Source organism: Vulpes vulpes, unplaced genomic scaffold, assembly GCF_048418805.1.
Source record: "Vulpes vulpes isolate BD-2025 unplaced genomic scaffold, VulVul3 u000000899, whole genome shotgun sequence".
In the NCBI taxonomy this organism is placed as follows: Eukaryota; Metazoa; Chordata; class Mammalia; order Carnivora; family Canidae; genus Vulpes; species Vulpes vulpes.
The window spans coordinates 4401010-4545188 of NW_027325780.1; the positions used below are offsets into that span (position 1 = coordinate 4401010).

General features: G+C 40.4%; 4 protein-coding genes, 1 non-coding gene and 2 pseudogenes across 7 annotated transcripts; 6 read left to right on the forward strand and 1 right to left on the reverse strand.

Annotated features, from left to right (window-relative positions):
* The first annotated feature begins 3081 nt into the window (after positions 1-3081).
* On the forward strand, positions 3082-9262 carry CXCL9 (C-X-C motif chemokine ligand 9). The gene is made up of 4 exons (XM_025993033.1): positions 3082-3145; positions 5130-5256; positions 8097-8185; positions 9207-9262. The coding sequence occupies exons 1-4, from the start codon at positions 3082-3084 to the stop codon at positions 9260-9262; spliced, it is 336 nt and encodes a 111-aa protein (XP_025848818.1).
* On the forward strand, positions 5445-6473 carry LOC112915628 (small ribosomal subunit protein uS2-like; annotated as a pseudogene).
* A 16573-nt stretch (positions 9263-25835) lies between the features above and the next one.
* On the forward strand, positions 25836-55363 carry SDAD1 (SDA1 domain containing 1). 2 transcript variants are annotated; one of them, XM_025992969.2, is made up of 22 exons: positions 25836-27604; positions 29672-29776; positions 30199-30297; positions 32341-32451; positions 33954-34025; positions 34107-34207; positions 35398-35455; positions 36476-36550; positions 37860-37961; positions 38513-38582; positions 39246-39349; positions 41454-41511; positions 42589-42647; positions 43620-43696; positions 43862-43959; positions 44063-44139; positions 44800-44926; positions 46922-47016; positions 47153-47343; positions 47453-47537; positions 48373-48534; positions 52450-55363. In XM_025992969.2, exons 1-22 carry the CDS (start codon positions 27515-27517, stop codon positions 52495-52497), a joined length of 2064 nt encoding a protein of 687 aa, XP_025848754.1. In that variant the 5' UTR covers positions 25836-27514; the 3' UTR covers positions 52498-55363. The 2 variants fall into 2 exon arrangements, with proteins under 2 accessions (XP_025848754.1, XP_025848755.1); XM_025992970.2 differs by having other exon boundaries at positions 27355-27604; positions 30126-30297.
* A 3214-nt stretch (positions 55364-58577) lies between these two features.
* NAAA (N-acylethanolamine acid amidase) lies at positions 58578-82579 on the forward strand. 2 transcript variants are annotated; one of them, XM_025993020.2, is made up of 11 exons: positions 58578-58817; positions 59330-59494; positions 62745-62871; positions 66137-66227; positions 70395-70471; positions 75317-75489; positions 75639-75701; positions 76481-76547; positions 76962-76990; positions 81190-81267; positions 81910-82579. In XM_025993020.2, the coding sequence occupies exons 1-10, from the start codon at positions 58621-58623 to the stop codon at positions 81263-81265; spliced, it is 1065 nt and encodes a 354-aa protein (XP_025848805.2). In that variant the 5' UTR covers positions 58578-58620; the 3' UTR covers positions 81266-81267; positions 81910-82579. The 2 variants fall into 2 exon arrangements, with proteins under 2 accessions (XP_025848805.2, XP_072601547.1); XM_072745446.1 differs by lacking the exon at positions 59330-59494 and having other exon boundaries at positions 58579-58817.
* Positions 82580-89556: 6977 nt separating this feature from the next.
* Positions 89557-90280, reverse strand: LOC112915630 (large ribosomal subunit protein mL38 pseudogene; annotated as a pseudogene).
* A 5938-nt stretch (positions 90281-96218) lies between these two features.
* Positions 96219-124774, forward strand: PPEF2 (protein phosphatase with EF-hand domain 2). Its single transcript, XM_025992972.2, has 16 exons — positions 96219-96348; positions 100794-100921; positions 101072-101129; positions 102139-102314; positions 103610-103724; positions 104680-104726; positions 105679-105845; positions 106312-106348; positions 106434-106583; positions 110815-111195; positions 112904-113089; positions 114575-114717; positions 119733-119839; positions 120505-120668; positions 121387-121474; positions 124056-124774. Exons 1-16 carry the CDS (start codon positions 96294-96296, stop codon positions 124307-124309), a joined length of 2256 nt encoding a protein of 751 aa, XP_025848757.2. The 5' UTR covers positions 96219-96293; the 3' UTR covers positions 124310-124774.
* A 3010-nt stretch (positions 124775-127784) lies between these two features.
* On the forward strand, positions 127785-127945 carry LOC112915634 (U1 spliceosomal RNA). Its single transcript, XR_003234121.1, has one exon. It is a non-coding gene; the product is annotated as a U1 spliceosomal RNA (small nuclear RNA).
* The last annotated feature ends 16234 nt before the right edge of the window (positions 127946-144179 follow it).

Here is a 144179-nt window from a genome sequence, read left to right on the forward strand (position 1 = left end):
AGAAAAAAGAGAGGCAAACTGAGAAACAGACTCAACTATAGAGAACAAACTGAGAGTTACCAGAAGGAAGGTGGGTGAGGAATGGATTGAATAGGTGATAGGGATTAAGGAGTGCCCTCGTGTTGAGCACCAGGTGATGTATGGAATTATTGAATCACTATCCTGAATCACTATACTATATACTTAATTAATATCACACTGTATGCTAACTGGAATTTAAATTACAACTTTAAAAAAAAGAAATGTTGTTTTGCAGTAATGGAACCTCCTAATTTTAGTGGATCAAACAGAGTAAACATCACATTTCCTAATTTCCTATGCAGCTAGTGTGGCCATACTCATAAATTCTGGTCCATGGGAAGTGATGAGAGCAACTTCCAGGATAGGTCTGAAACTAAGGAACATTTTAAGACCTTTTTCTGCCTTCCCACCATCCTGTCCTTGGAAAGTGGGCATGGTGGCAAGCCCGTTTGAGCCATGTGCATGGAGACACCAACCTAGCAGTGGCAATAGAGCAGATGATAGAAGGAGCCTGGGAGAGTACAATGAAGGAGAACCACCGTATAAACCCTAGTTTCAGGGCAGCCTGGGTGGCTCAGCGGTTTAGCGCCTGCCTTCAGCCCAGGGCATGATCCTGGAGACTGGGATTGAGTCCCACATCAGGTTCCCTGCATAGAGCCTGCTTCTCCCTCTGCCTCTCTCTCTCTCTCTCTCTCTCTCTCTCTCTGTCTCTGTCTCATGAATAAATAAAATCTTTAGGGGGAAAAAAACAACAACCCTAGTTTCACCTGCCTCTGTCAGGGAGAAATACACTTCTGTTTTAGTTATTTTTAATTTGGGTCCACATTGCATGTAACAGATCCTTTACTCCTTTTTTATTTTATTATTGTGGTTAAAATAAAACACTTATGGATGCCTGGGTGGCTCAGCGGTTCTGCGCCTGCTTTGACCCAGGGTGTGATCCTGGAATTCCGGGATCGAGTCCCACTTTGGGCTCCTTGCTTGCGTGGAGCCTGCTTCTCCCTCTGCCTGTCTCTCTGCCTCTCTCTCTCTCTGTGTCTCACACACAGAGAATAATCTCACAGTGAATAAATAAATAAAATCTTTAAAAATAAATAAATAAAACACTTAACATCAAATTTATCTTAACCATTTTAAAGTGTACTGTTCAGTACTGTTTAGTATACTCAGTTATACAACAGATCTCTAGAATTTTTTGATCTTGTGACACTGAAACTCTACACCCAGTAAGAATTTCACCTCACCCTTTCCCCCAGCCCTTTGCAATCACCTTCCCAATTTCAGTTTCTAAGATTTGACTTTAGATTTTTCATATGAGTATTTGTCCTTTTGTGACTGGCTTATTTCACTTAGCATAATATCCTCAAGCTTCATCCATTTTGTAGCATTTGACAAGATTTCCTTTTTTAAGAGAACATAATCTACTGCATGTAGATACTACATTTTCTTTATCCATTCAAATGTCTATGAACATTTGGGTTGCTGTGCCTCTTAACTATTCTGAATAATGCTGATATGAACATGCATGTGCAAATATCTCTTCAAGATCCTGCTCCATATTCCTTTGTACATATTCCCAGAAGTGGGATTGCTAGATCAAATGATAATTCAATTTTTAATTTTTTAAGAAAACTCCATATTGTTTTCCATAATGGCTGCACACTCCTTTCCATCCAACACTTGTGATTTTTTGGGTTTTTGATAGTGGCATCCTGATGGGTATGAGATGATATCTGCTGTGGTTTTCATTTGCTTTTCCCTAATGATTAGTCATGTTGAGCATCTTTTCATGTGTTTATGGGCCATTTGTATATTTTCTTTAGAGCAATGTCTATTCAAGTCTTTGCCCACTTTTTTTTAAATTTTTTTAATTTTTATTTATTTATGATAGTCACAGAGAGAGAGAGAGAGAGAGGCAGACACACAGGCAGAGGGAGAAGCAGGCTCCATGCACCGGGAGCCCGACGTGGGATTCGATCCCGGGTCTCCAGGATCGCGCCTTGGGCCAAAGGCAGGCGCCAAACCGCTGCGCCACCCAGGGATCCCTTTTGCCCACTTTTTAATCCAGTTGTGTGGGGTTTTTTTGTTGTTGTGTACAGAAGTTCCTTGGATATTAACTCCTTATCAGATAGGTGATTTGAAATTATTTTCTCCCATTCCATAAGTTCTGTTTTTACTCTTATCATTTTCTTTGATGTATAAAAATTTCTAAGTTTGTTGTGGTCTCATTTGTCTTTTTTTCCACTGCTCTCTATACTAACTAGTTTAGACATTTAAAAAATAATAAACTGCAGCAGCAGTAATAGAAAAAAAACAAAATGAGGGGCACCTGGGTGGCTCAGTTGGTTGAACATCTGCCTTCGGCTCAGGTCATGATCCCAGAGTCCTTGGATCAAGCCCCATATTTGCTTCCCTGCTCAGCAAGGAGTCTGCTTCTCACTCTCCCTCTGCCCCTGCCCCTGCTCATGCTCTCTGCCTGCCCCCCAAATAAATAAACAAAATATTTTTTAAAAAATGAGCTTACAGTAGAAAATGACTTGGTCCCTGGGGAAATTAAGATGCTGATTGTTTAAGATTGATAGAGAAAAAAATAAATGTAGCTATTTATTATACAGAAGGATATTGTTTAAATATTAAAAGTATTGGGAAAATATATTATTTATCTGGACTTTAGTATTTTCCATTCGGAAACAATACTCCAACCCTTGTTGTATAATATTATATTTATTATGTAACCTATTCTTCACCCAGGTGAGCAGCTACAAGTGGGCTAAAGGCTGCCAATGATGCTCATTTCATATCCTTACTATAAACTACCCATTTATGTGAAATGGAAATAAAACATGCAGAAATTCCCTTGGATCTGAGAGTTGGGTTTCCCCCAACACAGTTAAGTTTGTGGTCAGGTTAGCTAAGTCAGCCAAGAACACCAGCCCATCAGAGTTTAGGAGGGAAGTGGACTTCCCAAATAAATATGATTCCAAGAGCATGTTCTCTAAAGAAATTCTCAGGTTTGAAATACAATACAGGAGTGAATCAGTAGAACTCCATTCTACTGATATGAAGAAAGGTGGTGTTCCTCTTTTGTTGAGTATCATCTTCCTGACTCTGATTGGAGGTCAAGGTTTTGAGTTACATTAGGATAGGAAAGTCAGAGATGCAAATTGCTATAAAAGTCTCTTGATTTGCCCAATAAAGTTGACTGCATACATCAGAAAGTGATATGAGTAATTCATTAAAGCTTCTCAGTGATGTAATTCATTATCCAAAGTTCATATCTGAGGCCTGCTAAGCCAAACATAAATCTTCTCAGACCAGGTATGTGAATTCCTAGCATGTAGTAAGTGTTCAATGAATGTTGAACTGGATGGTAATGAGATCAAAGAGTTTGTCTCTTAAATTATTTTTGTAACCCTGATATTGTTTCTTGGTAAGTATATCTGTAATTAACCAATTAAGGGTCCAATAATCAGAGAGGTCTGTTTACTACCTTTGGGCAAATTACTGAACTTTTCTAGATGTGTTTCCTCAGCTGTGAAATAAAATTATTTTATTTTTTTAATAAAAGATTTTATTTATTCATGAGAGACACACACACACACACACACACAGAGACAGAGACACAGGCAGAGGGAGAAGCAGGCTCCATGCAGGGAGCCCGACATGGGACTTGATCCCAGGTCTCCAGGCTCACACCCTGAGCCAAAGGCAGGCGCTAAACCACTGAGCCACTCAGGGATCCCCCAAATGTAGATTTTATAATTAGGCTTTTTCTACCTACCACACAACACATAGCGTATGATAAGCACTGAGTAAATGTATGTTGAACAAATTAAAGAATTAGGGAATGAAGATAGTATATTTCAAAAAGTTTTTAAGAGTTTAAAGTACTATTGAAAAGCAAGGCAGGGATCCCTGAGTGGCGCAGCGGTTTGGAATCTGCCTTTGGCCCAGGGCGCAATCCTGGAGATCTGGGATCGAATCCCACGCCGGGATCCCAGTGCATGGAGCCTGCTTCTCCCTCTGCCTGTGTCTCTGCCTCTCTCTCTCCTCTCTGTGTGTGTGTGACTATCATAAATAAATAAAAATTTTAAAAAAAGGTTTAAATCTTTAAAAAAAAAAGATAAAAAAGAAAAGCAAGGCAGTAGGGAGGATGAGGTTGGTGGTTATAATTGGTTATTCTGAGTAGAGCTTTCTGTCCAAACCAACACCAACTCCATTCTACTAAGGTCAGACAATAAATGGCTTTGGGAGTTGCTTAAGAAATTGTGGCCCACATAGCACACAGAAATCAGGTATTTGTGTGTCTGACCTGGTATTTATTAAATATTGTGTAAATCTCCTTTCCTACAGTGATAAGATATGGTAGTTAAGAGCAATGCAATATATTTGGACTCAAAAAAACCTGAGCTGAAACCCTGCACCTGCCCTCTAAATGCTGAATGACTTTGTTCTTTACATAACTTCTTTGAATCTTAGCTTCTTTATCTATAAAATGGAGATAATACTTCTTTCAAAAGTTTGTGATAATGATTAACAGCGTAGGTTCATACTCTCTCAGGGGCTTTTTTAGTATAATCTAAAACTGGCCCCCTTACTCAGAGATCAGGGAGAGACCAAAAAAAGAGACAGACCACTCCAGGTTGGTAGGTGGCAGTTTTACTAATAGCAAAGGGAACTTACATATGAGACTTGTGCAGCATATGTCTTGTGCAGCAACAAAACGAATGGATCCCTGCACCCGCCCACCAAATCTTAAAAACTTTTAAAGAGGCCCTAATTGGGCTTAGTCATGTATATAGTGCAGGTTATTTTCAACATCATGTCACCATCTCAAAGCTAAGGCCTTGGAGCAGGCTCTGGGAGCCAGGAAGGCAAGTGGAACCCACATTCTAAGGACAGGGGAGAGGAAGAGGTGTCTCCCAAGTGCCAAGGTCCAGCTCACAGGTCAATTGGTGGTAACTTGGTTTTTTTAAATCACATTCCCCAACAAACATACTCAATAAAAGACAGTAATGATCATGACTAAATCAAATGTATCATTTTGATGGATCACCTAAATTGAGACATTGCCTTAAATCAATGTGTTCTACCTTTTTTTCTTTTAGGAACCCCAATAATGAGGAATAGATGCTGTTCCTGCATCACCACCAGCCAAGGAACAATCCAGTCAAAATTCCTAAAGGACATTAAACAATTCGCCCCAAGCTCTTCTTGTGAAAAAACTGAAATCATGTAAGTAAAAACTCATCCAACATATATGCACCATGTTGGCAGAACATCAAATTTAGTGTGATTATCACCCTTAGAACACTTGCCTATATAGACACTTAAAATTCAGATAGTTGTCCCTCCATAAGTGTGGTCTACTTCTTTTCTTCTAAACAACAAGGAATATCTAGTAAACATTAAAACTAAGGATACGCCTTTCCGCGCTACCCAGGGAAGGGTCCATATGGCGTTGTTTTGCGTTCCCATCGTAACTTAAAGGGAAACTTTAACAATGTCCGGAGCCCTTGATGTTCTGCAAATGAAGGAGGAGGATGTCCTCAAATTCCTTGCAGCAGGAACCCACTTAGGTGGCATCAACCTTGACTTCCAAATGGAACAGTACATCTACAAAAGGAAAAGTGATGGTATCTACATCATAAATCTGAAGAGAACCTGGGAGAAGCTTCTGTTGGCAGCTCGTGCCATTGTTGCCATTGAAAATCCAGCTGATGTCAGTGTTATATCATCTAGGAATACTGGCCAGCGAGCTGTGCTGAAATTTGCTGCTGCTACTGGAGCCACTCCTATTGCTGGCCGCTTCACTCCTAGAACCTTCACTAACCAGATCCAGGCAGCCTTCCGAGAGCCAAGGCTTCTGGTGGTTACTGATCCCAGGGCTGACCACCAGCCTCTCACAGAGGCATCTTACGTTAACCTGCCTACCATTGTTCTGTGTACACAGACTCTCCTCTGTGCTACGTGGACATTGCCATCCCTTGCAACAACAAGGGAGCTCACTCAGTGGGTCTGATGTGGTGGATGCTAGCCCGGGAAGTCCTGCGCATGCGTGGCACCATTTCCCGTGAGCACCCATGGGAAGTCATGCCTGATCTCTACTTCTACAGAGATCCTGAAGAGATTGAAAAGGAAGAACAGCCTGCTGCTGAAAAGGCTGTAACTAAGGAGGAATTTCAGGGTGAATGGACGGCTCAAGCTCCTGAGTTCACTGCTACTCAGCCTGAAGTTGCAGACTGGTCTGAAGGCGTGCAGGTGCCCTCTGTGCCTATTCAGCAGTTCCCTATTGAAGACTGGAGTGCTCAGCCAGCCAGAAGATTGGTCTGCAGCTCCCACTGCTCAGGCCACTGATTGGGTAGGAACAACCACTGAGTGGTCTTAAGCTGCGCTTCCACAGAAGGAACAGAATGGAAATAAGGTTGACGGAAAATAAACAGTTTCTAAAAAAAAATAATTAATAAATAAATAAATAAATAAATAAAACCAAGGATACTATATCACCAAGCATGTAGAAAATATTTAATGCAGTTAAAAGAAGAAAATACAAATCCTTTATATTTCTACCACCAGTGACAGATACTGGTCACCCCTTGGCCTATAGTCTTCCAAATCTCCCTCATTTGCATCTGTGTATATATACAGACACAGCATATATATACATACATTATATATATATATAAACATAAAAATAAAATTATAGGCTACATACTCTTTTCTAGCCTGCTTTTTCATTAACACTATATTATGAACATTTTCTCATGTTAGTAAATCTTCTGTAATACCATTTTTTCTAATAATGTCATTCCTGATGGCCAAATTCTATTCCATCATATGAATGTATCATAATCTATATGAGCAATGCCTAAATGTAAATTATTGCCAAGTTTTTGCTATTGAAATCAAACTGCTACTGTGGCCATATTATGTCTTTAGTTCTTTCCTATTAATAATAAACTTTCACAGGGTGTAGTATGGAAGTGTTGAATCACTACATTGTATACCCAAAACTAATATTATGCTATATGTTAATTAGAATTTAAATAAAACCTTAAAAATACTTTTTGAAGGGCAGCCCCGGTGGCGCAGCGGTTTGGTGCCGCCTGCAGCCCGTGTTGTGATTCTGGAGACCTGGGATCGAGTCCCACGTCCGGCACCCTGCGTGGAGCCTGCTTCTCCCTCTGCCTGTGTCTCTGCCTCTCTCTCTTTCTCTCTCTCTGTCTCAATAAATAAATAAAATATTTTAAAAAAATACTTTTTGAAGATTAGAATTCCTAGTTTCAGTCTTTTGAAACCTAAGTTAAGACTGATATATAAAATGGTTATTCTTACTCTCAGATTATATGGAGAAATGAAAGAAAAAAAATTTAAATTATCCCTGGACAGTCTGCTATAAGTAATTTAAAATATTCAATCAGTCTGCTAATCATGTTTTAGAAAACCATTGTATGTTTTAGGGAATTTCATTAGAAAATTTAGTAAAACTCATGCTGATTTTCATTGTTTCTGGGGAAAAAATAGCCAGATTTATAACTTTTTATTTTGGTACTTCACCTAAACATAAATGTTTTCAACACACCATAACTAGTATTATCTGTAGACATAAACTGTCATTGCATATATCTGTTCGATTTTTAAAATTAGGGTTGTGGGGCAGCCTGGGTGGCTTAGCAGTTTAGCACTGCCTTCAGCCTAGGGCGTGATCCTGGAGACCCAGGATCGAGTCCCACGTCAGGCTCCCTGCATTGAGCCTGCTTCTCCCTCTGCCTGTGTCTCTGCCTCTCTCTCTCTCTGTGTGTGTCTTCCATGAAAAAATAAATAAATAATCTTTTTAAAAAAAACACGATAAATAAAATAAAATAAAATTAGAGTTGTACACTATCCTAGAAATTTACCTAAGTCTCATCATTCACTGAAAAACGCCACCAAAAAAACAGGAAGGAAGACTGGAAGTCTCAGATGCTTATTTGGATGACACAAATACATTCTAATTAGGGGATTGAATTCTGGGGTTAAGGTGAGACATTTCAATTATTGAAAGTTAAAAAAATCTGTTGCTATTTCCTTGGCAGTGCGACTATGAATAATGGGCATCAAACATGTCTAAACCCAGATTCAGCAGATGTGAAAGAATTAATTAAAGACTGGGAAAAACAGGTTAGTGACCAGGAGGAACAAAATTTTCTTTCATTTATAAGTTAACTTTAGAAGACAAGAAATCCATGTAGTTCCTTTAAGGATACATTTTTAAAAAATATTATTGTGCTCCTACTTTTTCCTAGAATAATGTCATCACTGTGAAGTAAAATTATATTCCTGTATATAGTATCACTTATCTATGTCCTGCACTAGAGGTGTGTTCCATGAGGAGAGGGAGCTAGTCTTTCTTATTCAGTACAATATATATGTATTGAATTAAAAAGTAGACGCTGAAGATGGAAAGGTAATAAGCTATAGTCCCTTCCTGCTATAGCAAATGTGCTAACAAGTAATTATAGTACAATGTGAGGAATATAAAATAAAGATATGTATCAGAATCTTGAAGATTGTAGAAAAAGGAGCAATCCTTCCACTTGCCAGGAAGGGCAGGGAGAAAAGTGTTAGGCAAAATTTTTCATATGATTAGAGTCTTGAAGGTTAAGTATTTCACCAAGAGAGTAAGGACAGTATAAAAAAGACTCATGACTCATGAGAGAGCTTTCTGTGTTCAGGGAGCCTCAAGAATTGTGGCTGGAGTTTGTGTGAAGGGAGTGAAGAGATTGAGGTAGAAAAGTAGAACAAAGCCAGGAGCTTGCTTGGCTTCTGGAGTCTGATGGTCTAGTGGTTCTGCCACATACCTCCTGTGCAACTTTGGGTAAGCCACCTTTTCCAAGCCTTAGTCCCCTCCTCTGTAAAAAGTGGATGATAATAATACCAGCCTCAAAAGGTTGTAGTTTAGACAAGCAGAGTTGGAGTAAGGGCAGTAATAAGCCAGGAAAATAGACAAAAGAAGACTAGTTAGAAAGCTATGGCCTCCTCTTCAAGGTCAGTGAAGTAGAGAGAATCAAAAGGAGCCCCTTTGAGAGTGAAGATTAAAAAAAAAAAAAAAAAAACACCACAGTCTGAAGAGTTCAAATACAATATAAGGAAGGAAAAACGGTAAGATAAAGAAACATTACTCTTGTTTTCCTTCTCCTCATAAGTCAGCCAAAAGAAAAAGCAAAAGAAAGGGGAAAAATATCAAAAAAGCAAGTTTTAAAACTTAAAAAATCTCAACGTCCTCATCAAAAGAAGATGACATAAGTAACTACTTTACCAAGTGCTTTGTGTTAAAAAGGTTCTTTTTTTTTTTAATTTTTATTTATTTATGATAGTCACAGAGGGAGAGAGAGGCTCAGAGACACAGGCAGAGGGAGAAGCAGGCTCCATGCACCGGGAGCCCGACGTGGGACTCGATCCCGGGTCTCCAGGATCGCGCCCTGGGCCAAAGGCAGGCGCCAAACCGCTGCACCACCCAGGGATCCCTAAAAAGGTTCTTTTTAATTATGCTAAAATAATTCCAAAAGGGGATGGCATCTTAATATATAAGCTTTTTATTTGACTAGAAAATTTTAAGCATTATTTTGAAATTGTAATTAAAGTTAGAAAGTTGCTTTCAAAATCCAAATGTTAAGAATTGTTAAAGGCTATAGTTTGATTTTGTTCTTCCACTGCCAACTAACTGAATTTCATCATGCTTAAAATCACAATCTTAACACCCAAATCTGGACAAATGTGCACAGAACACTTCCTATACACAGTCACATCCCCACACATAACAGCTGCCTAGAAGAGCAGCCCTGCACTTCCCAGGCCACAAATTCCAGCTTCCAGAGAATATTCTGAGGCACATGTCAGCAAGCCCCAGCCTGTCCACCTCCTGGTAGGCCAAGCAGTTTGGAATTGAACTGGATCTCACCAAGTTGCTATGGCCATCAGCATCTATATTTGAATCTGCCTACAGGCCTCAAAGTGTATCTGAGAGACTCATGCTGGATGTTTCTGGGGACCACCACTGAAAAACACTTGCACCTGGCTTTCAGAACCTAATATCCAGCTTTTGAGGACATGGTACTCCATCTTGCCTGTCCAGGCTTACCATTTTATTTTTTATTGTTCACCTTTGCTTCTGTCGAGCTTGTTCCTCACTGTCCTACCACAATTCATTGTCTGTCTCTGCTACACAGGTCATGCTCTCATTCTACTCCTGAGTCTACTCTTTTTCACTCTTTACCCAGTACTCCTCAGGCATGCCTCTTCTCCCCACTCATCCTCGTTTGACCCAGTCTTTGGCTCAGTTTAATCCTGCCTCTTAAATAAAACCTTCTGGGCACCTGAATTATCTTAAAACTCCAATTTTGCTTGTTTGTGTTCAGTGCCACACAGGTGAACATATAACTCTTTTCTAATTATTTTTTGTATGTTTTTTTTTTCTATTTCTCTAACCAGATTGTCAGCTCCTTGAGGGCAGGGGGGCCACAGTTTATTTCCTTGAATCTATCACCATGCCTAGTAGACCATAAACTAGGTTTTGAATAATTTCTCTGTTGCAGTTTTTACAGGTAGGGCAACTAGACCATCTCCTGAGAGAAGGATCTGGCTACATTGGCTAGCCCATATTTTCTAACCCCTGGTAACCTCTTTTATTTATTATCTTCAGGCCATTGTCACTACAGGAATAGGGGGTGATGCAGCATTCTTGCCTTATGACAGGATGTTAACTTGATCTCTCCAACAAATAGGAAGAAAATGTTTAAAACACTGGATATTCTAAACTGTTTTCATAAAATAATGCAGGATACCTAGAATCATAGAATCTTACAGTAGGAAGGGGCTTTGGTGTCCAACCTTTCCCCACCTAGTACAAAAATTCCTTCAGTACTCTGACAAGCCTCAGTTTTCTATGTCTGACAAGATAACCAAGTACCTTTTGAAAACTCATTTTAGATAAAAATAAATTTCATTGTCCTTTTAACCTGTTTCAGAATTTGTAAAGTATTGTGACTATCAATTACCACACCAGCTCTCATGAAGAAAGGTGGGTTTTAAAATACCAAAAGCTAGAGGGAGCAGCAAATCCTGTTAGTGGAGGTATTGCTGGTGCCCAATGAACTTCAACAGGGCGTGGAAACCCTCTTGGAGAGGAGGTTTAGTGAATCGTATAGGAGAGGACATCTTTAGCCAGAATTTAAACTCACACCTACTTTGCCAGATTTTGTCACTTCTTACACTGCATGTGATTTTTATTTTTTATTTTATTTTATTTTATTTTTTTAAAGAATTTTTTTTTAATTTTTATTTATTTATGATAGTCACACACAGAGAGAGAGAGAGGCAGAGACACAGGCAGAGGGAGAAGCAGGCTCCATGCACCGGGAGCCTGACGTGGGATTCGATCCCGGGTCTCCAGGATCGCGCCCTGGGCCAAAGGCAGGCGCCAAACCGCTGCGCCACCCAGGGATCCCTGCATGTGATTTTTAATGCTGACCAGAGGTGATCCCATCCAAATAGCACTGTATCCAATTGTGAAACCCTCTAGCTCCTTCAGTATAACCCCTGAAAACTAAACATTCTATAATTAGAATTTGTGACCCAGTTACCATGTGTCTCACAGTAAAGTGGATAGTGTATAACAAATAGCTAGAGACCACTTTGACTAAGTACCTATAACACATATGGCATGATAATCATTCATCATTTTTATATATATATATATATATGTATACTCTAAGCAATAATTATTAAGTTCAAAGCAGTAGCAGCATATATAACTTGTACTTTCAAATATTTTCTTTGTTAAAAGACAATGGTATCATTGATCAGAAAACAAATATTGATTTTTTTAATGTCTTGAACATGTACTCAACTATTAATGTTTAACAGTAATTATTACATGTCCTTATTCATTTTCTTCTATGTCAGATAGGCTATACTTGATATAAAGACATAGAAGTCCTTTAGAGAGCTCTTTGGGGAAGAAGAAAAACTTCAATGGAAAATATGACAGTTGCATTATAGGAACATTGACTTTGAAGAATTATGTAGAATGCAATTTATTTCCTAATTCTGAACAATAATGCTATTCCAATGAGATATACACCCAGGAAACAAAAGATGCCCTCTTTTCCATATCCTGAAAGTATATCTATTTAAATATTAAAAAGTCTCAAGTAGTTACAGTGGAGATCTAAACATAGGATAAGTTCTTTAAGAGTCCAGGAAACTTAGGTTGGAAATATTATGCAGTGTGGACTAAGAAGATTAAGAATACACAAAGAATGTAGAAAGACCATTTGAAGTACACTTGAGAGTTGGCCAGAAAGGTGTGACATTTAGGCAGGTAGCAGTGGACATGACTACCTACAAGGGCCTTAACCTGAGAGAATACAGAATGCTGCGGCAAGAGCTAAGATTCTGGATTCGGAGACACCTGGGTTAAGATCAGAAGCCCACCATTTATTATCTATATGACTTTGGTTCAGGTACACTATTTAACCTCCCTGTGTATCAGTTTCCTTATTCAGGATTGTTGTGAGGAACAGACCCAGCATACATCTGATGCATAGAAAGTACTCAGTGTCAGTCCCAACCTTCCCTGACCACTTAACCTCTGTGATACCTTCCTTGCAACAGAGGGTTCCACATCTCATACACAAGAGAGACCCTCCAAGAACTGAAAAAAATGTTGGAAAAATGAGACAAGGATGCCTGGATGGCTCAGTGGTTGAGCATCCACCTTCGGCCCAGGGCGTGATCCTGGGGTCCTGGGATCGAGTCCTGAATTGGGCTCCCTGCAGGGAGCCTGCTTCTCCCTCTGCCTGTGTCTCTGCCCCTCTCTCTGTGTCTCTCATGAATAAATAAATAAAATCTTTAAAAAAAAGAAAAAAAGAAAAACGAGACAAAAAGCCCATCTGACAAGTTCTCTGTATCTACATTTTTATATTACTAGTCCAGACCATTATTGTCCCATTCCTAGACTATAATATCCTATTTTTCTTCCTGTGACTTTTAATCTATTTTTATCTTGCTTCCTTAATATTCAAAGCACAACTCATAGAATACCATTTTTGCTTAAAATGGTGTAACTTCTGTTTAAATCAAACACACCAGGGCCTATAAAGCCCTATGTGAGTTTACGCTCTGCTTGCTTTTCTGACTATGCTCCCTTTATCCTCCCCTTCATTTGTAAGCCTCAGCCTTACCTTTCTCTCTCAAGCATACTGAATTCATTTCCTTCTCAGGCCTTTGCATATGGTGTTCCCTCTTGTGCTGGATTATGCTATATCAGCTTGGTTAACCTGGGAACTCTCTTTGCCAGAATCTTCTTCTGTGTGTGGTTCTAGCTCAGAATTAACCTAAGAGGCACTTATGTGAGATTTGGAAGGTGGAAGTGAGGAAATGGCCATTACTCTTGATTAGGTATAATGACAGACACAGTGTTATCCCAAGGATTCCAGCTTGCCCTTGTTCTCCTCCATGTTCAGTTCATCTTCATGACTGCTGGCCTTGTGACTAACTATGATCCCAAACCCCCCACCAAATACTTGGAAGTTCACCCACAGAGGTAGTAGTTTACACAGAAGCAACAGCTTCTTATAGGCCCCTAGCAGTCCCAGCGTGGAGGCTGAACAGATTTGGCTTTTTGGATTTTCTTAAAAGCTCTGACTTGTTCAGCTGTACCAGCGCTTCTGAAGGATTGATCAGTGAATCTTTCTCCAATTCCCTGAATACTCTCCCAGGCTTTTATACCCAAAGATCCTTCCTCATCTGTGAAAAGTCTGATTGCTATAGTAAACCTTTTATTCCCATAGTACTCAGATAGCCTCTGCTTCCCTGATACACCCGTGCCACTTTTTTTGCATGGCTGTTCCTACCTCATCATTTGAGTTTCAGCTTAAATGTCACTTCACAGAGTCTCCGTCCCTTCTCAACCTTAATGAAATAGCCATCTTGTCCCCAGACCCTCTCTATTATAGTGCTTTCCAAAGTTGATGTGTGCACCCTCTGGGGTGGATGAAACAAGAATATTCATAACATTTTTTTTCTAAAAAAAAAATAAAAATAAAGAGAGGTGCCTGGGTGACTCAGTGGCTGAGCATCTGCCTTTGGCTCAGGTCGTGATCCTGGAGTCCTGGGATGGAGTCCCAACATCAGGCTCCCTGCAGGGAGCCTGCTTTGCTCTCTGCCTCTGCTTCTGTGTCTTTCAGGAATAAATGAAATCTTTTTTAAAAATTTAAATAATAAGAAAGCTGAAGAGTTTTTATAAATCTGTGAACTCAGCTGTTGATACTGGCAGCTTCACTGGATGCATTTGTCAGGTGGTCATGTGTTACATGGAGATTTCCTGCAGAAAAAAGACATCCACAACTGGAAGGCATTGACATATGTCCTTCAGTCACTTCCAGTGCATTGAAATGATGGATTGCCACTTATGTGGGTACAGTCTTCTCTGGCTAACTCTAAACTACAACCGGGATTATGAGGATTATAAAATAGAGTGCTAACTGAGCCAACCTTCACAAAATGGGCAAGTGGCTTCAAAAGATTCCTACTAAGGGATCCCTGGGTAGCGCAGCGGTTTGGCACCTGCCTTTGGCCCAGGGCACGATCCTGGAGACCCGGGATCGAATCCCACGTCAGGCTCCCGGTGCATGGAGCCTGCTTCTCCCTCTGCCTGTCTCTCTCTCTCTGTATGTCTATCATAAATAAATAAAAATTAAAAAAAAGATTCCTACTAAGAAATTCATATGGAAGATAACACTAAGAATGCAAATATAAACTAACAAAAGAAGGACGCCTGGGTGGCTCAGTGGTTGAGTGTCTGCCTTTGGCTCAGGTCATGATCCCGGGATCCTAGGGGGAGCCTGCTTCTCCTCTATGTTTCTGCCTCTCTCTGTGTCTCTTATGAATAAATAAATAAAATCTTTTAAAAAAATAAAAAATAAACTAACAAAAATAAAACACACACGCAAAGGACGCCTGTTATAATTTTATCTAGAGGGACACACAATTTTAAAGATCTAATAACTATTGTCTGTTTCATTCTCTTTTATCACAATCTGATAAATCAAACCTCATCGCAATCTGAGATTATCTTTTAAAAATATTTATGTAGTTATTGCCTATCCCCCAACCCCACCACAAACACTAATTTGAGTTTCTTGACTACAGAAAATTTCCTCTTCACCACTGTATCCACAGTGCCTAGAGCAGTGCCTGACACCTAGGAAGTACTTAATATGTATTTTTTTTTTTTTTTTTACTTAAATGACATATGTTTCACCCTACATTTTCTTCCAGGCCTTTCCCAAATTAATCTCAACTACTCTTTTTTTTTTTTTTTAATTTTTTTTTTTAATTTTATTTATTTATGATAGGCACACAGTGAGAGAGAGAGAAGCAGAGACACAGGCAGAGGGAGAAGCAGGCTCCATGCACCGGGAGCCCGACGTGGGATTCGATCCCGGGTCTCCAGGATCGCGCCCCGGGCCAAAGGCAGGCGCCAAACCGCTGCGCCACCCAGGGATCCCTAATCTCAACTACTCTTACCACTATTGTTTAAATTTACCATGCTTACTTCTGTCTTCAGCTTTGCTGATGCTCTTTTATTCAGCTGTTGCCCTCACTCTTCATCCCCATCTGATTCCCACCCAACTCATGATGCAAATCTTGCTTTCCCATCCCACTCAGTACTCCATCCCAGAATGCTCCTGGACTACTGAAATCCTCCTACTGTGACTACCCTGTCATAAATTTTAACAATAAGAACTGTTCCCTGAACTCAGGACAGAGCTGCCAGGCAGGAGTGCTCACTTTGGACTGTGAAGTGAGAAAGATATACAGTTCTTTCTTTAAGTAGGGAATCCATATAATTTATCATCCAAACTGAGACACTTGTGAAAATAATCACATGGCACACTTGTGTAAACAGATCAGTTGCTTCACTGAGACACCTGCACCCCAATGTTTATAGCAGCAACATCCACAATAGCCAAACTATGGAAGGAGCCTCAGTGTCCTTCGACAGATGAATGGATAAAGATGTGGTCTATATATACAATGGAATATTACTCAGCCATCAGAAAGGACCAATACCCACCATTTGCTTCGACTTGGATGGAACTGGAGGGTATTATGCGGAGTGAAATAAGTCAATCGGAGAAGGACAAACATTATATGCTTTCACTCATACAAGGAATATAAAAAATAGTGAAAGGGATTATATGGGAAAGGAGGGGAACTGAGTGGGAAAAATTAGAGAGGGAGATAAACCATAAGAGACTCCTAACTCTGGGAAATGAACAAGGGGTAGTGGAATGGGAGGCAGGCAGGGGAATGGGGTGACTGGGTGACGGGCACTGAGGGGGGCACTTGATGGGATGAGCACTGGGTGTTATACTATATGTTGGCAAATTGCACTTCAATAAAAAATATACATATAAAAAAAAGAACTGTTCCCTGATTTAAAATTTAAATTATTTTGCTATACCAGAAAGCAGTTTGTATCTGAACAAAGTTTTTATATTAGAGCAAGTGGTAAATAAATCAGTAAAATATTTAGTCTGTAAACCTTACTTTTGAATTTAAATGCCAGTGATCTCTAGTTCAGTTCATTGAAAAAGCTATCTGAGATTTCTTTATCTTTCCTGGGAAAACAGAAAGCTGCTTTCTTCATAGAAAGGAAGATACAGGGAGAGACTGCAATTACAGATACTTTAAAAAAAATTTTTTTTGGTCTATATAGAGAGAAGATGAAATTAAGTGATAGGGAAGAAAAGCAACCTTCCTTGCTGATAAAGAGTTAGTTACCTTGTTGGTAGTCACTGGGCGAAGAGATCACTTGAAGCATTTTGATGCCAAGTTATTTTACAGTTCCCACAAGGATTTTTGAGCCAACATTTTAAGGAAGTAAGTAAATCACAAAGAAGCCATCAACTCTAAGTTTGTGAATAACATTATGAACTGGGCCAAACTGATAAAAGATTAGAGGAAAAGATGTCAAATCATCATAACTATTTGCTTTCTTTAAAAGCTTGCTTTATGATTGAAGAAATTTCATACTTTAAATATACTATTTTATTATACTGTTTCAAGTTGACTGTTTTCATAGAGAATTTCTTTCACTTTAAAAAAAGAGGAGGGGAGAGTTGCTGGTGCCCCCATCTGGAGGGAATGAGGCCTTGGCCTCTACCTTCTGTGTGGAGCACAGAACAGATTAGGCCCAGCCACCTACCACAGCCTTTCTTAACCATCAGACAACCTGAACTTCCTCCAGAAGGAGGAACTGAACACCAAAATCTGTAATTATGAGAGGAGAAATGTCAAAATAAACCATATAACAGGAAAAAAGTTTTGTTACTTAAAAGTGTGATCAAATCACTTCTATAACATTATCAACAGCAGAATTTACCTCAGGGCAGACAGAGGCCTCTAGTTTGGAGCCTTTGATTAGGGCCTGATTGGCATAGGAGTTTTTATCGAATGGAAACTAAAGCAAAAGTGAGCTAAATTTATCTGAATAATAAGGAAACAGGAATTATCCCTGGCAGTTAGGAAGGCTGTTGGGGATCTTGGAACAGCAAAAAGAGAGGCAGTAGAGGGAGATGGGAAGGGGACAGAAGGCTGGAGTAAAAGGTAAAGAAGAACAGTGGGAAGTTTCCTGTGGTGGGATGACCAGCTTTAAAACACTGCTGTGTGGGACATCTGGGTGACTCAATGGTTGAGCATCTGCCTTCGGCTCAGGTTGTGATCCCAAGAATCCCGGGATTGAGTACCACATCAGGCTCCCTGCAGGAAGCCTGCTTCTCCCTCTGCCTGTGTCTCTGCCTCTGTGTGTCTCTCATGAATGGATGAATAAAATCTAAAAAAGAAAAAAAGAAAAAAAATTTGCTGTGTAACATTTGGTTTTAAATGTGAGGCTTCCTAGGACTCTGGAAATATTGGGAAACAATGAAAATATTGGATTTCTCATTGGTGGAATAGAGCCTTACATCACCCTACTTGGATACTGAAGGTAAATACAGAAGGCACTTTGGGGCCACTTGGGTTATATGGCAGCCATGGAAGTGTGCTGTGGGGATCACCATGCAACAGAGTTCACTGTTCAGCTACAAAGAAGGCAGTTAGCTACAGAGCCTCTAGCTGTCACAGCTTGGCTCACACCAGATTTCAGGCCATGGTCTTACATGGTCTTCCAGCCAATCAGAGTATGAAAAGAATACTAGGGCCTGGCCATGTCTGCCAAGTGCAGGACTCACCTTCTGGGTAGTTTTTAATCAGAGCTCCCCACTAGGTTGACTAAGACTTAGTCAGATCTGCATCACAGTCTGAGGCAGTGTCTGCCCCAATTCTGCTGCTGCTCTTTTTATTTTTGTAAGGGTTACCTTCTATAAAACTCTGGCACATCCAATTCTGTCTCAGTGCCTGCTTCCCAGAGAACCCAAATGACACAGGTTCCATACTGTTTATTTTGATCACTAAATGTTAGCTGCTATTACCTTATTATTCCCTCCTACAGCCCCAAACACTGGGAGAAACCTTACAGATGGAACTACAACCAAGATTCTGGAAATGAAGATATTACTGGTCTGCCACACATTGGCCAAGTAGTTTCGACAAGTCTCATGGCCTCTCTGAGTAGAAGACTACTTCTCTGGTCTTATGTTATTTTGATAGCTAATTTTCTACTGAGGTAGAAATTAGAAGCTGCCAAAACAGTATTATTTCTCCATTTCCTATCAAATGAACTGCTAAGTAATATCCAGGTAGTTCCTACATTGCTCCATTCCTCTGCCTGAAAGTAAGAGTCTCCAATTGTCCAGTTACCCTATGTGGGTCTCTCAGGTTCAGGGCAGACAATAGAAGGAATGTTATTCCTTTTATAACTGAGAAGAACATTCACAATTCTTCCTGCAGCATCCTTGGTGTCATCTGAAACCTGCATCCTTTACCCAGAGATCAGGGTAAAGATCAGGGTAAAGAGAGAGACCCAAGAAAGAGGTAGGTCACACCAGGTTGGTAGGTAGCAGTTTTTGTTTGTTTGTTTTAAAGATTTTATTTGTTGGAGAGAGAGAAAAAGCAGAGCGAGAGAGTGAGCCCTGGGTGGGGGGAGTGGCAGAAAAAGAAGCAGACTTCCCACTGAGCAGAGAGCCAGACTCCAGACTCTATTCCAGGACCCCGGGATCACAACCTGAGCCAAAGGCAGATGTGCAACCCGCTGAGCCACCCAGGCGCCCAGTAGGTGGCAGTTTTAATAAGCAAAGGGAACTTAGACACTAGGCTTGTCTTGGGTGGCAACAAGATGAATGGATCTCACACCTGCCCACCAAACCAAAATTGAGTTCAGTCACATATACTGTGCAGGTGTTCTCAACATCACACCATTATCTCAAGACTATGTCCTTAGAGCAGCCTCTGGGAGTTGGAAAGACAAGTGGAACCCATATTTCTGGCAGGAAAAGAAGCCAGCTCCAGCTCACAGGTCCAATGGAAGGTTCATCTTTCAGTGGCCTTCCTAAATAGGAAAGGAGAAGTAGGGATCCCTGAGTGGCGCAGCGGTTTGGCGCCTGCCTTTGGCCCAGGGCGCGATCCTGGAGACCCGGGATCGAATCCCACATCGGGCTCCCGGTGCATGGAGCCTGCTTCTCCCTCTGCCTGTGTCTCTGCCTCTCTCTCTCTCTCTGTGACTATCATAAATAAATAAAAAAAAAAAAAAAAGGAAAGGAGAAGTGTTCTCATCATTCTTATTTAGTTCCTGAAATACATAAGATCCTTGAGGTTGTGGATCCTCGAGGATATCTCAACACAACCTTCATATTATTTGGGCTAGAGAGAGATTTGTTTTTTCTGAATTTTTATAGAAAGAAAAAAAAAAGCAAGGATAATTTATCAGCAAAGAAATAGAGAATTTACACATATTACATGTTTTCTCCCCTGTTAACACTAGTCTTTTTTTCCCCAGAGAGGAGAAATAGACATCCTAAAGACACCGATTCTCTTCATAATGATCTTTTTTGAATTTATTTAAATTTAATTTGTAACCTGTCTTCTAAAAGGGACCCCAAAATCTTTTTATACCTTACTAAAACAAATCCAAAAAAACTAGCCACAGCCTATTATATTTCTCATGTGATGGAAAATTATATATAGTGGTATTAGAACACCTTGGGCCCTAGATGGGCATTTTCCTAATGGGTTCCTATGACAATGAAAATCAGGAACATTAATAGTCTTTACATTGTCTAAATTAATCCAGCAGTAACAGCAGATCTTACAGATTAAGGCAATGAACTGCATTGGTTTCATCTGGCACACCCAAGAAATCTTGCAAAAGAATAAGAACCAGTCTCTGTTTCTTTATCCTTTATGAGATTAAATATTGATAATGTGCAGTGATTTATCTTCAAAGGAGCTATTTCCCCACTATCACAAAATCACCAATATCTTTCAAAACCAACTAAAATGTTATCAACCTTTGAAGTTTTAAGTATAAACACATAAAAACTAAAAAACCATCAGATGGTTCTTGAGGAAGATTTTGACATAAGAACTTGGCTGTTGTTATTTCAAAGAAAAAAAGCAGAAAGATAGAGGAACTAGTCCCTGCTGGACCTGGGGTTGATATATTTGTCCAGGGGCAGACCCAACAGTTCTCACCATCCATTGAAGGAGGGGTGGTGGTGGAAATAAGGAACAATGAAAACTTATATTAACCCTAAAAAGAACTTTGCTGTTGAGTTTGTCTGTGGTCATTTTATCAAATGATAGCATTTTCTTGCTTTAAAAAAAAGCATGAGCTCCCTCCAGTGGCTAATCCAATAGTTTCTAAAATCAAGATATTTTATTATTATTTTTTTTTAATTTTTATTTATTTATGATAGTCACACACAGAGAGAGAGAGAGAGAGAGGCAGAGACACAGGCAGAGGGAGAAGCAGGCTCCATGCACCGGGAGCCTGATGTGGGATTCGATCCCAGGTCTCCAGGATCGCGCCCTGGGCCAAAGGCAGGCGCCAAACCGCTGCGCCACCCAGGGATCCCAAATCAAGATATTTTAATTAGAAAAGGACTCACACACACCTGGCTTTTCTGAACATGATTGATATTATTGGCTTCTAACAAGAGAGAAAATAATTAGAATTCACATGTTAGTTACTGATCTTGAAGTAAATTTTGCTGGTGGATGTATATTTTAAGTTTTTACTTTAATAAATCAAATCACATAACTGAAGGGGTAGAAGGCACTATAGATTGTGTATCTGTTCATCCAACAAATATTAACTGATTACCTACTATGTGTCATACATTAGTCTAATTGTGGAGGATTGAGCAGTAAACAAAACAAAGTCCTCATTAAATTCATCCTCTAGTGGCAGAGAGACAGACAACAAAAAATTAAGCTAGTAAATACATACTAGGCCAGAGCCTTATAAGAGCTATGGAGAAAAATAGAGTAGAAGGGGGTAAGCAATGGGAGGTAGGATAGGAAGTCAGGGAAGTCATCTTGTCACCTTGATAACAAGATGTCTCTTGAGTGGAGACCTAAGGCAAGTGAGGGAGCAAGACTTGTGGTTCTTATGTCAGAGTAGGCACCTGTTGTGATGAACACTGGGTGTTATATGTGATGAATCACTAAATTCTCTATCTGAAACCAAGATTATACAACATGTTACCTAACTAGAATTTAAATAAAAACTTGAAATCAGGGATGCCTGGGTGGCTCAGTGGTTGAGCATCTCTTTTAGTTCAGGGTGTGATCCCCGGGATTGAGTCCCACATCAGGCTCCCCACAGAGAGCCTGCTTTTCCCTCTGCCTGTGTCTCTGCCTTTCTCTCTCTGTCTCTCATGAATAAATAAAATCTTTTAAAAAAATAATTTCAGAAAGTCTTTTAAAAACTTGAAATCATAAATGAATGAATTAATGCAAATGTATTTCTGTGAGAATTTTAAAAAGAAAACAACTCTAAAAATAAATAAATCTCAAAAGGGGGGGCACTTGGGTGGTTCAGTCAGTTGAGCATCTGACTCTTCATTTCTTGAGTTTGGCTCAGGTCATGATCTCAGGGTCCTCAAGCTCTGTGTTGGGCTCCATATTCAATAGTGAATCTGCTTGAGATTCTCTCTCCCTGGCCCTTTGCTCCTCCCCACCACATTCACACTCCTGTACAAGCTTGCTCTCTCTCTCTCTTAAAATAAATACTTAAAAAAAAAAAAAAAAAGGAAACAGCAAGTGTGAAGGACTTGAGGGTTGATACATTGAAGGTAGGAGGCTATTTTGCTTGGGGCTGACTGGACAAAGGGGAGTGTGATGGGAGAGGAGAAAGAAGCTTGGGATCAGATTATGTATGGCCTCCTCTGCCACTGGAGGACATTAGCTTTATAGCTGAGGGCATGATCCTAGAGTCCTGGGATCGAGTCCCACGTTGGGCTTCCTGCATGGAGCCTGCTTCTCCCTCTGCCTGTGTCTCTGCCTCTCTCTCTCTCTCTGTGTCTCTCATGAAATAAATAATAAATAAATAAATAAATCTATCTATCTATCTATCTATCTATCTATCTATCTATCTATCTGAGTGAGGAAAGAAGTTGGAGGAGCAACCAGATCAATTTAAGGGTCCCTCTGACCACCACTATAAGAACATACATAATGAGGAGCTAGGGAAGAAGCAGAGTCAAAGCTGTCAAAGGCCAGTTACCAAACTGGCCAAAGCTGTCAAAGGCCAGTTTCCAGAAGGAGTGAGAGACCAACTGTATCCAATACTGAACCTAAGATAAAGAATGAAACTGACCATTGAACTTAGCAACAACAAGGTGATTGGTGATCTTGATAAAAAGTTTTAGTGGAATGGTGGAAGCAAAGGATGATTGGCAGTTTCTTAAAAAGTTAAATAAAACCTACCATATCATCCATCCATCCACTCCTAGGCATTTATCAAGAGAAATGAAAATGTATGTCCACATAAAGACTTGAACAGAAATATTGATAGCCAAAAACTGAGAACAATTCAAATAGTCAATAGGTAAGTGGACAAATAAATTGCATTATAGTCATATGATTAAATGTTACTTAAGAATAAAAGGAATGAATTATTAATATACATACACAACATGGATGCATTTCAAAATTATTATGCTAACTGAAAGAAGTCTGACACAAAAGAATAATGGGTGGCTCAGTTAGTTAAGCATCTGCCTTTGACTCAGGTCATGATCCCAAAGTCCTGTGATTGAGCCTCCATCGGGTTCCTTGCTCAGTAGGGAGTCTGCTTCTCTCTCTGCCCCTCTCCCGCTTCTGCTCTTTTGCTCAAATAAATAAAGTCTTAAAAAAGAAGAAGAACGTAGGATTCCATTTGTATAAAATTTCTGCAAATGCAATCTTATCTACGGTGACAGCAACAGCGTGTTTGGGGATGGTGGAGGCCAAGGAAACTTGGGGATATCTTCATTATCTTGATGGTAATAATGGTTTTGTGGATGCATACACACACATCAAAACTGATGAAATTAAAAAAAACTGATGAAATTGTACACTTTATGGCCAATTTCTCATACACTAATTACATCACATCTTAATAAATCTGGAAAATAAATACATGATCACAAAAAAATAAAGGTTGGGATCTCATGTGGAAGCAGAGGTATTGACCTTAGATGGGCTCAAAGAAATATCACCACCACATGAAACCTATCATCCCCAGATATTATTGTTTTGTATCAGTGAATAGAGTATATTTAGCATCAATTCAATGGAAAATTTCAGTTGATCATCGTGTAGATCTTACCTCCATATGACAATGTAATAGTCATGAGGTTGGAATGAGAATGGCTTTGTTCAATACTCTCATTTTACAAGGATATATTCCCTAAGGAATACCACAAAGTTCTTTTACACAGATGATATTAATAATCTCTTATGGAAGTTACTACCTGTCTCAATTTGAGTTAGTTTCTTTGTTCTCTATATATCATCCCCCCAGCATATCAAAACTTTATACAGCTTTCAAGACCTATCTCAAGTACACCCATCTTCATGAAACTTTTCCTTACTTCTCAAAACAACCATAATTTCTCCTTCCTTTATCTCCTTCCTTTAATATCTCCTTCCTAATCTCTCAAAGCTTCATTGTACCCAGCCAAAACACACCTTGGTAGGACTACCCATCTCACTAAATTCTGACCAAGAAGATAAATATATTAGCATTACATTGTTTGGAACTTCTATAAAGCTAATTCAGCTGGGGGGTGAACCCATTTACGCTTCCACACCCTCTTTCCTCCTACTGTTTGTAATAGAGATTTAATGGCTCAAGATGTGTTCAAACTGCTGTCTGGAATATCATAACCCACCCCACCCAAAAGGCACCCCAAATAAAAATATAAGAAGAGTGTGCTTCTAATGCAATCAAAACTTAAACCAGCCCCCAGTCTTGGTGCCTTTAATAAAGAGATATTTATTCCATTTGAATCCAAATGATTTGATCCATTTTATAATTACTATAGGGTCTCTTCTGCAAAGGTATTAAGGAGATTTTCTTTCCTAGAATAATTCATTTCAAGTTAAAAGTTATTTGGGATCAGAAAAAGATGGAAAGTTCCTTTGCCAATTCAAGACTAAATATAGAAATGAATATGGAGTTTTCTTTTTTTTTTAATATTATTTATTTATTCATGAGAGACACACAGAGAGAGGGAGAGATACAGGCAAAGGGAGAAGCAGGCTCCACACAGGGAGCCCAATGTGGGACTCCATTCCAGGACCCTGGGATCACAACCTGAGCCAAAGGCAGACGCTCAACCACTGAGCCAACCAGGCGTTCCTAGAGTTTTCTTGATGTTAATCTGGCTCATATACATTAAACATATGCAGATTATGTTACATACAATATAGCCATTGTTTAATATTTTTAAAATACATATTCAGTTAGTCATTCTCAGCCTTAGTTTTCTCATAAACAAACTTATATGCCCTCCTTAGATGAGCACAAAAAGCTTTTCATCATTAGGATATCATAACCTCAGCTGACTCACTTTTCTCATCTCCTTCCCTGCTGTATTACTCTCCTCCTAACATTTAATCACACCAAACTTCTAGCTATCCCTTAAATCCACCAGATTTTTTCAAGCCTTTGTACCTCTATACAGGCTTTTCTTTTTCTTTCTTTCTTTCTTTCTTTCTTTCTTTCTTTCTTTCTTTCTTTCTTTCTTTCTTTCTCTTCCTTCCTTCCTTCCTTCCTTTCTATGTAGAAAGCCTTTCTTTCCTTCCTCCAGAAAAACTCTTCATCTTTCAGGATTTCAATCAACTAGTACCATAACTATGAAACATTCTGGTTCCTCTAGACTGGGTTGTCCTTTCCATGGCTTCCACTGCTCTACTGTAAGAACATTTTTATTCATTTTAAAAGTGCTTGTCTATTTGTCTCCCTTTTCAGTCTATGACTACCCTGAGGACAAATGCCCATGCTTCATTTATTTTTGTATTCCTTATACCTACCCTAGTGCCTGACAAATAGATGGCAAACAAAAGTTTGTGACATGACCCGAGTGTTCTATTCTTGTCATATTTTTGTGATTAAAGAGTCATAGTACATAAGTTTATGATTTTGATAGGAATTCTATTAAATAATTTCAAAATTTTTTCAATATATTTCATTTTTAGGATACTTTTCCTAATACAACCTAATCAAAAACGTTTTTTAATCTAAATCTATGAATGGGCTTTTTAAAAAAACTTATTTACTCATTTAAGCCATCTCTACACCCAAGGTGGGCCTTGAACTCATGACCCTGAGATCAAGAATCCCCAGCTCTACAGACTTAGCCAGCCAGATGGCCCTCTGAATATGCTTTAAAAAGAGAAAAAATATTGTTTACATTTACCCCTTAATAACTTAACAAGTATGTGACTCAATGATTAATAAACAGAATAATCATTTTCCAAACATAGCTGAAAATAATGATGGTTTGCACAACATTCTTGATTTTGTTTGTGCTCAGGTGATTATAGAGTTCTCTTGTTTTGGGCTCACTCTATTCAGTTCTGTGATGACCTGGACAGAAATGAAGTTGGTGTTTTGTAAATTTTTTAAAAATTTATCTATTTTAATAATCTCTACACCAATGTAGGATTTAAACTCACAACCCTCAAATCCAGAGTAGCATGCTCTTGCCCACTAAGCAGCCTGGTGCACCTAAAATTGTTTACCTTAAGCAGAAGAATACCACTGCCCTTCTATTAATGCCAGACCAGTTACCAGATGATAGATAGCTATGAGGCTTTTGTTTTTTGTTTTTTTTCCATCTAGTTACAATCAAAACTGCCTGGGCTGAAACCCCAGCTCCCACACCAGCTATGAATTTGGGCAATCAATTTGTCTGAGCCTATTTCCTCCTCTGTAAAGTGCAGATAATTATAGTACCTAATTTAGAGCGCTTTTCTGAGAATTAAATAAGTTGATACAAGTGAAGTGCTTGGAACAGTGCCTGGCAGAGTGAGTGATCAGGCATATTTTTGTATCAACACCTTAACTCAGTCATTCACTCATTCATCACACTTGCTTTTGCACACCATGAAATTGTAGAAATGTATTCTCTTCGAATAACCCGCATCTGATTTTAAAACTCTGTCTGAAGAATACTTAAAAGATTATAACAACATCCTTTAAAAGATTTTAACAATTTGTCCTTTAAATACAAATTAATTTGCATTTTAAATCAATCAGCATGATTATATTTTATCCAGGCCACACCCTTTTCCCTAGTATGGGTCACGGTGGGTTGAAACAACCAAAACAAATGGCATTTAAAGTTATAGCAAGGGACGCCTGGGTGGCTCAGCGTGATCGGGGTCCTGGGATCGAGCCCCACGTGGGGCTCCCTGCATGGAGCCTGCTCCTCCCTCTGCCTGTGTCTCTGCCTCTCTCTCTCTGTGTCTCTCATGAATAAATAAATAAATAAAATCTTAAAAAAAAAAAATAAAGCTATAGTAAAAGAGTAACTTACGCACCTCATCGCTCTTCCCCCGCCCCCACTCTAAAATAGCATAATGCTATCCACTCCCAAAGGAAAAAGTTTCTGCTCTTAGGCTATGGGATTTAAAAAATATAATAATCCTTATCTGTTTCATAGGAGTGTCAGAATAATGAGATAACTAATATGTGTGGGAAAAAATTTGCATTTCAGATTTCAGAAACGCTAGGTAAGAGCAAAGATTGCCAGAGAGGGAAAACAAAACAAACCTCGTGTAAACCGCTGTTGAACATTTCGGCAGTGGGAGAAATTTGACACTCTCAGGCTCCCGTAATCCCGCTCCCCCCGCCCCGCCCCTCCAGGAGACAAGATGGCGCCGCCTGCGGAGCCTCCCATGTGCTGTTTCCGGTCGCTCTCGGAAGTACGAGTCCCACACGTAGCCGACGCTGCTGGCCTTGCTAGCGGTGAGGTGCTTCTTCAGACCGCTTCTTGCGAGCCACTCAGCAACCAACATGTCTAACAGAAACAATAACAAGCTGCCCAGCAACCTGCCACAGTTACAGAATCTGATCAAGCGGGATCCGCCAGCTTACGTCGAGGAGGTGGGAGCGGGAGTCCGGCGCGGCGCGGCGCGGCGAGAAGCTGGGGGGAGGTGTGGAGTGGAGCTGGGATCCTGGCAGATTTTCCGGTTGGGTTCAGGTGTCCCTAGGGAGGAGCGAAGGGTTGAGGAAGAGACATGTCCTAGAGTTGGTTCCCCACCTCATGGAAACTTAGTGCCATTTGGATTTTCTAAACTACGTTGTAGTCCCAGCTGCCACGGAAAGACCCTTATAGGTAGGTAGATAGATAGATAGATAGATATTATTTATTTTTATTTAAAAAATCCATAAAAAATATATATTATTATTATTATTATTATTATTTTTGCTTTAGGGTTTATCTCCCGACCTCATAGAGGCGGAGAGACAAATGGCCTTCTCCCCAAACTCCAACTTGACGCAGAGATTTTTCAGCCTTTTGCTTTCAGAAACCCCTAAGTTGAGTAAGTCGGTAACACTTGAGGAGCTGTGCGCCAATGCCTTCCATTGACGCCTGTTTCCAAGAGCCGGAAACGGACCTCCAGGCATAAGATTCCAAGCTGGCGGTGGGGGCAGTTATGGAGCTGGAAAAGGTGCCAGTCTGGAGGGATGCCTGTGCTCTGTAAGTAGCACAAGGAACAAAGGGCGTTTCCTGGGCGGAAGAAAACGGGACGGCAGTGTCAGGAGAGAAACAGTTTTCCATAGAGCATCGGAATGACTGGGCTACTTTAAAAAGTGTGATGCCCTCGCCCCGCCCAAGAGTTCTTGATTTCCTTGGTCTGGGGATTAGAGACAGGGAAATGAGGGATGGCCTGGGAGTCCTGGACGTTTGTGGTGACTGATGAACACAAGGGGTTTAGTGATACTAGTACTCAAAATCTCAAGACAGGTAGTTGTGGCTGAACCATGAATAAGATGGGGAAGAAGTGAGATAAGGAACTTGCCACCCAGTTCTAGGGCCCTCTCCTCATTCCTGTCAATGGTAGTGTGAGTCAAGAAGCAGGGTCTTAACTGAAGCGTGTAGGGGTTGTAGGTCTTTTTCTTGACGCTCTTGGAGAAAGCTGGAGGCCTAAGAGTTTTGTTGGAGTTGTTTTTTGACCATGCTAAGTTTAAAATGTCTATTATATAACTAAACACAGATACAAGGCATTGGAGACATGAATTTGGAGTGCACTGAACCACTTAGGACTGCTAATATAAAGAAATACTGATTCTCAGGGTGCCTAGGTGGCTCAGTTAAGCCTCTGACTCTTGATTTCAGCTCTGGTCATGATTGCAGAATCCTGGGTTGGAGCCCTGCCAGGGCTCCCCTTTCAGAGGGAAGTCTGCTTGAGGACTCTCCTCCCTCTGCCCACCCTGCCTCCCACCCACCCCCACTATCCCCCCCCCCCCCCATGGTCTCTCTGACTCTCTCTAAAAGTAAATAAATAAATATTTAAAAATAATACTCCCCTAGTGTCTCTCTCTCACAATTTAAAGCTGTGGTCTAGGGCTGGAGAGTGGATGTAGGGCATGGAACTGAGGCCTGGTGAGTTCCAACATTAGATCGTTGGGTTGTTGTTAGAATTAAGTATAATTAAGTGAAATAATGTATGTAATGACTTAAACATACAACAAGTGCTAAATAAGTGTAAGCTATTATCGTTATTGCTGTGTGTTGCTTTTGGCTGCTGATACATCCTATCTAGAACTCCAGGATAAAATCTTAATCATTATTTAAAGGAAGAGGGTAATTTTGACTGGAGAGTTTTACATAGTTGTGATATTTTCTTTTTCTGACCTATATTTTTCTGCTGCTGTGAGTGCTCTATATATTGAATCTGAGTTTTTGACTCTTTTCTTAACGTTCCTTATACCATACCACCTACATTTCTAATGATAAAGGAATGGGTCTTTAGATTACCAGTGATGTGTCCACGTTTTTCAAAACTTCTTTTGAAGAATGCAGGTAAAGGAAAGATGTTTCTATACACTTTTGCCAATTCCCCTTTTCCATGGGACTATCAGAGATGTGTACTAAGTAATTTCTTGTTCTTTACTGAGAAAGTCATATAATAGAATGTGACCGACTTAAATTTTATTTTTCTACAGTTTCTACAGCAGTATAATCACTACGAATCCAATGTGGAGATTTTTAAATTACAACCAAATAAACCTAGCAAAGAACTGGCAGAGCTAGTGATGTTTATGGCACAGGTAAGATGATTTCTGAGTAAAACAAAAACTAATTGTTTCATACAGTTTGCAGAATATTTTTCCAGTAATACCCAACCTTATTCCATTCAGGAATGGAAACGTAATTTAAAATTTCTTTTTAAGTTTCCTCTTTGTTGCAAATTTTATTTTCTCCCTGAGCTGAATTAGATTTCACTGGAGCTTTTTGCAGAACTAACCAAAGCAAAACTTTCAGATTGTTTGGTTCTTTTTCAAATTCATTATAAGAGCAGATTCTAAATCATGGTGAGAGAAATTAGCATGTAGAATAAAAAGAAATTATTTGAAACCATCTATTTCTATCAAACAGGCTTTTACTCTCCTTTTGCAGAACATCATATATATGTGCATATGAATTATAGGAGAGAAAGAGAAACTTCAGAAGAACCTTTGCTTTGTTACAGATTGGTCACTGCTACCCAGAACATTTAAGTAACTTTCCCCAAGAGCTGAAAGATCTTCTCTCCTACAATCACACTGTCTTGGATCCAGATCTTCGAATGGTAGGTTCAGTATTGGGATTGATATATTGTGCTGTGTTTATGTGAGAACAGCCTCAGCTAAATATCTTCTTAGAATGTAAATCAGAATGTGTCACCTGTCCTTAAAATCTTTCCATGGCTTCTATTTATATTTAGAGTAAAACTCAAACTTATTAACATGGCCTATAAGTCCCTACGTGATCTACTTCTTTCCAGTATTTTAAGATTTATTTTTAGAGGCGCCTGGGTAGCTCAGTTGGTTAAATGCCTGCCTTTAGCTCATGTCATGATCTCAGGGTCCTGGGATGGAGCCCCTGTTCAGCGGGGAGTCTGCTTGTCTCTCTCCCTCTGCTAGAGCCCTAGCACCTAAAAGGTTGTCCTCCCAGCCAAATAGTGGTGGTACCTGACTAACCCAGAGGTCCAAAAGCCTGGTGCAGGACTTGATCCCTGGACCCTGGGATCACACCCCAAACCAAAGGCAGAGACTCAACCACTGAGCCACTCAGGCATCCCTGCATGCATTGTTAAATAAATAAATGAGTGTATGTTTCTTTATATGATTTTTTAATGATGATTAATAGGTTTTTAAAAATAATTAATGGATATTTCCTTTGCTGGGAAACAAGGGATTGAGTCTGTGTAATTAACATTCCTCTTTTTAATTGGCAATTGTGATAACCACTAGTCCTTAACAACTGCTGGGCTTTCTGCTTAGTGTATTTATTATTTTCCCAGGACTTTTTGAATCATTCCCAAGTTTTTCCTGCTTAACACAGATAGAACAGACTGTGTTTCTTAATGGAAGAAACAAAATACCTATATAGGTTAACTGTTACTTAATGAAATCAATAAAATTGATTTTCTTGTGTTTCTCTTTCTTTAACATTGTAACCTTATTATGGCCTTTTTTTTTTTTTTTTAAAGATTTATTTATTTGAGGGGCACCTGGGTGGCTTAATGATTGAGCATCTGCCTTTGGCTCAGGTTGTGATCCCAGGGTCCTGGGATCAAGTCCCACATCAGGCTCCCAGTAGGCAGCCTGCTTCTCCCTCTGCCTATGTCTCTGCCTCTCTCTGTGTCTCTCTCATGAATAAATAAATAAAATCTTTTAAAAAGAGAGAGAGAGAGATTTATTTATTTGAGAGAGACAGCTTGCAGAGGGGATGGAAAGAAAAATTGTAAGCAGACTCCGTGCTGACCATGGAGCCCAACACATGGCTCAATCTCACCACCCTAAGATCACGACCTATGCCAAAACCAGGAGTTAGACATTTAACCAACTGTATCATGTACCTAAGTCCTTTTTATTCATTTCTTTTTTTTAAAGCATTATTTATTATTTTTTGTTCAAATTATTATCATTTGGCCAGTGGGAGCTTCTCAGTCCTTTTGGCAAAGACCCTTCCTTATATTTTTGAAAGATCCTTACATTCTGGCGGAATAGTTCCAAAACCATTTTTACTCCTTTTCGTGCCCCAAGACTTGAGAATCAGCTATTCTCCAAGGATTACCTGTTCCATTAATGGAGAATGGTAGTAGAAGCCAAACCTTGGGTGATATGGGTACTCATGAAAGTTGGTGTAAGCAGGAGTGCTACAAATACTGTTAGGTGATTGATGGTACTAACACTACTGCTAAGGAATGCCTTATAAGGTCACAAATTCAGATTGATGATTTCAGTTCTGTTCTTGTTACCTCACCTTTCTTATCTTTGTGCATTCATTGTGCACAGTAGGAGTTTGTCCTATCTTGAGACACTTGGCCTCCATATGTAGCCCTTCCTCAGTCACTGTGTATCAATTATATTACCCTGTTTTACTTTCTTCATGATATATTTCAATGTCTGAGATACCCTGTTTACATGCTTCCTTGCTCCTCTATCCCCTCTTCCACCCCACTCCCATGTAAGGTTCGCAATGACAGACAATGACTTTCTGTTTTCATGCACAGAATAGTGCCTAATTAGTAGAAGATACCACACTCTTTTGGGATATACATACTCCCTTTTCTCATCTTAATTTCATCATCATCATATAGTAGTATGTTTTCTTTTTTCTTCCTTAGACATTTTGCAAAGCTTTGATCTTGCTGAGAAATAAGAATCTCATCAATCCATCAAGTTTGCTAGAACTTTTCTTTGAACTTCTGCGTTGCCATGATAAGCTTCTGCGAAAGGTAAGGAGCAAAATTGCTTTTTCCCCCCTTATGTTTCACTTTTCCATGCAGTGACATTAAACTTGTAGATTGAATTCTTGATGTTATTGGATACAGTTAAAAATAATTTTAACAGGAAAAAAAACAACACTTGTGTGCATGCAATATAGTGCTAATAGCTAATAACATTTATTGAGTGCTTACTTTTTACCAGGTACCATTCAGAGATTCTTAGATGTTCATCTATTTACTCATAAAATGCACTAGGGTTTTTTGTTATCATTATTTTAGAGATGAAAAGGCTGAGGCACAAAGAAGTAGAATGAGATACCCTGAATCATGGGACATGTTAGTGGGAAGGCAGGAATATAAACCCAGGTATTGTATCTCCAGAACCCATGCCTTTTTCAACTCTGCTATACTGACTAGCTAAATCAGAGCACAGACTGGACACTCATAGCTGTAAAAGCCCCCACACTATTTCCCAAAACACTTTTTTTTGTTATTAAATATTTCCCTGTGATTTTGTGTTTGCTTTTATAAGTAAGACCAGAAGCCGAAGGTTTGTGAAAGAAATTTAAGGAAGAAAAATTTAAGCTTATGTTTATTAACTTAAAAAAATTTTCTTTTTCCCAAGTGTTGAGAGACTGCCACCACTTGATTTTAGCAATTGTGAACTTCTTGATTCTAACTGTAGGATAAAAGTTGTCTGTGGAAGCATATTTTGGGCACCAGTGGTTATTTGTATACCAGGTGGGGGCTAAGTAAATGGAGCAACTTTCCTTTTTTTTGAATAACTTTATTGTGATATAATTCACATGCAATTCATTTATTGAAAATATACAGTTCAGTGGTTTTTAGTATATTCACAGAATTTGCAACCATCACCACAATCAATTTTGGAATATTTTTATCTCCCCTCAAAAAGAAACCCCGTACCCATTTGCATTCACTCCCCATTTACCCATCTCTGTGTAGCCATCAGTCTACTTTTGGCCTCTATAGATTTGTCTACTCTGGGTATTTCATATAAATGGAATCACGCAATACATAATATTTGTGTCTGGCTTCTTTCACTTAGCATCATTCTTTCAGGGTTCATCTATGTTATTGCATGTATCAACGCTTCATTCCTTTTTGTTGCCAAATAATATTCCATTATATGAGTATGCCATATTTTGTCCATTCCTTGGTGAATGGACAGTTGAGTTGTTTCCACTTTTTAGCTATTACAGATAATGCTGCTGTGAATATTTGTGTGGATATTGGTTTGGAACTATCATTTTTCTTAGATATATAACTAGAGGTGGAATTGTTGGGTTATATGGTAGCTCTTTGTTTAACATTTTCAGGGCAACTTTCCTTTTGTATTTTAGCTGCTGCTTTTGTTTTGTTTATGGTATCTTGTTATAGAATGAAAAGTAGGTAAGATTAAATTCTCCCATACTTTTGTACTTTGCTCCAAACTGAGCAAGGTTAGAAATGTTAATTAATATTTGTATGTTTTTGTTTCTTTTCCTCAGACTTTATACACACATATTGTCACTGATATCAAGAATATAAATGCAAAACACAAGAACAATAAAGTGAATATTGTAAGTACCCTTTTGTTTTCCATGTTTGCAGCATGTACCAGCAATGTATCATATTGTCTTCTTTCTCCTCTTTTTCTTTAGGTGTTGCAGAATTTCATGTACACCATGTTAAGAGATAGCAATGCAACTGCGGCCAAGATATCTTTGGATGTGATGATTGAACTCTACAGAAGAAACATCTGGTAATATATATATATATGTATTTGTCTCTTGAGAAGAAGACCCATTACTACAGAGTACATACACAAATATTTTCTGGATTTTGCGCTCTTTAATATACTTCTCTTATAGATTAAGTTGGAATTAAAAATAGAGAGCAATCCAAAAACTGATAACATTGGCTACCATTTCTTGAGCCACTTACACCTCATAATACCTCATTCAACCTTTAGAACAATATAATGCAGGTTATCTGGAATTCTCCCTGTTTCATAGGTAACAAAACTGAAGTTCATATAGTGTAAGTTTAGTTGCTAGTCAAGGGTAGAGCTGAAATTCAAATCCAGGTATCAGACTCTGAATTCTGTGCACTTTCTACTCTGTCACTTTGAAGATTTTTACATTAGTTTATCCCATGTATATAAAGTATCACATTCTATAAACTTTGATTTGTTGGTACTTTGCTCCCAATTCATGTCTTTTGCTTTTCTTATTCACTATTTTTTTTTACTATTAAAGTAATACTTATTGCAAAAAAAAAAATTGGAAGAAGCTAGAAAGTGGTTTTTTTAAAAAATTTTTTTGATAGTTTTACCACCCAGAGATAATCAATCACTGTTGTTAGCTTATGATATTTTCTTGCTTTTTCTTAAATGTGAATTTTTTAAAGATTTATTTATTTGAAAGAGAGAGGAGCATATGCACACACAAAGCAGGGAGAGGGTCAGAGGGAGAGGGAAATCCTCAAACAGACTCCCCCTGAGCTCCAGATGGGGCTTGATCCCAGGACCCTGAGATCATGACCTCAGCTGAAATCAAGAGCCAGCCACTTAACAGATGCCCCCTTTAACATGAATTCTTAAATATGGTTGCAATTTTGCAATACTACTAAGTTTCTATTTTTTGTTTCTCTTCAGTAGATTCCTGTGTCATTAAAAATTCTTCAAAAAAATCCATATTAAATGGCTGCATAATTTTCTGACATAGGCTGGGCTAATGTTGAATTAAATGTTTACCTAAGGTTGACAATTTAGTGATCTGTGGTGTTTTTTAGCAACCCATGACTGTTTATTTACTTACTTATTGCAACTCACAACTTTTTAGTACTATGGAGTCTAACATGTTGGAAATATATATTATTTTGTGCCATTGTCAGTGCTATGAAATGCAATAGAATGAATTTACTTTGAAACACTCATTTGTCTTACCCCAGGAATGATGCCAAAACTGTCAATGTGATCACAACTGCATGTTTCTCTAAGGTCACCAAGGTGAGTGTCTATAGGGCTATGTGAAGGCACTGTCTTGAGTAGTCCCAGTTCTCCAAATGGAAGGTGTAAGAAGATGGGCATATGAAGAAGAGGACTGTATGGGCATGCAGTTCATGTTTAGTAAAGCTCTCTCTGTGTTTAGGCTGCTTTCCTGGTTCACCTGTGCTTTAGAAGGGCCAAAGTTAGGAGTTTTTTAAATGCTTTGTATTAAATGATAGCCTTAGTGTTTGACTATTCTTTTAAGGGCCCAGGCGTAGCTGAAAGAAATTTAAGAACGTGTTTGACTTTCCGTTAGAAAGGCTTCAGTGTCACTTTTCAGAGCTTGGGTTGGGATGTAGAAATTTCTGGCAGTCTATTTAAAGGATAACTATGTAGAGCCTGGCTGTTTTTATCTAAAAATAACTTTTTAAATTATATATACTTGGGGATCCCTGGGTGGCGCAGCGGTTTGGCGCCTGCCTTTGGCCCCGGGCACGATCCTGGAGACCCGGGATCGAATCCCACATCGGGCTCCCGGTGTATGGAGCCTGCTTCTCCCTCCGCCTGTGTCTCTGCCTCTCTCTCTCTCTCTCTGTGACTATCATAAATAAATAAATTTAAAAAAAAAAAAAAAACCCTAAATTATATATACTTTCAGGACAAAAAATGCTATGACAATATTATGTTTTAATTAGGAAAAATGAGGGGCTTTGGGTGACTCAGTTAAGTGTCTGCTTTCAGCTCAGGTCATGATCCTAGGTTTCCAGGATCAAGGCCCACATTGGGCTCCCTGCTCAGCAGGGAGCCTCCCTTTTCCTCTCCCTCTGCCCCTACCCACAGTGGTGCTCTCTTTCTTGCGCACACTCTCAAATAAATAAAATCTTTAGAAAAAATTTCTTGAGAAAAATGAATCCAAATCCCACCAGTCTAATTTTGTTCCTTCGGATCCTAGTTCTGTGCGTGAATAATACATAAACAAAAGTATTTATTCTTCGTTGTAAGCCAGGATAAGTGATTAACTTTGTTATTATTGGTCTTTAGATATTAGTTGCTGCTTTGACATTTTTCCTTGGGAAAGATGAAGAGGAGAAACAGGACAGCGACTCAGAATCCGAGGTTAAACATTCAACCATAGATGCTTCTGAACTTTACAGTAGTCTATCTGATTTCATTATTACTGTTGGTACAGATTATAAAATCCATGACTTCTCAAGTTAGAAAGAAACTTGCATGATACCTTTGTCCTTTATTGTGTTCTGCCATGCTGAGACTTTATTCTATTTAGAATTTGTCACTTAACATTCGCTGAGATTGGTTACAGAACTAATAAAAGATTCATTTAGCCTTGTTCTTCATTCTAAAGCTATACCTTTAACTCACTATATTAAACTTAGAATGAAAATTGCCACCAGCATATTTTTTTGAGATGATGTCAGTATTATAGTATTTAGAGAAGGAGAGGAATAATATTGTGACATCTTTAAAAAGGCAAAATGATGTCATGAAATTTTCTTTATTAAAAAGTATTTTTTACTAAAATAAAAAAATCCTTTTCTCTGGTAACAAGAATACTGGAATATGTAATAAGCTCTTTTAATAATGTTATTAAATAATGTATGAAGGGCAGCCCAGGTAGCTCAGTGGTTTAGCACTGCTTTTGGTCCAGGATGTGATCCTGGAGACCCGGGATCGAGTCCTGCGTCGGGCTCCCTGCATGGAGCCTGCTTCTCCCTCTGCCTGTGCCTCTGCCTCTCTCTCTGTGTCTCTCCTGAATAAATAAATACAATCTTAAAATAATAATAATAATGTGTGAATAATATATTCTTATTGCCAGAAATTTACAGATACTATAGATAAAATTAAAGTCTTCTTGATCCTATCTTATTTCTACTCCCCAGTTCCATCTTCACAGATAACCATTCGCTTCCCAGACATTTATATGTGGATGTGTGTATCTGTTGTGTGTGTATATTAGATCTTTGAAGTATATATTAATAAGATGTGTATTATGCTGCAACCTGATTTTTTTTGTGTCATATATATAGATTATACCAATGCAGTTAGGTCGTCTTCTATTAGCACATACATCATTTTTTTTTAACTTCTATTTATTTCAGAATATGAATGTATTATATAGCTTAAGCATTTTCCTAATGATACTGTTTCCAGTTTTTTTTCAAATAAAAACAAAATTGTATTCTATACTTTGATAAAAGTATATACTATACTTTGATATAAAGCAAAATATAAAGACAAAAATCAGTGCTGCAGTGAAAATCTTTGTACACGTAGGCAAGTTTTTTTTTTTAATTTGAAGTCATACTCATTTTTGTTAGTGATTGCGTAAGTACAAAAAAGACTTTAAAAGACTTACTATTTGCTTCTATGCAGATTTTCCTTGCTTACAAAGTAGTTTCTTCTTCAGGATGAAGGACCAACAGCAAGAGACCTCCTAGTGCAATATGCCACGGGGAAGAAAAGCTCCAAAAACAAGAAAAGGTTGGAAAAGGCTATGAAAGTGCTCAAGGTGAGGCTTATACCTGGAAGATGAGATAGGAATCATTAGACTACAGAATATGGAATTTTTAACAAAAGCTCTTTAGAATTTGAAATAAAGAAATGACATTTTTGAAAGACTTAGAAATGTGTGATAAATTTTTAAGTACTGTTTTTTTTTTTTAATGAAATGTTTTCAGTTCTAACAAAATCTGTGACTTGAATAAATTAACTTGATTAAATTCAGTTTTCACTTGTTCTGATCAAGATGACCTATATTAGGGTATTTTTTGCTAGACTTATCTTCTCAGAAGAGTACACCAATGAAATACATTTTATATTCTGTAATGCTTAGTCTGAAAACTCATTAATTTGGCCCTTCTCTGTTTTGTATAGTTTATGTTTCTAAATTCCTTGCAGTCTCACAGGTGCTATGTGCTGAAACATTACTGAGGTTTAATGTTAAAAGACTAAAACCACCTTTAGTTCTAGTTGAAAGATTTTGAGAACAAATTTGTTGTAGGTTCACCTTCCCCAGTAGTGTGGCGTAATGTAAATGTTTTTCCTCTCTTTTTATTTCAGAAACAAAAAAAGAAGAAGAAACCAGAGGTGTTTAACTTTTCAGCTATTCATCTGATTCATGATCCCCAAGGTATTATAATTATGACTTCCCAAATTCCTTTTTGGCTTTATCTCTGCTTGTGACCAGGGAATATAAGATCCGTAGCACTTAATAGACAACCAGTAATTGTTTAGTTGTTATTAGTTGATTGTAGCCTGGGGGAATTATGTTCTGAAGTTATAATTCCCAGTCCACAGCAAAATAAGAAAAATGTGGAAGAATACTTCTTTACTTCATGTCATTAACAACACAGTAGTGGTAGGACATTGTGCTTGAGTAAATGAAAAATTGATACTCATTTGTTGGTGAAGATTCTGATTTAGTAGGTCTGGGGGGTGGGGGCCTGAGATTCTATATTTCTAGCAAGCTACCAGCTGGTAGTGGTCTGCAGACCACACTTTGAGAAGCAAGGCTCTGAGAACTGTTAAGTGGAGCTCCTATCAGTCACTCAAGATGTTGATGCTAAAAATCTTGGAGATCCTAAGACTTAACTTTGGGCACCATTGAAAGTACATTTACCTGTGTGTGAATCTTTTCATCTGTGATGCTGCTGTTCTTAACATCCTGGTTCAGCAGAATGATTCCAGGTACACAGTCACTGATCTAATGACTGCCCTTCTCTAAACATGTTGGATAATGTTATACATACAGACCATGGACTTACACAGTGTACTTCTCTGATCTTCTTTCCAGATTTTGCAGAAAAATTATTAAAACAACTAGAGAGCTCTACGGAGAGGTTTGAGGTGAAAATGATGCTCATGAACCTCATCTCCAGATTGGTGGGAATTCATGAGGTTTGAAATACATTATGTTTCTCATTTTAGTGAATATTAGAATTCTTGGTGAAAGGAAAGCCAATAAGGTAGAACAGTGGCTTAATTTTATCCCTCGAAACTATTTAAACCTATACAGTTTATAGAAGAATAAAATCTTTCACTCCAAAATAGCAATTTTTATCACTTTGCTTTTTTATCAGTAAGTATGGATGTTAAATTGTACATATATTCAATTTATGGACAGACTATTTTGTGTTCTATTTTTCTAGTTGTTTTACATATACATTTTTCTGAGCCAACATAATCCGTGTATTTTTATTGACTATTACTACATTTTGCAGTGTGTTTATTCCTTTATAGCTTTCCTGATTTCCAGACATCTGGTAGGAGATTATCAGTGTTTGCAAAGCTGAATTTTCTGGTCATTTATTTCATTTTGAATTAAATTGTAGGAGATCTTTGGTGGTATTATATGTGTGTGTGTGTGTGTGTGTGTGTGTATATATATATATATATATACACACACATGTCAAATCACTATGCTGTAAAACCTGCAACTATATATATGTATATTTACACACACACACAGATATGCGTACATATGTGTGTGTATATCTATCTATCTATATATATATATATATCTGTATAGTGTGTACATAGTGGAAACTTCGCACATACTCATGGACTCACTGCTATTGTAGAAAAAGAGATTTCCAAAAAATGAGGCCATGAAGAAATGGCCATTAAGGTTGTTCTGTATCATTTTGCTCTGGAGACGTGCTGCTCTGTATGTCATTAAATGTATTGCTTTCTTCAAAAGATTTTTTTATTTTTTTAAAGTTTAATTGATTGATTGATTCTTATGTAATCATGCCCAACATGGGGCTTGAACTCGTGACCCTAAGATCAAGAGTTGCATGCTCTTCCAACAGAGCCAGCCAGGTACCCCATTCAAAAAGTTTATTTAAAGAAAAAAAATAAAATAAGCTTGCTTACTGAAAATCTAACAGTGTCAACATGTATTCAATTAAAAATGAAAGTATATGGAGTGAAAACACTTGTCCCCTTTTTCTAAGTAAAACTTAATATCTTAAAGAATAAGATATTTTTTCTCCATGAGCTGTAGTCCCACAGCAGGATTACCAGGTCAATTTATGTTATATTTGTGCAAAAATATCATGTCAGGCCTGAATTTAAGCTTGATAGGAAAGCAAAAGTGATGTGTAATTTAAGCATGGTTTGATAGAAATGATGTTAGAGCTTCACAACTGACTGTAGTTGAGCATCCATCTTTATATTGAACTTGAATCTTCCTTATTACTTGTATGATCATGGTTTTGCTTTGTGGCTAAATAGGAAAAAATAATTGATTCTGACATGTTGAACTTTGGGAAGGACCAGTCCATTTCCAAAGTTTCTCTCCTTGTTAAAGATTACAGCTGCTTCAGTGAACGTTTTGTAATGTATATTAATGTATATTAATGTCAAATCACTATGCTGTAAAACCTGCAGCTAATATAATAGCTATAACGTCAACTACAACTAAAAAAAAAAATACAGTTTCTTTAATAACTAGATGCTGTCACCTTTATTTAGGTAGACTCCAGAGTGCTAGTGTTTTCTCTGTCAAACATAGAGCTTGGAGTATATCGAGTGTGATTGTGGACTGGTGTCCAGTAATGAAATGAGAACTGTTGGGGCTTTGGTGATTAAATAATACCAGGTGTTATTTATTTAGATTTTGAGTTACTATTTTATCCCTTGCTTTGGAGCCTTAATATCATTGCTATCCCTTCTATAATCCTCTTTATCTTTGAAGGCTTAAAGTTATCTCTGTAGCCACACCAATTTTAAAAGTAGAAATGTTACATTTTGGTTGCCTCTTTTCCCCCTGGTTTATTCTGCATGTACGTTTTTCTTCCTTACCTTGAGAATGGCAGCCACACAGCCTCCCTTTCCTTGGGTAATACAGCACATTGAATAATGAATGTTTGTTGAGGAAAACAAAAGTAAAAAGTGGCCCCTAGTTAGTTGAACTTGGTGATAAAATTGCGTTAAGGAGAAATAAAACTCTACAGCTTGAGTTACATAAATAAAAGTCTGTGCATTCTTTTTTCCACAGCTTTTTCTCTTCAACTTCTATCCCTTCGTACAAAGATTTCTGCAGCCCCACCAAAGAGGTAAGCTTCCCACTTCCTTTGGTGAACTTGGGTTAGAATAACCATCCATGCCTTTTGTTTTGGAATTATTAAAGGCAAAGAGTTAGGAGTAAAGTGTGCTCTGTTTCAGAGAAGCAGAGGGAAACCCTTATGTTTTCTTTTCCACTGTCTGTCATGGGTTAATTGTTCTGCTTATCAACTTTAAGAAACAGTTATTTTTGGAAGACAAAAGCTGGATTCTTAAAGCATGTCTTTTTGTAATACCATAAACAAGTAGAAAGTTCTAAAAAAGAAGTCTGACCTGTAACTGTAATAGATACCAGAATTTTATCTTACTGTTATCATTGCCCTCTTGTGTATTCTCAGTTAAAAACAATGTAACAGCAGGAAAGAAGAGATGATTGCTTTTGCCTTTAAACTTGAACCAAGATAGGAAGGAACCCAACATGTTGAATACCTAACATGAGCCATGTGATGTGCTAATAAGTGCTTTACAAATGTCATGTCATCAAATCCCCACTTTAATCCTATGAGATGTAGAAATAAAAAGAACAGGGTCACTCAGCAAATAAATGGCAAAGTAGGATTCACCTCACTTCTTTTGCCAGAGGCCTTATTCCTAATATATACTGCCACTTTGAAAGGAGAGCATGTGTATATATTTATGTTTGAAGATCTTCACTTATTTAGTGATTTCTAGGCTGGACACTGAGTTAGACACTAAGAATTCCACAGAAAATGTAAAGCAATGTCCTCACCTTCATAGAGGTTACATTCTGGAGGGAGAGCCAGAGAGTGCTCTGTGTACAGTGTCCAGGTGAAGATACATATTTTGAGGAAAAAGGAAGAATAAAGATAATACAGAGTACTGGAGCAGGATCTAGTTTAGATTATGTCAGGAAAGACATTTTGACAAGGCAGCAATTGAGCAGGGACCTGAGGGAAATGAGGGAGTGAGCCATCCAGGGTTCTGGGGATTGGCTGTTCTGGGTGGAGTAAGCAGCAGTAGCATAAGGTGAGAACGTGCTTACCATGTTTGCTATAGTCCTGAGAGACACCACAATAAACTATGATTTTTCTGATCTCTTATATTTTTAGAAGTAACAAAGATCCTTCTGTTTGCTGCCCAAGCATCTCATCACTTAGTACCCCCAGAGGTGAGAACTCTTAAACCTTACTTTTGTCTGCATAGCAGTGCCACTATTAAGTATATCATGGTAGCTTTTCCTGCAGGGATTGCTGCCCCCTGCCCCTCTTTCTTCAAAATGAGAAGAGACACTAACTCTTAAGGAGATAGACACAGCAGTTTAGTTACAGAAATTGAAAAAAAAAAAAAACAACATTTACTATGGAAAAGTAAACTTCGTTTTAGATAAGTTGATGAGAATTCTGACTTTAATTGCTTAAATCTTTTGTTAGGTCAAAAATATTAGTAAATTAAAGAATTATCAGTAAATCTTTATAGTGGTTATTTTTTAAAGCTCATAATTCCTTTCTTTGATTAAAATAGCATTGGAGGGGTGCCTGGGTGGCTCAGTTGGATAGGTGTCCAACTTTTGATCTCAGCTCAGATCTTAATCTCAGAGCCATGAGTTCTTTTTTTTTAATTTTTTTTTTTTTTAATTTTTATTTACTTATGATAGTCACAGAGAGAGAGAGAGAGGCAGAGACACAGGCGGAGGGAGAAGCAGGCTCCATGCACCGGGAGCCCGATGTGGGATTCGATCCCAGGTCTCCAGGATCGCGCCCTGGGCCAAAGGCAGGCGCCAAACCGCTGCGCCACCCAGGGATCCCCTAGAGCCATAAGTTCAAACCATGCCCTGGGCTCCATGATGGGCGTGGAACCTACTTAAACATAAATAAAATAAATAGCATGGGATTGTCCTGGGTCAAAGCAATTTTTAAAATCCATATTGAAAAATAATATTAAAAGCAAAATTCAATCCAAGGATAGTCAAGAAGACTGAAACCCAAAGTATTTTTGTCTTCCTCAGTCTATTCCTTCCAACTCCCAAACTGAAGATGAATAGTTTACTGTTGAATAGTTTACTATTCCTTCATCCTCAAGTGTTTGGGTAGGTAGAGACATTTTATCAGCAGTCATCCCTTTTCTTTTATTTCCATTTCAGATCATTCAGTCAGTGCTAATGACTGTGGCCAACAATTTTGTCACCGACAAGAATTCTGGGGAGGTCATGACAGTAGGGTATGTAGAATGTGCCTAGAGGCAGTTTTTAATGGACAGTTGACCCTAGAAACCCTATGAAACCCAATTTATATACCTTTTGACTTAGTCTTTTTAGGAAACTTTCTTAGATTTAACCATCTGAGATTGCTGTTTGGGCTTTCTAATTTCATTTTCCTTTTTTAGAATTAATGCTATAAAAGAGATAACAGCTCGATGTCCTCTAGCCATGACTGAAGAACTTCTCCAAGACCTAGCTCAGTATAAAACACACAGAGATAAGAGTAAGATGCATGTTATTCTTTGTAGATCAAAGAATATCAAATGACTCTTTTTTCTCAATAGACTCTTTGCTCTGGAGTTTCTAATTAAAGGTGTTTTTTATAGATGTGATGATGTCTGCTAGAACTTTGATTCAGCTCTTCCGAACACTGAATCCTAAGATGTTGCAGAAGAAATTCCGGGTAGGTGAAACATGCATATGTTGATCCAAAGGTTCGGATCTCAGAAGGTGAGAACAACTTCCTACAGTATGAGTTTCAGCATTTGTAAAGCTTCCACTTAGAGTATTGCTAATTTTATTCTTAAAGCTCAGAATACAATTGAAGTAAATACCATTGCCTTAACTATTTTGTAGTTGGCATGTACTCTTTGATGTTGACTGAGTCTTAGAGGCCTATCAGGCTATTTAATCTTGAAAGCTTTTAACGTTGTTAACAGATTGGAATTCCAGAGATCCGTCAATAACTGATGCCAGTCTTGAACAGGTTGTTCCTCAGCCAGATAGTACCTCTTTAGAATTGGGAAGAAAGAGAAATGTGTATATGTAACAGAGAGAGATAGTGATCTCAAAACTTGAGAATTGGAGCATTGTTCTCTACTAACTCCCTGTTTCCTGATCAAATCAGAAGAAAGAAAATAGTAGGCAGAGTTCTGGCTGAGGGATTTACTTTGACCCAAGGCAGAAGTGGAGTGTTTTTGTCATTTGATTACTTGCATTGTTTATGCTCAGCAGAGAGTCTGCTTGGGGTTCTCTTCCTCTGCCCCCGCCACTTGCACACATGTTTGTGCATGTGCAGTCTCTCAAATAAATCTTTAAAACAAAACAATGTTCTTTGCTTTAGGGCAAGCCTACAGAGGCCTCCATAGAAGCAAGAGTGCAAGAATATGGAGAATTAGATGCTAAAGATTACATTCCAGGAGCAGAAGTTCTAGAAGTTGGAAAAGAAGAGAATGCTGAAAATGTTGAAGGTTGATTTTCATTTCACCATTATTCAAGATAAAATCACTCCTATACTGGATTTACCTTGAAATCTTTATGCTGATTGAACATTCATTCAACAGATATTTATTGAGCAAGGACTATATGCCAAGCACTATTACCAGCTTTGGGAATCAAAATGGGCATGGTTCCTGCTCTTAGGGACCTTGCATTATAGTGTTAATGTCTTATCATGTCCTCAGGGTAGCTGCCCCTTACCAAGAGCATGCTGAGCACTTGGACAAGACAATGGTTTTTTTGTTTGTTGTCTAGAAAAAACAATGAGGATCAGTCCTAAGCAACCCTCCAAGATTCTCCTTGTTGAAGGAGAAGACTTGTTGAACATATTGAAGAATGCTTGAGAAACTCCATTCTGATTTCCAGGGTTAGCCTTTATTACCTTGATTGCTGGAGTCCTATCTTCTTACTAATTCATTCATTATATTAACAAAACTTTTTAAAGCATTACCTGTGAGCTAGCTTCTGCCAATATAAAGATGAATTGTTCCTGCCCTTGAAGATCTTTCATAAATAGCTTAGCAGTAGTGTTACCAGGATTTATGATTGAAATGCTGAGCTATTTATGAAAGATCTTCAAGGGCAAGAACCATACCATTCATCTTTACATTGTCAGGGGCTAGCTCACAGATAATGCTTTAAAAAGTTTTGTTAAGGGATCCCTGGGTGGCGCAGCGGTTTGGCGCCTGCCTTTGGCCCAGGGCGCGATCCTGGAGACCCAGGATCGAATCCCACGTCGGGCTCTCGGTGCATGGAGCCTGCTTCTCCCTCTGCCTGTGTCTCTGCCTCTCTCTCTCTCTCTCTCTCTGTGACTACCATAAATAAATAACAATTAAAAAAAAAAAAAGATTAAAAAAAAAAAAGTTTTGTTAATATAATGAGTAATGTGAAGAAGGGCAGGAGAGAAGTCAGATGTACCTCAGAGGTTCAAAAACTTCAGAGTGTGGTAGCTCAGTCAGTTAAGTGTCTGACTCTTGGTTTCAGCCCAGGTCATGATATCAGGGTCCTGGGATCCAGCCCTGTGTCAGACTCCCCGATCTTTGGGGAGTCTGCTTGTTTCTCTTTCTCTGTCCCTCCCTCCATCTCCTCGCATGCTCTCTTTCTCTCTCAAATAAATAAATCTAAAAAAAAAAAAAAAAAAAGATTTGGAGATGCTGATCCATGAGCTGTATCTTAAATAATAAGTGAGGAATGGTAGAATAGTGGAGATTTTCCAGGCAAACTATGAGCAAAGCCCTGAAGGATTCAGGAAACTATTACAATGTAGGATTGGATATATAGCAAGATACCAGACTAGAGATAGAGTTGGGGCCTCAGCAGGAGTGGTTGTGTATACACCATACTGAAAAGCTGAAACACTTTATGGGGACTAACTGAAAAATTGGAAGTGTCTGTAATTTTAAAAGTTTATTGTGGTGACTTCATTAAGAACTATATTGCCTCTTCATTGAGGTGTCTGCAAGTTTCTTTCACATCCAGAATATTCGACTTCAGTTCTCTGAATGACTTTCTGACTAGTTTCAAGAAACATGTTTAAATACACTTAGACAAGTTCTCAGACATTTGCTGTGAGGCCAAGGTAAATGTCTAGGTGCTATTTTCATGTACGTGGTTTGATAGAACATGAGCTGTAGGCTCAGACATGATTTTCATAAATGTGTGCATTGTAGGCCACATTTTCTAGCAGTAGAGTAGGCATCCTAACTTATAGGGTCTGTTCCTCTTCTGTTGAGTAATGAGAGTTAAAGTAATTATAAGGTTTTAGCTCATGGTAGACACATAGTCAGTGCTTATTTCCCATTCCATAAATGAGTTAAATTGATGTGGCTTATTTAACAATAAATATTGCTCAATTCTTGGTCAGTAGAACGCCATTGACTTTGATACTTTACTTTTGCTTGATTTATTTCAACTTACTATGAGTACACAACATAAAGTGATAGTACTATCTCTTGTTTTTCTCACAGATGGGTGGGAAAGTACCAGTCTCAGTGAGGAGGCAGATGCTGATGGTGAGTGGGTTGATGTGCATCATTCTTCTGATGAAGAGCAGCAAGAAATAGTAAGTCCTGAAATTTCCTTATACAAGTGCATCACTCTTGCATAAACTCTGATGTTTATTAAGACCTAATTTACGCTAGGCTTTATTGGGGAGCTATGCTATCACTTGAGCTAAACTTTTGTTGTGTGGTTTCAAGTTCAAGAAGCTCAACAGGATGCCCATGGAGGAGCGGAAAGCCAAAGCTGCAGCCATTAGCACAAGCCGAGTTCTAACTCAGGAAGACTTCCAGAAAATCCGCATAGCCCAAATGAGGAAAGAACTCGACGCTACCCCAGGGAAAGCCCAGAAGAGGAAATATATTGAAATAGATAGTGATGAGGAGCCCAGGTAAAACAACACATACACCAGGTCTTCTTTAGTCAGCTCACATGATGATGAAAGTATTAGGGAAAGGAATTCCACCCTAGTTTCATATTATATTTGTTCTTCACCCCAGGGGTGAGTTACTTTCTCTTCGGGACATTGAACGCCTTCATAAAAAGCCAAAATCTGACAAGGAGACAAGACTAGCAACAGCAGTGGTAAGTGAAGCTTATTATTCTCTGTTTCCTCAAACAAAAAGCAAATAAGATAAAAAATGAAATAAAATGAATAGCCACAGAATGGCAGTATTTTATTTTGATGTTTTAAGTAAAGGTATAATTAACAGAATAAAATGCACAGGTATTAGGTGTTCTGTTAGATGAGTTTTAACAAGTTGATAGCCATGTAACCACCATCTCCAAAACACCGAAAGACACTAGTACATGTTCTGGTATCTGGGAAGCTCAGTACATTTATCCAAGTTATTAGGAAAGCAGGGGAATGTTTATAGTCATTGAAGAAAAGCCTCTGGTAAGGTGCTGTGGCTGTGTGTGATTGCGCATCTCTCACATTTCCAACCACCTAGCTTTTCAGCTTTGTCTATACCTTTATTGTTTTAGGCACAACCCGTACTGGTTTCATATCACCCTGTGCATTCCATTTGTACTGAAACGTGTTGAGATAAATTTAAAAATCCATGTTCGTTATTCACCACCTTCCCATATTTTATCCTACTTTCTGAACTGCTCTACCCATCCCCTCCTTTCTCCCACCACAAATGCCTTCATCCTGCCAAAAACAGCTCATCAGTCTCCCTTTCTAGGAAGCTCCTCTGATCTGACTGGCTGAATTAAGCCATTTTCTTCCACTGAGCTTCCCTTGCCCCATTACAGTATATCATGGTCATTTCTTGCCTGGAGTGAGTTCCTGGGGAGCAAGGACTGAGTTCCTTCCATCTTTTTGTCCTTGGCATCCATAGGAGTGCCTAGCATAGAGGAGACACAATTGTGGGTTAGATAACTGTTGAAGTATTTTTGTGTGTGTGCTTAATAGGCTGGAAAGACAGACCGAAAAGAATTTGTGAGGAAGAAAACCAAAATGAACCCATTTTCCAGTTCCACAAATAAAGAGAAGAAAAAACAGAAGAACTTTATGATGATGCGATATAGCCATAACGTCCGGTCAAAAAACAAGCGTTCCTTCCGAGAAAAGCAGGTGAGTTCAACTTGAAGCTTGATTGGTTAGAATACTGTTGTCATTTTAAGACTTTACTCTTAAGACAGTTGTACCTTCAGGACCTTGTGTTATGTGTGTCTTAGGATTAATGGGGAACAAAATTGGAGAGCATGGAGAGGTCGAAAGTGGTGAGGACATGTAAACTATATATTTGATGTGGTTGAGATTCAGCTGTGTGACCAAAGGGGAGTCCATTTTCTTCCTCTATAACTAAAAGAGTGTAAGCAAGATGGTCTGTAAGGTCTTCCCTCTGCTAAAATTATTGATGTTGCATCTGTGAAACATAACATGATCCTTCCTTACATGCTCTTTTGCAAAGCTTTTATGTTTAAAGATTTTGGGAGTATCATTTTATCTATTTATGGTCTTTGATGTGTAGTCCTGTGTTGCTCAGTTGGCTTGCTTATTTGAGTAATTTATTATAATAAATTCATGTTTTCATATTTTTATCTATGGGGAGTATACCAGAATATATGTAAATGTATTCTGAAGGATCGCCAGAAAGTCAAGTCCAAGAATATACCAGTATTTCTAAGTTGCTAGCCAAGGATGAGCCTGCCAGACCAGAATGTTAATGGCCAGCTTTCCAAGGCAATATTCCATCTGTGGGGGTACCAAGGCAGTATTAACTGAATTAAGGTGCCATTTAAAATCTACCTGTCTGCTTATTTCATTTTTCTGGTTCCTAAACTGTATCCAGCAACATTATGTAAATAATAAAGTGACCTGTATTTTGAATAAAGATTGTTAAAATTGAGGTGAAAAGAAAGGTGCCATTTCAGATTTTAAATATCTGTATTTTGGGCTGCCTGAGTGGCTCAGTTTATTAGGCATCTGAGTCTGGATTTCCGCTCAGGTCATACTCTCAAGCCCCACCTGTTCATTGGGAGTCTGGTTGGGATTCTCTCTCTTCCTCTGCCCCTTCTCCCCCACCACCCCTACTATCTCCTCCTGTCTAAATTACATAAATAAGTCATAATAAATAAATATCTGAATTTTATCAATTCAACTTAAATTCATAGTTGAATTGATGCAGTCCATTAGCTTATCCTTCAGCAGACCTTTATAAGATTTTAGGGTTGAGGAATAGTAACCACTGAGTTGCACCATGGTTTTTTCCTTCCTTCATTATGAAGTTTTTGTGGTTTTGCTACATTTTGTGACCGACCCTACTCCATACTTCCTCTGTTGTTTTGGAGAGATTTTTTTTTTTTGGCGTGATCTGGAAGCCTTGCTTTGTTCCTTGCCAGCAATCCTTGAATCATGAAACTTCTCTCTCAAAGATGAAAGAATTTTTTATTTAAGAGTAAGAGTTCATTAGACATACGCATTTGTTGGCTCAAGAATGTTTTCCCTTGTCGTGTAGTTTTTTTGCCATTTGGAACCTGAAATTAATCAGAATTTCTAGTATGTATCCTTGCCCTATATTTTCTTTAAGGTCTCTAAGTTACAAAACTTGACTCTAGGTTTCTAATTTTCTCTTATTCTCTCCACTCTAGACTACCACTCCCCAATTGAAATTCAATATAAACCACATATATAATTTTAGAATGAAAAAGCAAAAAGAGATGAAATTAATTTTAGCACTATATCTTATTTAACCCAGTACATCCAAAATGGTATCATTTCAATATGTAATCAATCAGTATAAAAATTATTAATGAGATGCTGTACCTTCTTGGTTTTGAACTAATTGAAATCCACTGTGTGTGTTACATTTGTGGCACATCTCAGTTTGGACTCACCATTTTTCAAATGTCCAGAAGCCACATGCAACTAGTGACTACTGTATTGGACGTGCAACTTTAGAGCATCTCCCAAACTGACCTGTGATTCTGAAATAGAAAAACCCATTTCAGTCCAACTTTTGTGTGTTTCTTTTGCTATTCACACAGAGCACTTCACTTCTGACATTTATGGTCACCAAATGTGTAGAGTCTTTTTTCCCTATACATGCAATGTTCTGTAATGCTGGCTAAGTGTCCTACAATTTAATTTAATTCTGACATTGTTTTTGTGGAGATAGTGTCAGATCCCACAGGTTAAGGGCTCAGTCCCATGAGATTGCACACACACACATAAATTTCAGAAACCAGTCACAAGCCCAGGTGATAACCTGTGTTTCTGACCAGTGACCCTTTCCTTAGGTTTCATTAAGTTGCCACAGCTGCTCATGGAACTCAGGGCAACGGTTAAATTTACTAGTTTATTAAAGGATGTGATAAAGGATACAGATGAACAGCCACATGAAGAGATACATAGGGGCAGGGTCTAGGAGGGTCCTGAATGCAGAAGCTTCTGTCCCTGTGGACAGAAGTGGAATACATCACCCTCCTGGTGTAGATGTATTCGCTAACCTGGAAGCTCTCAGAACCTCACAGTAAAGGGAGTTTTTTTGAAGGCTTCATCACATAGGCGTGATCAATTATTAATACCATTTCCAGCCTCTTTCCCCTTCTGGAGAAATGTGTATGTTGGGGGTGGGGGTTGCCAAAAATCCAAGGTCTTTCTTGGGCCAGCCCCCATCCAGCAGCCCACCTAGTTACCTCATTAGAAAAAAAAGATTCTCCTGGTGGTCTTATCACTTAGGAATTACAGGGGTTTGGGGAGCCCTGTGTCAGGGACAGGGTCAAGGACAACTATTAAAACAAGATGCCCTTATCACTTAGGAGATTACCACTTTTAGGAGTTCTGTGCCAGGAACCAGTGGCAGAGACCAGTATATATTTTCTGTTAGCTCGTGCACCTTAAGCCCTCTCTGAGAAAGCATCACATTTCATACCCCTTATACCCCTCAGTGATACTTTATTTTTATTTTTTTTAAAGATTATTTATTTATTTATTCATTCATAGAGATGCAGAGAGAGAGAGAGTAGCAGAGACACAGGCAGAGGGAGAAGCAGGCTCCATGCAGAGAGCCCGATGTGGGACTCGATCCAGGGTCTCCAGGATCACGCCCTGGGCTGCAGGCGGCGCTAAAACTGCTGCGCCACCGGGGCTGCCCCCCTCAGTGATACTTTAACATGCCTTGAAAGTGTACATAGGGTCTTACTGCAAATTTATAGAATATACTCATAGAATATAAAAAAAGATGAGACTAGAAAAGGAAGGTAAAGCATATGGCAGAGAAAGAGAGGAGGATCTTACAGTGAAACCTTTGGAAAGGTAAAGGAAGAGGAAGGAGAATATATTGGTTCCTTATGTTCAAAGGGTGACATATGGAGGGAGAAGGGAACTGAGAGATCTGTGTGAGAGTAGTGAGTAGCTTGTGCTTTATTACAAAGTTTAATAAGCAGAATTAAACCCATGTAACCTTGGATTATAACATCATTATCTAACATAGTTTTTACCATGTGCCTTGACTATTCTAGAGTTTTGTATTTTTTTAGATTAATCAGTATAGAACAATATGAGCAGGTACTATGGTTTTATATTTTGCAGATGAGAGAATAAGACAGATGAGTCTGAGAAATACTTCTTCAGCCATACAAATTAGGTTAAAATGAACTTGTTAATTTTTATACCTTTAATCCTTAGCTATTCTGACTATCTACAAAGATGTACCAATTCCCAGATATGAATAAAGACAAGGAGTTAATACCTTAAAATCATAAAATGCAGATAGTTTGAACATTTAGCTAGAGAATCAGGTGACTTCCACCCCAAAAACTGCTTTGACAAAGCAAACAAAAAACACTTACCTTGTTGAAATTCAAAAGCTAGAGATCTTAAAAAATTTCTAGGAATCAAAGTGGTGCTTGAGAATTCATGGACTAGTATCCAATACACACACACTTAATAATCTCGGGATGATTTGTTGATTTAGTGATTCTGTTGGTATAATAGGATACCCAAAACTTCCCATGTTTAGAATTTTTTTTTCTTACGTTCCAGCTGGCACTACGAGATGCACTTTTGAAAAAGAGAAAAAGAATGAAGTAACCTCCGAGCAAGTCTTCCATTCCAAGAAGAATGCTAAATTTGTATCATTATTTTGAAAATTAGTTAATCAAGCATGTTTACATTAAAAAGTCCTGAAGGTACCATATTGTGAAAAACACAGTAAATTTGGTAGCAATTTAGTATTTCTGTTTTGGAGTTGGGTAATGGGAATGTTTGGAATGTAACCAGTAGTGGTGTTGTAAAAGCATTTTTGTTTAGCATTCATGCAAAGAAAAATATTGTTGGATGCCTACTAAATGTCACTGTAGATATAAAAATGAATGAGCCATCACCCCTCACAGAAGGCATTCACAGCCTATTTGGCAAATTAGAGGGGGCGGATGTGTATTGTATGTGTATTTATGTGCAGTGTAAATAGTTCTCTAGTAAAGATAGGTCTGTGCTTCTCTGGGGTCACAGAGGCTTCTACAGGGCATAAGAGTTAAACATTTTCTCAACAGGACAATGTTACAAGAGTAAGAGATTCTTACTTGTATATAGGCTTACCTGCTAAAAAACAGGTCCCTGCTGTACAGATTTTATGTCGCCAATTTAGGTCTAATTTAGTCCATCCAAAAAAGTGTACGTATTTTTTTGAATGCCAGGTACAGGCTTTTTGGCTAAGACCTCGCTTTTTAAATTGCCTTAAGTATAAATAGGAATCTTAGAGTGTCTTTAGTTCATCATTTGGGCCACCATAAAGGAATAAGAAATCAGATTGGTTTCCTCAGCCTGTCTTCATGCTCTAGTATTTTTAGCTTGCTGTTTGCGTTATCTCAATAAAAGGTTCCTAATCTCAGATAGGTACTATTGTGTGTGTTAAGTGCCGTGTTAGGCTCCCTCCCCTAAGCATGTCTGAGTGGATTTCAAGGAACACAGAGCCATGGTCAGCCTCTCTGTTTGCAAGTCATTGCGTTTGGAAGTAGTCTGATGTTTTTGCCTTTGATTTCCTAGATCATATTGTGGTAGATGAGAAAATTGTTGCTTGAGAGTAAAAGGCAATTTTCTGTCTACCCAGAATTAGAAAGTAGCTTCGAAAACTACTTCTCTTATTCACTTTCTGTGTTCACGTTTCCACTCCAAGTCCAAAAGACTTTTGGTTTTATTTTGAAACTTTGTGACCTTCCCCAAAGATGCCCCAGCTCGCTAGAGATTAGTTGTGAAAATCTTGAAGTTTTACATTGAAATTACACTGGCCTGGTGAGAGGAGTTCTGAGTTAACTTCAGCAACTTCATTGTTTAACAGGAAGTGTCCTGTGCAAATTTGAATATTTCAGACCTGAAACTTCTCTCTCTCTCTCTCTCTCTTTTGTTTGCATTTTTGAACTGGGTGTCTCCTCAAGGAGGTAAATAAAATTCAAAATGGCATAGCAGCTAGGGTTCACAGCTTTGCTGCATGACTTGTGATGGTGTCTGGAAGTCATCCTTCCTTTGGACTTTCCCACTCCACTTAGAGGCCAGGAGGCCAAAGTCCATTCTGTGCTCTGACTTTTGTACTACTGTGGCTTCACCTTGCTCTTACCTGAGGTTTATATGCAAGATAGAAAAATATCTCATTTAAAAAAGTGAAAGTCTTAACTCTTATTTCTCGAATGCATAGTATCTTAATTCTACCCAATTTCCTAATAAAGGAAATCTTAGAAATCTTCTCTTGCGAATATTTACTATAAATTTGAAGATCAGATTTTCACAAGGTTGGATGCTGTCAACAAAGGCAGGAGTGGTCTTTCAAGGTCACTTTTACCTTAAAGTGATCATCAGAGTCTGAGCATCAGCTTTTCAATCTCCATTTTTTTTTTTGTCAGTACTGAGAATGGATCCATTTCAGGGATGAGCTCCCATTTCCAGGCTCATAACTTATATATAAAGTGATGTGTAATTCTAGAATACTGATGTATTTTGTATGTGATCTCAGCAGAGTCATGAAATGCAGAGTCTGTTCTCTGCTCTATCACTAGTGCTAGTTCAGTGCCCAGGATCTTAGGTGCTCAGCAAGTATTTGAATATGTGATTTATTTCCAGTCAGTTCTCTCTATAAATATAAGACCACCTACCTCATTGATTGAGAATTCTGAGAATGTTAGCATCTAGTAAATTTCTCATCAAAGATTAGCAATGTTTTGTTTTTGTTTTTTTTTTTTGTTTAATCTTCATGAAATGAAACAACAGTTACAGTTGCTACTATTTGCTTTACCCTTCATCCATTTTGGGGGGAATTAGTTTGAAATCTAAAAACATATATTGAATGCTCAATGTGTGGGTTGCAAACACAATGTTTGTGCCATATGGAAACCTTCAATCCAGTTAAGGAATAGGCTTACAAAAATGACTAATGTAATATAAGGCTGCTTATGGAGCTATCAGAAAAAGGTGCAGCATAGGGCTGAGAGCATCCTAAAAAGGGAAGTTCAGCTGGCAGGAGGGTGAAATGGCTATTTGCTAACAAATTGATGCATATGATGAGCAGGAAAGCAGTAGGAAATCTATTCCTGAATCAGAAAAGTTATGGTTTAAAAGGTGGTATAATTTCTGAAAAGTTATAGTTAATATAAATTTTGTTTTCATTACCTCATATTCTAATTCTTTGAAAATGTATCTATTTAAAGTATCACATGGCAACCCAGATTGTTTGGAATATTCTGTTCTTCAAACCATTTTAGATAAATACATTTTAAGCTTTGTTACCAAGAATAATAAGGCTCTATCAGTGACATCCTTTCATAGCATAAAATAAAACTAAAAATTAACTATTGTTTATTTTTTTAATGAGATTTTTAAAATATCTTGAAAATGAATAGAAAAGTAAGGCACTCACATGGAGCTTTTTCTCTTTTATAAGGAAATAAACTTTTCTCTCCTAGTACAACCTTTGGTCAGTACTTATTTAAAACTGCAGATAAGAACAAAGCGCAGCTAATTCTCTACTATTTAAAAACCATACAAATGTTTGTGTAGGGCACTTCTTACATGGTAATCTTAGTCTGCAAATTCTTTCATTGTTTTGTCAATCCAGCCTCAGTGTGGAGATGAAGTTACAATTTATCTGCATGATGGAATAATTTGAAGCCATAAAAATTTTACAATAGGGAATGCTTACAAATGAAAGGAACAAAATAGCAAAAGTATTTATAGCATAATCAAATAACACATGTAAGAAAATGAATAATAAAGGCCCAAGAGGAAATACTCTGTTGTTTATAAAATGACACTGTTTTAACTTTGATTTCAGTGGTTACTAGAGAGGTTAAGGTTGTTTCACATAGATTTTTGCCATTTGGTTCTTCTTTTACAGCTTTTTGGTGTTTTTTTATTATTGATTTGTAGGAGATCTTTATACATTCTAGATACCAATTCTTTGTTAGTTACTTATGTTACACAAATCTCCACAGATAGCCAGTGCCATCTATGTGATAAACTTTTTGATAAACCCAAATATACCTTGGGTCTGGGAATTTTCAAAACCAGTCCTGGATCCTTATTTTAAAAAATAGCCAATTTTTAATTTGAAAGTTTATTTATTTTAGAGACAGAGCAGGGAGGGGGATTTGGGGGCAGAGGGAGAAAGAATCCTGAAGCAGACCCAACTGAGTGCAGAGCCCAAGGCAGAGCTCCATCCCAGGACCCTCAGGTCATGACCTAAGCCAAAACCAACAGTCAACCGCTCAACCAACTGAGCCACCTAGGAGACACTAAGTAGACTTTTTTTTTTTTTTTTTTTTTAGCAGTTCTAGGTTCACGGCAAAACTGAGTGCACCAGAGTGATGCAATCATTGTAGTTGATGAACCTACATCATTATCACCACAAGTCATAGTTTACAGTAGGGTTCACTCTTAGTTTTGTATATTCTATGGTCTAGACAAATGTATAATGATATTTGTCCACCATTGCAGTATAGAGGGTAGTTTTAGTGCTCCTACAATCCTCTCTGCTTGTTCACCCCCCCTTTCTTCCTGACCCCTGGCAACCACTGATCTTTTTACTAGAGTTTTGCCTTTTGCAGAATGTCACAGTTGGAGTCAAAACCTACTGTTTTCATATTGGGTTTTTTTGGGTTTTTTTTCCATTTAGTAGTTTGTATTTATGTTTCCTCCATGTTTTTTCATGGTTTGGATAGTTCATTTCTTTTTAGTGATGTAACATTCCATTCTCTGGATATATTATGGTTGGTTTATCCATTTACCTACTGAAGGACATCTTGGTTGCTTGTAGGTTTTGGCAGTTATGAATAAAGCTGTTATAAATATCTATGTTCAGGTATGGACATAAATTTTTACCCCTTTGGATTAGTATCAAGGAGAGCAGTTACTGGATCATACACAAAGAGTTTATATTTAGTTTTGTAAGAAATTACCAAACTGTGTTCCAAAGTGGCTGCACCATTTTGCCAGATCCTTTGTAACAGTCCTAAGCTTCTCTCACATTTTACAATAAGCAGGAAGAAGGTAGGTGACAACTTCAATATTTTATTTTATTTTTTTAATTTTTATTTATTTATGATAGTCACAGAGAGAGAGAGAGAGAGAGGCAGAGACACAGGCAGAGGGAGAAGCAGGCTCCATGTACCGGGAGCCCGACGTGGGATTCGATCCCTGGTCTCCAGTATCGTGCCCTGGGCCAAAGGCAGGTGCTAAACCGCTGTGCCACCCAGGGATCCCAACTTCAATATTTTAACTAGAAATTTAGCTGCGTTGTTCTCCAGTTACATTTTCTACCTTCGGTATTACTGTGGATGACAGTTGTTAAATGTTCTACTATTAAGTAACAACCAATGTTCTCCGGTTGCCAGTTCATGTTCCTCACTTCCCCTGAAACTAATATAGGCAGTCTCCTTAAAGGCCCTTAGACTTCTCATAGTCAATTCCAGGAGCATTTTTTTTTTTTTTTAAGATTTTATTTATTCATGAGAGAGAGGCAGAGACACAGGCAGAGGGAGAAGCAGGCTCCATGCAGGGAGCCTGATGTGGAACTCGATCCCAGGACTCCAGGATCACGCCCTGGACCAAAGGCAGGTGCTAAACCGCTGAGCCACCCAGGGATCCCCAATACCAGGAGCTTTTTAGGCTTTTACTAATACTGTTCAGAGTTTGTCCAGTTGCCACCTACTGCTCCATTCCAAAGCCATGCCTACATTTTGAGGTGTCAGGATGGTAATACTCCACTTGTGTTATTAGTCTGTATTAGTTACCTACTGCTGCATAACAATTTGTCAAAATTTAGTGGCTAAAGCCACGAATATTCTGTAGCTTCTGTGGTTCAGGAATTTGGGGGTGGCTTAGCTGGGCCTGGGGGACCCACTTTGAAGATTGCTCATTCGTTTGACTACTAGTAAGAAAGCTCAGTTCCTCTCTGATTCTTGGTAAAAGGTCTCAGTTCCTCAAGACAGGAACATTTTCACAGGACTTTAGTGTTCTCAGGGCATGACAGCTGGCCCCCTGCAAATAGTGCAAAGAGGATGCCTGCAATATTTTGTGGTCTTGTAAGCCAGATACCACCACTAAAGCTGTATTGTATTTATTAGAAGCAAATCATTAAGTATAGCCCATAGTCTCAGAGAAGAAATAGGCTCCACCATTGCACGAGAATGAAGGTGGAGTTTGGATTCTGCAGCCTGGCTCAGGAGGCCAGCGCAGGCCCACAGTGGTGTGACATCCGGCAAATTACTGAACCTCTCCAGGCCTCGCATTTTGCCCATAAGGAAAACGGAGATGAGTTACTTGCACCTGTCTTTGGCTTGTTTTGATGGTTAAATGTGAAAGACTCAGCAAAAACATTTGGCACATAAATGTCAACTCTTAAGCTTTTTTTTTTTTTTAACTGAAAAGACATAGGAATGTTGAACAGAAAATAATTCTTGTAAAATCCAGATAAAGGCTTTAAAGACAAGCAAATGAGGCGGAAAAGGAGAGCGGCGAGGCGGGAGCGGCGGGCGAGGCCGGCAGCTCCCGCGCCCCGCGGGGCAGAGCCGCGGCGGGACTCGCGGGCGCGGGGCGGTGTGCACCGCCGTCCGGCGTCTGTGCCCCGCGGGCTCCGCCCCCAGCGCCCCGCCCCGCCCCGCCCCCCGCGGCTCCCCCTCCGCCTGCGCGTGCCCGGGCGCTCCGGCCGCAGCCCGCGGAGCCCGAGCCATGCGAGCCGCGGGGCCGGGGGCGCGCTCGGGGCGGGCGCTGCTGCTGCTGTGGGCCGGGGTGTGGGCCGCCGCGTCGCCCCCAGCCCCGCCGCTCTTCAACGTGAGCCTGGACGCGGCGCCGGAGCTGCGCTGGCTGCCCGTGCTGCGGCGCTTCGACCTGGACGCCCTGCGCACCGCCATGGCGCACATCCTCGGGTGAGCGCGGGCGCCGCGGGACGCCCCTGCGGCCCGTGGGCACCTGCCCCCGCGCCCCCGCCACCGGCCCGCGCCCGGCCCCGGCCCCGGCCCCGGCCCCGGCCCCGGCCCCGGCCCGCAGCTCAGGCGCGCAGGGCGGCGGCGACCGGAACTGGCCTTCGTCCCCCTCGGGAAGCGTCGGGCTGAGGGTGGCGGGAGCGGCCCTGCCCCAGCCCTCCGGGTGAGGGGCGCAGGACGGCAGCGCAGGGCGCCCTCTTGCAGGCCTGCCGCGCCCCGAGTCCCGCCCCTCTGGGGACCACGCTCGCCCGCTCTGCCCCCGCCTCCGAGTTTCCTGCGTCCCTCCGGGATGCTGCGAGCTGGGTGATGCGGGCCCTGGGCCGACGGCCCTCTAGGAAGCGGAGGGGCCTAGCACCCCCAGGATAGGAGCCCTAGGAACCCCCACCCATGCGTCGTCGCACCCCTCAACCCCCGATGGTCCCGGGTCCAGCTTCCTCGTGGTCCTTCGTTTCCAGAAATAAGGTCCCCCGGTGGGTCCACGCGTTGATGGGAAAGGCGGTGGGGGAGCTGGCGCGCCTCCTGCCCCCGCCCTTCACCGACGAGATCCGTGGCATGTGCCAAGTCCTGGACTACAGCCTGGCCGACTGCCTGCTGCTCAACCTGGCTTACGAGTCCACCGCGTGAGTGTCCGCGCTAGCGGGGATTACCTGGGAGCGACCAGGGACTCCTGCCACACCGGGGTAGGACGAGACATATTTCCAGTGTAATAAAAACAGGTTGGTGATTGGGCTGCCCGGAAGCCTCCGGTGCTTCCTCTTTGCCTCTCTGGGTAAATCTGAGCAGCAGACCTTGGGCCTCGAGAAGGAAAGCAGCTTCTCTGACCTCAACATTGACCTTCCCTCTACCCAGAGTCCTTCTTTCTCCCTCCACCAATCCAGGTAGTATCCCACTTTCCAAACGCTACTCAGCATGTACTTTAACAGAAAGTTTTAAGAACTAACCCCACTCTGTAGTTAACCCAGGGACCCTGCATTGCATCCTTATAATGCATAGGGTCATCCCAGCACTCATTTGTACCCCCTACATTTATTCCATGTTTTTCACGGCCAGAGGTCCTGACTTCTCTTTCAAGCCTATACCCTTTCAAAGCCTATACCCTCCAGGGTTGAGCCAGTACTTGGTAGGCAGAGTGGGCATGATAAAAGGGGGCACAGAAGTGAAAGCACTGAAGAATGTGTGGTTGATCCCAGGCACAGGGCAGGGGGAGTCTTAAGTCTTATTGGCTCAGTAGTAGGTCCCAGAAGTAAGACAGGTTTGACCTGGCCTCTGCCTTCAGGACTTACTGTTTTGCCACCAGACCAGCCTTATCTAACAACATACGTAATAGCTTTTGGTTGCTAAAAGATGATTGGGGAGGGGAGGGGGAGAGAAGGTTCTTGGAATAAGGCAACTTGAAAGCCCACTGGTATCTTCCCTGAACCCCTAGGCAAAATAGGCTAAGAAACACTGAGTGTCTACCACTTTAGGGAAGTATTTAAAGACCCAGATAAGACACAAACTTGTTAAATTAACATGCTTTTCAGTTGAAGGAAGTTAATTCTGCTATTCCTCATCTCCTACCCCCATCTTTTTCTTCTTCTGACATGTGGCTTTCTCAATTAAAAAAAAAAAAAGTTTTCACTTCCACCTTTTTTTTTTGTTGGAGTCTATGTATTCAAGCAGATTGAAGCCAAAGGTCTAATAAAAATATTCTAAAATTCGGATTTGATATGTATTGAATTGCTTGACAATAAAAAGCACCGTCAGACTCTATTAGGATCAACAAAGGAAATGTTCTGTTCACATATCTGATGTAAGGCTTTTTGAATCAGAATAATCCTACCTATCCTTTATTGAGCCTATTGGGTGCCAGGCACTGGAGATGATAGTATTACCTGTTGTGTAGAAACCAAGCTTCAGAAGGGAAAAACTTGCTGAAAGTCAGGTGCCCGGTGAGTGGTCAGACGTTGCTAAACGTTCCTGTGTCTCCGGTGTACTGCAGCACCTCCCCTAAAGCCCACAGCTCCCCTCTTCTTCCCTGTGCTTATTGACTACCTCACATTTAAATATTCAGGTTACAGGGCACCTGGGTGGCTCCATCAGTTGGGTGTCTTGCTCTTGATCACAGCTCAGGTGATCACAGGGTTGTCAAGTCAGGCCCCACATTGGGCTCCAGGCTGGGCATGCAGCCTACTTAAAAACAAAACAAAAAGCTTGGCTTGACATAGAAATATTGTCGTCTTGCCAGTTTTGAAAAATCCTCAGATTCCACAAACTTTGCTTTAGCCACTTCCAGTGTTTTATCAGCTTCCTCTTTGATATCAACTCTTGGAAGACCAGAAATCTTGGAAAAAATAAAAAACCAAACTTCCTTTTTTAAACCACAAAAAAATAGATAACATTTATTTTCTCTTATTATGAAAATAATCTGTAGTCATTATAGAAAATTAGAAATGCAGAAAAGTATAAAGAAAATTAATCACAATCTTGTTACTGAGAAATGACCAACAGTGCAGAGCAACGATCAGGGTACTTCTCTCAATTTTGTTTGTGTGGATATACATATCTTTTCCTAAATTGGACTTGCTGTGTGTATTTTTCTACAAGGCATTATATATTCTCAGAAGAAATGGACACTTAGATTATCTTAACAAGCCTCTCCCACTTTTCCTCAAAATACTTTTTTCCAGCTGAGAGTTTCTCTCTCTCTCTCTCTCCCTCCCTCCCCCTCCCTCTTTTTAAAGATTTTTTTCTATTTATTTGAGGAAGAGAGAGAGAGAGAATGAGCAGGGGGAGGAACAGAAGGAGAGGAAGAAGCAGATTCCCTGCTGAATTGGAAGCCTGATGCAGGGCTCCATCCCAGGACCCCGAGATCATGACCTCAGCTGAAGGCAGATGCTTCACTGACTGAGCCACCCAGGTGCCCAGCTGGGAGTTATTAAAGGATCCTTTTCTCTTATTAACTCTTTGCAGGGAGCCCTGAGAGGGACAGGGTAAGTGCCAGGCCCCTAAAGAGACAAAATGAGACATTTGTGGGACAGAATGGTTTGGTGCCATTGTATGTGCTCTGAGAAATTCATAGAGGAAAAGTGAGTTTGAACTAGCTTTGAGTGGTGTGTTAAATAGACTACATACTGCCAAACTGAGGCATAAGCAAAGCTCAGAGATCTAGCTGAGCCCAGAATGAGTCAGTTTCAGATTTAAATTTAGGATGAAATTCTCTTTCAGTAGGTGTTCAATGCCAGGTGTGCTGAGGGCAACGGTCTAATAATACCGAATGAACACATGAGTTTGTGTCCAGTTGTGCTTTTCTTTTTAAAGATTTTATTTATTTATTTATTATTTTATTCATTTATTCTTGAGAGATAACAGAGAGAGAGGCAGAGACATAGGCAGAGGGAGGAGCAGGCTCCCTGCAGGGAGCCTGATCAAGACTCAATCCCAGGACCAGGGATCATGACCTGAGCCAAAGACAAATGCTCAACCACTGAGCCACCCAGGTGCCTTTTCATCTTGAATTGTGAATCCATATTCTTGGACAAGGATCACCTATCATACGTACCCATTATAAGGAGAAGACTTATTTTACTTTAAGGCTTTATTTCTTTTCTTTTTTTTTAAGATTTTTATTTATTTATTCATAGAGACACACACACAGAGAGAGAGAGAGAGAGAGAGGCAGAGACACAGGCAGAGGGAGAAGCAGGCTCCATGCAGGGAGCCCGACGTGGGGCTCGATCCTAGGCCTCCAGGATCACACCCCAGGCTGCAGGCGGTGCTAAACTGCTGCGCCACATGGGCTGCCCAAGGCTTTATTTCTTAAATGAAAAACTCATTTCCCTTTTTCTTACGTTTCTCATTCATTCATATTGTACTTTTCTCTTCTCTCAGATTCTGCACCAGTATCGTGGCTCAAGACTCCAGAGGCCACATTTACCATGGCCGGAATCTGGATTATCCTTTTGAAAATTTCTTGAACAAGCTGACCGTGGATGTGCAATTCATAAAGAATGGGAAGGTATAGTTGTACACTATAAGATTCAGAAATCAGAGAGACTTGCTAACCAAAGTTAGCAATCACTAGGATGGCCTGCTGCTTAAGTGTGTTATCACTTTAAGGTACGGAAAACATCAACTCCTGAAAACACAAAACTGCAAGAGAGGTTTATGTCCATTTTGCTCATAGAAAGAAGGGTCATTTATTATTATGGAATATCTACTTAGAGAAAGCAATTAATTTTCCTTAGGGAACTCTCAGTCACCCACTTATCCTGGTGGGTCAGCTCTTTCTCTGCTTTCCCATATTGAGACTGCTTCTGGAATAGGGCGGGGCTGCATGGTGGAATGACTAGAAATGGCCAGCTTTAAAGTCTGACAGTCCTGGGTTTGAATTCTGCTTCTGTCACTTACTTCCTGCAAGAATGTGGGAAATTATTCACATTTTGCAGGTGACAGCTCAGGTTAATCATTACTTTATAGAGGTAGCTAGACAGGTTACATGAAGTAATCTATGCAAAGCATATGGCAGTGCTTGATAAATTAATAAATAGTCCTTCATTCTATAAGTATGATTGACCTAAAGCACTCTCTTAAGTATGATCTTTAAAAAATTATATTGAGATCATTTTACTTTCATCATAAAAATGTAACCTAATATGTACTATTTTCATATTTCTGTGTAAGCATCTGGAGAGACAGCTTTAATCGATGTTCATTGAATACACAAAGCATGTTATTGCCATGAAACAGCATGCTAAAGCCAGATTTTGGCTTTGGGGGACACTTTAAGGATAAGGACTATATTTCATATGTTCTTTGCATTTAGGGGCTGAGCCACAAATGCTGCAAACTCATTTATTCAATACTTACTTGGTCATCTGGTTTTACAGAAACAACTTTTTCTCATAAAAAATTAAAACTATGCAGAAATACTTAAGGCAAAAGTTTCTCATTTTCTCATTTCATTCCTTTACTTCTCCACTGTTAACAATTTGGTTTATAGCTGAAGAATTATTTAAAAAATGGTTTTAAATGGTAACAACAATAGAATATCCATGCGTGCTATGTTCTAACGGAAATCTGCTGAAATGTTAGCAATTCTTACTGGATGATGGGACAGTAATCCTTTTCACTGGCTGCTTTGTGCTTTCCTCCATTATCTACAATAAAGCAAAAATTCTTCTAAGTTGACAAAGGAATAAATGCAATAAGAATAAATTATTTCAACAGTTCTCTCTAGAACTCGCCCTGTTACTGCTTTATTTGTCCCTGTGTGTCCTGGAGTGGCCCTGAGAAATAGCCTGCTGGTGTGGCTTGACTCTTAGTACTTAAGTTATTACCAAATCCAGCAGTGTACGCTTGAATAGTGTCTCTCTGCTGAGGGCTCATGGCCAAGACTGTTTTTGCTAAATTAGGAAGAAGTTATCCACAACATAATTAATCTCTTATTCTTGAATATTGTACATAATTTTTAAAGTATTTTTACATACCGTTCCTCATTAGATCCTCACCATGGCCTTCCAAGCGGGCGCAAATCAACATTTTCATCCTCATTTTCCAGATGAGAGGTGGAGGCCTGACACAGACCACCACAAAACCAGGCCTTTGGCCTCTTACTGGCTTTCTTCCCCCCCAAACTCAGACTTCGGTGGTGATTCAGAGCTTCCTGCTGCAGCTAAGGGTTTATGTTAACTGACCTGGCAGAGACAACTGGAAAGTGCAGACATTTAGAAATAAAGACAGTTTTTCAGAGCTGCAAGATAAAAGAGCTTGTAACTTATACCCCAGAATTATCTATAATCATGTAGTATAAAATATCTTGGAAACTACAATGTGATTTTGATTTCCAAACTTTAATTTGCTCCGCCTTTCAAGAGTGACCCTAAAATGAGCGTCAGTGTATCATGTGAACAAAATGACAGTATAATTACTTTTTTTTCTTCATATAATTACATTTTGTAAAGGCTTTGGCAGCAACGTAGTATTATGCCCATTTTACTGCTGTGAATGGAAATGGGGAGAATTCACTGGAAGCCCTCAATGAGCCAGGAAAATGTCATTTATAAAACTAAGGCCACTACGTTTTTTTCTTTGTAGTTTAGCCACCTTAAATTATTTTTACAACCCAATGAGGTAGAAAAAAATGATTAAAATGATTACAGATGTAATGTATAGCTTTCTAAGGAAAAATATTAGCCCAGGTCTGTTTGTTTCTGAAAATAAAAAATGTTGGTTAACCTTTATTGAACAGGCATTATTCTAAGTATCTCTTTAAAAATGAAATCTGGTATCTGCAGTAACTGCTAGAGTGTGATTGGAGCTCATTATCGTTACCTTAATTTAAAGTGGAAGTGATCCCTATAACTCATGGGATAACCATGAGGGTTACATAAGAGATACATTTAATATTTAAATATGGGGACGCCTGGGTAGCCACCCACACCTTTGGGTCAGGGTGTGATCCAGAGCTCCAGCCTGCTTCTCCCTCTGCCTGTGTCTCTGCCTATCTCTGTCTCTCATGAATAAATAAATAAAATCTATTTTTTAAATAAATAAATATAAAATTTAAATATGATTATGACTGCCAAACAATCCTCACTTCCTCTTATCTCACAGAACTTATAAGATGCATGACCTTTATCTCTTACAATCAAGTCAACACAAGTTTTTAGTCAGAGCCCATTTGCTATTTTTCGGATAGAGTTTCTCAATCTTTCGGGGCATGATCCCCTTTGATGAAGCCTATGATCCTTTCTCAGAATGTTTTGTAACACATAAAATGTATAGATTACAAAAAAACCCAGTTATGTTGGAATTCAATATTACACTTTTTCTCAACACAATCAGTAAATCTTAGCCATGTATCTAATAACTACCGTAGTTTCAGGGTAGTGATAAGTTAAGAATGGCATTTCAGGATACATAATTATACCATGTCAAGATAAGTATGATACCATTATATATGTGAAGGTATCTGCTATGTCTGTGGTGGCAGAGTCATAGGCACTGCTATGATTACAGGATTTATTGTGTGCATCTGTTACTGAAGAAGTGAAGTTTTAGTTAGAAATGAGTGAAAATAAAGATGTGCCTTTTTTCCCATTCAAGATCACCGACCCACTGACTTCTATTAATGGAACCTCCAGGTTAAACCTTTCAGAAGATTTTAAGAGTTTTTATTATGTTGGAACTTATAAGAAAAAATTCCACGAGTGGGACAAAACAGATGATTTCAATGTATATTTGGTGGGAATGGCAAAATGATACCTATCTCTTGATTTCAGGTCGCCTTCACAGGAACCACGTTTGTTGGCTATGTAGGATTATGGACTGGTCAGAGTCCATACAAGTTTACAGTTTCTGGCGATGAACGAGGTAATCAAAACAAATTCCTGAGCATTTTTAGCCATATTTCTGGTCAGTTCTATCCAGGTACTTCATTTGCTCCCCCAACTGAACATACAGATGAATACCTCCCTGTGTAGCAGGGACTTCCAGTCTAGTCGGAGGTCATGATAAGGAGTTTGGATTTTAAGTGTAATGAAAGCCTGAGGAGGATTTTAGACCAGGAAGTGAACAGATCTGATTTATATATATATATATATTTTTTTTTAAGGATTTAATTCATCTATTGGAGAGAAAGAGAGATAGAGAGAGAGCATAAGCAAGGGGAACAGCAGGCAGGGAGAGGCAGAAGCAGACTCTCCGTCCAGCAGGGAGCTGGATGTGGGCTTGATCCCAGGACCCTGGGATCATGACTTGAGCCCAAGGCAGGTGCTTAACCAACTGAGCCACTCAGGCACCCCCTGATTTATATTTTTAGTTATGAATTTGGCTGCTATTTAGAAATTGGGTCGTGTTGGGGTATCATGGAAGCAGAAGACTGTTAGGAGGCTATCACAGCAGTGTAGAGGTTCATGATGGCATTGTACAGGCAACAGCTGTAAAGTACTTTATAGTGTACTGTGGACTTAGTTCTGAGTTTTCTCACTAGACTTTCACAACGGTCCTGTCAGGCAGGGCTGATAGTGTTAACCTCACTCTGATGGAAGAAGCTGAGGCTGGGAGCTGAAGTGACAGCTGGCAGCTGGGAGAGGTGGTTCTCAAACTGATCTCCTGATCCTGGCCCAGTTGCTCTGTTGGTTATACTACTCCACTGCCATTTCCAGAGCTCAGGGAATATCAGTCAGTTCCATGGTGTGGTAGGAAACCCGAAAGTCCACAGATCCTTGTCTCTGTCCTCAGGAACTTGCAGCTGAGCTAAGGAGAAAGACAAAGTTTAGTGTTGGTCATCAGATGAACGCTTGATTGACTTCACGTTGTTTCCTTTGGTTAGGTCTGTTCTTATCATTTACGTAAGGCTTTAACAGGAGGATGCTGGCTGAGTATAGATCAGTGTCCAGTAATCAGTTCTTTATCCTAATGGATTTCTTCAGCATTTTCTCAAAAGTCAGCTGTGGATGAGACTGAATCTCTTTTTTAAAGATTTATTTATTTTAGAGAGCAAACAGAGGAGGGGCAGAGGGAGAAAGAATCCTCCAGCAGAGGATTCCGCTGACTGAGGAACAGTACATGGGGCTCAATCCCACCAGCCTGAGATCATGACCTGAGCTGAAATCAAGAGTCAGATGCCAAATCAGCTGAGACACCCAAGCTCCCTGTTGTGAGACTGATTCTCAACCAATGGTACTCAAACCACAGCATGACAGTTACTGAGGTTTTACACAGAATGTCTGTAAACAAGTGTATATGTAAAAGCTGGACTTTGTGGGCTTTAAGTCATTTTGTGACTTAAATTGTTTAACAAACTGATTACTAGAACCTAAGATATAAACAGTTTAAATATAACAGAGTTGGGGCGCCTGGGTGGCTCAGTTGTTTAAGCTCTGATTCTTGATTTTGGCTCAGGTCATGATCTTGGGGTTGGGAGATGGAACTCTGCATGAGGGTCTGTGCTCAGTGGGGTGTCTGCTTGAGATTCTCTCCCCCTCCCTCAGCCCCTCTCCTTGCTTGTGTGCACACACTTTCTCTCTAAAATAAATACATAAAATTTAAAAATCCTTAAAAATAATTGAGTTTTTCTGTGACAGTTTGAATACTGACAAACTGCCCCCCCCTTTTTTTTTAAAGAGAGGGAAAGGAGATGAATAACGGAAGAGAGAGAGAGAGAGAAGCTTAAGTAGGCTCCTTGCCCAGCATGGAGCCCAATGTGAGGCTTGATCTCAGGACACTGAGATCATGACCTGAGCCAGAATCAAGAGTCAGATGCTTAACTTCTCAAACTGATATTTTTTTTTAAAAATATTTATTTATTTATTTATTTATTTATTTATTTATTTATTTATTTATTTGAGAGACTAAGCACACAGAGGAAGAGGGAAAAGCAGGCTCCCCACTGAGCAGGGAGCCTAATGTGGGGCTCCATCCCAGGACCCTGGGATCATGACCTGAGCCAAAGGCAGATGTTTAATTGACTGAGCCACCCAGGCACCCCTCAAGCTACTTTAATACTTATTTTATCCTTATATTAATGAAAACCAATTATATTGTAGTCTGCTAAGATGAAGTTAAAATGCCTGAATAATAAGGTAACATGTCTGGGTTGAGATAAGATATTCAATTAAGTTTCTGGACCTTATGGAGAATGCCTACAAGGCCTCTGACTCCCCTGGGAAAAGGTAGGGATATGAGGGGGATCAACAAATTGCATACAGTTTGGGGAGGCTTAACAAACACCTGGCAGGTAAGGTCTCAGACTCGGGAGCCAGCCTGCCTGGTTCCAGTGTTGGTGCTGTCCCTTGCTAGCGTGGCGACCACACCCGAGGTACGTGGAAAGCAGGGAATGACGATGGCTGCCGTGAGGATGAAGCAGTTCATGGATGTGGAGCAGAGCAGTGCCATGGAGCACTTGCTGTCGTTGTCACATCTCCAGGCCCGACCTCTAAGCCCCACGTTGGAGCCCCAGCCGCCTTCTCCACCTCTCCACTTTGATGGCTGCTAGGTGTCTCACATTTTGCATGCTTAAGCAGGTCTCTTGCTTTTTTCTTTCCCCTTTTCTTGCCCTCACTCTGCCTCTACCCACACCTGTTACTCTCCTGGGTTTCCGTGTCTCAGGATATGGCACCCCTTTCTACTGCACTGATTGTACCAGGAGAATTTTTTGACTCCTCATTCCCTGGACCTTAGTTCTGCCACCAAAACCCGGCTGTCCCTGACCATCCTGTCCACCTCCACTGCTCGGCTAGTTGCTGTCACACCTACACTGCTATAGTTGTGGCTCATCTGGTCTCACCCTCCAATAATTCTTTCTCTTCTTTTTTTTTTTTTTTAAGATTTTATTTATTTATTCTTGAGAGAGAGAGAGAGAGAGAGAGTCAGAGACATAGGCAGAGAGAGAAGCAGGCTCCATGCTGGGAGCCTGACATGGGACTTGATCCTGGTCCAGGATCAAGCCCCAGGCCGAAGGCAGGCGCTAAACTGCTGAGCCACCCGGGCTGCCCTCTTTCTCTTCTCAGCAGCTAGTATGATCAGGTTGTTCCCCTGTTTAAAACCTGCATTGAATTTCCATTTCCCTTAAAACAAATCCAGATTCCTGACTCTGACCTGAGAACGTTCTGTGGCCGCCTCCTACACCTCATTTTATGCCTGTCTCCTCCTCATTCCACTGGCACCACTGTCTCTTTTTCTGACATCTACCAAGTTTGTCCCTGCCTTAGGGCCCTGCCAACCAATGCCTTCTGTCTGGGATATTCTGACCATCTTAGCTCAAATGTCTATAACTCATAGAGGCTATCCTTAACATTTCTCTCAAAAAGACAAAAATGTCATCACTTGCAATTGTATCATCCTGCTTTATTTTCTTTATGATAGTTATCAAAATCTTATTTGCTTAATGGCACACTAATTTCTCCTTTTTGCTGTTAAATTCCAAGGATCTGGACCAAATCACAATATGGCACATAGTCGATGCTCAGTGCTTATGTCTTGGATGAATATATTTCTTTGGAGATAAATCCCCAACAAAGATTTTTTTAAGATATTAAAAAATAATTTTGGAGAATGACTGTAAACTCATATTTTAAAAAAAAATGTGAGCTCAAATCAAATTTAAAGTTCTGAAAGACACATTCTCTTAGTCTTCCTACTCCTTATTGAGCCACTTCTGTTGATAGCTACATAATTCTGTTTAGCCTGGGATGATTAATAGAATTGTTTACTTTCACATAATTATCATTGCTTCTAGGAACAAAAGATATATATATATATATATATTATTACAGAACATTCTTGCATACACATGCAGAATATTTCAGAATATTTCCCAATCCCTAGAAATTTGTATATATATAAATTATATGTTTCTATGGGTGCCATGAAATTTAAGCTTTATCTTTGAAAGCAGTAAACTCACTCTTCATCCACCAACTTTCCTCTCCCATCATTTTGTACCATGGGGAAGAAATAAGATATAAGGAACTTTAAAATGTGGCACTTGGGCAAGAATTCATATATATTCTTATTGTTTCTCCCTCAACACGGCAGACAAAGGCTGGTGGTGGGAGAATGTGATCGCTGCCCTTTTTCAGAGACACTATCCGATCAGCTGGCTTATCCGTACTGTGAGTACTTTTACTGTTGAGCCCCCCACACCCTGACTTCATCTTCTCTGTGCTCCTGTTGTAATGCTTCCTTTCATTTAAAAATGTTATTTTTCATGTAAGAAGCTCCTAAAAAGGATAAGCATCTACGCGTTTGCTAAATGCATATCAACCTTCATGATAATAAGTATCAAAGATAAACAGAGCTGGAAAGGAGTTAAACAGTTATAAATTTACAGTCATAAAATAAGTTGTGGGCATATAGTGTTCAGCATGGTGATTTTAAGAGTAGATCTTAAAAGTTCTCATGCAGAAAAAAAATTGTAATTATGTATGGTGACAGATATTAACCAGACTTGCTGCAGTGAGCATTTTGCAACATATGCAAATATTGGACCATTACATTGTATGCCTGAAACTAGCATAATGTTATATGTCCGTCATACCTCAATAAAAAGAAATAAGTGGTGGGGACAGATTTTAATCAGTAGTATACTATTGTAGTAGGGAAGAGTGTCCAGTGTGAACAGAACTCAACTTTGATTTGTACAAAGGCAACCAGGTGTTTTAAATGGAGAATGAGAGAGGGGTGCCTGGGTGGCTCACTGGTTGAGCATCTGCCTTTGGCCCAGGGTGTGATCCCCTGGTCCTGGGATCAAGTCCTGCATCGGGTTCCCCACAGGGAGCCTGCTTCTCCCTCTGCCTGTGTCTCTGCCTCTCTCTGTGTGTCTCTCATGAATAAGTAAATAAAATCTTTTTAAAAATGGGGGAGGAATGAGGGAATACAGAGGAGTGTCAATAGGCTCTCAGTGGAGTTGGAGAAGTTAAAAATTACAAAAAGTGAAAAAGAGGGATTGTCCGTGTAAAACCTGTCTGGGATTGCTAACGTGCTTATCAAAATTAGCCTCCTACCCTCCTGCAGACACTGGAAAACAGAGGCCCTATCTTTAAGTGTTAGCTGGAACAAACAGTAAATTCTTTGGGCAGCCTTATTTTCTCAGACAGGCACTGGAAGAGGGGTGATGGTAACCCAAGGGGTAGAACCTTGAGGTGTGAGAACTGTTTATTCAAGTGCTTAATAGGCCCAAGTTAAGGCCTTATCAAGAAAAGGCCTCAGAAGACCCTAGCCTAAGTATGGTCAAGGAGAAAATCTTTGTTACAGACCACAGTTTTAGCCTATAGTGTTATCTTTTTTTTTTCAATATTTTATTTAAATAATTTTTAAAAATTTATTTATTTTTATTTAAATTCAATTTGTCAACGTATAGTATAACACCCAGTGCTCATTCCATCAACTGCCCTCCTCATTGCCCATCACCCAGCTACCCTGTCCCCCCACCACCCACCCACCTTTCCTTCCATAACCCTTTGTTTCCCAGAGTTAGGAGTCTCTCATGGTTTGTCTCCCTCTCTAATTTTTCCCCACTCAGTTTCCCCCTCCTTCCTTTATAGTCCCTTTCACTATTTCTTATATTCCCCATATGAGTGAAACCATGTAATGATTGTCCTTCTCCCACTGACTTATTTCACTCAGCATAATACCCTCCAGTTCCATCCACGTTGAAGCAAATGGTGCGTATACATCGTTTCTAATGGCTGAGTAATATTCCATTGTATATATAGACCACATCTTCTTTATCCATTTTTCTGTCAAGGACATTGTAGCTCCTTCCACAGTGTGGCTATTGTAGACATTAGCCTATAGCCTTATCTTGATAACTGATTGAGATAAGATATAACAGTAGGCTTTTCTGCAGATAAAAATGTACCCTCCTTTTAGAATCACCATTTGCAAATGTTGAAATTAGCAAAACAAAGACATGAGAAAGTAATTCTGCACAGAACAAAAAGTTTGCTTTACACGACCTATTAGAGAGTTCCAGACCACATACATGTAAACTGTAATTTGACCACATTTGGTGCAAGGCCCTTCTTGGTCTTGCTCTAAATGATCTTAGTCCCTCTGGACTTAAAATTATTCTAAACTTTTTGCCTGGGAATTTCCTAAAGCTGTTGACAAACTATGTAGCCTTCATGCATTTTTCAGATGACCTCTAAAACTTTTCATCATAAGATTTTTTTTTAAGATTTTATTTATTTATTCATGAGAGACACATTGAGAGAGAGAGAGAGGCGGAGACACAGGCAGAGGGAGAAGCAGGCTCCATGCAGGGAGCTCGATGTGGGACTCAATCCCGGGTCTCCAGGATCACGCCCTGGGCCGAAGGCAGGTGCCAAACCGCTGAGCCACCAGGGATCCCTTATCATAAGATTTTAAAGCTGCAAAAAATCCAGTGTGTTGCAAATATGGCCATTTAAAAATAAAATTTAAATCTATCAAGGGGAACCTACACGCCAGAATGATTTTTAAATGTTTTAGATATAACTTACATGCCATGACACGCACAGATCTTAAGAATGTAGTTCAATGCATCTGGACACTTGTACACGCTCATTTATTCATCTGTGTAAGCACTGATGAAACAAGATACAGGGATCCCTGGGTGGCGCAGTGGTTTGGCGCCTGCCTTTGGCCCAGGGCGCGATCCTGGAGACCTGGGATCGAGTCCCACGTCGGGCTCCCGGTGCATGGAGCCTGCTTCTCCCTCTGCCTGTGTCTCTGCCTCTCTCTCTCCCTCTCTCTGTGACTATCATAAATAAATAAAAATAAAAAAAATAAAAAAATAAAAAAAAAAAAGAAACAAGATACAGAAGAAATGTCCCAAGTCCCTGGACATTTCCCTCCTGTTCCCTTGTAGCCAAATTCTCACCTCCTCTCATACTCTCCTCCAGGGAATCCACTCTGTGACTTCTGTCACCACAGATGAGTTTGCCTGTTTTAGAATACATCTAAAGGAAATCCTAGAGTACAGACTCTTTCTTTCACTCTGCCTTATGCTTTTCAGATTCACCCATGTTGTTTGTACCACTCACTCGTTCGTTTTCATTATGGAAGAATATTCCATTGTATGAATATGCCACAATTTATTCATTTTCCTGTTGATAGATATTGTGTTGTTTGCAGTCTTGGGCCATTATGAATAAGCCTGCTGTAGAAATTCTTGTACAAGGCTTTTGGTAAACATGTATGTCTATTTCAGCTGAGCAAGGGCTTAAGAGTGGAATTGCTGGGTCATAAGGTAGGTGTACCTTTAGTGGAGGTGTAATGCCATGCAATTCCCATACCATACCATTCATCCATTTAAAGTATATAACTTCGGGGCATCCCGGGTGGCTCAGCGGTTTAGCGCCGCCTTGGGCCCAAGGCCTGATCCTGGAGACCTGGGATCGAGTCCCACGTCAGGCTCCCTGCGTGGAGCCTGCTTCTCCCTCACCTGTGTCTCTACCTCTCTCTCTGTGTGTGTGTGTCTTTCATGAATAAATAAATAAAATCTTTAAAAAAAAATAAAGTATATAACTTCCTGGTTTTCAGTATAGTCAGAGTTGTGCAGCCATCTCTACAATCAATTTTAGAACATTTTCATTTCCCTAAAAAGAAATCCTATGCCCATTAGCCGTCACTGCCCACTTCCATCACTTCCTGAGCCAGACAGATAAACTGCATGTCTCACCCTGACTCTGCCAACTGAATGAAGTAAGTCACCACTGCCTTCAGTGTCTCTTACATCATTTGGCTTTCTTCTCAGAATTCTGTTAGAGGAAACGGATTGTTTGATCGCTGTTGCAGGATGGTATAGATGACATAAAATGATGTTCCATCACTCCTGTTGCCTCACTTTATAATTTTGCTGAGTGCAGAACAAACCAATTTGATTCTAAATACCTCACTCCTGACAGTAATATGTATATGTGAGGGAAAAGTCCGCAGAGTCCTGCCATGGGTTGATGGTTTATGGTGCTGACTGATGGCACTTTTGCAGACACTAGTATTTTGAATTGTTCTTTTGTTAGAATTTACTCCCATCGTTGGCACTGTGCCTCGGCAGTATTCAGGATGGGTGAGCAGAAAACCAACTTTCCAAAAGCAGTGAAGAGTGATTTTGAAGATGCAGGTGGAAAGGGCAGGCTCTTCCACAGGACGTTCTTGAGCAAATCAGCTTGAGCAAGGAGCACCTATGGAAGCTGAAGAAATGGAAAGTGGTCCCCTTAACTAGACCTTTGGGAGTCTTCATGAACCCTTGAGGGTGTCTGAACACTCTGCTCCCTGCTCTGATGTAGCATGCTGTCTTTCATCTCTAAGCCTTTGCCAAACTATTCCATTGAGCTAGAACTGTCTTACCCTCCTCCCCTGTGCCCAATACCCCCACTCTCACCAGCCTGACTTCCCTTTGTCCCTTTGGCTCAGCTTATGTGATACCTCCCTGGGATGCTTCCCTGATGCCCTGGGTGAGGGTGGCTCCCCTGCTATGGCTTTTATAGCAACTGCTTCCACTATTTGGACACCTCTTACATTGTGTCACCACTTCCTGTCATTCTTGGAAGTCTAGAGTAAACAGGGTCAGGTCAGTCAGATTCACTGCTCTGTCCCAACACCAGCATAGAGCCTAGCACGTATTAGTTATTCAGAAAGTACCAGTTGAAAGAATAAATACATGAGGAAATGTGCAGAATCTTTTATGAAGGTGACCTGCCTAGAAAGCAAATGGCCCATATTTGGTGAACCAGGCCTAGAACTTGTCAGTAGTTCTTTCCTCTTGTGAGAAAAATCCCTCTGCTGTCAGCTCCCCCACTGAGGTTCCTTCCATCTCAGGAGCCCTGATGACAGGAGGATGAGGTCAGAGCAGTTTAAGAAGGTAGCCATGGCTTCATGTATCAGGAGAATGTGTTTTGAACCATCTGTCCATCCATTGATGTGAGTAACTGCCATGAGTGATGATGCTAATGCAGCTTTGTCTTCTTGTTCAGACCCTGAGTGAGTCGGAAAACTTTGAAGCAGCTGTTTATAAATTGGCCAAGACTCCCCTTATTGCTGATGTTTATTATATTGTTGGTGGTACGTCCCCCCGGGAGGGAGTGGTCATCACGAGGAACAGAAATGGCCCAGCAGACATTTGGCCTCTAGATCCTTTAAATGGAGCGTGAGTAGAATTAAAACTCTGGTCACTTTGTATCAATAATATTTTTTACCTGGTAAAACTAGAAGTTTGGTTTTGTTTTTATGTATTTTTCTTCTTTAGGTATGGGCCAAATGACCTTGGGTAAGACAAGATGATATGCTCTTTTGTAGGTGGTTCCGAGTTGAGACAAATTATGATCACTGGAAGCCAGCACCTAAGAAAGATGACCGAAGGTAGGCCTCTATACACTTCCTGGTTCACAGTGTTTTCTTGGGGTCAGGAAAATGTGCCATTTTTATGACAAGAACTGGAGAGGACTACAGGTGCTACCCCCTCTCAGAAAATGTACCTGGGCCCCTCACCAACATCTTGGTTAGAATGGGAGGGTGAAGTGTATAGTGGAGAGTGTGGGGGAGGTCTTCTTGGCAGTTGGTTGGATGTTGGAGGGTAAGGTTGGCCCTGGCCTCAGGATCAGGAGCCCTATATCCCACCGCTAGCTCTGCTAATGACTCACTTGGTGGCCTCTTGAGCCTCTGTTTACTCAGCTATAGAAGGAAAGGTTAGAACAAGATTCATGGTTTTCTATGTAAGAGTTTTTTGGAAGGAAAACATTTCCAAACAAACAAACAAACAAACAATTAGAGGCTTTCCTTGACCTTTCTTATTTTGAACATTTTATAATTATAAGTCCCTGCATCCCCAAACAGCAGGTAGTTAGGTATTTCCCCTTGGCTTTACTGCCCATGTGTTTGGTGGCAACCGTTTAATTTTGTAGCAATACGTTTTCACCTTCCCAGCTTCCTGGAGCAGATGGTGCCCGTTGGCCTGACTGTTGAATTCGTTTTACCACAGTGGTCTGAGACTGGAAAAGAAGCGTGTTTGGGGGCCAGAATCTGCTTCGGTGAAAGGGAGATAATACAGCTGGGCCTTGTATTGAGGCTCCCAGTATGAGAGCGGGTGGCATTTAGGGTTTCATGATGTGCCAAGTAACCTTTGTCCTTTCTCCTTCCAGGACGCCTGCCATCAAAGCCCTTAATGCAACAGGCCAGGCAAACCTCAGCCTGGAGACACTGTTCCAGGTAACTCCCGGTGCCATGATGTCTGGCTTCTACCCAGGGTGTTTCATGTCTTTGTTAATAGTGCTTTTAAAAAAAAAAAATCTCCTCTGAAATCAGGCAAATGTGGTAAAGCAAAGTGTTGGGGTTAGACTTTCACCTGGTTGAAAACCTGTCTAAGAAGTCTGATGACATGTTGTGAACTTGTTTCAGTATAGGTTAAAGCATCCTTCCTCACCCAAGTTTTTCTGCATGTTAAAAAAAAGACACAGTTAAATATATGTTCATTTATTAAAAGGAGAAAAGATTCAAAAGTTTGCAACTCTGTCACCCCAAGACACACTAGAATGTTAGGTGGTTTTATTCTTCCTACAGATACTCTACATGTATTCCTTCTACCTTTTAATAGTCTTTGTAATATGATTTTTTCCTATGCAGGTTTTGTCAGTGTTTCCGGTTTATAACAAGTAAGTGACATGCTAAACACATCTGTTCATACATGGTCCCAGACTGGGGGACTCACTCTCCTACTCTTCGGCTTAGCAGAGTTCTGGGGGCCTCTTCAGGTCAGGCTTTCAAGGTGCTGTGGGTACAGCAGTGAACCGAACAAATCCCTGCTCTCATGGGATTAGCATTCCACTGGTTGGGAGTGGGGAGGAGGAGACGTAGGGCAGATAAACAAATATAAGTCAGGTGAGAGGTCCATGAAGAAAAACAGAAGGAGGAGGGCAGTGATTTATTCATCCTAAATCAGTCTGGTATTGGCACTGCCTGCCCTGGTTATGAGCGCCTTAATTTCACTCTGTTAGAACTAAACTTTAGACACCATTGGCTTCTCTTTAACTTCCTGGGACTTTCTGCTGCCACCCTACTTGGAAATTATTGTTTCTTTCTTAGCCTGTGCCCTGGATAGTAGCATTCTGTGAGCAGTGCTTCATAGCTCTACAGCCCAGGGTTTTACCCATGTGGTCTTCTGACGTGAACCCCTGGGCCGTAGCTACTCCTGTCACATTAATTAAGCCTGAGAGGCAGCCACAGCACTTGTACAGGAAACTCTGAAGGTCCTCTGTCACCATAAAAGCCAAGCTGACTAGACCAACAGCATGCTCTTCATTGTCCTACTTCATTGCCTTATCTGCACCTTGGACCAGCTCTGTAGGGGTGCAGACACCTTCTTTTGCTTAGTGAGGTGGGGTTTAATTTAATAAAATGAAAGAGAAAGCATCTGGAGGTCAAAACACTTTTATCTCCTCCTTTTACTTCAGTAAATTTCCAAACCCAGCATTTCCTACCTTCTTATCATTCTTACATCTGCTTTCTCCAAAGCAAGAATATCAAAATGGACCTTTTCAGGAAATAGTATAATACAGACAAAACCTGTCAAGCGATTTTTAGTTTTAAATACACAGTTGATTTTTTTTCTTTGAAATGACCCTCTCTTACACAAACACAAAACATTTTTCCTGATGGCCTGTGGAATAACTTTAGTATACAGGTACTTTAAGATTCCTTGGCGGTTATGACATTTACAAAACTGGTGTGTGTGTGTGTGTGTGTGTGTGTGTGTGTTTAAGATTTAATTTATTTGAGAGAGAAAGAGAACAAGAGCAGGGAGAAGGGCAGAGGGAGAAGCAGACACCCCACTGAGCAGGGAGCTGGATGCCGGGCTCCATCCCAGGACTCTGGAATCACAACCTGATGCTTAACCTACTGAGCCACCCAGGTGCCCCAAAACTGGTGGTGTTCTTTTCATTTTATACCATAATAGGAATATATCTTCCAATGGTCCTTTTGAAAGCTTTTTCTGTAAGTGTGGCCTGATAAAAAGATTAACATTAAAAAATTCATTCTATAAACAATATTCTAAAAGCCAGTACAGGAAAACAAATGAGGCAGTACTTAGCCACTCAAACAAATGAGCTGCTTGGGTAACAAATGATACCCAGTATTATGCTAGTAAGCTAGCTCTTTGGTTGGGGGCAGGTGGGATCCGGGGCAGGGGCGACACAAAACACAAAACAGAGACCCTCCTTGAGTTGTAGCATTTATTGACTTCCATGATGTAAATACTTCTGCCTGGCCTATTTCAAGCTTGTGATTGGCTTCTAAACTTTCTTTAACAGTTAGCTCTCACGAGCCTGTAGGAGCCAGGTCCACCATACAATTGACTGTATCCTTTCCGATAGGGCACAATTTTGCCCTTCTAATATTCATTTTAAAAATAAGAGTGTTCTCTTTTATGTGTTCTTACAGTTTTTAAAATAATTATATAAATGATGACTATGTCTTTTTAAAAATTAGTATTCAAATAAAATAGTTGTTTACATAGTTTTAAAGATTTTATTTGAGAAAGAGAAAGCACAAGCAGGGAGAAGGGGCAGAGGGAGACTCCCTACTGAGCTGGAGATTCCAGAACCCTAAGATCATGAGTTGAGCCAGGACTCTGAGATTATGACCTCAGCTGAAGACAGATGCTTAACTGACTGAGGCACCCAGGTGCCCCAATAGTTGTCATATTTTTTAAAAGAATGCTTTTAAAAGCAAGGCCCATGCTGTGAACAGCCCTTATAATTTTAAATAGGTATACCATTTAAAATTGGTATACCAATAGCCAATTGAAATATATTGTATAATTGAGTTAAGCATTCTCCAGTTGTTAATTTTTCCTCTATTAAGAATCTGAAATAAACATATTAGTACATCCCTTTCTACTCCCCACTTTTGGGTTATTTTCCCTGGCTGAATTCCCAGAAGTAGGGTTACTGAGTTAAAGGCTATGAATGTTTAAATGGCATATGAATGTTTTGTTGAAATAGAACTGTTAGAAATTATAGTTAACCAAGTAATATTTTTCTCTGTTGTGTAACTGAAAACCCAAGAGGAACTGTATTTTTTTTTTTTAAGATTTGTTTATTAGAGAGTGCAGGAGTAGTGGTAGGGTGAGGAGGCAGAGAGAGAGAGAGAGAGAGAGAGAGAGATTGAGAGGAAGCGGACTCCTAGCTGAGTGGGGCTGGATCACAGAACCCTGAGATCTTGACCTGAGCACCACCAAGAATTCAATGTCCACTGACTGAGCCACCCCAAATAACTGCATTTAAAGGATAAACACCACTAAGCCAGAATTAACACAGATCTCTGACTCTCAGGCCTTTTGCTTGTAATGATTCCTGGTAACTAAGGCTGTTCACTGTGCAAAGTTAACAGAAAGAAAGCTCAACAGGTAGGACACCTGGGTGGCTCAGTGTTGAGCATCTGCCTTTCACCCAGTGCGGGATCCTGGAATCAGGGATCCAGTCCCACATCGGGCTCCCTGCGGGGAGCCAGCTTTCCCCTCTGCCTTTGTCTCCGCCTGTCTCTCTCTGTGCCTCTCATGAATAAATAAGTAAAATCTTAAAAAAAAAAAAAAAAAAAAAAAAAAAAAAAAAAAAAGCTCTATGCTGCCCCCTTGTGCTGTGCCGTAAGATTACACTCACCTGCAATTGAACATTCTCTGAAGTGGCTGCAAGCAGAGAAAATATTAAAATAACAATGGAGAATAGAATTATGACCAAAGTAAATAAGTAGCTGAAGTCCTCATTCAGGGAACCTCCATTGCCCTTGGACAGTCTCTGCATGCACTCATAATGCTGACTTCAGCCAGGTGTACAGTTTGGGCCACTAATTCTTCCTATTCCTGAACAACCCAGCTCCAGAAGCTTTGATCATGCATCCCAGCTAGTGTCCAGGACAAGAGGTAGATGGAGTGAGGAAAAGGGGTTTGAGTGTGTGTGCATACATGTACGTGTGATCATGTTCAGGTTTCTTGCTATGCAGTATGTTGAATAAATTACATTGTGCTTTTCATCTTTAGATCTGAGTGAACAGGCCCCCTGACTTCAACCCTGAGCTTTCGAGGCTCCACTTTGGCCTTCCTCTAACCCTCCCTTGATATAAATGATATAACCCTCCCTGGACCAGGAGCATTTGCCCAGTGAATCTGGCCCAAGTACAGAGCCTCGAGAGCTCCAAGCTATTTCCAGGGCCTGTGTGGTCCACGGTCCTCTGTGGTGTTCTCCCAATGGCAGTGGGTAGCCACCGTGGACATCCCATGCCTGGTGGGTGGCCAAGGAATGACTTCTTCCTGGAGTTGTGCTTGAAGCCTCGATGCAAAGTCTGAGGTGTCCACACACATGCCACTTGTGGTGTAGGGCAGAGCAAGGGGTGAGGGCCGATGGCTGGCTCTCCCTCATTGCCATGGTGTGAAATTCTGAGGAGTCTGAGAATTTTCAATTTGAACCTAGCCTTCCACACGGTTGTCAAAATAATGCTGTGATCACTTGAATTATAAGTTTTAAATATTCTGACATGGGGATCCCTGGGTGGCACAGCGGTTTAGCACCTGCCTTTGACCCAGGGCATGATCCTGAAGACCTGGGATCGAATCCCACGTCGGGCTCCCAGTGCATGGAGCCTGCTTCTCCCTCTGCCTGTGTCTCTGCCTCTCTCTCTCTCTGTGTGTGACTATCATAAATAAATAAAAAAAATTAAATATTCTGACATATCCAGGCTTCTATTTGTATTGTTTTCCTGGGTCCCAAGGGTGAGGGAAGGGCTTGGTATTTTTTCCTCCTCTTTGGAATATTAGAGACAATCATGTGTATATAAAAATTCCTCTCATGGTTTACAGCTACACAGTATATACTACAGTGATGACTGCTGCCAGCCCAGAGAAGTACATGACTCGGATCAGAAACCTGGGTTAAAAGTAAGTAAGCAGAGGAGTGGATTCAACCATGTGTGAAAGTTTTGCTAGTTTGTTGTTTGTTGATTTGGGGACATCTGTGGGTGTGTGCTGGTATTGCTCATAGAAGATGGTAACATCTCTAACATTTATACATACAGAATATTTTTTGACAGACATCTGGCAAATGGTTGTTGTTTGTGTCAGGTGAATGTCACTGTTAGATATTTATTTTCAATTTGTTGGTAGGAGAGCTAATCTTCTCATGCCCTGTGCCCTTTGTCCTTTATTCAAACCTATTTTCAGGGCAAAGCGTTATCTCTTCACTGACACAGAGGGGGAAATATCTGGGGAGACTTGCATGTCCTCAGAATTATAGTGAGACAAGCCCAGCACCTTTGCAACCTAAGAAGATGACAGATAGTGAAGGCAAAGGACACCTGCAGAATTTATCTCAGGCATTGCTGAGCCCATCAGTGAGTGGGAAGACATGAAGAAAAAGCAGGTGTCCTTTTTGCTGTGCCTGAAACCAAACCTAGGCAGTTTTCCCTATTGCCGGGGTCTTCTGGAGCTTGTAAACCTGGCCCAGTGTTTTGGGCATTTGCGTCATGGCAGTGTTATAAATCAGTGTTTGAATTAAGTACATTTATTTTTCTTCCCTTACAGATGATGTCTTAAAAATGAGATTTTTGAAGAGCTAGCTGTACTTTAAAAAAACAAAACAGAGTGAGAGAATTGTATTATTTTAGGAATAATACGGAATCATTCTCGTTAAGCTTCCAGTCTTGTGAAGTGGGAAGCAGAATCACTTTGCAGCTTGGGTAGGTAAAGTGGATTATAGGCACGCCTCACATTGGCTTCCATTTGTCGCTTGCCTTGACCCTCTCTAAGCTTTGTCTGTCCTGACTTGCACAACTCAACGAGGTCAACTCAGAGGGCGAGCCTCTTCTCACCACAACATGTACCAATGGTGTCATACGTCAGCCTCTGAAGAAATGAGCTGGCAAGACCTCTGTTTATTATGAAGTGCTTCTGGAAGAGCCTGAGAGAAAGGGTTCTTCTAAAAGAAAATGGAGACCTGTAGTTTGAGTGGAGCCTGTTTGAGTGTGTTGTTAGTCTGAGCGTTGATCACGTGTTTCCGTGGGATTCTCATTTTGCATAATGAGTCTAGTGTTGCTTTATAAAAACTGATAGGCCTCCTTTTTCTAAATAGCTACTTTCTTATCACTTTTTGAAAGCAATATGAAATCAAATTATTTCTGATTGTCACTTTTCATTAGTTAATAAAATGTTGAAAGAGTTATGGCAAGGAGAATAAAAATTTTTTTCCAAGACATTTAATGTTGTGTTTTCCCTACCTTCTAACCTCTAGAGTTGTGTGGTTCTGAACACCTGTCCTGAGGAAGCAGCTCTCACAGATGTTGCTTAAATGTCAGGACTCAAAGGAGCGCACAACTGCGTTGCAGAATTTGATTTTTTGTTTTCCTACACATACAAGAAAGAAACGTCTCTGAGGATGAAGTGAGAAAAGGTTAAAATCCATGAACAGTGAATCAGCAGGATGTTTATGTTTAGTGAACTAGCAAGAGCAAAGGAAAATGGAATGAGTGGAGGGAAGTGTTAGCCAGGCGCTGGTCACCCCGCTTCACCATAATGCACATACCTCACTAGTGGCCCAGAGCAGTCATGTTTCTTCTTGGGCAGTGTTGGATCCACATAGTTAAATTTCCATCATCTAATGCCCTTTTTAAAAATCAAACATCAAGAGTAGCTTACTCTTGCCAGACATGTTGAACTGTGATGAAGACTAGAAACTTCTACTTATTAGTCACTTCCATTCTTGTTTTCTAGACTACAGACCATGACCTTTGGATGGAAATTTGGGGAATTACCCTAATTTTAACCAGGCATTGAGGACTTTTCAGCAGGAGAGGGATTTAAGTAATCTAAATTTCTGTTGTTTTTAAGACCTGTGTTCCTTATGCCCTGTGGTTTCACTACAGTGGGTCTAGATGTAGATTTCTTGTTATTTAGCTTGCTTAGGATTTGTTATGCTTTTCAGATTTCAAATTTATCTCTTTTATTCAAGTTTGGAAAGTGCTCAGTTACTCTTCTGTGATTGTCCTATATTCTCTTAAGTCTTCTCTCCTAAACTCCCAAGCATATGTGTTTTCACGTTTTCTATCCTCTGTCTCAGCCCTCTGGTATTTTGGAGGGGAGAAAAATAGGAGGGGGTAGATTTCTCTCTTGATGACATATTCCAGGTAAGTCTTTATTTTTTTCTGTAAAATCAGATATTTCTTCAGTGAATCTATTGAGTTTTTAATATCAAGGATTGATTATGTTTGTTTGTTTATTTTAGAGAGAGAGAGCATGAGCCAGAGGGATAGAGAGAGAAGGAGAGGGAACCTCAAGCACACTCCCTGCTGAGCACAGAGCCTGATGCAGGGCTTGAGATCACGACCTGAGCTGAAACCAAGAGTAGGACACTTAGTGGACTGAGCCAGTCAGGCATCCCTATTTATTTATTTTTTAAAAGATTTTATTTTAAGTAACCTCTGCATCCAGCATGGGGCTTGAACTTACAACCACCAGATCAAGAGTTGCATGCTTTACTGACTGAGCCAGCCAAATGCCCCTCAAGGATGATATTTTTATTTTAGATGGGCTATTTACTACTTTTTCAAACTGCTGGGATTTTTGTTGGATAGTATCTGCTCCTTGCTTTGGTTTGTTTGTTTGTTTGTTTTTGTTAAACTTCTTAACCCATACTTATTTTATACTCTGCTTCTAAATTCAACCAGCAAGTCCTCACTTTGCTGTTTGTTTTCACTGACCCTCCCTCATGGAGATTTCTCTGGTGTTCTGTAGTTTTGGATTGTGTTCCTCTGGAAATCCTGAAGGCCAGGATTGACAGTATACCACCCAGAAAAGATTTATGTCTGTTAATTTCTCAGCTTGTGGTTTCTTAGAACATTCGGTATAAATTGAAGCCTCAATTTATATTGTATGAGGGCAAGCCTGTGGTCACATCTTCACAGAGGAGAACTGACCCCTGCAAAGGCTGATATTCTAACTCCATCTTGTGTGCATCCATGTCCATGTCCTTTTATCTCCCATCTTCCAACATAAGTATCGAAGAACCAAAGGTTCTAAGTTCCTGGGACCAGCAGATGTCCTGGGGCCGCCATGACTCTCGTGCCTGCTTCCCTCCCAAGCTTCTCTATATTTCCCATCCTCCCTATATTCCCTTCATCCCCTTTCATTACTTGCTAGCTCAGCTAAATATTCAACATTTAAGAGAGATGCTTGTTTATTTAGTTTTATAGTGGGCATGTTTTTTCAGGTATTTATCCCTCCAAAGTATCCGGAAATCAAAGAGCTGATGAGTGATTTTTTTTTTAAAGTTCATTCTGTGTAATCATGAAGAGTGCATTGATGGGGGCTGATAATGGAAAAGTGAAAATCAGTTAACTTGACATTTTTGTAGAACAGATAAGAAATTAAGATGGATTGCAAGATATGCAAACAACCTTAATGTTCACAGATTAATGGATAAAGAAAATGTGGTATGTATATGATGGATATTACTCAGCCTTTAAAGAGATGGAAACTCTACCATAGGTGACAGCGTGGATAAACCTTGAGGGCATTATATTAAATGAAACAAGCTAGTCACAGAAGGACAAATACTACACATTCCACTTATTTGAGGTTATGGAGTATAGGACACACTACCTCAGAATATGGCACATTGGCATATTGAATATTTTAAGCTGAAGGAATTTGGGAAAACAGCAGAAGCACGAAGGCCAGTCTGACTTCCTCTCCCTAGCCCTTCTTCCTGAAAACAGGTCAATAGAACCCTCCTGCCAAGGAGTCTTCCCTGTACCTGGAGGGATGGAGCATCTTTATCTCTGAAGACAATGGAACCCCTAAAGAATCCTAATGAACAGTTCTCACTAAGTTTTCTCTGGTTCGGGGTCCCTGGGTGGCGCAGCAGTTTAGCGCCTGCTTTTGGCCCAGGGCGCGATCCTGGAGACCCAGGATCGAATCCCACGTCAGGCTCCCGGTGCACGGAGCCTGCTTCTCCCTCTGCCTGTGTCTCTGCCCCTCTCTCTCTCTCTCTCTCTCTCTCTCTCTCTCTCTGTGTGTGTGTGTGTGTGACTATCATAAATAAATAAATTTAAAAAAAAAAAGTTTTCTCTGGTTCACTATAATTACCTCGTACTCCTCAACCTATCAAATTTCTCTGTGTCAAACCTCCCACAAATATGCACAGAACTGTCTCTTTGGGTCATCTCCTTATGAAGGCCCCCGTGTCATGTGAAACTTAAACTGAATAAATGAATAAATGTGTATGTTTTTCTCCTGTTAATCTATCTTTGTCAGTTTAATTCTCAGACCCAGCGAGGGATCCTAAGAGGGTAGAAAAAACCTTTTTCCATCCCCCAAGAAAAAAAAAAAATTTAAGGCAGAAATATGTTTAATAAAAAGTGTTTTGGGATCCCTGGGTGGTGCAGCGGTTTAGCGCCTGCCTTTGGCCCAGGGCGCGATCCTGGGGACCCAGGATCGAATCCCACATCGGGCTCCCGGTACATGGAGCCTGCTTCTCCCTCTGCCTATGTCTCTGCCTCTCTCTCTGTGTGTGTGTGACTATCATAAATAAATAATTTAAAAAAAAATTTTTTTAAAGTGTTTTTAGGGGTGCCTGGGTGGCTCAGTCAGTTAAGTGTCTGCCTTCAGCTCAGGTCTTGATCCCAAGGTTTGGGGATCAAGCCCTACATCAAGCCCCACATGGAGGGGGAGGGGAGGGAGGGGGTGCAGGTAAGGAGAAGCCTGCTTCTCCCACTGCTGCTCCCCCCTGCTTGTGTGCGCTCTCTCTGTCAAATAAATAGATAAAAATCTTCTAAAAATTTTGAAAAATAAAAATTTTAAAAAGTGTTTTTAGAAAATTAATATGGCTTGGCCTACAGTGGTTGTATAGAGATTGATAGGGTTGGTTTTTAAAGAATCTAATTTTTTGGGATCCCTGGGTGGCGCAGCGGTTTGGCGCCTGCCTTTGGCCCAGGGCGTGATTCTGGAGACCCGGGATCGAATCCCACATCGGGCTCCCGGTGCATGGAGCCTGCTTCTCCCTCTGCCTGTGTCTCTGCCTCTCTCTCTCTCTGTGACTATCATAAATAAATAAAAAAAAATAAAAATTAAAAAAAAAATCTAATTTTTTAAGTGTACAAGTAACATATACCTATTTTAAAAATAAATCAGGGGTGCCTCAGTAGCTCACTCAGTTGGGCCTCCAACTCTTGATTTCAGCTTAGATCATGATCTTCACAAGTGGGATGGAAGCAGCAGGAGTTGGCTTCCTCTCTGTCCCTCCCGCCCACTCATGTGCTCTCTCTCAAATAAATTAAATCTTTAAAAGATAATCAATCAATCAATCAATCAGGGGCACCTGGGTAACTCAGTTGGTTTTGCATCCAGCTCTTGGTTTCGGCTCAGATCGTGATCTCAGGGTCATGAGATCAAGCCCTGCATCAGGCTCATGCTCAGTGTAGAGTTTGCTTGAGATTCTCTGTTCCCTCTGCCCCTCTCTGCACTCGTTCTCCCCTTCTCTCTCTCTCAAAAATAAATAAATAAAATCTTTAAATAAATAAATCGAACAGTACATAGTACAATCCTTTGCCTGTCTTCCCCACTCATAGATTATGCTCTCCCCAATAGCATTCCCTAAAGATAACTGTTATCTGTATTTGTGAAGAGTTTTTTTTTAATGCATATATGTTTTAAAATGTAGATTTTATTTAGGTCTGGTGAGGCTAACAGGTCGGGGACAGTTCCCATTAGATTGTTACAGTTCCCAAGAGGAAAGGGACACAGCAGGTGCCTGCAGGGCCATAGGAAAGAATACCAAGATTGGTCACAGGCAGAGAGAGCAGGGAACTGTGTGTCAGTAAGAGAATTTTTGTGGTGTTCAAGGGAAGGAATGTGTGTTGACAGAGGGTAAGCAGGCTAGACAGGTCTAGGATTGTCTAGTGTGGATAATTTCATCAGCCCCACAGTTTAGGAGCTGCTCTAAGTTGTCTGATAGTGGTTCTGGGTACTTAGGGCAGGGGAATAGTGTCCCTGAGTGGCAAAGTGCTTAAAGGCCATGGTTGGGGGATGTGGACTCTGTATTGGGTGGCCTACATATGAAAGACTAGTGCACAGACCTTTGCCATAGGTAAGAATCAGTTAACCCTGGGCAGGGTGTTGCTTTGCTGGGAGACAGCAAGGCCCCAAGATGTCAAACCATTAATACAGATATTAGAAACATAATTGATAAAATATAATTTTTCTTCACAATGAGGTTAGATTATACATTTCAGCAAGTTTTGCCTTGTTCACATAAAAAATATGAACATCTTTTAATGCAGAGGATATTGATCTATATATTTTTAAATGATGGCATAGGACTCTCTTGTATGTACTATAAATTCGTTAACCATTCTGCAACTTATAGATTTTTAAGTTGTTTCCAATTTTTCATGATCATAAAGAATATGGTAATGAAAATCCTTATATACTTTCTGTGTGGGTGTATAGTTCCATAAGATACCTAAAAGTGAATTTCTGGTTAAAGGGTTTACATTTTACAGATTTGTAATTGAATTTAAACAGCATTTTTCACAGAAATAGAACAAATTTTTATGAGACCACAGAAGACCACAAATAGCCAATCTTGAAAAAGAAGAACAAAACTGGAGGTATCACAATTGCAGATTTCAAGACATACTACAAAGCCGTAATAACCAAAACAGTATGGTCCTGACATAAAAATGACACATATATCAGTGGAACAGAATAGGGGCCTCAGGAATAAACCCACACTTATTTGGTCAATTAATCTATGATGGTGGAGGCAAGAATATACAATGGGGAAAAGACAGTCTCTTCAACAAATGGTATTGGGAAAACTGTACAGCTACATACAAAAGAATGAAACTGGCCCACTTTCTTACACCATACACAAAAATAAATTAAAAAATGGATTTAAGACCTAAATGTGAGACCTGGATCGAGTCTTAAAGATCCTATAAGAGATCATATACAATAACTTTTTTGATGTTGACCATAGCAACTTTTTTCTAGATCCGTCTCTTGAAGCAAGGGAAACAAAAGTAAAAATAAACTATTTTCAAAATAATAACCTGCACAACAAAGGAAATTATCAACAACCCACCAAATGGGAGAAGATATTTGCAAATGAGATATCCAATAAGGGGTTAATATCCAAAATATACAAAGAACTTATAAAACCCAACACACAAAATCCAATTAAAAAATGGACAGAAGAGCTGAATAGATATTTTCCCAAAAAAAGAGAGATGGGCAACAGACACATGAAAGGATGCTCAATATCACTAATTATCAGGAAATGCAAATCAAAACCACAATGAGATATCACCTCACACCTGTTAGAATGCCTAAAAGCAAAAAGACAAAAAATAGCAAGTGTTGGCAAGAATATGGAGAAAAAGGAACTCTTGTGCTTTGTTAGTGGGAATGTAAATTGGTGCAGCCACTGTGGAAAACAGTATGAAGATTCCTCAAAAGGTTGAAAATAGAAATACCAATAATTCCACTATTGGGTATTAACCCAAAAGAAAATGAAAACACTAATTTGAAAAGATATATTCACTCCTGTATTTGTTGCAGCATTATCGACAATAGCCAAGATAAAGGAGCAACCTAAGTATCTATGGATAGATGAATGGGTAAGGAAGATACAGTATATATATTTGATGGAATATTATACAGCCATAAAAAGATGTGATTGTGCCATTTGAGACAACATTAGATGGACCCAGAGGGTATTATACTAAATGAAATAAGTTATATTGAGAAAAACAAATACCATATAATTTCACTCATACATAAAAAACAAAATGAGTAAACATAATCAGACTTATAAATATTGAGAACAAACGGATGGTTGCTAGAGAGGAAGGGGGTGGGCAGATGGACAAAGTGAGTGAAGAGGGGTAGGAGATACAAGTTTCTAGTAGTGGAATGAATAAGTCACGAGAAGAAAAGCCACATTATAGGGAATATAGTCAGTGATATATTTTTTTAAGATTTTATTTTATTTTATTTACTTATTTACTTATTTATTTATTTATTTGAAAAAAAATCATCTTTATTCACATGTCCCATCTCTGCCACTATCCTCAGAGAGCTCTCTTCATTTCCAAAGCCTGGGCCTGAGAAGGCCACAAAGGGGCTGCCTCAGGCAGGGCTAGAGCCCAGAGCGTGGCCCAGTGGAGTGGTCTTTATTGTTCCTGCTGGTGGAGCCTGAGAGGCTCAGTCCACTTTGAGGTGGGTGGCACTCTGGCCACTCAATAGATGCCGCAGGTGGGTTCGTGACTGTCCCTATACCGGTCCAGGTAGCGCAGGGGCTGCCGGTGGGGGAAGCGCTTCTGTTTGGGTGGTAAGAGGGTGGCCGCACAAACTCAAACACGGTCTCCTGCATGTCCAGAAGTTGGTGGAAGATGTGGGTCACTGAATCATCCCAGCGACACTGGAAAAAGGCCAGCCTAGCTGGTGTCATGGCTTCCTGGTGCTTCTTGTAGAAATCAAAAGTGCGGAAGTTCCGCCGGGCCAGCTGGTAGCAGGGTGAGCGCCGGGTGTCCTCGGAGAAGTCAACTGGCTTATCCTGCTTAAAGAGCAGCAAGGCAAAGCAGTGGAAGCCGGAACCTCAGGCAGGGAAAGGGGGCATGTAGGGACAAGTCTCCTGTCCTTCAGCCACACTGTTGCCTGGGATGCTGGTTACCAGCCAGTGGACGTAGTCAGCATCTGGCTCCAGCAAGTGTCCATCCAAGTTGGTGAGCAGCAGTGTCCACATGGAGCCCTTGTCTGCCTCATAGGTCACCTCCGGGGCCTGGGCAGCCTCTGCTGGAGTGACCTCATTGCCGTGGTACATGGGCATCAAGTCATCCTCACCCACAGCATAGGCCACATGCAGGGGGACTCGGGGCACGCAGGTGGCATATTTATTTTTTCATAAATATGAAAAACAGAGAGAGACAGACACAGGCAGAGGGAGAAGCAGGCTCCCCGTAGGGAGCCCAGTGCGGAACTCGATCCCAGGACCCCGGGGTCACGCCCTGAGCCAAAGGCAGATACTCAACTACTGAGCCCCCCAGGTGCCCCTGTCATAATAGCGTTGTATGGTGACAGATGGTAGCTACCCTTGTGAGCACAGCATAACATACAGAGTTGTTGAATCACTATGTTGTACACCTGTGTACAACTATATTCAAATAAAAATATTTTTAAAGAATGTCATGTTTTTCAGCTAAAAAATACATAATTTAATAAATCACAATTAAAATTTAATCTCAACTAATTCTGACAAAGTGAAACAATTTACATTCCCATTAGTAGTGTAGGAAAAGCTCCTTTTCTCATACTGTCAATAATACAGGATTGCATCAGTCTTTTAACTTTTAGAGAATGAGGGGGGGGGGGATGTTAGCAGTCAACCACTAATAAAAGTGAGTCAATGTGAAAATGTCAGTATCAGACAAAAGAGAATTCAAGCCAAAATGGATTTTGGCAGAATAATATTTTATTTTGATAAAATTTCTACCAAAAAAAACATACATAAGCTTTCATGTATTATAAATATACAATTATATAATGGCAACTTTATGTAACTCAACATATGTTTAACACAGAACTACAAAACCTAATGCAAAGGTTCAGAAATCCAGGAATAAATTGCTAAATCTGTACTTATAGATATCTTTGAAACGGGGAAGAATACATAAGGATAAAGAGGATTCGAATAACAATAACAAGCTTAACCTACTAAATAGATGCAAATAAAGTATAAATTTCTTTGCAGATTCCCATGGCACAGGAAATGGTACCTACCAGCATACACATAAGCATCTTAGATTAATTGAAAAAGTAAGCTGTCTGGGAATAGTGATTAATATTTTAATATTTTGCGTTATGTCCTAAGAAAAGTAAACAAGAAAAGGCAAGATGTTCCATCACTTTTGTGAACAGAGAAAAGCCAGCCAGAAGAAAGAGTGCCTGGGGTCCTGGGGAACTGCAGGGAGGGCCCCCGGTGCCCGGCAGCTCTGAGCCCCATGCCCTGTGTTGTCAGCACTCTTCTATTTCTGGCTTAAGGAGCTCAGGCTGCATAGACGTGTCTTGAGAAACACAGCCTCCTAATCTGGGGGGTAAGAGGCTTAGTTCTGGGGCTAGGGCAGGAGAGTGCTGGGGAGAAACTGTCTTCAGGAATCAGGCCCAGGTGTGAGGGAGACATCCTGACTATGCAATCTCCCCTTTCAAATCCTCCTCGAAAGGCTTGATCTGATTGAGTTCATGAGGTGCCTATTGCTGTGAGGCGGGGAGCCCTGAGTGCGTGGCCACAGCTGTGGATGTCCTTACTGCGTTTCTGGAAGACGGTATGCCAGCTTGAGCCTGGGCCTTCTTTACCAGATCCCTAGGTCTGGAAGAAACTGCATCAGCCAAGGATCCCTCAGCCAACTCCAAAGACAGGATGGAGGTCACACCTGTGTGTTAAAGAGGCTCCTGCCTCCTTGCGTTTCATAATAAAGAATACCAAAGAAGGTAAGAACTTTCTTTCTAGCCTAAAGTACAGAAATGAGGGCAACAAACATATGTTCTTACACAGGAAATAAATCCAGGTTTGGTTTGAGGACAGAGGTCAGAGAAAGCCCCTGTTATCAACTCACCCAGGGAGGGTCTTTGCTATGTGTGTTTTGAGGTTCACTCAGTGGGAAGATAAATAATTGCCAACATTTTTTTTTGAAAGATTTTATTTATTTGAGAGAGAGCAAGACAGTGCACAAGCAGAGGGGGAGGGAAAGAGAATCCAGAGCAGACTCTGCACTCAGCACAGAGCCAATGCCGGGCTCTTTCCCAAGACCATGAGATCATAACCTGAGCCAAAACCAAGAGTCCAGCGCTTAGCTGACTGAGCAACACAGTTGCCCTCCAACCCTTTTTTAAAATGATAACATCAGATATTGGTGATGCTAAATCAAATTCTAGAAGGACAGTGGTCTCAGATAGGTAGTATAGATGTGCTATTTACCTGAGTAGATGGCTCAGCTGGGGGATCACCAGCAGGAAAAGCAGTTAGTCATTACTAAAAGGTGTCGATTCAACAATCTGAGGCTACATCAACTCATTTTCTGTTTGGTTTTACAAAGCTTTCACTTTTTCCCCAAGAATTATTTTAGTTCTCCTTTCCATTCCTTTCTCGTAGTGATTTCTAGAGTGTTCTTTACAGATCTGTAGATGATATCACTTTCTTCTATTAAGGAAGCCATATGTGATACCTATTTAATCAGAGTCACTTTCTAATTTCCTTACCTCAAAAAATGTTGGGGAAATATGATTTATTGATTTTTAATTAACAAAGTTATAATAAAGCTATATATGTTAAAAATTAAAATTTCTCATAAGCCCATTCCCCAGGAAAAAATCACTATTAATAGTTTGGTGTATGTTATTTGATTATACATTTACTGATATGTTTTTTATAGAGATGATGAGATCATAGGAAGCATATTGTTCAGCAATTTGCTTTTCTTCATGTAATGATATATCTTAGGGATATTTTCATACCGTCACATTTAGACTTGCCTTGTTCTTTGTCCTGGCTGAATACTGTTCCATCCTACTTTTGATGTACCATGATGTGTTTTCTATATCTGTACTGATAAAATATTTAAAGTGGCTATGATTTTGGAGAGAGAGTTTTTTTAAAAGATTTTATTTATTGAGAGAGCATGAGCGAGGGGTGGTGGCAGAGGGAGAGAGAAGGAATCCTGAGCAGACTCCCTGCTGAGCACAGAGCCCCACTCAAGCCTTCATGTGGGGCTCGATCTCATATCCCTAAGATCATGACCTGTGCAGAAATCAAAAGCTGGCTGCTTAACTGACTAAACCACGCAGGTGCCCCTAGGGAGAGAGATATTTTAAAAGATTTCTGAGAGTATCATTTAAAAAGTTTCCTCATCTATAATTTTCATGACAGAGACAAACATTTGCAAAGTACCTTCATATATAACCTCATCTCACCCTTGTGACAACCCTGTAATGGAGTTATCACTATCCATTCACCATCCTGATGTCTGGGTGCTCCCTGTCCCCTTCCACAATATATGAAGGCACATACTTTTTGTCCTTAATGACCAGAGTTCATTACAACTGGATGTGCTCCCTGAGGAGAGCCTTCATTTCTTTCATTACTACAGGTTGTTTTAAATAGTTTATTGACTCATGATAGTTACTCCTTTCTCATTTTATGGCAGTATCATATTTCTGTCTCTACATCTTTTTTGTAGGGTAGGTGACAAACAAGTTTGCCTTATTGTGCAACCATTTTCAGATTTATAAACTTATAAGAAATAAGGTCCCAAAGGGCAAAAATGGACTTACTTACTATTACAGTCTTTGACCCAGAAATAATCAATATCTATCCCATTTATGGGATAGTTTATGCTTGACTTGGTCAGCTAGGGCTGCCATAACAAAATACTACAGGTGGGTGTCTTAACCAATATGTATTTATTTCTCACAGTTCTGGAAACTGAGTAGTTCAGGATCAAGATGCCAGCAGATTTGATTTGTATATTGAGTGCCTTCTTGGCTTGCAGATGGCCACATCCTTGCTCACATTGTGGGGGAGGGGGGGCGGGGGGAGGGGAGAAAAAGAGAAAGGGGGGAGAGAGAGAGAGAGAAAGAGAGATCTAGTCTCTCTTCTTCTTATAAGGACACTAATCCCATCATGTGGTCACCACCGTCATGACCTTACCTAAACCTAATTACCTCCCCAAATCCCCACCTCCAAATACCATCACATTGGGAGTTGGGACTTCAATTTGTGAACTTATGGGGGATGCATTCAGTATATAACAATGCTGTATTAAGATAGTATGTCTTTTACTGCCTCCTAAATTTGAGCCAGGGACATGTTTTTGATTATCTATATTTTAAAATAAGTATCTCAGATCCAATCTGTCAACATATATTGAGATTCCACCAGATACTAAGAACACTTTAAATACATTATTTATTATTCTCAAATATTTATAGATATGATAAAACTGAGTTTATGGGAGGTTAAGTGACCAACATCTAGTGAAAAGCTGAGCTGAAATTCTCACCTGCATCTGTGTACTTCCAAAACCCAAACACTTTAGTACACAGTGGTCTCTATAGGCAAGTTACTGATTATCAAAACAAATTGTAAGTGATTTGGTGGACTCAATCATTGCTGATGACCCTTTCAGCTCTAAAACTGTTCAGGTATCCAGAAAAATTTGGTTTGATTTGGTAATGAAGGCTGCTCATTTTGACCCATACTCAGGTTCTAGTTTTATGATATCTCTTACATCTGGAAATCATTTTGCACACACACAAAAGAGATCATAGTATTTTTTCTTTTGATTATTTAGTCAAAATAAGCTAAACAACATAAGCAAGTTGTGACTTTTCTTTGATTTGCAAGGGAAAAGATAATCACTAATACAATAACCTTTAAAAGTAGAGGAAGTAAAGTGCAGTAGATGTGAAGGAGGAGAAAAATATGGAAGTGGAATCCATTCTCAACATTAAGTCAGTACATCTCACATTGCTTCCTGAAAAAGGTCTAGAAAAAGATTGTTCTTTGTTGTGTAAAAATAAATGTGGCAATTTATTTATTAATTAATATTATTAATTAATTAAATATTATTAATATTTATTAATATGGTAAAAATAAATAAAAAGTTTATTCAATTAATATTGCTTGAATCCCTGCCACATGTCAGGCCCATGGTACCTTCTAGAGATATGATGAATTTGCTCACATACAGTCTTTGCTGTCAAGGAACTGATAGTCTAATGGTAGAGAGACACAAAATAGGAAACTATAATACATTATTGCAGTGATGGAGATGTGAATAGGATATTCAGGACCTCACAGGAGAGACCTGTCAAACTGGCTTCCCTAAGGTGATGCCCAAAGTGAGCTTTAAGGAATGAGTAAAGTTAGCTAAGTTAGCCAAGAGGCATGGGATAAGAATATTCCATGTCAGAACAAAACACATAGGCCATTGTGGTCAAAGAGCAGAGTTTGAAGAAAGAAAAGAGAGATGAGGCTGGAGGAGTAAGATTTTAGAGAGCTGAGTTCTGCTTGTGGTACATGGAGTCTAAGGCACCCCAGTGAAAGTTTAACAGAAAGCTGGGTATATGGGGCTGACGTATATGGATAATCTGGGATGAAGATATAGATTTGAGAAGTGGGAAGCGATAGTTGAGTATGAATTGATTCAGTCATCTGGGGACCATGTTCAGAGTGAGGAGACCTGACATTTGAGTCTAGAGTACAAACCAAAATGGACATTTAAAGGATAGAAAAAAGTGAGCTCAAGAAGAGAGATAGAGAGATAGAACAAATGCAAGGGAGTCCAGCATCATGGAAACCCAAGGAGTAGAATTTTTATCAAGGTGGGGCTTGCAGAGACAGATGGTTTTGCTGTTTGGGCAAGGTAAGGACTGAAAAGATGAAGGTATCTTAAAACCATAAAAGTGGTTTTAAGAGGAATTAAGGAGAAAATATGTAGTCTACTCAGAAATATGAGAAGAAAAGAGACTGGCTTATAACTAGAGGGATATGGGAGTCAAAGAATGATGATTGTGATCAATAGCTTTGAGATTATAAGAGAAGAGACTTCAGGACGTTTCTAGACTCAAAAGGAAAAAGCTAGTAAGAAGGCTGGAAACATGGGAAAGATAGGAGATGACAAATGAAGGGAATTTCCATGCACTGACACTGAAGAGGTGGGGAAAGTGCTCTCAGATGATAGTCTCACAGTTTTTATGATGTGGGTGACAAGGTCCATAGATAACTTAGTCTACCTGAACTAACAATACTCTGCCTGGATTATCTTATTTCAGATTCCCTCTTCCTTTTATCAGCAAACAATTTGCTCTCCTTCTGACCTGCTATCTGTGTCCTACAGAAATCTTGTACGTACACTATGGGAAGTGGTACCTCAGCCCAACATCACTTTGCTTTCCAGAATGCAGAGAAAGGTACGTGTTTCCTAACTCCCAGATTATCCGTAGGTATCCCAAAGCCTACATTTTATAGGGAGGGGCTTCTCAGAATAGAAAGAAACCATTATATTTCTCCTCAGACAGTTCTTGAAACTCAGTTTCTCCTCCTTATGATGAGACCACCAGAATGTCAGCTGAATATCTTAGAAGCTGGTGAACTATATTTGACCAAGTTAAAGTGTCCTGAGGAGTCTATGTTGTCCACTATGGGTTATCCCAAATTGTTCATGCACAAATAAATGAAATAAAATTGGCAAAAAGCAGATGAAAGAGCTTTTCAGGTAGAGGATTTAGTATATATATATGTGTGTGTGTATATATATATATATATATATATATATATATATATATATATATAAAGAAGAGAGTCATATTCAAGGAACTGAATGGTCTGAATTGAACAAGAGGGAGGATGGCGTGACATGTGGCTGCCAAGGTAGGCAGAGCCCAGATCACTCAGGGTCTATAGGATTTTAAACTTTATCCTAAAGACATGAAGAACAATTGAAGAATTCAAAATAGGGAGTTAATAGTAAGATATGCACATTCAAAAGATCTCAGAGTTCTGTCGAGAAGGGATTGGAGGGAGTAAGAGTAGAAGAAGGAACAGCCCAGAAGCCACTAAAGTCATCTAAGCAAGAGATGATGATACTTTGGTCAGAGTTGTTGGCAGCAAAGATGGAGAGAAGAGGGTGAATTTCAACAGTATTCAGGAGGTCGAATTGACAGGATCCAACTGAGTAGATGTATGGGTTGAGGGAGAAGGATCAAGAATGATTTCCAGTTTTCTGGCTAGCAAAACTGGGTAGGCAATTATACCAATTACTGACATAAATATAGTGGAGGAGAATCAACTTTGACTAGAGGGAAGATGAAGGGTTTATACAAGTTAGGGTTGGGGTGTCCGTGAGACACGCAGGTAGAAATACTGAGAAGGCAGTTACATATTCACATCTGGATTCTGGAGGTGAGGTTGGGCTGGAGAGATATGCACTGAAAGGCATCAGAATGTTATGTAGTGGTTGAGGCCATGGGGGTCCCTGAAGTGCCCTAGAGGGAAAGTAAAGGCAGATCAGAGTCTAGGGCCTAGGACAGAATCATGAAGGATCCCGGGGCTTAAGCACCAGGTAGAAGAGGATGAGTCAGCAAAGGAGGCTCAGGAGAGGCAGCCAAAGTTATAGGAGGAAAGCAGGGGGAATAGTGACAACACCTTGTTTATATGGGCTTCAGCATCACTGGAAGTTTGTGGCTTCCTTTTTTTCTAGCTTGGCAATATGTCCCAGGGTCATCTTGCACATTTTTGGCTCCAGAGAGGGTACTTCTTTAGGGTACCCTCTCTTTAGGGTGCGGGGTATTCATTGCTTCCTGGTTGGCCTACATCATTCTATACCTTTCCAGTGAGCAGATCTGGAAAATAAGTATTGCTTAGAGAAAAACCCACCATAACCAATTTATATTGAGGAACACAATATTTTTACTTAACAGCCTTGATATTATACTTATATATATCTCTTTATTAAAAATCTTTTTTCCCTAATGACATTAAAATAGTATTATTTACTCTGTCCCACCATAAATAACAGTTTCAGAATAGTAACAATACTATTATAAACAATGTGATGACTGAAAATTCTTTAAGATTTCTTTGTAGTTCTTTTTGTCCTTTGTTTTTAAGATTTTACTCATTTATTCACAAAAGACATAGGCAGAGGGAGAAGCAGGCTCCCTGTGGGGAGCCTGATGCGGAACTCAATCCCAGGACCCTGGGATCATAACCTGAGTCAAAGGTAAACACTCAACCACTAGCCACTCAAGTACCCCGTCTTTTTGTCCTTTGGATATATCCACTAGGGATGTACAAATTACTGAATTCTCAAGGCATTTGAAATAACTCCATTCTGTGTTTCTAACTTAAATAAGGTTAGATTTACTTATTTAACTTCTGCGCTTTTTTTTTGAGAGAGAGAGAGAGCATGTGTGAATTGTAGGGGAGGGGAAAAGGGAGAGGGAGAGAGAGGACCTTAAGCAGGCTTAATGCTTAGCGTGGAGCCAAACCCAGGGCTCTTTCTCACCACTCTGAGACTATTAGCTGAGCCAAAATCAAGAGCTGGATGATTAACTGACTGAACCACCCAGGCGCCCCTAAACTTTTGCTTTTCATCTTTGGAGATCAATTATTCATTTTGCTTTAAGTTTATTTTATGACTTTGAAAAGCATTTTTATAATTCCTCTTCTAAAGATGTATTGCTGCATAACTATCCCAAAACTTAGTGGCTTAAAACAACCATTTTATCTGCTTGTGATTTTGTGGGTCTGGAATTTGCAAAGGGACCAGCTGGGTGGTTTGTCTATAATCCTCTGGGTAGCTGGGGCTGGATGCTCTTGTTCTTTTTTTTAAGATTTTATTTATTTGAGAGCATGTACATGAGCAAGGGGGAGGAGTAGGAGGAAAGGGAGAAGCAGATCCCTGGTGAGCAGGGGGCCCGATGCGGGGGCTTGATCCCAGGACCCTGAGATCATGACCTGAGCCAAAGGCAGATGCTTAACCAACGGAACCACCCAGATGCTCTGAAAGATTTTCTTTTTTAAGTAATCTCAACACCCAACATGGAACTCAAACTCACAACCCTGAAATCAAGAGTTGCATGTTCTAGAGGTGCCTGGCTGGCTCAGTCAGTGGAGCATGTGACTTTTGATCTCAGGGTCATGAGTTTGAGCCCCACATTGAGCGTGGAGCCTCCTTAAAAAAAGGGGGGGGTGGGAAAGCTGGAGCAAGAGGAGCCCAAGTGTGTTATATTGCGCTGTTGGGAAGGCAGGAGTAGAAGGTCTTAGACCATCCTGCACCTCACAGCCTTTATCTTAGTTAAGGGTAACTCAGACCCCTGACAGGACTAGGTGGGAGAAACAGGTGAGGAGGCACTGCCTGCTGTCCCTGCCAAAGCCAGTCAAGCAAGACTGAGGATATAAATATGCCTAGTTGGCAGCCCTTTCCTTTAAATGTTGAAGAAAGGTGTTAGCAAACAACATTTTTCACAGAACCTTGGTGGCCCCGGTACTCCTCAGTATTGCTTCCACTTGGGTGCACATGAGTCGTGTGTGTTGTTTGTCATCCTTGAAGGTCCCTGGACTCCTTGTAGAGAGTCTAAAGCTGTGGTTTCTAAGGCAAGGTCCAGGTATCTGTGCTTCCCATAAGTTTCTAGAAAGTCTGCTCACCATTCTGAACATGGATTTACAGAAGTCAGTTGGTAGAGCTTCAGCTTCAACCCTTAGTGTTGGGTAAGTGCCTTTGAGTAATAGCTACCGTGTGACATTCTTTGTCAGAGGAAATCACATTCAGCTTTGTTTAAGATCCTCCCTGGTTCTCCTCCCCCCACTCTCCCATTGACATTCTTCTTAGAGAAATCAGCAGAATTCTGTTAGCTCTCTAATGCAGGCTAACTATATTAAATCAGTCTGTCTACTCTTCATGAGGTTGACCTGAATTAACCTGTAGGGTTTTCTTTTTAATCTCGCTTTATCCACAAATACTCCATTCATCACCAGTGGTACGTTCAGGCCCAGAAGCTTAAGAATCTAGTTATTTATGTGAACAGCTGTTCTTTTCTATAGCAGCAGTACATGACCACAGGTCCTAAAGCTCATAGAAAGAAGTAAACCTCATCGTGCCACCCTGTGGACGCGGTCACCCAGCACAGGTCCTGGCAAAGGGAGAAGCCCAAAGCCTGCCTGCAGATTTGATAGTCAGTGTGCTCACCCAGATATCATGATGGGGACACTTAAAGCCCACAGGGCTGTGACAAGTACGAAGAAAGCAAGTGCAGAGCCCCATAAGCATTTACTACCACCTGACATTGCATGCAGAATTAGCGTGTTTGTCTATTGTTTGTTTTCCCCAGTCATCTAGTCCATCCCCCTTTCGGGATGGGAACACCGAGGCCCAGGAAGGTAAAATCCACGTGAGGCCACAGAGCTGATGAGGGCATTTCCAGGCCTAGAACCCAGGACTCCTGCTATCCAGTCTATTGTTATGTCAAAATGTCTTCCCCACTTTCTACCCCTGCGTTATCCACTCTGCAGGGATGCCTCATGCTTGCAACCTCTTCAGGTTATGTTTCTTAAGAATCCTGGCAATCCAGCCTTTCCACCTGCACACACAGTATTTTCAGCAAAAAGTAGGAATTCCAGTAAACCTCCAGTGATATTAGTATAAGTACTAGGTAAGAAAGAAGATGGGGTGGGAGATGGGAACGGGGAAACCAGCACCCCAGCCAGTGGTAAGGCAAATCCTTCCCACCAGCAGAAATGGGTAGTACTTCTCTCCACTGTCTTGTCCCTGCGTTACCATAGGAGAGGTGCCCTTCACCCCCTCCCAGCCCAGGGGGTCCCAACTTACTGGCTCGCATCTCCACCCATTTCACAGCCTTCAAGGCAGCAGCCCTGATCCAGAGATGGTACCGGCGCTACATGGCACGCCTGGAGATGAGGCGGCACTGCACCTGGCGCATCTTCCAGTCTATCGAGTATGCTGGGCAGCAGGACCAGGTCAAGGTGCGGTGGGATGTGGGACAGAGTCACCTTGTGCTCTGCCTTCTAGCTCGCGGGCAGCAAGGCTCAGTTGCCCAGAGGGTGCGGCTGATTTGGACCCTCCCGGTTCTGTTTGCACTCATCTCTGAAGCGGAGTCTTTGGTTCTCCTGCAGCTCCATGATTTCTTCAGCTACCTTGTGGATCACTTTACCCCCAACAGCAACCATGAGAGTGAGTATGAGCTGCCATACAGGACATAATGGGGGTGGGGACGGGGTGGGGACGGAATTCAGGGAAAGGAAGGCAGCCAATAAAGGGGGTGGGGATGTGCTACTAAGCCAGCAGGTTGGTGTGCCTGGGAAATGGTGCAACATCCCATGCCTTGGAATGATCCCACCTGAAGGCAGAGAGAACTAGAGTCTTCATATGTCATGTCCTGAGGCTCATTGGTTGAAGGCTGCTGGGAGGGGTGGATCGGAAAGGCTGTTGATTCCACAACATTTCAGGCCTGCTGAGGACCCCTGTGAGCCTAGGAAAGAAGTTCCCAGGCCAGTGATGCAGAAGCTGGTGGTTGGCCCTTGCTTGAAGGGCCCTGAAAGGTCTAATGGCTTCTGCCACACTCACTGAGTATACCACAAACACCTGTAAGCTTTTTTTTTTTTTTTCTTCCTGTCAAGGCTTTTCCTTTTCCTTCTGCTTATAAGCCTCGGCTCCTCAATTTCTATTCTTTCTAGGTCTAACAAATCTCAATATTTTAAAATAAAAGTAAAATGAAATTGACATTAAAGCTTAACCTTTTCCTCCTGCCCACCTTATTTATTTATTTGAGAGGGAGCAGAATGAGAGAGAGAGAGAGAGTGTGTGAGCAAGGGTGAAAAGCAGAGGCAGAGGGAGAAGCAGACTCCCCGCTGAGCAGGGAGCCCAACACAGGGCTCCATCCCAGGACCCTGGATCATGACCTGAGCCAAAGGCAGGGTGCCACACTCACTGAGTATACCACAAATACCTGTAAGCTTTTTTTTTTTTTTCTTCCTTGTCAAGGCTTTTCCTTTTCCACCCAGGCACCCTGTGCCCACCTTAATCTGTTGTCACTTTCCCTTCCCTTTCTCTTCCCTGGTGTTGGAGCTGATGCCAGACTGGCCCACCCCACTGCAAGTATGGTCCAGGGAAAGACAGTTTTGTATTGCCAATTGACTGCACATCTGATGATAAGCTGTCCGAACCTTTCTATCCTGACCAGGGGACTTCCTGAACTGCAAATTCACCACAGAGAGATTCCTCCAGGACTCTGAGATGGAGAAAGGCAGTGACTATGAATCTATAGAGGTACCAGACAATTACACGGGGCCACACCTCTCCTTCCCACTCCTTCCTGACCACGCAACTGCCCTGGTGGAAGCTTTCAGACTGAAACAAGTAAGCTTGCTCTGGGGAACCTGGGCCCCCACCAATGCCATGTAGTAGGTAGAGAGAGACCAGACCTAACACAAAAGGAAGAGCTCTGGATTTAGGGTGTTAGTATCTATATGGATGTACTAGATAGATTCCATGTCCTATTCGCTTAACCAGGACTTTGTACAAGTCAATAAACCAGGTTTTGTGTACTGAAAACTTCTCCTCCTAATTTATGTCATCTTTCCTTGTTCATTCATCCCACAGGTAATTAGTGAGCACTACTATGTTTTGACACTGTTCTGGGCCTGGGGATACAGCAATGAGCAAGGCAGAAATCCCTGCCCTCACAGGGCTGACATTCTAGCAGGGAGACACACAATAGATCAGAAAGAACAACAAATAAGTAGATTCTGTAATATATTAGACAGAAATTAGAGCTATGGAAAACAATGTACTAAGTTCTAGGTAGGAGAGATGGCTGCAGTCTCAGAAGGCACCATGGAAAAGGTAAGGAAATGTACCTTGTGGATGCCTCCAGAAAAATGTTCCAGGCAGAAGGAACAAATGGAAAGGCTGTGAGGTAGGACCCTGCCTGGATGGCTTGGGGACCTCAGGAAGGCCACCTGGTGAGGAGAGGCTTGGGGAAGAGAGTTAAGGAATGGAGGCAGGAGAGTGGGTGGGCTTTTATGTTTCTCAAAGAGATGAGAAGACATTGGGCAGAGGAATGATATAACTTGGCTTGATTTTTAAAATCATCATTCTGTTTTCTGAATAGAGTGTGGGGAGCAAGGGCTGAAGCAGGGAGACCAGTCAGGGTTTTCCCACAAACCAGGCAAAAGGTGATAGTGGCTTGAAACCCCCGTGGTAGAGGTAGAGGTGGTGAGAAGTGGTCAGATTCTGGTTCTATGCCAGGTTCCAGCCCTTTCTTTCCTTCATTTGAAGGTAATTTGTTGCAGGAGGAGTTGGGATGGTATTCTCCGTGATGTCAGGATCACTCAGTAGCATCAATGCGCATGCACTTACTCACACCTCACTGAGATAAGCCTGCATTTCTCCCAAGCTGAAGGCATGGGATGCTCTCATTCAATTGGTAGTAAAGAGGTAATTAGTTCAGTATTTGGGGATGATGAAAAGCAGAAACAAGAGCAGAAGATAGGGGAAAAAGAGAGGATCCATGCAGAGGGTCCCAGAGTTGATTTACTAGGGTCACTCTTGGGGTCTCGGGTGATTGGAGTCATTACACAGTAAAGGTGAGGCCCAGTTTGCTGCATGAGTATCAGTGTCATTTTGTCCCTCCCTCTGCTTCCTCCTAGTAGCAGCTCCATGCTCGCTATGTCTTGAATCTTTTGCATGAAACCAGGAAACACCTGGTACAACTGCCAAACATCAACCGGGTCTCCACCTGTTACAGCGAGGAGATCACTGTGTGTGGTAAGCACCGGACAGAATGGCTTCATATGCTAGACACAAGCAAGAAAGCCCCTGTGATGGGGAAGAGGCAGGCTGGTGGGAGATGCATGCACCCTGAGAGTACTCACGGATTCACTCCACGTTTACTGAGGCAGCTGCAGTGCAACGAAGGGCTATGGGCCAAGAGGGCCCAGCTTCTGCCTTATTTCCCCAAGCAATTCACATTTGGCCCCTAACTCACGCTCTCCATTCAAAACAAAATCCCTGCAATTAGCCAGATCTCCCTTGTCAGAAGACAGCTTATTTCTTGTTACTTGAGCAAGCCCTAGCAAACTCTTCCTTCCACCCACATATAGTCTTTTCCCAGAGAGAAATCCTGTCAGTCATGATTCTTTCCATATCCTTACGTTTTCAGAGACGTTTAAACATCTATTACAGACTGATGTCCCACATCTTAGGGAATACAGCCTGCAATACACCCGGGATTGTAAATAAACTGGCACCCTGAGGACTGCTTGCAACCTGCAGATAGGTCTTATTTGCCCTGAAATGTTCTTAAATTTTTCAAATTAATTTCCAGTTTTTGAAAATCAGAGGATTTCATATTAAAATCCAGATTTCCAACATCTCTTGAAAAATCTCAGAATATGGCCCACATGTGAATATCGTCTTCCTGCCGTGGATAGAGCAGAAATCACTCCAGCTCCCATTTGAGTTGGCAACCCTGCAGTATTCCGTCCTGTTCTTTACTTCATTTACTATTCATGATAATCTTGTAGAAAAGATCGTATTTCCTGCTTTCAATATTAACTATCTCTGCAACAAGGGAAATTAATATTTATCCCTCTCTTACATATGGAAAAATGAGTAACCATCACTTTGTCAGATTTTTCTGGGTGTCTTCCTTTTCATAGTAAAAATGAGACACAATGACAAGAACCAATAGAAACTGATATTCTTTTTCTGTCTCTATTAGGAGACTTGCACGGCCAGTTGGATGACTTAATATTTATATTTCATAAGGTATGAGTGCTTAAGATCCTGTCTTGCTCTGAGACTTATTCTGGAAGTTCAAATATAGAATCTATAAACAAATGCTTAAGTATGCTTGGATTTTTAAAATATTATTTTAAAGTTTAAATAATACCTTGTAGCAAGTACATTATATAAAAGCCAGCACTGCGTTACATTTTAGTATATTTTTGTAAACTGTTTTATTTATTTATTTATTTATTTTTTATTGTAAACTATTTTAAAATAAAGACAAGGAATCATTATTTAGTACTTTTCTTTTTTACAAATAAAGAAAATTGATGATTAGCAAAGTGCCCAAAAGCTATTTTCCTATCCATTTCTAGTTATAAAATGTAGAGCATATAACAACATACATGAATGTTCTATTAATGTAATATTACTTTATATATACTGTGCTTCCCAAAGCGTTTTCTAATTTGTCTTATTTAATTCAGAGGAATCTGACAGCTATTTTTGCTATTACTAAAGATATTGTGGCCAAGGGTGCCTCGATGACTCGGTTGAGCATCCCACTCTTGATTTTGGCTCAGGTCATGATATCTGAGTCATGGAATTGAGCCCTATGTTGGGCTGTCTCTCTCTCTCTCAAACAAATGAATAAATCTTTTTTTTTTTTTAAGGTAGATATTGTGGCCAGGACTTAAAACTGGCTGTTGGATCATAAGTTCAGTGTCCTTTGTACCTACCACATGGCAAGACTCTGGCTTTGTATAAAGTCCTTATTTTGATGAGCATGTCATAACCTCAGCCTGACTAGAAAGGAAATATAAGACCAATAAAAAATACTTCCATCTTTTGTTGACAATTCACATTTGGAGGAGAGCCAGAAAGTACAGAATTCATGTATGATCTGATGTAACTGTCAAATGCACATTGGTTGACCCAATTTCCTATTCCCTTCCTTTGTTTCCTCTTCTTGACTCGTCTTCTTGTTGGGAAGAATGGCCTTCCGTCACCAGAGAGGGCCTATGTCTTCAATGGTGACTTTGTGGATCGAGGCAAGGAATCAGTAGAGATCCTGATGATTCTTTTTGCCTTCATGTTGGTTTACCCAAAAGAGTTCCATCTTAACCGAGGAAACCATGAGGACCATATGGTGAACTTACGGTAACAAACTAAAACATGCTTGGGTATTTGATATTTACTTGTCATTGTAAAAAGTTATTTCATCAGAGCTCATTATTTGTTAAATGCCTTTTAAAAGTAGTTTTCCAGTTTTATAAAAGAATATGCAATATATGACATTTAAAATATTTCTTTAAAATTTACACATTATCCTACTCCTAATAAAACATTAAATTTTTTTCAAATACCCATACTCTTTATCATCTAAACAATAAAGGCTCACTATACAAAAGGTAAGAAATACAGATAAGCAAAAGGAAGAAAATCAAAATATCCTATAATTTCTTAAACCAAACAGAATGCTATGATTGTAAACATTTTGGTAAGTATTATACCTCAGTCTCTTCCATATATTTAAGTATATGTATATAGAATATGAATTTTTATAAGAATTCAATTATACCATAATGTCACCAAATTTAATATCTATTTTTCCTTTTAAATCTAGATATGGCTTTACCAAGGAAGTGATGCATAAATATAAGGTATGCTGCCTTTAAAAGCAAAAGTTTCTCTTAGTTCAGATGATTGTCATTTGAAACTTATTATCTTCTAAATATCATTTTCTAGACACATGGCAAGAAAATACTAAAAATACTGCAGGATGTTTTCTGTTGGCTTCCTCTGGCTACTCTGGTTGATGAGAAAGTCCTGATTCTTCATGGCGGAGTATCAGACATGACTGACCTGGAGCTTTTGGCTAAACTAGACAGGCACAAGGTACTGACTACTGAAGTGGTATATATTTCACTATAATTTAACCCAGTTAATAATAATCCAGTTCATAATAATTTAACCCAGTTTCACAGGCAGCATAAAATATCATCTTGCACACTGACTCCAGGTGACTAATAAGGGCTGTTAAGAGAAGCCATTAAACCATTAAAAGGAGAAAGATTAAGAATCCACGTCCAAGCATAAGGCACAAGTGTGCTGTGATCCATTAGTGGTGTTTGTTCTGGATGTGATAGTGGGGAGTGACAGTGAGAGCCATCTATTTGCTGTCCCTGATCTGGACAATTCTAGTAAATACTCCTCAATCACGGTAACTGAAGAGCCTCTATTTCTCAAATAACTCGGTTAAACTAACAAATGTGTATTGAGTACCTACTTCATGGAGGGAGGATGCTATTGGCAGATAGAAGGATGAAGATCAATTTAGAATTAAACTCAACAACTATGTTTAAAGTGCTTACTATGTGCAAGGAAAATGGTAGGGGGGATACAGAGATAACCAGAGATGGTGCCTCCCTAAGGGGATTTACAATAACCAGCAGGAGAAGTGAGTGACACAGAATGCGTTATACTCCAGTATTAACACGTCTCTATTTTGTTCCACTTTGGAAGTAAAACTTTAGGGAAAAAAGATTCTATTTTCTTTTAATCACAAACTCTTGTACTTGAATGGTGTCCTATGGCTTCTGTACTCCAGCTGCCCCTTCCAAAACCCAGGAATCCCTACCACAACATCCTTGAAAACATTCATCTCAGCAGTTCCAAAGATAGAGAACTCATTACTACACAAGCCTGTGTGCTTTGAGCAACTCTAATTCATGTAAGTCTGTGTTATATGAGACACAAATGAAAGAATATGGCTTTAGAATCAGACAGATCTGGGTTTGAATCTTAGAACATGGAGTACTTGGCTAGTATGGCAGCTTTGTTTTACTAGGTTATCCAAGAACCAAGTCTTCTTATGCTGCCATCCTTGGGGTCTGTTTCCCATGCCCTCATTGTGTAAGCCAAGATGGCTTGCCACCACATCTGTGTTCCAAGCAGTAGGATAGAGGAAGGAAGGGGGGAAGAATATTCCTGCCCTTTAAAGACACAGTGAAGAAGTTGTATACATCTCTTCTGTTCTCATCCTGTTGTTCAGAATTACACCTTGCTATAAGTGAGGCTGGAAATGCAGCCTTCTTTCTGGTTGGCTGCAGGCCTAGCACAAGAGTTGGGGTTCCCATTTCTATGACGAAGAAGGGGAAAATAGATTTGGAGGAGTGGTGGTCTGCCACACAGGTATTGAATAGAAATATGTTCTTTTTTCCTTGAGTAGCTATGGTGAGTGATTATGCCATGGCCTATGAAGTTGGAAAGAAATGGATAAAAATTCTGTTTCTGCTACCTATAGAATATTGCCTTGAAAAAGTAATTTATTATAACATCAGTTTCTGAATCTATACAATAGGAATATAAATGACTATATCCTAGGTGTTGTGAGGATTAAATGAAAATACATATGCACATGCTTTACAAAATTTGTACTCAACAAGTAGAAATCGTATTAACTGCATTTGGCTGAAGTGACAGAAAACTTCAATAACAATGGTTTATGATTATTCCTTCCTTCTGTAAATAAACACAGGAAGCAAGCAGTCCAGGGCTGGTAGGGTAACACCACAAAGTCACCAGGGACCCAGTTTCCTGCTGTCTTGTTGCTCCCCCAGGCTGCATCATGGCCCAGCATGGCTACTTGGGTTCCAGCCATCATGACCACATTCTAGCAGCATAAATTAGAAAGTAGAAGAAAGGCATGTTTCTTCCCTTTAAGGACATTAAGTTGTACACAAAGTTTTTGTTCATGTTTCTGTTCGAAATTTTATCATTTGTTAACATTTAGGCTGAAAGGCAGGTTGGAGAGTGTATTCTTCATTCCAGGTGGTATCTATAAGAATCTGGGTTTCTATTTCCAAGGAAGAAGTGTAGATAGATGTTAGACAGAAGTGTAGATAGATGCCACATTCTGTCTTGATCTGTTTTTGTTACTCCCCAAATTTCCATGCATCCTGGTTCCCACATAGCGAGCCATGCCCATCCCTCCTCAATGGAGTCAGCACTCAGGTCTCATCCAATAATTGCATTCAGTCCAAGGTTTCTGGATTCAAATCCTACCTATCAAGGTCTGGCGATGGCCCCTTGTGTTCTGGTGACTGAAAGACCAGTTATGTGTCCCTGTACCCACAAACTGAGTGTTGGAAGGGGAAAAGGATAACCCCTTGGCAGAGGCGGGAGAGGGGGCACCTGCAACATTTTCAACAGCTTCCTTCAAAAATCTTCATTATAAATTCCCTCTCTGCTTTTCCATAATCTCAACCCTTTCATGTTCTTAACAGAGGAGGAGGGGCTCACGGGACCTAAAACTAGCTCTAAGTATTTCCTTTGTCAATTCTGCACAATGTCCAGCACCTCATTTTTTTTTAATTCAAATATTCTGTTCTGCTGCATCTATGTCTGGAGGTAGAGACAACAAGTCACAATAAAGCAGATGATCTCATGGGAGGAATCACATTTCATGTATACAGGAGAAGTAGGAACTTTGGGAAAGAATGCTAAAGAACAGTTTATTTTCTGTAGCTTAGCAAAAAGCCAACCTCCCAATAGTTGGTTTGCAAAGCTCTGGGGAGGGGAGATGTAGCCATCTGTACAGAGTCCAGGGATCACTTGGGAGAGAAACACAAAAGTAGGAGCTCTGGAGTCAGATATCTGGATACAGTCCTGGTAACGTTTTAGTACCTCTGTGTCTCAGGTGTCTCGTCTGTACTATAAGTGAGGATGCTATCTCACAGGGGTGTGAGCACTAATCAATGAATTCATGTAAAACCATAAATGAGGATGCAGTCTTATAGCGGTGACCTGAGGGTCAATCAATGAATTCATGCTAAGTGCCCAGCGTAGCACTATTTAGAAAGGGCTCAATACATAGTAACACTGTCATTCTCCTTAAAAATCAAAATTAGAGATGCCTTTTGGGGGCAGATAAATAACATCCTTGAAATAAAGTTACCAGAGGGTGGAAAGGGGTGGGACTGATAGTCTGACACTCAATCTGAGTTGCAGCAAGGAGAGAAGGAGGAGGTTATGACTCCATTCACATTTGATGGCCTTTTACTCTCTATGCCCAGGGCTAAGCTGCCTAGGAAGTCATTAGTGCTTGTCCAAAGTTAGAGAACACCTCTGTTCTGTTGTATTCAATCTGGATTCCTCTTAAAATATTGTTCAGGTTCTGCTGACCCTCTCTGAGTGTCCTTTGTCCTTGCCCTAGGCTAGTCCACCCGAGGACATGGCTTTCTTGGATCACAGTCCTTATATCTATTTGCAGAAAGTTCTCATTCTTTGATTACGTGTTTGCACTGAGTTCCCGTTGTGAGCCAGACCTCTGTCATTGATAGCCTGACAATGTGTCCCTCGGTTTCCACTGTGGCACTCAGGCACACCAGGAATGGTTGCTGGATGCCACAGCTCTGCTCTGTGGCCTTATTTTCTCTCTTTCCCATGATCAGAATTCTTCCAGCTTGTGACTACACTGTCAGCCGGGTCCCAGTACCATGATGACTCTGAGTCGGTGACAGGGACCATACCCAGTCTCTTTGGCAAAAAAGAGTCTCTTTCCAATTAGATCCAGGCTGAAAAGAGGTGCTCCCCTCCACTCCCTGCCTTCCTCAACAGGTAAGATAGCACTTCCTATAAGATGCCACAAAGTGCTGCCTCTCCCACAGCAAAGCATCAGGTGTTTCCTATCCCAACATTTCAACTGCAAGCTGCATTTCTTCTCCTTTGTTTTAATACCTGGTTGTATAGCAGGAAAGTCCATACAGACTTACCTTCCCGAGAGGTTCCCTTTCCCGTCCTTGTCTAAAACTCACCAGGTTCCTAGAGGAAACAGTGGCCTAGCTTAGTATCTCTCGAATTATCTGTGGTGGAAGATCAGGTTTTATAAATTTCCAGTTTGTCACAGATCAGTACTTTTATAAAAAATACAATATATATGAAGGAAAGGAAAAAATGAAATGCAACCCAAAAACAGATCATGTCCTTGAATATCACAGCAGTTACCAAACTGCTCTGACGGTTTCTAGAGGCATCCTCCAGAGCCCAGGTGCTCGCCTTGGAGGGGCTACTCAGGAAACCAACTCCGGTGTCAGCCCAGCATCTGTATCTTCTCCGGACTTTTTAGATCGTTTCCACCCTGCGGTGCAAAACGAGAAAGCAGAAGGGGAAGCAGGCTGCGAAAGAGAAGGCCGCGACAAGCCACACAGAGAGACCCGCCCCGTGGTTTCTGCCCCACAGCTGCTCTCTGCCCACTTGGCCCCTCCACCTGGGCTCCCCCGGGGGGCACCGAACCAGCCGCTCCTCCAGCATCCCCTGCAGCCGTCCAGTCGAGGCCCTAGAGCTGGCCCCGCGTGGACAGAGCTCTGTGGCCCTGGGGCTAGACGGGTGCCGGCAGCAGGCAGGCCTCCCCAAGAGCTGGGCCGGAGGGGAGCCCCCGCTCTTCACGCCAGAAGCAGGCTCAGAAGCCGAGGAGCCCCTGCAGCCCACTCAGGAGGAGTGGAAGCAGGTGAGTTGTGGCCCCGTGCTGCTCCCTGCGATGTGGCTGTCTTCCGGAGAGGATTTTGAAGACTAAAGGGAATCTCTTCCCTCTGTAAATTCAGGGTATTTTTTCCACCTCTCCCCCTGGGGCTAGAACACCCCAGAAGGATATTAGTATTTGCCTCAGAACTCAAATACTTTAGAGTTTTATAGAGGATGGGGAGCTGTGGCAGGTGGGCAATCACCCACTTAGTGACCTAGCCTCATTGGGTAGGAAGGTAAGCCGTGAGTTACTGGATGCTATTACCTGATGTTTTGTTTTTAATGTATCAGAAAGATGGCTCCTGTAGTTCAAGGTCCAGTGGGTTAGGTCAGCAGCTTCCGGGACCTCTGTTCCCAGGCAACTAAAGGCTTCTCCAGAATCTTCAGAACTGTGTCACATAGTCACCCTTCGCTGTAAGGGAGACTGGGAAAGCAAGTGTTTAGCTAGGCATGCTGCCACCCCAAACACCTCATCAGAGTTCTCTTCCCAAGAAGGAAAAAGGAGAATGAATTCAGAGTAGGCACTCCCAGTGTTCACCTAAATATGCCCCTGGCTGCCAAATGGAGGGCACATTTCACCCAGGCAAGAGTGGGGTGGTAGGACTTGTAATCCACATGGGAGATCCATGTGGGAAGCGTGTGCCAGGGGTGTTAGTGGCACTAAGTGAACTTGCTGGTATTCAACCATTTGTCACCTGTAAGAGTGGCAGTTTTTTTATGGTTCATCCAATAAAGAAAGGAGAGAATTCAGAATTATGTAAGAGCTAAAATTGGCAGAACTTGCAGGTTAATTGGATGGAGGGTGGTGAGAAAGAGGAGTCACAGCTGACCCCGAGGCTGGAAACCTCAGAGAGCTAGATGGTGAGTTTACATTACATTCTCGCTGAGCTGTCTGTCAATTTGGGCTCCAACATCAACTTAAAATGGAAATTCTAAAATAAATGCAAGTCTCTCCTTTTGCAAAATGTGACTCATTAATAATGTTCTGATGTTTACAAGTCAAATGCATTTTTCCCCCTTAAAAGTACATTTAGAAAGTACTGGGTGTCAACAACCAAAATACACCCAAATATTTCATGTAAGTTGTGTATAAGACTAGCCATCAGTGTTTCCTGAGTAGTAACCAAAGGGTAGAACCTGAATTGCTAGAAAAATTATTCAGCTCTTCTGCAAATTCTTTTTAAAATGCTGAAATTACTTTAAGAGATTAAGCATTTGATTGCACCTTCCCAGGACTACTCCTGGGCCTTGTGAATGCTGCATGAGAGATCACATTGCCAGTCCCAGGACTTCTGCCTTCTTTCTGGGGCACATGTCCAGGAGCCCAGAGAATTGGGCTAACTGAAGATTACTGGCTCTGATCAAAGCTCCTACCAAAGCAGCTCCCTTTTTATCTGGTTTATATGTGGGGCCTTCGCATAAGATTTATTTCCTAGAAAGTGGCTTGTCAAACAATATGCACATACACATGCTCCTCCTGTGAGTAAGAGAAAGTTCTAGAACCCGAGAGGTTCAAATATGAGCATCTATCAAATATTGATCACAGGGAAAACGATTCACTTATTTCCGTCCAAATATTTGTAGCCTCTTCTTCTTCCTCTCCTCCTCTGCCTTTTACTCCTCCGCTTTTCATAGGAATGACTCTGAATCTCTCTCTAGAGTTTAGGAAAGAAAGCATCTCTTGGTCTTTCCAGGTGGTCGATATACTGTGGAGCGATCCCATGGCCCAGGAGGGCTGCAAAGCCAATACTGTTCGAGGAGGAGGCTGTTATTTTGGACCTAATGTAACAGAACAGTTGCTACAGAAATACAACCTGCAGTTCCTGATCCGCTCCCACGAGTGCAAGCCTGAAGGCTACGAGTTCTGCCACAGACGCAAGGTGGGCACGGTGTCTGTGGTGCCCGGGAGCGGTCCACCGTCACCCCCAGGTCGGGACAAGCGCAGGCTCTTGGTTGCCCACAGCCAGCCGTGGCTTGTGTGTGTTACCCACTCTCTCCAGGTGGCTCGGTCCTTCTCCTTGACTTTCATAGCCTCTTTAAACCTCAGAATTTGCTGCCACCACACAGCATGTACCCCGAGAGAACAAAAAGGCAGATACTGTCCCATCTCGCGGACAGAAATACATGGCTTAGTGTTTTCCCAGCCACATCTCCATTCTTTAAGTCACATTGCTTGCTGCCACATGTTTCAAACAACACTGCAGGGTGACAGGATTTCTGCACTGTGCCCCAGACAGGGATTCAGGATTGTTTGTCATCTCAGGAACATGTTTAATATCCTAACTGATCTTTGGGCATCTTAATCCTACAATGTTTGCCTAGCCCAGTGCCACTAGGATGAGAGCGGTCCCGCGGAAACCAACTCTACAGGAGAATAACAGGTTTCCATGTGGGGGGAAAAAAGTGAGATGAACTAATCTAAGAAGTGTTTGGTTAATTCAAGTTTCTCTACTGTGGGACTTCTGAGAACTTTTAGTTTCCTATATCCCTTATAAATCTCCAAGAAGAGATGCAGTGTCTACCATTTCCCAATGTACTAACAATGGAAACCTTCACAGGGCATCGTAGGAGGCAGAGTATTCCATGGGAAACTGCTTTGAGGCCTCATACCAGCTCTGATTACTGGTTTGCCAATTGTTTTTTTTTTTTTTCTTTTTAAGATTTTTATTTATTTATTCATGAGAGACACAGAGTGGCAAAGAGGCAGAGACATAGGCAGAGGGAGAAACAGGCCCCATGCAGGGAGCCCGATGTGGGATCAGGCCCTGGGCAGAAGACGGCGCTAAACCGCTGAGCCACCTGAGCTGTCCCCGGCTTGCCAATTGTAATGGCCTTCCCAAGTTATTGGATCCTGCTTGCCTCTCAGTTGATCCAAATGAAATGTTTTCTCTGACCCCTACTATTGTACTTGAGATGAAACTATGAAGAAAGCATGTTGTGGATGTCCCATCAGAATTCAAGCTGTTATTACTTGAGCTCCTGCCTTACTAGAACTGATGACTTTAAAAAATTGAAAAGATCTGGGACATCTGGGTGGCTCAGTGGTTGAGTACCTGCCTTCGGCTCAGGGCGTGATTCTGGGTCCTGGGACCAAGTCCTACATCGGGCTTCCTGCCTGGAGCCTGCTTCTCCTCCCTGTGCCTATGTCTCTACGTCTATCTCTGTGTCTCTTGTGAATAAATAAAGAAAATCTTATAAATCAATCAATCAATCCATAGGTGAGGCCAAGGAATAGCCTCTGAAATTGAGCAATGCCTGAAATTGGGTTGGGCCCTATCAGATTGATGGTGAAAAGTTTTTCAGTGAACCTGAATGCCTTTATCTCTCTGTTTTTTTTTTTTCTCTCTCTCTCTGTTTTGATTTAGGTGTTAACAATCTTTTCTGCCTCCAACTACTATGAAGTTGGCAGTAACAGAGGGGCCTATGTCAAACTGGGACCGGCCCTGACCCCATACATCGTGCAGTATCAAGCTAACAAGGAGACTCACAGGCTGACTATGAGGCAAAGGCAAGACTTTTTAATGAATGATTTTCAGAAAAACAGAATTATGGTGCTTGTAGAAATGTCAAGCATCATGATATTTATCCAAATTCTAAGTGAGAATTCAAAATATATGGGGCACCTGGGTGGCTCAACTGGGTAAGCACCCCACTCTTGATCTCAGCTCAGGTCTTGCTCTCAGATTTGTGAGTTCAGGCCCTACACTGGGCTCCACATTGGGCATGGAGCCTACCTATAACAACAACAGTGACGACAACAACAAAATTTAGCTATGTCAGCAGTGAGGTCCACATAGACATAGCAAGGGCCTCTTCCTTGTCCTCCATATACTTTAAGACCTGTACCTTTGCGTCATTAATGAGAGCAACAAATTTGCTTCCTGCAGAACTTATTTTCAATGGATGTGTCTTGGGTAAAGTCCATATACCAGGCCACTAAGTCTTTCCAGGGTCACTCTTCTGTTTTCTCCTTTCCTTAAAGGGCTTGTGTTACCCTATAAGCCACAGACAAAGGTTTTTTGCTTTCTAGGCATTTGACAGATGGGTTTCAGTCAACGCATTTGCTGGCCGTCTTCTTCCCAGGAAGGAAGCATATAATAGTACTTAAATGGCTTCTGTTGGGATTATTCTAAGTTCTAACCTTGGCTGAGGACTCACCACCCACTAAGTGCTATTATAAAGAATTTATATGTATGTCTCACAATGAACTTATAAAATACATATGAATTTCACTTTTATGGTGGAGATCAGTAAGGAACAGAGGTTCATACTCATACAGCTAATACCCAATGAAGGTAAGCCTTAACCCAGGCAGTCTTATTTCAGAAATCACACACATAACAGATGTGCAGTACTGCTTCCCACCAAGAAGATGGTCCCAGAGTATATAAGCTGCTAACAGATATAGTGTTAGTACTACTGAACAAGCTTCTTTAATTATCAAGTGAACTAATTAGAAATCAAAACAAAGTTAACATAAACCCAGTGGAAGAGAACACTTTAATGTTTAGCATCTGCTTTGTGTGAGTGCTATGAAAGTGCATTATTTTAAATCACTCAAGTTATTAAATATCAAGAGTTAGGTTGGGAGGCAAGATGGCAGAAGAGTAGGCTCCTCAACTCACCTGGTCCCACAAACTTACCTAGATAACTTTCAAATCATCCTGAACACCTACGAATTCGACCTGAGATGTAAAGAGAAAACAGCCAGAAAGCTAAAAGAGAAGGGTTTTGCTTCTAACAAGGTAGGAAGGCAGAAAAAAAAATTTTTTAATGAATAAAGTGGGGAGGGGAACCATGACAAGCTGGGCGAAAGCAGAGCCATGAAAGCCTCTGTGGCAGGAAAGCCCAGCCCTGGACAAGTGGGAACTTTAAAAATCCACATCTGAGTGTTCCCTGACTGAAAAGTGTTTAGCAGGGAAATAGGGCAGAATTGCGGAGAGTGGGGCGGGGGCGGGGGGCATTGAAGCCTCAAGATTCCCAGAGACACAATAAGAGTAGGGGTGCCTGGATACTCAAAATGGATGAAAGATCTAAATGTGAGACAAGAATCCATCAAAATCCTGGAGGAGAACCCAAGCAACACCCTTTTTGAACTTGACCACAGCAACTTCTTGCAAGATACACCTATGAAGGCAAGGGAAACAAAAGCAAAAATGAATTATTGGGACTTAATCAATATAAAAAGCTCCTGCAAAGCAAAAGAAACAGTCAACAAAACTCAAAGACAACCTACAGAATGGGAGAAGATATTTGCAAATGACCTACCAGATAAAGGGCTAGTTTCCAGGATCTATAAAGAACTTACTAAACTCAACAGCAAAGAAACAAACAATCCAATCATAAGATGGGCAAAAAACATGAACAGAAATTTCACAAAAGAAGACCTACACATGGCCAACAAGCACATGAGAAAATGCTCCACATCACCTGCCATCAGGGAAATGCAAATCAAAACCACAATGAGATACCACCTCACACCAGCGAGAATGGGGAAAATTAACAAGACGAGAAACAACAAATGTTGGAGAGGCTCTTGCACTGTTGATGGGAATGTGAACTGGTACAGCCACTCTGGAAAACTGTGTGGAGGGTCCTCAAAGAGTTAAAAATAGAGCTACCCTACAACCCAGCAACTGCACTGCTGGGGATTTACCCCAAAGATACAAATGCAGTGAAACGTCGGGACACCTGCACCCCAATGTTTATAGTAGCAATGTCCACAATAGCCAAACTGTGGAAGGAGCCTCGACATCCTTCGGCAGATGAATGGATAAAGAAGATGTGGTCTATATATACAATGGAATATTACTCAGCCATTAGAAAGGACGAATACCCACCATTTGCTTCAATGTGGATGGAACTGGCGGGTATTATGCTGAGTGAAGTAAGTCAATTGGTTGAAGTAAGTCATATGGTTTCACTTATACAGGGAATATAAGAAATAGTGAAGGGGATTATAGGGGATAGGAGATAGGAGGGGAACTGAATGGAAAAAATTAGGGAGACAAACCATGGGAGACTCCTAACTCTGGAAAACGAACAAGGGGTAGTGGAAGGGGAGGTGAGTGGGGGGTTGGGGTAACTGCGTGATGGGCACTGAGGAGGGCACTGGATAGGATGAGCACTGGGTGTTATACTATATGTTGCCAAATTGAATTTAAATTAAGAAAGTGAAAAAATCAAGAGTTATTAAACACTCAAGTTATTAAAAAATCAAGGCCAGCATCACTCAAGAAGTTTCATATGAAAATTTAAACTCATTAAGTGATAGTCAAACCTACTGTGCAGGCACATCATCAGGGGAGCTTTACAAAAACTCAGCCGCCCTACCCTCACCACAGCCCCACCAAAGTAGTATCTCCAGGGGTAGGCCCCAGGGAATTGGAATGGCTGATTCCATAGGATTTAGGTGTTGTCACTGCAAAAGAAGTCACTGTAGGGAATCCTATAGAGCATATGTTTTAATAACATAATTAAAGAGCTCTTTGAAATCTTCATCAATTGTATTAAAGCAAGGAAACATCACCTAATTCACCTAGAAGTCACTCGTCCAACAACTTCAACTTCCTGGAGCGCAGTGGAGAACTTAGAAGTAAGGGGGAAATGTCTCTGACTATTGTTATTGATGGTTCAATGCCCGTAAACTCAAAATCTTGTGTTTTTCTTCAAAGAGCTCTCATTCAGCATCCATTCACTTTTGGTTCACATCAATGCCTCACAATAATAGTTTAGCCTGCCTGGAGTCCACCTGTTAAGATTGATTGCTGGCACCACCTGGTATTAGCTATGTGACCTTGGATTAGTTACTTTGTAATGGGCATAGTAATCAGACCTTCCTCAGTGGGTGTTGGAGGAAAGAAACAATCCATGCAGAACTCTGCATTTAGTTAATGTTCACTATTTGCTGCTTGCCATAGAAACAGAGAGCCTCGTACATCTAGCCAGCTCCCAAAAGTGTTACCATACTATATCCTGTCATGATAATGATGGAGGACTGCAATTTGACAGAAGATAGTTTGAATGTTTTGCCAGACCAATGGTTTATAAACTTTTGGGGGGAGGAGAGGGAGTCCCATACTTCTTTTTTTTTTAAGATTTTTAAAAATTTTTTTATTATTTTATTTATTTATTATTTTTATTATTTATTTATTATTTATTATTATTTATTATTTATTTATTTATTTTATATATAATATATAATATATTATATATAATTTATATATAATTATTTTATTAATAATTTATATATTGTTATTATTATTTATTATTTATTTATTATTTTATTATTCTATTTATTTAGTATTATTATTTTTAAGATTTTATTTATTTATTTATTCATGAGAGACACAGAGAGAGAGAGAGAGGCAGAGACACAGGCAGAGGGAGAAGCAGGTTCCGTGTAGGGCACCCGATATGGGACTTGATCCCGGGTCTCCAGGATCAGGCCTGGGCTGCAGGCAGCGCTAAACCACTGCACCACCAGGGCTGCCTTATTTATTTATTTATTTATTTATTTATTTATTTATTTATTTATTTAAATTGCAAGGAAGATTTTCATCAAACATGATTAAAACTGTGTGTGTGTGCACATGCACATGTGTAACTGTTGGCACTTGAAAACATAGGTTATCTGGTCCTCATTTATAGAATGGCTGGCTCTTCAGTGAGGCAAGACAAAGTATATATTTACCTTTATCTCTTTTTTTCTTTACCTTTCTCTCTTTTTATCTTTTTATTAATTCAACTATACATATTTCCTGAACACTTACTTTGGATCTAATGCCTGTTCCCGGCATTACTCTTTTGATCCAGTAAGAATGAGAAAATTAAATTAGAGCTATTTTATTATTCATACTCTTGTCTTGTGCCTATTTAACATAATAAATTACAAGGAAAGCATATGAGTATGATAACAGAGACCATTTACTGAGTGCTTTCCAGGTGCTGGGGTTTCTTCTAAGTACTTTATATGAATTTACTTTTTTAATCTTTACAATAATCCTATGAGGTAAGTACCATTTTTCTTTTCTTTTCTTTTTTCTTTTCTTTTCTTTTCTTTTCTTCTTTTCTTTTCTTTCCTTTCCTTTCTTTTCTTTTTCCTTTCCTTTCCTTTCTCTTTCTTTCTTTCTTTCTTTCTTTCTTTCTTTTTTTCTTTCTTTCTTTTTTTTTTGTAGGTACCATTTTTATCCCTCTTTTGTAGATGGGGAAATTGAGGTGCAGTACAGTAAGATAACTTTACTGCAAAGGTGGTCTCTCTCCAGATCTTTTGCTGTAACCACTGTCCTGCACTATGATGGAGAGCAGCAGGTCCTGTTTGTGCCCAGCAGGGAGAAGTGGAAATGCCAAGGGGAGAAATAAGAGATGGAGCTCTTCCTTCAAAAACTGAGCCCTTTCCCTCCTTCCCAAACTGAGCTCCAGGGAGGCTGAGGCATTAGGAAAGAGAGAAGTATGGTAAGAAAAACAAATCCATGCCTATTTTCTCTGTGTTAAATTTTTAAATTTTTTCATCTCCTGTCCCAGGATTAGCAGAGTAGAGGAGTCAGCTCTGAGATCTCTGCGGGAAAAGTTATTTGCTTCTTCTTTGGATCTTCTTGGTGAATTTAAGAAGCATGATGCAGATAAAACTGGTGAGACCAAGGAAGTAAAATATTCTTAGAAGAAAGCTGGCCAAAAAAAAATCTGTGTTGCAGAAGTTATCAAATCAGTATTTGTTGAACTAATGGCCAAAGGACACCTTTGACTACTTTCTTTATTGTATTCAATTTAATGTTCCAGTTATCTTTTCTAAATTTTAAAATTACAAGCTTTTAACAGAATATGAACTTAGCAAAATATAGATGGGGAGATGGTAAAAAGAAATGGAGTCAAAAGGAGGGTGACAAGGCCAGAACTAAGCAAAAAGCAATAGGTGGGGGAGGTTACAAGAAATTTTCCAAGATTAGTAAAAGATTAGTGACTTGGCTTCTTGTTTAATGTGTACATTTCTATTCTGTGTTCTATTATCAAAGCTAGAAATGCTGTCTTTGCTCAACTCAATGGAATGTCTAATAGACATTGACCACATATAGCCCTATTAGAAAGTAGCAGTAACAATTTAATTGGGCATCCTGTATTTTATCTTGCAATCCTGGTTTCCAGCAAAGTCTACCTTGACTAACAAATATAGTGACAGTGCCCATTATTTTTATTACCTACAGAGAGCAAGAAGTATGCCAGGATAAAAACGTCTGCACTATTGGGCAGGACACTAGACCTATAGGTGACAGGTCAACAAACTTTCTCTTTCCTGTAGGTTTAATAACTCTTAGTGCCTGGGCAGAAGCTGTGGAGTCTGTGCTGCATCTAGGACTGCCGTGGCGGATGCTGAAGCCACAGCTGGTGAACAGTTCAACAGATAACACATTGGAGTACAAGTCCTGGCTGGAGGACTTGGCCAAAGAACAACTGAGCCGTGAGGTAATGGTGAGAAATTGGTGGATGAAGGCATATTGTGGACCATGAATCTCCCTATGGAGAACTTTGAATCAGGAACAAATATTGAGAACCCAAAAAAGAAGATGGACGAGAAAATGGAACTATTTGAGTTGAGTTTCTATATGTCAGGTTTTGTGTTAAGTGACCCATATGTTGCCTCAATTTATCTTCAAAATACCCACCCCACAAGTATAGTATTCTCAGCACCATTATACCTATGAGGACACTGCTCACAGAGCTTCTGAGTTGTAGACCTGGGATTCAAACTCAGGGCTGTCTGATTTCCCTGGCATCATACTGCTCCCCCCCCCCCTCCAAAAAAAAAAAAAAGGATTTATTCAATAAATGCTTACTGAATGTGTAATGTATATGAGCCTTGAGCTAGGTACTTTTTAAAATAGCTTTATTTCAGTATGGTTCACATACCATACAATTCATCCATTCAAACTGTACAATTCAGTGGTTTTTCATATATTCACAGATATGTGCAACCATTATGAGGGTCAATTTTAGAACATTTTCATCATAGACTAGGTACTTCTTAAACCCTTAGATTATTTGGTAGGCTGAGGGGGTTGGTGACAAAATATCTTCAGGCTGTTTCAATAGTATCTTATTGTCAGGGTTGATTGTTTGTTAATTATATATTAGAACAAGTCTAAACATGAGATATAGAAAGAAAACGTCTTTTCTTTTGCAGAACATACAGTCAAGTTTGCTGGAAACATTGTATCGAAACCGATCCAACCTAGAGGCCATTTTTAGGATCATAGATAGTGATCGTTCAGGTAAAGACACTCATTATCCTATCCCTCCTGACACAGAGTACGAACTTTACCTCCCACCTTTCAGTCTCTTTCCTGGTTATTTAGCTCTCTACTCAAGCACCTTAGGACCAAAATAAATAATGGTTATGCTTATAAATGGCAGAACTGGAAAAGTACTTGGGCAAGATGAACAATCCAGGTAGAGGGGTAGAGCAGAGAAGAAAGAAGACAAACCTTATGAGAACTTCTCATAGGAAAAACAGCTATTAGAAGATGTACCTAGAGAAGAAAGGCTTTTTAACAATCTCACTCCTAAAGAATTCTTTCTAAAGTTCTTATTCTGGGGGATCCCTGGGTGGCGCAGTGGTTTAGCGCCTGCCTTTGGCCCAGGGCGCGATCCGGGAGACCCGGGATCGAGTCCCACGTCGGGCTCCCGGTGCATGGAGCCTGCTTCTCCCTCTGCCTGTGTCTCTGCCTCTTTCTCTCTCTGTGACTATCATAAGTAAATACAAAATTAAAAAAAATAAAGTTCTTATTCTGGAATCATTACAGATTCACAGGATATTACCAGAAAATGTACAGAAAAGTCTTGTATACTCTCATCCTGTTCCCCCAGTGGTCAAAAGGCCTTTTTCAATATTATTACTCTCTTTCCACCTATTTTTAGGTATAATTCACACACCGTGTAATTTACCCATTTAAAATGTTCACTGATTCTTAGTATATTCATGAGGTTGTGTGACCATCACCATCTAATTATAGAATATTTCATCACCCTAAAAAGAAACCCACACCCATTAGCAGTCACTCTCCATCCCTGTCCCTTCTCCACCAGTCCCTGCCAACCATTAATCTCCTTTCTGTCTCTATGGATTTGCTTATACTGCACATTTCATATAAATGGAATCATACAATATTATGGCCTTTGGTGTCTGGCTTCTTTTACTTTACATAATGTTTTCATCCATGTTGTAGTGTATATTGGTTCTTTATTCCTCTTCATAGCTGGCTAATATTCCATTGTATGGATATAGCACATTTTGTTTGTCCATTTATCAGTTGATAGACATTTAGATTGTTTGCACTTTTTGGCTGTTATTCACAATGACGCTGTGAACATTAGTGTACAACCTTTTATGCAAACATATGGTTTTTTATTCTCTTGGATGTATTCCTAGAAGTGCAAGTGCTGAATCATATCATAAAACTATGTTTTACTTTTTTGAGGAGCTGCCAAATTGTTTTCTACGGTGGCTATACCATTTTACATTCCCATTAACAAGGTTTGAGGGCTCCAGTTTCTCCATATCCTCACCAACGCTTACTACCTGCCCCCTTTATAGCCATCATTCTGGGTGTGCAGTATCTCATGGTTTTGATTTGCATTCCCTTAATAAGCAATGATATTGAGCATATTTTCATGTGCTTATTGGAATTTTTATGTATTCTCTGGAGAAATGTCTATTCAAATCCTTTACTCATCTTTTAATTGAGTTATTCATTTCTTTGTTGTTATGAGAGTTTTTATATATTCTGGATACCATGCCATGATCAGATATATGATACGAAAATAATTTCTTCAACTTTATAGATTGTCTTTTCACTTTCTTGGTAGTTTCCTTTGATGCACAAAATTTTTTTAAAGATTTTATTTATTTATTCATGAGAGAGAGAGAGAGAGGGAGAGAGAGAGAGAAAGGCAGAGGGAGCAGCAGGCTCCATGCAGGTAGCCCAGCATGGGACTCGATCCCAGGACTCTAGGATCACATCCTGGGCTGAAGGCAGGTGCTAAACCACTGAGCCACCCAGGGATCCCTGATGCACAAAATTTTTTAATTAAAAAAGTCCAATTTATCTTTTTCCATTTGTTATTTGTGCTTTTGGTGTCATATCTAAAAAATCATGATGTAATCCAAGATCACAAAAGTTTACATCTATGTTTTCTTCCAAGAGTTTTACAATTTTAGCTCTTCCCATTAGGTCTTTGATTCATTTTGAGTCAATTTTTGTTGGTAGTGCAAGGTAGGGGATTTAGCTTCACTCTTTTACATGAGGATATCCAGTTGTCCACTACCATTTATTGAAAAAACAGTTCTTTCTCCATTTAATGGTCTTGGAATCCTTGTAAAAAAAAAAAAAAAAGTCAATTGACCTTAGATGTATGGGTCCAAAGGCTTTTTATAAGCAAAATAAATTATATGTTTGGGATGGGTTATGGTTTCTCAGCAATGACACTATTGACATGTTGGCCTGAATAATTCTTTGTTTGGGGGTCTATCCTGTGTATTGTAGGATATTTAGTAGCTTCCCTGGCATTTACCTATTAGATACCAGTAACACTTACCCTACCAAGTCATGACCATCAAAAATGTCTCCAGACCTTGGCAAACGTCCCCAGTGGAAAGGAAGCAGAATTGTTCTCAGTTGAGAACCATTGGTGATCCATTAGTTTTGTGCCATTCCCTTGGGAGTTTAAACTAGATACAAGGCCTTGAGTATCTTTGTTCAACAGTAAGGAGCAGGTGTCCCTGCAAGAATGTCAGAGGAAATGAACATTGAAAACTAGACTGACTCACTGAAATAACTTCCTCTCTCTGGTAAGGGTTCATCTCACTGGATGAGTTCAGGCAGACTTGGAAGCTGTTCAGCTCTCATATGAACATTGACATCACAGATGACTGCATCTGTGACCTTGCCCGGAGCATTGACTTCAACAGGGATGGCCACATCGACATCAATGAGTTCCTGGAGGCTTTCCGCATTGTGGAGCAATCCTCCACAGAGGGTGATACTTCAGACTGCCCCCAAGCCACAAACACAGATAACAGTGGCTGCAGCAAACCAAGCAAACACTAAGAACAGCCTGGTGTCCATCACCTATGGTGCCTCATAACCAATATTCAGCTTGTCCCTGGAATAGCCCCCTTATTCTCCATAGATTTATGGAATTTTATGCTGAGAAATTGCCTACCAGTGTGCATCATAATCAGCTCTATGTGTGTGTGCATGTGTGTATTTAAATATATAGGTACCCCATCCCCATCTCAGAAGTTTCACAGGGTAAAACCCACCTATAAATATTTTAAATCTTCAAGTCTACCCCAGTTAAGAACCACTGATAATTTAATCCCCTCTTTGTTTTCATTTTATACTTTTTAATTATTATTTTTAAAATGTCTTATTGATAAAGGAAAGTTATGAAAAATTGTGCAATTCCATGACAAACATGGATTCTTTTCACTATTTACCTTTTCTTGTTATAGTTTTTATATAATTATATGTTCTGCTTTTTTAAAAAATAAATTCACATCAATTTATAAATACTTTTCTGTGTTGCTACATAGTCCTCATGATTATTAGTTTAATGGCTGCATAATTTTCTTTCAGATGGATGCACTATAATTTATGCAGCCATTCTCCAGTTGTTAAACATGTGCATTGTTTTTGGTTTTTCATTATTATAAATAACACTACAGTTAATAACTTCATGCATATAGCTTGTTTTACAAAGTCTTTTGAATTATACATTTTCTTAAAATTAAATCCCAGGAATGGATTACTTTGTCAAAGAATATCATATGAGTCTATAAGAAGATTTACTATAAGGAATTGGTTCACATGATTATGGAGGCTGAGAAATCCCAAGCCCTGCAGTCACCAATCTGGAGACCCAGGAGAGCTGATGGTGGTGTGGTCCCAGTCCAAGTCTGAAGGCCTAAGTACCAGGAGGGCCAATGGTTTAAGTACTAGTCTGAGCCTGAATCCAAAGGCTGGAGAAGACAGATGTCTCAGCTCAAAGAAAGTCATGCAAAGAGAGAGAATTCTTTTTTATTCTGTCGAGGTCTACAGTGAATAGGATGTAGCCACCACATTAGGGAGGGCAATCTGCTTTACTCAGTCTATGAATTCAAATGTACCTCATCAGGTATACTCAGAAATAAAATTTAACCAAAAATCTGGGAATCCCATGGTCAGGTTGACACAAGTGTGAATATTTTAATGGCAACTTGCTTTTTAGGACTGAGCATACTCATAAACTCACAAGCTCTGAGTGTGATCATTTGTAATTTTTGCTAAAGGCAAATGATGGTATGTCCATGCTATTTTAATCTACATTTTTGAATTAGTGTCTCTGTACTTCATTTTATTTTTAAAGTAAGGAAGTTGAGGTCCTGGAACTAGCTGGATAAATGATCTGGTTAATGACACAGCCAGGGCTAGACCCCATGTTCCTGCTCCATTCAGCGTTCTTTCCAGTTTTTCCAGGACTAGATCATCTGTTTGGTTTGACAATGAGGAAGCCCTGGTTCTCCTGACCTTTCTCTTATGTGGCAAACAGTCTCTAAAGTAACCCCTGCCCTCAATGATTTCCGACCTGCTAGTATTCATGACTTTGTGTGATACCTCTCTGTAAATGCTGGCAGGACCTGTGACTTGCTCCTAACCAACAGAATATGGCAAAGGTTATGGGTGTTAATCCTGTGATTACATTACATTATATAAAATCTTTTGCTAGTAGACTGGAGCAAAAGATTCTCCTAGCTGGCTTGATGAAGCAACAGGCTACGTTGAAGGAACCCACATGCCAAAGTACTTTGGGTGGCTTGTAGGATCTACAGATGGTTCCAAGTGGTGGCTACAAAAAGCCAGTGTCTCAAATCATCCAGCTATAAGGAAACAAATTTTGCAGACAAACTGATTTAGCTTGGAAGCAGATTCTTCCAGATATAATTGAGCCTCCAGTTGGAAATGCAGCATGGCCAACTCCTTGATGGCAGGCATATGAGACCTTGAGTTGAGGATGCAGGGATGTTCAGATCCCTGACCCACAAAAAACTGATAATAAATTGTGTTGTTCTAAGCCATTAAATTTGTAGTCATTTTTTTCTTATTCTGCTATTCTAGAAAAGTCTGTGTTTCCATTGGTGAGTACAATCCAGAGAAGAGCTAAGATATTATGACGCATGTGTTTATCTTGCCTGAATTAGTAACTAAGAGATCAAATATACTAGCAAATTCATGTGTTTTTTTAAATATTTTATTTATTTGTGTGTGTGAGAGAGAGAGAGAGAGAGAGAGAGAGGGAGAGGGAGAGAGCACTCCAGCAGGGATGGGGGCCAGAGGGAGAGGGAGAGAAGCAGTCTCTCTGCAGAGCAGAGAGCTTGATGAGGGGCTCCATCCCAGGACCCTGAGATCCCTACCTGAGCTGAAGGCAGATGCTTAGCCGACTGAATCACCCAGGCACCCCTGTTTTGAGATCTTTGACATGTCTTCAATTTGTGTTTGGGGGGCTTTGTGTGGTTTATTAAACAATTACTCTTGCTGCTGGACATAGAACACACATGCAGATACAGTTACTGTTCCATAGATCTTTAACAATCACTGCTTTAAATGTGAGCATTTCTTTCTGTAGAACTCAAACCTTCTTTTATCTGTATTTTAATTTTTTAAAGATTTTATTTATTTATTCATGAGAGACACAGAGAGAGAGAGAGAGAGGCAGAGACACAGGCAGAGGGAGAAGCAGGCTCCCTGCAGGGAGCCCAATGTGGGACCTGACCCCAGAACCCCAGGATTACACCCCGAGCGGAAGGCAGATGCCCAACTGCTGAGCCACTCAGGTGTCCCTCTGTGTTTTAGTTTTAAAACAAAGGAAGAAAGTTCTCAATCTCTGGGTTACTCTTGTGGATTATAAGGGACTTTAGATACTAAGGACAACCTAAAAACCACTCCCTGGCAGGTGTCTGCTGGAATGCCCCAGGAAGTCACCACTCTTAGAGGCTGCTATTTTGGGAGAGAGGTATGTGTTAAGAGTTTTTCATGTGCCAAATATCCACTTGGTATGAGGACCTGAGGTAAGAAGATTTGGACTTCAGTTCTTGGCTGTGGTATCTGGGAGATCATCTGCCAGACTCCCCATAATCCAGCTCTTTAGGTGGCAGGGAGTAGCTCTAATATCTACACAGGTGTGTTGAGATTCTGGGGGCAAATTAACACAAAAACAGAAGCAGAATTATCTTGACATAACTCTCATCTTAGTCTTAAATGATATGGATCTGAACCTCTTTATTACTGACTGATTATACACCGTTTAATTTTTTTCTCCCCAAAGAAGATAATGTTAGGCATGCATTTCTTTTTGCAAACAGATTAGATTCACTAATATATTTCATTTTACCTTAAACAGTTCAAATGTACTCACTTGAGGTTTTTTTCTTTCTTTTTCACAAAATTTATTTTTCTGGTATCTCATGTTTGTGGCAAATGATATTGGTTTTTCAATTACAATACTGTAATTGAGGTTATCTTTTCTTTTAAAATAAAAGTATCCATACTTACTTGGTAGGGGAGATACTGTGATCATGAAGGTGGTTTTCCCAGGACAAGTTTATCCATGGCCCTCTGATGTGCTTTCTCTGAAATTTCCCCTAGTATGGGAAACTCGACTACATAATTTGTGGTAATGAGGGACTGCATTCATACTCTTCCATAAAAAAAAAAATAGATAAAATAAAAGTGTCCAATGTTTGAGAAACATTGGCCTTACAGATAAAATCTAAACTCTATGATCTTGCCTGTGCCCACCTCTGCAGTCTCAAATCTGAGCTGCTTCTCAAACCCTTTCTAGCCACTTGGATCTTCCCAAAGTCCCCCAATTATACTCTATCTTTCACAGAGTGTTTCCTGGATCCCACATGGCCTGTGCCCCATTGGCCTACCCTCATTCTTCAAGACCTGGCTCAAATACCTTCTCCTCTATGAAGGTTTCCAGTGACCAATCCACTCCTCAATTGCTTCTCTACAGCACGAGCTTGCCTTGGGTTCCTTCCAGTAGAGTCTGAATCACACACTCAAGACAGTGATTGACTTATACACTAGCCTCCACTGGCTCCTTAATAACACAGGGCAGGTTTCATATCCTATTCACCACTGTGTCTCTAAACTGGCCAGGCACATACTAGGCACTCCATAAATATCATTTGAGTTAGTGAATATTAATAAAGGCCAAAAATATCCTTGTTTCTGAATTGGAATCCACCACCAGCTGACAAATTCAGCATGAACTATCTCTAAGAAGATTAAGGATCAGAAAAAAAAAGGATTATACTGAACTCAGACTCGTCATGGCAACAAAAATTCCCTTTTTTTTTTAAACGTAGAAAGATTAAAAAATGACACAAAGATTTTTACGTAAGTGATAACATGGTGGTGGTGTGAGCATGTGGGGAAGCAGGCGCCCTCAGACACATTAGCAGATTGGTGGAAAAATGCTCATTTCTCTTTGACCTAACGATTCCGCTTCTAAATGACCATCTTCAGAAGCACTCTTAAAAGTATAAAATCAATTGCACAAAGTTGTTTGTGGAAATATTGCTTATGGGGATTCCTGGGTGGCTCAGCGGTTTAGCACTGGCCTTTGGCCCAGGATGTGATCCTGGAGTCCCGGGATGGAGTCCTGAGTTGGGCTCCCTGTGTGGAGCCTGCTTCGCCCTCAGCCTGTGTCTCTGCCTCTCTCTCCCTCCCTCTCTCTCTCTCTCTCTCTCTCTCTCTCTGGCTATCATGAATAAATAAATAAATCTTAAAAAAGAAAAAAAAGAAACATTGCTTATAATAGAAAAAAACCTTAAATCTTCCCCAGAGTCTATTAATGGATACGGTAAATAAATTATGCACGCCCTATTCCCTACAAAATACCATGCAGCCATTAAAGAGCATATTCTACCATTAACATTCTCTGTGGTTACTCCTGGAGTGTGTGCTCATGTGGGACTTTCATTTTCTTTTATTTTTTTATTTTTTTAATTTATGATAGTCACACACACACACACACACACACACACACACACAGGCAAAGACATAGGCAGAGGGAAAAGCAGGGTCCATGCACCGGGAGCCCGACGTGGGATTCGATCCCTGGTCTCCAGAATCGTGCCCTGGGCCAAAGGCGGGCGCCAAACCGCTGCGCCACCCAGGGATCCCGGACTTTCATTTTCTATTCACATAGTGCCCCAGAAACATTGTGAGTTAAAATTTGGAAACAAATCTTATCACAAAGGCTATTACTACTCAATATCCTTTGAGGTTTTCTAATCCTGCTGGGATAGTTTTGCAATTGAAAAAATACAATTAAAAAAAAAAAGAAAAAATACAATAAGAAAACATTTAAAAACTAAACTACAATAAAAATACATATTTAAAAACTAAAAAGGGGCCTCTACACCTCAAGAAATTATGCTTTTAAAGCCACTAGGTGTCACTGAGCAAATGCTCTGAATCTCAACGGTCGCTGCCAGAAAATGTTGATCCCTCATCAATCAGCTAGAAATAGCACAGTAATCTGCTCTCAGGGAAATGCTGACTTCCGGGAAGTATCCACATAGAACTTTTGGCACCAAGTGGTTGGAACAGGAAAGGGGAGGCAGGAACACAGGTGAAGCCAGGACATCCTGGGGTGGCCGGACTCAACCTGCACCGAATTAGGAATGGGCTCCTTCCACACCACAGCCACGGTCACACAGGTCCCTCCTTAATTTTGGGCCATGAATTTATGTGTGTTGGCTGCCTAGCCTTGACAGTTGGTTTTGTTTCAAAAATGGCTACCTTCAGGCAAAAACCCTTCTAGCACCTAGGAAAGAGTTTTGAAAAAAACAAAAAAATCCAACCTGAATCTGATCAAACTTCTTGTATCTGCTGGATTACAAGAGCTAGAAGGTCCAGAGGAATGTGTGAAATGAAAGTGGGAGTATATAGTCAAGCAAAATCTAGGGTGGGGACAATACAGGACAAATGACTTGGTTTCTTCAAAAATAAGTTACAGGGAGACAAAACAAAAAGAGATGAAAGGGAAACCCTCAGGTTAAAAGAGCCAGATGAAGCAATTGCAATGTATAGAATTTTCTTGGATCCCTGATCAAAGAAACCGAAAAAAAAAAAAAGAAAGAAAGAAAGAAAGAAAGAAAGAAAGAAAGAAAGAAAGAAAAAAGAAAGAAAAGAAAAAGACAGAGATGTGTGAATATTGATCAGGTATGGAATGATATTAAAGGATTATTATTAATTTTTTAGATATGATAACGATTTTGAGTTTATTTTGCTTTCAAGTCTTTAGAGAAACATACTGAAATATGTGCTTGGATTTGTTTCAAATAAGAAGCAGTGGATGAGAATATAGATGAAATCACTCTAACCCTGAGTTGATCATTATTGAGGTTGGTTGATGATTAAATGAAAGTTAATTACACTATTCTCTTTATGTTGTTTGAATTTTTCTTTTTTTAATAAATTAATTTTTATTGGTGTTCAATTTACCAATATACAGAATAACACCCAGTGCTCATCCCGTCAAGTGCCCCCCTCACTGCCCGTCACCCATTCACCCCCACCCCCCGCCCTCCCCCCTTTCCACCACCCCTAGTTCATTTCCCAGAGTTAGGAGTCTTTATGTTCTGTCTCCCTTCCTGATATTTCCCACACATTTCTTCTCCCTTCCCTTATATTCCCTTTCACTATTATTTATATTCCCCAAATGAATGAGAACATACACTGTTTGTCCTTCTCCGATTGACTTCCTTCACTCAGCATAATACCCTCCAATTCCATCCACGTTGAAGCAAATGGTGGGTATTTGTCGTTTCTAATGGCTGAGTAATATTCCATTGTATACATAGACCACATCTACTTTATTCATTCATCTTTCGATGGACACCGAGGCTCCTTCCACAGTTTGGCTATTGTGGACATTGCTGCTAGAAACATCGGGGTGCAGGTGTCCTGGCGTTTCATTGCATCTGAATCTTTGGGGTAAATCCCCAACAGTGCAATTGCTGGGTCGTAGGGAAGGTCTATTTTTAACTCTTTGAGGAACCTCCACACAGTTTTCCAGAGTGGCTGCACCAGTTCACATTCCCACCAACAGTGCAAGAGGGTTCCCTTTTCTCCACATCCTCTCCAACATTTGTTGTTTCCTGCCTTGTTAACTTTCCCCATTCTCACTGGGGTGAAGTGGTATCTCATTGTGGTTTTGATTTGTATTTCCCTGATGCCAAGGGATGCAGAGCATTTTCTCATGTGCATGTTGGCCATGTCTATGTCTTCTTCTGTGAGATTTCTCTTCATGTCTTTTGCCCATTTCATGATTGGATTGTTTGTTTCTTTGCTGTTGAGTTTCATAAGTTCTTTATAGATCTTGGAAACTAGCCCTTTATCTGATACGTCATTGGCAAATATCTTCTCCCATTCTGTAGGTTGTCTTTGAGTTTTGTTGACTGTATCTTTTGCTGTGCAAAAGCTTCTTATCTTGATGAAGTCCCAATAGTTCATTTTTGCTTTTGTTTCTTTTGCCTTCGTGGATGAATCTTGCAAGAAGTTACTGTGGCTGAGTTCAAAAAGGGTGTTGCCTGTGTTCTCCTCTAGGATTTTGATGGAATCTTGTCTCACATTTAGATCTCTCATCCATTTTGAGTTTATCTTTCTGTATGGTGTAAGAGAGTGGTCCAGTTTCATTCTTCTGCATGTGGATTTCCAGTTTTCCCAGCACCATTTATTGAAGAGACTGTCTTTCTTCCAGTGGATAGTCTTTCCTCCTTTATCGAATATTAGTTGACCATAAAATTCAGGGTTCACTTCTGGGTTCTCTATTCTGTTCCATTGATTTATGTGTCTGTTTTTGTGCCAGTACCACACTGTCTTGATGACCACAGCTTTGTAGTACGACCTGAAATCTGGCATGGTGATGCCCCCAGATATGGTTTTCTTTTTTAAAATTCCCCTATTTGGGGTCTTTTCTGATTCCACACAAATCTTAAAATAATTTGTTCTAACTCTCTGAAGAAAGTCCATGGTATTTTTATAGCGATTGCATTAAACGTGTAAATTGCCCTGGGTAGCATTGACATTTTCACAATATTAATTCTTCCAATCCATGAGCATGGAATATTTTTCCATCTCTTTGTGTCTTCCTCAATTTCTTTCAGAAGTGTTCTATAGTTTTTAGGGTATAGATCCTTTACCTCTTTGGTTAGGTTTATTCCTAGGTATCTTATGCTTTTGGGTGCAATTGTAAATGGGACTGACTCCTTAATTTCTCTTTCTTCAGTCTCATTGTTAGTATATAGAAATGCCACTGATTTCTGGGCATTGATTTTGTATCCTGCCATGCTACCAAATTGCTGTATGAGTTCTAGCAATCTCGGGTGGAGGCTTTTCGGTTTTCTATGTAGAGTATCATGTCATCGGCAAAGAGGGAGAGTTTGACTCTTCTTTGCCAATTTGAATGCCTTTAATGTCTTTTTGTTGTCTGATTGCTGAGGTGAGGACTTCCAGGATTATGTTGAATAGCAGTGGTGAGAGTGGACATCCCTGTCTTGTTCCTGATCTTAGGGGAAAGGCTCCCAGTGCTTCCCCATTGAGAATGATATTTGCTTGGGCTCGTCGTAGATGGCTTTTAAGATGTGGAGGAAAGTTCCCTCTATCCCAACACTCTGAAGTGTTTTGATCAGGAATGGATGCTGTATTTTGTCAAATGCTTTCTCTGCATCTAATGAGAGGATCATATGGTTCTTGGTTTTTCTCTTGCTGATATGATGAATCATATTGATTGTTTTACGAGTGTTGAACCAGCCTTGTGTCCCGGGGATAAATCCTACTTGGTCATGGTGAATAATTTTCTTAATGTGTTGTTGGATCCTATTGGCTAGTATCTTGTTGAGAATTTTTGCATCCATGTTCATCAGGGATATTGGTCTATAATTCTCCTTTTTGGTGGGGTCTTTGTCTGGTTTTGGAATTAAGGTGATGCTGGCCTCATAGAATGAATTTGGAAGTACTCCATCTCTTTATCTTTCCAAACAGCTTTAGTAGAATAGGTATGGTTTATTCTTTAAACGTTTGATAGAATTCCCCTGGGAAGCCATCCGACCCTGGACTCTTGTGTCTCGGGAGGTTTTTGATGACTGCTTCAATTTCCTCCCTGGTTATTGGCCTGTTCAGGTTTTCTATTTCTTCCTGCTCCAGTTTTGGTAGTTTGTGGCTTTCCAGGAATGCGTCCATTTCTTCTAGATTGCCTAATTTATTGGTGTACAGCTGTTCATAATATGTTTTTAAAATCATTTGTATTTCCTTGGTGTTGGTAGTGATCTCTCCTTTTTCATTCATGATTTTATTAATTTGAGTCTTCTCTCTCTTCTTTTTAATAAGGTTGGCTAATGGTTTATCTATCTTATTAATTCTTTCAAAGAACCATCTCCTCGTTCTGTTATCTGTTCCACAGTTCTTTTGGTCTCGATTTCATTGAGTTCTGCTCGAATTTTAATTAACTCTCTTCTTCTGCTGGGCGTGGGGTCCATTTGCTGTTTTTTCTCCAGCTCCTTTATGTGTAAGGTTAGCTTTTGTATTTGAGTTCTTTCCAGTTTTTGAATGGATGCTTGTATTGTGATGTATTTCCCCCTCAGGACTGCTTTTGCTGCATCCCAAAGATTTTGAACGGTTGTATCTTCATTCTCATTAGTTTCCATGAATCTTTTTAATTCTTCCTTAATTTCCTGGTTGACCCTTTCATCTTTTAGCAGGATGGTCCTTAACCTCCACATGTTTGAGGTCCTTCCAAACTTCTTTTTGTGATTTAATTCTAATTTCAAGGCATTATGGTCTGAGAATATACAGGGGACTATCCCGCTCTTTTGGTAGCGGTTCAGACCCGATTTGTGACCCAGTATGTGGTCTATTCTGGAGAAAGTTCCATGTGCACTTGAGAAGAATGTGTATTCAGTTGAGTTTCGATGTAAAGTTCTGTAGATATCTGTGAAATCCATCTGGTTCAGTGTATCATTTAAAGCTCTTGTTTCTTTGGAGATGTTGTGCTTAGAAGACCTATCGAGTACAGAAAGAGCTAGATTGAAGTCACCAAGTGTAAGTGTATTATTATCTAAGAATTTCTTCAGTTTGGTTATTAATTGATTTAAATATTTGGGAGCTCCCAGATTCGGGGCATATATATTGAGGATTGTTAAGTCCCCTTGTTGGATAGATCCTTTGAGTATGAGATAGTGTCCCTCTTCATCTCTCATTATAGTCTTCGGGGTAAATTTTAGTTTATCTGATATAAGGATGGCTACCCCTGCTTTCTTTTGAGGACCATTTGAATGGTAAATGTTCTCCAAACTTTTATTTTCAGGCTGTAGGTGTCCTTCTGTTTAAAATGAGTCTCTTGTAGACAGCAAATAGATGGGTCCTGCTTTTTTATCCAGTCTGAAACCCTGCACCTTTTGATGGGGTCATTAAGCCTGTTCACGTTCAGAGTTACTATCGACAGATATGAGTTTAGTGTCATCATGGTATCTATTCAGTCCTTGTTTTTGTGGATTGTTCCACTGAACTTCTTCTTAAAGGAGAATTTTAAGAGTCCCCCTTAAAATTTCTTGCAGAGCTGGTTTGGAGGTCACATATTCTTTCAGTTCCTGCCTGTCTTGGAAGCTCTTTATCTCTCCTTCCATTTTGAATGAGAGCCTTGCTGGATAAAGTATTCTTGGTTGCATGTTCTTCTCATTTAGGACCCTGAATATATCCTGCCAGCCCTTTCTGGCCTGCCAGGTCTCTGTCGAGAGGTCTGCTGTTACCCTAATACTCCTCCCCATAAAATTCAGGGACTTTTTGTCTCTTGCTGCTTTAAGGATCTTCTCTTTATCTTTGGAATTTGCAAGCTTCACTATTAGATGTCGAGGTGTTGAACGGTTTTTGTTGATTTTAGGGGGGGATCTCTCTATTTCCTGCATCTGAATGCCTGTTTCCCTTCCCAGATTAGGAAAGTTTTCAGCTAGGATTTGTTCAAATACATATTCTGGCCTTCTGGCCCTTTCGGCGCCCTTGGGAACCCCAATTAAACGTAGGTTTTTCTTCCTCAGGCTGTCGTTTATTTCCCTTAATCTGTCTTCATGGTCTCTTAATTGTCTGTCTCTTTTTCCCTCAGTTTCCCTCTTTGCCATCAACTTGTCTTCTATGTCACTCACTCGTTCTTCCACCTCGTTAACCCTCATCGTTAGGACTTCTAGTTTGGATTGCATCTCATTCGATTGATTTTTTTTTAATTTTTTAATTTATTTATGATAGTCACAGAGAGATAGAGAGAGGCAGAGACACAGGCAGAGGGAGAAGCAGGCTCCATGCACTGGGGGGCCGATGTGGGATTCGATCCCGGGTCTCCAGGATCGCGCCCTGGGCCAAAGGCAGGCGCCAAACCGCTGCGCCACCCAGGGATCCCTCATTCGATTGATTTTTAATTTCTGCCTGATTGCATCTAAATTCTGCAGTCATGAAGTCTCTTGAGTCCTTTATGCTTTTTTCTAGAGCCACTAGGAGCTGTATAATAGTGCTTCTGAATTGGCTTTCTGACATTGAATTGTAATCCAGATTTTGTAACTCTGTGGGAGAGAGGACTGTTTCTGATTCTTTCTTTTGAGGTGAGGTTTTCCTTCTAGTCATTTTGCTCAGTGCAGAGTGGCCAAAAACAAGTTGTATTGGGAAAAGGAGAAAAAGAGAGAGAGAAGGAAAGAAAAGAGAAAAAGAAAAAAGTGAAAGAAGAAAAAAAGGAAAAAAAGAGAAAGAGAAAGAAAGGTGAAAAAAAGGGGTGGGGGAAGCAATCAGAAATCAAAAAGAAAGAAAAACAAAAAACAAAACAAAAAACACGGGGAGTATCTTCTGATTCTGTATACTTTAAGTCCCTTGACTTCCCCTGGAACTGGTCCGTCCAGCTGGTCTTCTGGGGGAGGGGCCTGCTGTGCTGATTTTCAGGTGTTAGCACTTGGGGGAGCTGCTCTCCCCCTGCCTGGTGCAGGGCTCAGTGGGGGTTGTTTACCCCGTGAGGCCCTAGGAGGAACAGCCACAATGGCTGTGGCAGCTCTGGAAGCCTGGATTCAGCCCCCGCAGTAACTGCAGTAACTCCAGGGCTCTCCGTCTGCAGTGGCTGGAGGCTCCGGGGCGGGGCGCTGATTGAATTTTTCTATAATAAGTATTGTTTAAAATTAGATACCAGTGTTCAGATAGAAGGAACAGATTACATACTTGCCAAAGCAAACAATCAAACTTTCTAGGGCACAATTGGAGATAGAGGAGAACCATGGCAAGTCATCAAACTTCTGAGAAGACAAGAGTTAAGTCAACAGTTTATTCGTTTTGTGGGAGTGGGAGGAGGGGAATTACCTCATCTTGTTAAGCCTCAGTTTCCTCATCTGTAAGATGGACATCACAAAATAATATTTTCCAGGAGAGTCATGAGACATAAATGAAGAGAAGCATATAAAAGAGTATTCTGAGACCCATAAAGTATTACCCAAGTACTAATAGTCACTTATGTGATAATACTACTTCATTTATTCACACATATGTTCCATAAACATTTATGAGATGCCAGATGCTGTGTTAGGCACCACAAAGATGATAGGACATTAGTTCTGCTTTATCAAATTCAGTGTTTCTCAACCCTAGATACATATTAAAGATACCAATGTCTGGGCATCACCCCAGATCATTCGAATCAGAATCTCTAGGTATGGGTCCTGGCATAGGGATTTTTAAATTTTTTAAGCTTCACAAGTGATTGATTCTACTGTGCATCCAAGGTTGAGAATCATTTGTCTATTTGATCTTTGATCATGAATAGTGCTGAGCAATCACTAAAAAGATTTGGGTCTTGGTTTATGTGGCTCTCAACTTTTTTTTCCCAAACAACTTTTAATGACCAGAGGCATCCTCTAGGTGTTCACTGCCTGGAAGGACAGGTTTTGTCCAGCTATAAAGCCATGGTGTCTTTCTGGCCCCATGTGACCTCTTTGCTTACACAAGAGAATGACAATTTCAGCTATTTTCTATGGAATTTAATGTTGTGTTTTTCTTCCTTACAGGGAATTTATCTTTTCTCTGATTACAAAAGCTTTTCGGTTTTGTAAACTTCCCAGTTTCAGATATGAGCAAGGGAGACTGGTCAAAGTTCCTGAGTCACATTCCAGGTCAGACCTTCCAGAGTTTGCACCCTGAGTCATTCTGAACCCTGATAGCACGAGGTTTGAGGTAAGAGAGTAGTGAGCCTGGTAGCACCATTCTACCCAGCACAAAATTCACCAGCAGCAACTTCTGGTTTGATCGTTCTGTTTATTCCAGAAGGTTCTGAAAAGAAAGAAATAGGATCAGTTGAAATGCCTAAAAAAGAAAAGAAAATCTTGATTTTTTTTAAAGATTTATTTATTTATTCATGATAGACATAGAGAGAGAGAGGCAGAGGCACAGGCAGAGGGAGAAGCAGGCTCCACACCAAGAGCCCGACGTGGGACTTGATCCTGGAACTCCAGGATTGCACCCTGGGCCAAAGGCAGGCGCCAAACCGCTGAGCCACCCAGGGATCCCCAGAAAATCTTGATTAAGAAAGTAAAATTTCTGGAGAGACAAAATAACGCTCTGAGAGCAGAGTCCCAGATTCTCCAAGTCTCTGTAGTAGAGGTAGGAATTATATATAACCACGGAAATAAAGATTTACTTGTAATAACATCTTATTTTACTTCCTTTCTTTACATATTCAGGCACTTTTCTCCTTTGACACATACACTCAAATGCAAGCACCTACTGTTGGACCCTGGCTCACGGGTGCCAATGTGTCCCGATGGACGCCCCAGAGACTCAGACCCCAGACAGGCAGATGCAACTAGCAAGAGGGTTTATTGAACGTTTGCGCAAATGGGCTCTCCGCCTCAGAGGTGGCAGAGCCCCGATTAGCAATTACAGGCATCTTTTAAAGGCAAAAAACCGTGGGAGTAGCATAGCATTCGGGTTATGACGTGATTGATTTCTTTGAAGGTCAACACGAACATGTTCAGGGACTTTCCAGTCAGGGCGTGGCGGGGGGGGGGGGGTGGTTTTCTTATCTCGGAAAAACAGAATGTTTTTGTTGCTTAAATTCTAGGAAGGCGCCTGGATGGGCTGCCTCTGGGTTAGGCCTGGTCCTACTCACGGGGGCGGGGGTGTGGGGTTTCTTCACTACATGGGATCTTTCTGGACACAGAGGAAGTCCAGAGAGGAAAAGCATACATTCAGGAATCACAGATGCTAAATGATAGCCCAGCTTTGACCCTTAACTGCTGTGCAATCTGGAGTAAAATGCTTAACTGTTTTCCTAAGTGGGTTCATGATAATACCTACTTCATAAGGTTGCTGGAGGATTAAAGAAGATAAAACTTAAATGAGATTTAAGGAGATAAAGAATGCTTAGCACAGTATCCACTGAATAATAAACTATAATTAAGTTTATCAGAGGGTCTACTGCCAGCAGTCCCCTAGGCCAGTGCTGCTTATACTTCTACATGAATGTGAATCATGTGAAGACCTTTTTAAAAAGCATATTCAGGGTATAGAGTTCTAGTTTGTGAAGATGGAAAAGTTCTGGAATGGAGTGTGAGGTTGCACAACAATGTGAATGTACTTAATGCCACTGAACTGTACATTTAAAAACAGTTAAGATGGTAAATTTTGTTATGTACATTTATAATGTTAAAAACTTAAACATTGGGATCCCTGGGTGGCGCAACGCTTTGGCGCCTGCCTTTGGCCCAGGGCGCGATCCTGGAGACCCGGGATCGAATCCCACATCAGGCTCCCGGTGCATGGAGCCTGCTTCTTCCTCAGCCTGTGTCTCTGCCTCTCTCTCTCTCTCTCTGTGACTATCATAAAAAAAATAATAATAATAAAAAAATAAAAAAATAAATAAAAAAAAAAAACTTAAACATTACACATCATTACGTTACACATTCAGTAGCATTTCTAGCAAGTTCCTAGGCTGATGATCTTATATGAAGACCACACTTAGGGTCCCTGGGTGGCGCAGCGGTTTGGCGCCTGCCTTTGGCCCAGGGCGCAATCCTGGAGACCCAGGATCGAATCCCACGTCGGGCTCCCTGCATGGAGCCTGCTTCTCCCTCTGCCTGTGTCTCTGCCTCTCTCTCTCTCTCTCTCTGTGACTATCATAAATAAATAAAAATTTATTTAAAAAAAAAAAAAAAAGACCACACTTAGAGCAGCTAGGTCCTCTAAGTAATGAACCACACCACCCAATTCACACTGCATTTTACCCTTTACATAAGGCATTTCTATATTCCTTGTCTCTGTGATCCCCACAGTACCAGCACATGGTAGTGTATCCAGAGCAAATGCAATTATTTTAAAGATTTTATTTATTCATTCATGAAAGAGAGAGAGAGGAGAGAGAGAGAGAGAAAGAGGCAGAGACATAAGCAGAGAGAGTGAAGCAGGCTCCATGCAGGGAGCCTGATGCAGGACTCGATCCCGGGACCCCGGGGTCATACCCTGAGCCAAAGGCAGACGCTCAACTGCTAAGCCACCCAGGTGTCCCACAAATGCAATTCTTTTTCCCTTGCAGACAACACCTTGATCTTGGTAGTAGTTCTTTATACCAAATCAGGGCTATCTCTTTATAGAGGCAGATGGGATCTTACTTGAGGGACTCTTCACTTTTTGCTGTTTTGCTGCCTTTTTTAGACCAAGTCTCTGAAGCAAATGTTTCCCACATCACTTTAGGATTTGTCTTCCCCGTTTATGTTTGTGCCTCAGACCACAGGTGGGCCCTGGGGCCTAAATAGGGAACATCTGCTTCACCCTTTGGGCGCTTGCCTTCCTCCCCAAAGTCTGGCAGGAAGCATTTCAAACATTTTCTCTGCATTTACCACTTTACTGATAGGACAAAGAAGTGCTTTGTCATGTCTGTTGAACATGGGACAGGATAGTATTTGCTGGAATTCTCGTCTCTGTTTAGTTGTCACTGATACGTATCTGCAATGGAAACAGAGCTGGGATCTCCGGACTACACTGTGCGGGTCATACAATCCATGTCACCCTCAAAACATCAGTTCTCCGAGGGCTAGCAGGAGATTCTTCCTGGGAGATTTACAAATATGGATCTAATTAGTGCAGCAGCTAACAGCTGTTTCCTGTACCAGAAATCCAAGCATTTAGATCTGAGGCTGTCATTATTGTACATCTCCTTGGACTAACCTGCAATAATGTAACCATTTCCCAAGCCTCTGGAAACAGCGCATGATCACTGGGCAAGCCTGAACTCCACTCAGAAGAGTCAGTTGTCCTGTCAGCTCTCCCAGTCCTAGAAGGAACCATGTTGCAGAGGCCAAAGTGCCTGCTGCTGGCCCCCACAATAGTGGGGTGCCCTAGCAACCACCCGCAGCAGGAATTCTCAGGGGTTTCAAATCTCAAAAGAAAGGAGCAGGACAGGCACCTCAGGATTCCAGTCCCTTAGAACAGTTTCTCCACATTAAAATCATCGGGGAAAGCAAATGTTTTTTAAAAAAAAATATTGATGCCTGGGTCCCATCCCCGATCAATTAAGCCAGAATGTCTGGAAACTGGGTATCAACAATTATTTTAAAAAGTAAGTCCAATGTGTGGCCATGTTGAAAACGTCTACCTTAGAGGGTTTCTGTCGTTTTCTTTTTTCCTTATTTTTACCTTAGAGCAGCAGGAAAGGTAGTCGAAGATGAAGAAACTGGAGCTATGATCATCAAAATAAGACTTCAAGGTTTTTTAATGACAAAATATTAGCACTGGTGTCTGGGCTAAGCAGCAGTTTCAACCACTGTAATTATATTGTTTGTTTACCCCCCCTTGTGAGGATGATTGGCTCTGAGGTAAGAGCACAGAATCAAGGGCCAACTGCCACCTAGTGGACCCCTGGATTGCTGACCTGTCCCTGAGGGGGAGGTACTGGAGGGCAGGAGGGTTTGGTGGGCCTCACTCACAGGAAATGCTTACCAAATACTGGCTAGACACTTTGAATTTTTAAATAAAAAGATTTTAACCATAAAAGAGATTTCAAAACTTTATCTCTTTACCTGATTAGGTAAGTTTGGAATTAATTGTACCATGAAGTAGATAGTAAACAAAACAGAACTCCGTGAAGCAAGAATGCATTTACCAAATTCACTTAACATGAGAATATGTAAGACGTGATTACTGGATTTTCTGGTCCCTTTGCAATGCTCACATTCTCCCCCAACAAGAAGACTGTTTGGACATGCTTTAGAAAAACGAGATTCCCAAGGACAAGAGGTAAATAAATCTACATGGCTTACATTTCCTAAATCCATTCTCATAAGTGGATTTAAAGCCATATTTAAAGCTTAGAAGCAGGATTCTCCAAACCTGGACAAATATCAGCTTTGTAAAAAATGCTGAATCAGGGCAGCTGGGGTGGCTCAGCGGTTTAGTGCTGCCTCCAGCCCAGGGCATGATCCTAGAGAGCTGGGATGAGTCCCACATCGGGCTCTCTGCATGGAGCCTACTTCTCCCTCTGCCTGTGCCTCTGCCTTTCTCTGTCTCTCGTGAATAAAAAATTTTTTTAAATCTTAAAAAAAATGCTGAATCAGAATCACCAACAATGGGGACTCAGAACTTGTAGATGGTAGGCTCATTTCCAATTGCAGCTATAACAAATGACCACACTCAGCGGCTTAAAACAATGTAAATTTATTATCTTCCAGTTCTGTAGGCCAGAAATCCCACCTGAGTATCACTGGGCAGAAATCAAGGTCTTGCTTGGGCTGCCTTCCTTTCTGGAGGCTCTAGGGGAGAATTCGTTTCCATGCCTTTTCAAGTCCTAGAGGCCACCCATATTCCTTGGCTCATGGCCCCTTCCTCTCCTGCAGAGCCAACAAAGGCAAGACAAGCTCTCCTGACACCACTTTATTCTGATCTCTTCTGCCTCCCTTCACTCTTCCACTTTTAAGGGCCTTTGTGATTACACTGAGCCCATCCGGATAATGCAGGATAATCTCAACATCTGAAGGTCCTTGACTTAATCACACCTGCAAACTGCCTTTTGTGACATAAGGTAATATATTCACAGGTTCAAGGGATTAGTGTCTGGACATCTTTGGAGAGGGTGGTAATTCTGTCCCCCACTCCCACAGATGGTTAAAGCTCCCCAGATAAATCTGAGGCAGGTTGTCCATGGACTGCCACTTGGGAACTACTGCTGGATGTCAAAGACTCTCTCCATCCCACATGTCTAAGTCCCAGCCTCTACTTTCTTCCACTGAAATTCTCATGATTCTGTCCCCTATGCATTGTCATTCTTTTTTTTTTTTTAAGATTTTATTTATTTATTCATGAGAGACACAGAGAGAAAGAGAGAGAGAGAGAGAGAGAGAGAGAGAGAGAGACACAGAGATGTAGGCAGAGGGAGAAGTAGGCTCCCTGCAGGGAACCCGATGTGGGACTCAATCTCAGGACCCCAGGATCACGCCCTGAGCCAAAGGCAGACATTCAACCACTGAACCACCCAGGCGTCCCCTTCCAGGTGATTTTAATTTATTCTCTCATAAATATGTATTGTCTTTATGTTTCCCCATTTTATTTGGAGAACAATTTAGTTGTGAGCCTTTACTAATCAATAAATGTCTCTTTAGGGCAGCCCAGGTGGTGCAGGGGTTTAGCGCCGCCTGCAGCCCAGGGCTTGATCCTGGAGACCCGGGATCGAGTCCCACCTCCGGCTCCCTGCATGGAGCCTGCTTCTCCCCTGCCTGTGTCTCTGCCCCCCACCCTGTGTCTCTCATGAATAAATAAAATCTTTAAAATAAAAATAAATAAACGTCTCTTTAGATATAATGCAGTTGGAGATTAGTTAATATAATAGTGTATTCTCTATAGTTTCTGTAAGAAAACATTTCAGTCCATATGTTTAAAGAATTAAATATGTTGAAATATCAAATTTTAAAGATACCCCTTTTAAAGATATCCTTTTTGCCTGGGGTCTTTGGGAGGAAAAGAACTAATTTGTTAAGTAAGCTAATGAAGGAGTCAGATTTCTTATAAAAACATAGATAAGGCAATAAGAGAGACAGAATTGAAGAACAGAAAATGTAGTAGTTTGGCATCATTCACCTTGGAACTGGAGAGAAAGGAGATATTTAGTAATCCAATATCATCCTTGGAATATCAGCATCAGGATTATCTTTACTTTACAGGGGTCCCCTGAATATTATTCAGCAAATTCTCCTCACTTTGGGATAAACATTTCTTATAAAGCTAGTTTAGTGGCAATTAACTCCTTTATCTTTTGCTTGTCTGGCAACCTCTTTACCTCTCCTTCAATTCTGAACTTTGCCAGGTAGAGTATTCCTGGTTGGAACTTTTTTTTCCTTCAGCCCTTTGAATATATTGTGCCACTCCTTTTTATTGCCACATAATATTCCATTTTGTGGCTATACCACAAATTGTTTACCTATTCACCAGTCTATCGGCATTTGGGTTGTTTCTATTTTTTGGTTATCATGAATAACCCTGCTGTGAACATTTGTTTACCAGTTTTTATGTAGATATAGAATTTTTAATTCTCTTGAATATACGTAGGAGTGAAATTGCTCAAGCGGAGTTCTTTTCTATATAGTCCAAATTTTCTGAGGGGCATAAGTTGGTTTTATGAGATGAAATAAATTTTGTTCAAAAATTAAGTGCACCATTATCTTTTTGTTTTGAAAACATAGATTAGCAATGCAGAACAACCTCTCCTCCTCTTTTCTTCTCCTATTAAGTTTTTTATAGAACAGTTTCCTGACTTAGATCTAGTACACTCAGGAAAACCTACCTTTGTGCCAGCCTTGGCAAGTAAGCACCCAGTGGTTAAAATACCAATCTAAATCCACTCAGAAAACACATCAATGAT

What these genes read in the sequence shown, in the direction of transcription:
- CXCL9 (XM_025993033.1), top strand. Translation starts at nt 3,082, where the DNA reads ATGAAGAAAGGTGGTGTTCCTCTTTTGTTGAGTATCATCTTCCTGACT. An exon ending in GACTCTGATTGGAGGTCAAG is followed by an intron (nt 3,146 to 5,129) that starts GTTTTGAGTTAC and finishes TTTTTCTTTTAG; the next exon opens with GAACCCCAATAATGAGGAAT. An exon ending in AGACTGGGAAAAACAGGTTA is followed by an intron (nt 8,186 to 9,206) that starts GTGACCAGGAGG and finishes TCTCCTCATAAG; the next exon opens with TCAGCCAAAAGAAAAAGCAA.
- SDAD1 (XM_025992969.2), top strand. Translation starts at nt 27,515, where the DNA reads ATGTCTAACAGAAACAATAACAAGCTGCCCAGCAACCTGCCACAGTTA. An exon ending in CTCTACAGAAGAAACATCTG is followed by an intron (nt 34,208 to 35,397) that starts GTAATATATATA and finishes GTCTTACCCCAG; the next exon opens with GAATGATGCCAAAACTGTCA. An exon ending in GATAGTGATGAGGAGCCCAG is followed by an intron (nt 47,344 to 47,452) that starts GTAAAACAACAC and finishes TCTTCACCCCAG; the next exon opens with GGGTGAGTTACTTTCTCTTC.
- NAAA (XM_025993020.2), top strand. Translation starts at nt 58,621, where the DNA reads ATGCGAGCCGCGGGGCCGGGGGCGCGCTCGGGGCGGGCGCTGCTGCTG. An exon ending in CTGGCTTACGAGTCCACCGC is followed by an intron (nt 59,495 to 62,744) that starts GTGAGTGTCCGC and finishes CTCTTCTCTCAG; the next exon opens with ATTCTGCACCAGTATCGTGG. An exon ending in TCAGCTGGCTTATCCGTACT is followed by an intron (nt 70,472 to 75,316) that starts GTGAGTACTTTT and finishes CTTCTTGTTCAG; the next exon opens with ACCCTGAGTGAGTCGGAAAA.
- PPEF2 (XM_025992972.2), top strand. Translation starts at nt 96,294, where the DNA reads ATGGGAAGTGGTACCTCAGCCCAACATCACTTTGCTTTCCAGAATGCA. An exon ending in GGCAGCAGGACCAGGTCAAG is followed by an intron (nt 100,922 to 101,071) that starts GTGCGGTGGGAT and finishes GTTCTCCTGCAG; the next exon opens with CTCCATGATTTCTTCAGCTA. An exon ending in AGTTCTGCCACAGACGCAAG is followed by an intron (nt 113,090 to 114,574) that starts GTGGGCACGGTG and finishes GTTTTGATTTAG; the next exon opens with GTGTTAACAATCTTTTCTGC.